The 142073-nt window shown below is 47.2% G+C and overlaps 3 protein-coding genes across 10 annotated transcripts in view; 2 read left to right on the top strand and 1 right to left on the bottom strand.

Moving 5' to 3' along the window:
* Nucleotides 1–40330, top strand: part of ERO1A (endoplasmic reticulum oxidoreductase 1 alpha) — a 41214-nt gene extending 884 nt beyond the window's left edge. Inside the window, exons 1-16 of one of the 5 annotated variants that reach the window (XM_039536669.1) lie at nt 4078–4352; nt 15239–15358; nt 16906–16989; nt 21328–21366; nt 21814–21890; nt 21975–22048; nt 23375–23495; nt 29653–29699; nt 31083–31094; nt 33335–33361; nt 33544–33636; nt 35375–35621; nt 36523–36592; nt 36970–37056; nt 37281–37414; nt 39862–40330. In XM_039536669.1, coding sequence (XP_039392603.1) covers nt 4233–4352; nt 15239–15358; nt 16906–16989; nt 21328–21366; nt 21814–21890; nt 21975–22048; nt 23375–23495; nt 29653–29699; nt 31083–31094; nt 33335–33361; nt 33544–33636; nt 35375–35621; nt 36523–36592; nt 36970–37056; nt 37281–37414; nt 39862–39922 — 1413 coding nt within the window. In that variant the 5' untranslated portion in view covers nt 4078–4232 and the 3' untranslated portion in view covers nt 39923–40330. Of the gene's footprint in view, nt 1–4077; nt 4353–9075; nt 9273–10954; nt 10985–15237; nt 15359–16905; nt 16990–21327; nt 21367–21813; nt 21891–21974; nt 22049–23374; nt 23496–29652; nt 29700–31082; nt 31095–33334; nt 33362–33543; nt 33637–35374; nt 35622–36522; nt 36593–36969; nt 37057–37280; nt 37415–39861 lie in introns of those variants that run through there. The other 4 variants (XM_039536672.1, XM_039536673.1, XM_039536674.1 and 1 more) reach the window with 4 other exon arrangements.
* A 5769-nt stretch (nt 40331–46099) lies between these two features.
* GPR137C (G protein-coupled receptor 137C) lies at nt 46100–75782 on the bottom strand. 2 transcript variants are annotated; one of them, XR_005597706.1, is made up of 8 exons: nt 75226–75782; nt 57886–57929; nt 56195–56423; nt 53359–53508; nt 52022–52147; nt 51734–51852; nt 48925–49236; nt 46100–48684 (listed from the first exon to the last, which is right to left on the bottom strand). XR_005597706.1 is itself a non-coding variant. In XM_039535289.1 (7 exons), the coding sequence occupies exons 1-7, from the start codon at nt 75580–75582 to the stop codon at nt 49065–49067; spliced, it is 1197 nt and encodes a 398-aa protein (XP_039391223.1). In that variant the 5' UTR covers nt 75583–75782; the 3' UTR covers nt 46100–49064. The 2 variants fall into 2 exon arrangements, 1 of the variants encoding a protein (XP_039391223.1); XM_039535289.1 differs by having other exon boundaries at nt 46100–49236.
* Nucleotides 75445–139126, top strand: TXNDC16 (thioredoxin domain containing 16). 3 transcript variants are annotated; one of them, XM_039535285.1, is made up of 21 exons: nt 76744–76954; nt 81144–81192; nt 86528–86731; nt 87454–87536; nt 88769–88842; nt 90421–90495; nt 90807–90928; nt 91219–91309; nt 95831–95987; nt 97205–97371; nt 98538–98598; nt 104174–104294; nt 105229–105375; nt 105863–105922; nt 117256–117424; nt 121052–121188; nt 131129–131213; nt 132827–132965; nt 133337–133497; nt 135062–135252; nt 138720–139126. In XM_039535285.1, exons 3-21 carry the CDS (start codon nt 86551–86553, stop codon nt 139010–139012), a joined length of 2514 nt encoding a protein of 837 aa, XP_039391219.1. In that variant the 5' UTR covers nt 76744–76954; nt 81144–81192; nt 86528–86550; the 3' UTR covers nt 139013–139126. The 3 variants fall into 3 exon arrangements, with proteins under 3 accessions (XP_039391222.1, XP_039391219.1, XP_039391220.1); XM_039535288.1 differs by lacking the exons at nt 76744–76954; nt 81144–81192 and adding an exon at nt 75445–75462; XM_039535286.1 differs by lacking the exon at nt 81144–81192.
* The last annotated feature ends 2947 nt before the right edge of the window (nt 139127–142073 follow it).

The following is a 142073-nucleotide window of genomic DNA, read 5'->3' as shown; positions in this document are numbered from 1 at the left end:
AGAGTCAATTGCAGGTAAACCAACAAAGACATTCTTTAACTACAGTTCAGTCAAGGATGCATCAGAGTTGCACTAAGGTTTCAGTTGCAACAGCTGAGTGACCTCTGCAGAATTACTCATTTTGTACATTATCACACTCTACCTGCTGCTTTCCAGAGAATGATTGTGTCAGGGTTCTGCCTGTTGATGACGCGCACAGGGAGAAATCTAGGTCATTATAAAGAAAGAATGTATTGCTTTACTTAGTAGTTTATAGATAAACAGTAAAAATTCTTGACTCCCATCAGACCAGTCCACACAAAGACATGTAACAATTTTTGAAACTAGTTTCAAACAATGAGGTGCCGACACTTGGTTTGTCTCCATCCTCAACATGTTTACAATACAAACCATTGGTCCAATCCTGCAAAATTCTTTATCCATGAGTTCAATAGGATGTGAGTAAACTTATACATATGCGTAAGTATTTGCGGGATCAAGGCCTAGGTTAAGCCATGATGAGAAGCCTACGGTGACCAGATGTCCCGATTTTATAGGGACAGTCCCGATTTTGGGGTCTTTTTCTTATACAGGTGCCTATTACCCCCACCCCCTGTTCTGATGTTTCACATTTGCTGTCTGGTCACTCTACAGAAGCCATAATATAACCTTGCTGGGTGGAAGTTGTCTTGAGCATGTTTTGTGAAGCATGGTTGTTTTCAACAGCATGGTTGAAGTCTTTCAGTCATGGATGTAACATATACAGGGCCCAATCCTCAGAGATGCTGAGTGCCATCAGCTGAAGTCAGTTGCATGGTTCTTGTGTGGGATGGTTGTGACTGGGCTTTGTATAGTTCAGTGAATGGTGCCACTGTACGTTGGCATAGTTTGTGTGTGGGTGGTAGTTCAGTGCATAGTACTACTGTTTGGTGTGTGGTGTGGCTGTTCTGTAGAAAAGTTGGATGTGTGATTGAAACACTGGCACAAGCTGATGCCAGATGTGGTCTACATGACATGGTTTGGTGTATGGCTATATGCTGGTACGGTTTGGAGCACTGGCGCATCAGATTCCTATGTTATTTGGTGGATAGCACAGTAGTTAACAACAGTTTGGTGGATTGACATTGTTTGGTGCATGGCAGATTCCAGTGCCATTTAGTCCATTGGCATGGCTTGGTGTTGGTTTGGTTTTGGATGCCTGCCCATCCTGGCTAATAGCCATTGATGGACCCATCCTCCCTGAACTTATCTAGTTCTTTTTTAACTCTGTTATAGTCTTGGCCTTCACAACATCCTCTGGCAAGGAGTTCCACAGCTTGGCTGTGTGTTGTGTGAAGAAATACTTCCTTTTGTTTGTTTTAAACCTGCTGCCAATTAATTTAATTTGGTGACCCCTAGATCTTGTGTTTTGAGAAGGAGTAAAGAACACGTCCTTATTTACTTTCTCCATACTAGTCATGATTTTATAGACCTCTATCATATCCCCCCTTAGTCGTCTCTTTTCCAAGCTGAAAAGTTCCACTCTTATTAATCTCTCCTCATATGGAAGCTGTTCCATACCCTTAATCATTTTTGTTGCCCTTTTCTGTACCAATTCCAATATATCTTTTTTTGAGATGGGGGGACCAGATCTGCACCCAGTATTCAAGATGTGGGCGTACCATGGATTTATATAGAGGCAATATGATATTTTCTATCTTATTATCTATCCTTTTCCTAATGATTCCAAACATTCTGTTTGCTTTTTTGACTGCCGCTGCACATTGAGTGAATGTTTGCTGAGAATTATCTACTATGACTCCAAGATCTCTTTCTTGAATGGCAACAGCTAATTTAGATCCCATTATTTTATATGCATAGTTGGGATTATGTTTTCTAATGTGCGTTACTTTGCATTTATCAACATTGAATTTCATCTGCCATTTTTTTGCCCAGTCACCTGGTTTTGTGAGATCCCTTTGTAGCTCGTCGCAGTCCGACTGGGACTTAACTATTTTGAGTAGTTTTGTATCATCTGCAAATTTTGCCACCTCACCTTTTATCCCTTTTTCCAGATTGCTTATGAATATTTTAAATAGGACTGGGCCCAGTACAGACCCCTGGGGGACACCACTATTTACCTCTCTCCATTCTGAAAACTGACCATTTATTCCTAACCTTTGTTTCCTATCTTTTAACCAGTTACTTTAAGCTTCCCTCTTATCCCATGACAGTTTATGGTGTTGCCATGGCCTGGTGCATGGCACACTTCAGTGCATAGGCATGGCTTGGTGTTGCAACAGGTGCATGGCAGATGCCAGTGTAGCCTGGTGCATTGGCATGGCTGGGTGTTGCCATGGTTTGGTGCATGGCACACTTTGGCGCATTGGCATGGCTGGGTGTTGCTTGGGCAGGGGTTCTCAAACTGGGTGTTGGGATCCCTCAGAGGGTTGTGAGGTTATTACTTTGGGGGTCGCAAGCTGTCAGCCTCCACCCCAAACCCTGCTTTGCCTCCAGCATTTATAATGGTGTTAAACATATTAAAAAGTGTTTTTAATTTATGGGGGGAGGGGAGAGAGTTCCACACTCAGAGGCTTGCTATATGAAAGGGGTCACCAATACAAAAGGTTGAGAATCACTGTGCTAGGGCCTGGTGCATGGCAGATGCCAGTGTAGCCTGGTGCATTGGCACGGCTGGGTGTTGCCAGGGCCTGGTGCGTTGGAAGATCCGAGTGTAGCCTGGTGCATTGGCATGGCTGGGTGTTGCCATGGTTTGGTGCATGGCACACTTGGTGCATTGGCATGGCTGGGTGTTGCCATGGTTTGGTGCATTGGCACGGCTGGGTGTTGCCATGGTTTGGTGCATGACACACTTGGTGTATTGGCACAGCTGGGTGTTGCTAGGGCCGGGTGCATGGCACACTTGGTGCATTGGCACAGCTGGGTGTTGCCAGGGCAGGGTGCATGGCACACTTGGTGTATTGGCACGGCAGGGTGTTGCCATGGTTTGGTGCATTGGCACGGCTGGGTGTTGCCAGGGCTGGGTGCATGGCACATTTTGGTACATTGTCATGGCTGGGTGTTGCCATGGTTTGGTGCATGGCACACTTGGTGCATTGGCACGGCTGGGTGTTGCCATGGTTTGGTGCATGACACACTTGGTGCATTGGCACGGCTGGGTGTTGCCATGGTTTGGTGCATGGCACATTTTGGTACATTGTCACGGCTGGGTGTTGCCATGGTTTGGTGCATGGCACACTTGGTGCATTGGCATGGCTGGGTGTTGCCAGGGCCGGGTCCATGGCACATTTTGGTGCATTGGCACAGCTGGGTGTTGCCATGGTTTGGTGAATGGCACACTTAGTCCATTGTCATGGCTGGGTGCTGCCATGGTTTGGTGCATTGTCACGGCTGGGTGTTGCCATGGTTTGGTGCATGGCACACTTGGTGCATTGGCACGGCTGGGTGTTGCCATGGTTTGGTGCATGGCACATTTTGGTGCATTGGCATGGCTGGGTGTTGCCATGGTTTGGTGCATGGCACATTTTGGTGCATTGGCACGGCTGGGTGTTGCCATGGTTTGGTGCATGACACACTTGGTGCATTGGCACAGCTGGGTGTTGCCATGGTTTGGTGCATGGCACACTTGGTGCATTGGCACGGCTGGGTGTTGCCATGGTTTGGTGCATGACACATTTTGGTGCATTGGCACGGCTGGGTGTTGCCATGGTTTGGTGCATGACACACTTGGTGCATTGGCACGGCTGGGTGTTGCCATGGTTTGGTGCATGGCACATTTTGGTGCATTGGCACGGCTGGGTGTTGCCATGGTTTGGTGCATGGCACATTTTGGTGCATTGGCACGGCTGGGTGTTGCCATGGTTTGGTGTATGGCACATTTTGGTGCATTGGCACAGCTGGGTGTTGCCAGGGCTGGGTGCATTGGCAGATCCGAGTGTAGCCCGGTGCGCCGGCCTGGCTCGGCTCGCGGGCACTGGCACGGTTCGAGGCGGGTGCAGGGGCTGGCGGCTGGGCGCGGAGCGGTCCCGCTGCCGCGCAGGGTTGGGCGGGCCCTGGGGACGCATCACCGCTTCCCGCCCGCCCGCGGCTCCGCCAATGGGGCAGGGCCAGGTCAGGCCGGGGCCCGGGTGCGGGCCGCGTCGCACGTCAGCAGCTTCCTGGCCGGGAAATCCCGGCCGCGCCTAGCGGGGCGGGGCCGGGCCGCCCGGCCGGGTCTAGTCCCCGCGCCGGGCAGCCCCGCGCAGACCCGCGCCATGGGCCGCTGCGACCTGCGCTGGCTGCTGCTGGGGCTGCTCGGGGCGGCGGGGCTGGGACCCGGGGCGGCCGCCGGGCAGCCGCTGCCGGGCTCCGCGGAGCAGAGGTGCTTCTGCCAGGTGAGAGCCCCGGCCCGGCCTGTGCGCCCCGCGCGTCTGTCCGTCCCTCCTTCCCTCCCTCCCAGTGTCTGTCCGTCCCTCCTCTCCCCCCTCTGCGCCTCCCCGTGTCTGTCCTTTCCCACTCCCTCCGGTATCTGTCCGTCCCTCCCTCCCAGTGTCTGTCCGTCCCTCCTCTCCCCCCTCTGCGCCTCCTGCCGGTGCACGTCCCTCCCTCCTCTCCCCCCCTGTGCCCGTCCCTCCCTCCTCTCCCCTCTGTGCCTTCCCTCCCGTCTGTCCTCCTCCCTCCTCTGTGCCTCCCCGTGTCTGTCCCCTCCCTCCTCTCCCCCCTCCTCCTCCGCGCCTCCCCCTCTGTGTGTCCCTCCCTCCTCCCTCCCTCCCTGTCTGTCTGTCCATCCCTCCTCTCCCCCCTCTGTGCCTCCTCCCGGTGTCTGTCTGTCCCTCCTCCCCTGTCTGTGCCGTCCCTCCCTCCTCTCCCCAGGTGCCTGTCCCTCCCTCCTCTCCCCCTCTGTGCCTCCTCCCGGTGTCTGTCTGTCCCTCCCTCCCCTGTGCCCGTCCTCCCTCCTCCGTCCCTCCTCTCCCTCCCTCCTCTCCCCTGTGCCCGTCCCTCCCTCCTCTCCCTGTGCCCATCCGTCCCTCCCTCCTCTCCCCTGTCTGTCCGTCCCTCCCTCCTCTCTCCCCTGTCTGTCCGTCCCTCCTTCTCTCCCCTCTCTGCCTCCCCGTGTCTGTCCTCTCCCACTCCCTCCCGTATCTGTCCGTCCCTCCTCTCCTCCCTCTGCGCCTCCCCGCGTGTCTGTCTGTCCATCCTGTCCCCCCATCTGCGCCTCCCCGCGGTGTCTGTCACAGTGTGTCCTACCCCCCATCCCCACACCCATGTTGTCTGCATGTTTATCTATCCCCACACCTGTCACATCCTCCCCTACCTGTCTCCTCCCTAAAACAACGAGGAGTCCTTGTGGCACCTTATAGACTAACACATTTCTTTGGGCATAAGCTTTCGTGGGCTAGAAGCCACTTCATCAGGTGCATGGAGTGGAAAATCCAGTAGGAAGAGATATACAGCAGTACATGAAAAGATGGGAGTTGCCTTACCAAGTGGGGAGTTGAGACAAGTCAATTAAAGTGGGCTATTATCAACAGGATGAAAAATCACTCTTGTGGTGGTAATCAGGGTGGCTCATTTCAAACCGTTAACAAGAAGGTGAGAGTAACAGTTGTGGCAAATTAGCGTCGGGAAATTAGGTTTTTGTTAGTTCTTGTAATGACCCATCCACTCCCAGTCTTTATTCAGGCCTAATTTGATGGTGTCCAGGTTGCAAATTAATTCCAGTTCTGCAGTGTCTCCTCCTTGTACCCCTCCTGCCCGGCCTGGGCACTCACTAATCTCCTCCTTAACCTGTGTTGTGAAGGGTGGGTCTCCAGAACTGTGTGAGCGTTAGGGCTGGCTTGCCAGTGCTGGAGTTTGAAAGTCTCTGTTAACTGTTCAAACGTTTGACCAAGGGTCGTGGTGGATTGTCCATCACAGAGAATTTCTCAGTCAAGGGTGGATTGTGTTTCTAAAAGCTCTGTTCTAGGAATTATTTTGGCCTGAACTATATAGGAGGTCAGACTAGGCCAGGGGTTCTCAAACTTCATTGCACCGCGACCCCCTTCTGACAACAAAAATTATTACAGGACGCCAGGAGGTGGGACTGAAGCCAGAGCCCACCCAGGGAGGGGAGGAAAGCCAAAGCCCCACCTCCCCAGGCCAGGGGGCCGAAGCCCTTGCCGCCGGCAGGGGACCTGTAACCTGAAGCCCTCGGGCTAGGGCTTTGGCCCCAGACCCCAGCAAGTCTAAGCCAGCCCTGGCGACCCCATTAAAACGGGGTTGTGACCCACTTTGGGGTCCCAACCCACAGTTTAAGAACTGCTGGACTAGGTGATCACAATGGTCCCTTCTGCCCTTGGAATCGGTGACACTGTGAAACCACAGGCACAGCATGGACAGTAGCAGTATATGCTTCCAGTGCCAGTGCGTCTCTTCCCTGAGCGGGAGGGACCCATCATCAGGGGTAAGAGACTGTATACTTTGCAGGCTTATTATAGTCCTTAGGCCAGGGATAGTCAATAGGGGGACCGCAGGCCAAATCTTGACCGCCAGATGCTTTTCAATGGACCCCAAAATCTTTTTATTTACTTACAGGGGCAGCTCAAGGCACCAGCGCACCAAGCGCGTGCCTGGGGCAGTGAGCTGCGGGCGGCGGCCTGCCGGTCACCATTAGGGTGGCAGTCAGGCTGCCTTCGGCGGCTTGCCTGAGGGAGGTCTGCTGTTAATGTGGATTCGGCGGCATGCCTGCGGAAGGTCCGCCGGTCCTGCGGATTCGGCGGCAATTTGGCGGCGGGTACACCGAAGGTGAGGGATCGGCGGACCTCCCGCAGGCGTGCCACCAAAAGCTGCCTGACTGCCGTGCTTGGGGTGGCAAAATACATAGAGCCGCCTCTGTTTACTTATTGTGATTGTTGTTTTACTATTTTCTCTGAAGTCTGGACCTTGACTATACCTTGACCAAGAAATTTGGACCTTGGCAAAAAAATAATGGACTGGTCTAAGGTATTTCAAGGATGTACATCACTATAGTATCTGAGGGTGAAATCTTCCTATCTGTCCTGTTTCTCACTTAGCTCCTGACTGCTGGGAATGTGATATTCCTTATGGTTCTGATATTCAGGAGAGAGAAGAAAGCAAGAGAGAGATTTTGACAGGTTTTGAGATTTGTCTTGTGTACAAGCCTCTCTTGTAGAAGAGATTAAAATATAAAATCCAATGTTAAGACTGTGTAAATGTATAATAAAGTTTTTGTTGCAATGTTAACTCTTCCACATTGCATATGCTGGGTCAGATCCTCAGCTGGTTTAAAGCAGCATAGCTCCATTAATTTCAGTGAAGCTATGCTGACTTACACCAGCTGAGGATCTGTCCTGCTGTGTTTAAGCCATACATGGTTGCTGTTTAGGCTGTTTAATGTATGTGCAACGTAAGGACCAGATCTTGCAATTATATGAATGGACCCCACGCAGAATCCCCGACTTTGGTGGGTTCTGTATTGGCTCATTTGTAGGATTTGGGGCCTAGATGAGTTAAAATTGCAATGAAATATTTAACACTTTCATTTTCTGACCCATCTTTAAACCTTGTAACCTCAATGTGACAATAATAGGTTTTGCATTAACTTCCTCTTTCTTTTCCATCTATAAAAAAGGAAGTGGGAAATGGGAACTATGGAATTGCACAACTGGCTTGGGTTAATAATCATTTTCATGTACATAGCCTCTTCCAGTTGTGGATCTCAAAGCCCATAGACTTGATATTCAGATATCAGACATATACTGCTGATAAAGAATAAAATATGTTGTTCAGTTCTTTAAAGGTGTTTTGCCTATATATAACCACAGAGACTGAATAGCGACTGGGAGAAAGAGGCATTCATTCACACACGTACAAGTCTAATGAAAAGCAAGTACCACCGTATAAAGCAGTATGGGACAGACATAGAATAGTGCTTTGCATATGCACACTGAAGTGCTTGTTCTTTTATTTTTCCTTTGGGTGGGAACGGTTGGCGCTATAACTTGTGCATCTGAGCTCTCTAAAGCCAGGTTTTTTTCTGCTGCCTTTTCTTTTAGAATATACACCTCTACTCTGATATAACGCTGTCCTCGGGAGCCAAAAAATCTTACCGTGTTATAGGTGAAACCACGTTATATCGAACTTGCTTTGATCCGCTGGAGTGCAGCCCCGCCCCACCCCCAAGCACTGCTTTACCGCGTTATATCCGAATTCGTGTTATATCGGGTCACATTGTATCGGGGTAGAGATGTAATTTGTTTTGTTAATAGCATTTTTCATAATCGAGGTATCCCGAACTTTATCACCTTCACAAAACGGGTTTGGTTATGTGCTGACAGTGTGTTGTGTAAGGAAAGAGAATAGCTTGTATGACCCCATTAGTTCAGACATGGCATAGGATGACATTGGGGATGTTGGTACAGACTTAAGATAAAACTAGCACTCACAACATTTCAGAGGGTGGACCAAATAGATCCTGATTCTGCAATGAGCTCCACGTAGGCTGGTTTCAGTGGGGCTCCCCATGGGGGAGATTGAGGCCTAACTTTTTTGACAGCTATGTTACAGTTCCTTTACATTAAAGCCACCACTACTCAGTTCTGAAACTTTGTTATCAAAAACAGCCCTGTGTAACTAAAAACAACGTAACAATTTCACATAATGTTGCTGCTTTACCATCTGTCTCATTAGCACTAAATATTAGTTCAACATCTCTGTCCCAATAACTTTACAAACAGCTCATCCTCCACTTAGATATTTTTGTTTATGATTCATTATATGCTCTAATCAATCATTAATCAAGTCTCCCTGTGGACTCCCAGGAACTTACTGCACATATGTTGTTTACAGACCTGTGTAGTTGCTTTGTGGAAACAGTGCAGCTGTTTGGTGATGGGCAACCTGGATTTTGGTCGAACATTGTGCAGTTAGGCAAATGAAGGTTATTCAAATAACACAAGGGTGTGGGTTTGTTTGTTTTTTTGTCAGTTTGGTACCTGGCCATAATAGAAAATGTGAGAAGTTGGGCCTCAAGAATATCTGATCCTTTGCTCCTTGAACAGATTTTTAGCGTTCCTTTTCTTTTTTCTTATTACGGTAGTGCCTAGGAGCCCTTGTCATGGACCAAGAACTCAGCACGTGTTAGGTGCTGGACAGAGACAGAACAAAAAGATGGTCCCCAAAGAGCTTACAATCTAAGTATAAGACCAGAGACAACAGATGGATACGGACAGGCGGGGAAGTCAAGGAAACAGTGAGACAATATTGATCAGTGTGATCGGGCGTGGTATCAGCACACTAACGTCTGTCAAGTTTTTGCTAGGCAAGATGGCAAAGGAGAGTTTTTTTTGGAAGGATTTGAAGGGGGAGAATGACAGGGCTTTGCGGATGTTTTTGGGGAGTTCCTCCCAAGCAGTAGGGGCACCAAGGTTCCTGTTTGAAAATTTAATGAGTGCGTGATGGAGGCTGACATCATGGTCTAACTGAAGGGCTGACTAGATGCTTCGGTAGTGAGTAAGAGATGATGGGTGGGGTGGGAATAGGCTATGAAGGGCCTTCCAAGTGAAGACAAGTAGCTTGTGTTTAAAGAGACAGAGAAGGGGGAATGAGTGGAGGAAGGCAAAGAAGGGGCGGCATAGTCAAAGCAACGGGCTAGGAGAATGAGCTCCTTAAGTTTGCATTTTCAAGCTTTGCCCTGACCACTGAGGCAGCAATTCATACCTGCCGACGACACTCAAAATGTCTCCATAGTGTCATCTGTGGAGCAAAACTGGGATGCATCTTCTAACTCTATTGGCAGCTGCAGCTCCCTGCTGCAGAGACACACTCTGAAATGTCACCTGACGCAACTTCAGTCTCCACAGTGTGAGATGCTGCCAGGGAACTCAATAGGTGAGATACTGCTGAACGCACAGCTCTGCACCTTGCTCCTGGAGCTACCAGTGAGGCTAACGTAAGAGCCCTACAAGCCCAGTCTTGGCCCTCATGTCATATAGGAATCACCTGGATGAGGTGGGGGAGGACTAACTAGATCCCAGTGTACAGCCACTGTGGCAGAAGGTGGGCTTAGGAGCTTCCATAACTGAAGATCTCCCTCTGGCCATGAGCTGCCAACTCTCAAAAAATGAGTTGATCCCAAATTTGTGGAGTACCACAAGCAGGGAGAGCTGTGAGGTGGGAACCAGGGTGACTGCAGATACAGGCTAAAAGATGCTCCTCGTTCCATCCTCTGAGATGATCCCACTTCCTGTTCTGGCTGCAGGTGGGGATGGCAGGGTAATGTGTCACCATCTTCCCCACTCCACAGCTGGGCTGGGGACAGGTGGCAGCAGGTGGAGAAAGACCCCCCCCCCCCCGATTTCATTACCTTGGAAGCTTGTGGGAGTCTTTGCACTGACTTAAATGGGAGTTGGACTGGGGAATGAAAAGGAAGGGGGTGACCGAGAGAAAGCGAGGGAGGAGGGAGCAAACCAGACATGGGGGACGAAAGTAGAGGGGATAGAGCAGAGAGGACAATTGCAGAAGAGTGGAGAACTAGATGAGGGAAAGGAGGGAGATGAAGTGAAGGAGGAAGAACAAAAGCAGGGGAGATGTTGTAAGATTTTTATCTGATTAGGGTTTAGTACCAAAATATTGCAGTGATCTAATGGCTGTGTTAGGTACACATGCCATGCCGATACATTAGCATTAGAGTTAATTAGACGTGCATACTGAGTTCCAGTTGCATTTGTTCACAAGAAGGCCCCAGACTTCTTCAAGAATCTGGGCCACTCATATTGTCTGGGATGTTTGTATCTGCCAGCTGCAACTGCATCATAGCTTTAGTGTTGCTATCTTGTATTTGGGCAGAACCAGCCCTGCCCTCTTGCCTCATGTCATGCTTACGCACCCCGTCCATCTTTGGCTTCACCATAGCTTTAGTGATGCCTCCTTTCGCTTGGGCAAAACCTGCCCTAGCCTCTGGGCTCAAGGAAACCCAACTGTTCAGCTCAGCGAGTCCTAGGAACAATGAAGCATGTGGCACATGTTTGTGAGTATATCAGCTTGTGTGTTTCATCTTGAACAACTGTTCCAGATAAATATTTATTTTTTAAAGATGTCACTTAGCGTGTGGCATATGTTGTGAACACATTTATAATTAAGACATCGCTGCCATGACAGTAGGCGCTGTAGATATCCAAATAAATAACATTACGGCTTCTGCTAAGGGGCCTAAAGCGGCAGGGAAAGACATTGAAACAGTGATGTATGTCCATATAAGAACCTATAAGGAACATTGTAACTCTGGAATTACACTAGACCAGAGGTGTATTCTTGTGTTTCCTGGCTGGACTTTGCATTTTGATCTTGGCTATTTCTAGACTTTCTAGAGCGGGTCAGCTTAGCCAGGGCAAAAGTGAAATGGAAGCCTTATTAGTCTTCTTGGGACCTTTCTCCTTCCACCAGTAGCATCGCTTCAGTCCTCTAGGAGGTTTGGATCACATACAGTGCTCGGTAGCTCTTTTCTATGGGACCTCTGGTGTCTCAAGCTTCAGCATCTTGGAGGCTTCCTGGCTTCACTGGCTCCTGTTCTGTCTCCCTTTACATTGTCTCCAGCCTTTGGCTCCTCAGGAAGGGAGGCAGTGGTAGGTAAGCAGGCCAGTAGTGCCCGCTAGACCATGTGTATGCTCCAGAACTGAACCATTCCTAACTGGTAGGCTAGAACTGTGTGGAGCACAAAGAGTGAATTCCTGAGTGTATTAAGTCAATGGGAATTGTCAGTGGAGCGAGGAGTTCCATGTGCGTACACTAGCCGTGCTGAATTGTTCGGAACCCTCTGCGTGGCCTATTCTTTTCCCTTGTGCTGTTCCAAACCCAGTTCCAGTGCTCGCTGGCTCCCTATACTGCAGCTCCCAGAAGCAGCGGAATCTGGGCTGTTTCAAAAGACAGTCAGTGCCCAGGGGAACTGTCTGCACAGTGGTACTGCCATCCATCCATGCTGGTGGTATTGCCCTCCACACTGCAGATCAAAACCGCTCAGGCTGAATCAGTGAAAGCAAATCTAATCCCAGCGGTGTTTGGCATGCATGCCCTTTGAAGCACTTCCCCATGCAGATATTCCATGTTTTTCAAGGATGCCTGCGGGACCAACGTGTTCTCAGAATGGAACCTTTTTCTAGTGTAGCTGAATCATTAGCTGCCCAGATTTGCACCACAGTAGCTCTGAACAGCCGGCTGGATCACAGTGCAGCGCGTTCCCTGGCTTAACTGAAGAATGCAATATTTCCAGAAAGTTAGCAGTGAGGATTTTGAAACAGAAATGAGTGTAGACTAGGGATTAGTCAGTTAATTTTTTTTAATTGGGTGGTTTAGCCTTGTGATAATCTTAATTGCTGAGCTCTTAATTTTACAGCCATTGCAATGCAAAACCCCTCCAGTTTCCCAGTTACGGAATCGTAGAAATGTAGGGCTGGAAATGTCAATGTTTATACTGAAAACATGAGGTCAGGTGTAGGAAATAGTACTAGGTTTGCTTTGTAAAACAGGAGACTCCAAAACCAAACATAGAACCATAGTTTTGTAATGGGGAAGCAGGAGTGCTAGCATGGTAAGGTAGACTTCCCTTTCCATTGAGTTCAGCAAGCCTTGACTGTGGTCCAGGCTGCCCAAATGATTTCTTTAAAGGAGTCAATTCCACAGTACTGACGCACAATAGAAGAGATTCAGGTCTGGAGACTGGGCTCCTTATTCCTCAGCCAGCAGACTAGGCCATTGCAAAGTCAGTCATCTGGAGCTTTTCCCGCAGAGTGCTAATTGTTCCATCCACTCTTTCTTTCCTTGTTTAACCACTATCTAGGAGGAAAGTGTTCCATTGCCCCCTGCCCCCTTTGGGGGTGGGGGAAGGGAGCAAGAAGGTGTTGAATTGCCCCAGGGGTGATTAGCACTGTTCTGTTCAGATTTGTATGTGGCCTTCACGAAGTTATCAGAGCGCCTTACAGAAGTCTTCAAGTGAGGTGACTAGCATCTCTTGCCTGGCTCGTTCTTTCATTCTTCCCTTTCCCAACAATAATTTGTAAATGTATATATATTTTTAAAATAATCTGATAGGTGTCCATGCTGCTCTGTGTTTGCCCCAGAGAAGGCAGGGCAAAGAAGTGTGCCTTCCCTGGGGTGGAATGTAGGAAGGTTGGTGGTGGTACTTTGCTGCTGTGGGATTTCATTCCTCAGTCTGGGACCAGCCCCTGAGAAAGCTCAGTCCCCCAAACAGAGGAGATTTATCCTACTTCACACAGTTCTTTTGGGCCTGAGGAGCAGACCCATTTCTGTAGCCCTCGTCCCGGATCTTTAGGTATCCTGGGCCCAAACTGATGAGTGCTTGAAAAATAAGGACCAAGACTGAATTACTTGCAAGTGAGACAAGAGAATTAACAAGAAGTCCTTGAAAACAACAACAACAAAAAAATTCTGCTGTCTATATAGCTCCGTATTTACTTTGTTCCTTGCTTCTCTTCGAGTATTATTCCTGTCACCCCCTGGCAATCGCTCGAACAGCACCATTACAAATTTACACTTAGCTGTCACTGACCTTGATGCCTGTAAGGATCCTCTGTTTTCCATTGTCCTCTCCTTCTGCCTCTGCCTGCAGCTTTGCTTCCAGTACAATGAAGAGGGAGCTGAGATTTGACATGATCGGACATTTTGGAGAATGAACTAATATTTTGTCTGTGCGTGTAAATGGTTATGTGCTATAGAGTTCTGCTATTTTTGATAGGTGTTGAAGGACAGGGTCAAGGGAACCTATTATAATAAACTGTAACAAACTTCCTGTGGGTATTCACTTCATAAACGAATATATCTATTTAAATATAAAGTCCTTCTTGGTCTTAAATCCTTGAATTTCCAAAACTGTAATATTACCCAACACTGGATAATGCCACATTGCCGTATGTTGGACTGATGTGTCAAAATCCAATATAAGTCACCAACGTAATGTAAAGGGTTGGGTGCTGAGAGTACTTCTGGCTCAGGTGTTTTAACGCTGAGTTGTTTACTTCCTACTCTGTCTACTTATTTGACATTGTGCAGCTTCCTCTTTGAGCCAGCAATCTGTGTGCAGTAAGATCACAAATGAATCTGTCTTCTCATGCGGTCTTAAAAAAGCACTCAACAACAGCCCACTGAGTTGCTTTGGAATGATGCAAGACACATTGGCTTTTTAAACTAGATTTAACATGAATGTTTTCTTGGATCTCTGTAATCGATGGCAGAAGAGATTCCATCACATTTTGTCCGGTTCCGATTAAATAAAGTAAAATGGCAGCAACACAATTGCCTAAAAACGGTTTAATAAAGTGGTTTAATAGGACTTTATTTTGGTCGTTGTGAGTTCTGATGGTGGTATTGTTATTGCTTAATTGGTCTTAATGCAGGGGACTGGCACTCCTTACAACCCTGAGGGTACATCCAGACTACGATCCATTTATCGGGGATCGGTATATCGCGTCTCGTCTAGACGCGATATATCGATCCCCGAACGTGCTCCCGTCGACTCCGGAACTCCACTGGAGCGAGCGGCGGTAGCGGAGTCGACAGGGGAGCCGCGGCCGTTGATCCCGCACCGTGCGGACGGGAGGTAACTCGAAATAAGATACGTTGACTTCAGCTATGGTATTCCCGTAGCTGAAGTTGCATATCTTACATCGACTTCCCTCTCCTCCCACCCCCCGAGTGTAGACCAGGCCTGTGATGCTACAGGGATTGTTGTTCTATAAGAACCTAGGCAGGCAATTGCCATTGGTATAGTTCCGTTAAAGTTCAGGGCATTCAGCATCTTGCTGGATCAGGCCCTAAAATTGTACATATACAATGTATGTGGCCAAAGGAGTGTATTTATGCATGCTTTGTAGACAGGACAAGAGTGTATGTGTAATAATACAACTTAGTCAAATGTTTCAATCAGAATCTTTTTTTTTTTTTTAAAGGAGTGAAGTATTCATGACATATCAACTCTTCAGCAATATGCCAACAATGACTACGTTTTGGAGAAAGGGCATTCCTCCACAAAGATTTACAGACACCAAGATATATTGCAAAAGGCACAAGACAATTCTCAAAGCTGTGTCTAAAAAAATAAAAAATACCAAGCCAGTACAGCAGGGTTGAATGCTTGTTAATTCTCCTTAACCTCCTTATCTGGTAGCCTCTTAGGAAAAGTCTGGGAAGACGTTTTGTATTAAATATTGTGCACTGTACTTAAAAATCCTATATTTTGTTCATATTTGTCATTTTATTTTTTATTCAACAGGTCACTGGTTACTTAGACGATTGCACCTGTGATGTTGAAACCATAGATACATTTAACAACAACAAGCTTTTTCCTAGATTAAATAAACTTCTGGAAAGTGACTACTTTAGACATTACAAGGTATTTTCATATTAGAAAATTATATTCATTGCCAAAAATATGTCGGGACTAGATAAGTAGTGTGTTTTTGTGGGTTTTTTTTTTAAATCTCCTCCATATAAGTTATCAATTATCTTTTAATTCGTGTATTCTTGTTTTAGGAACATGATCATAACAATTCAGACTTTCATACTATTCGGAGAACCTTAATTTGAGGCAACATAGTCTTCAAATAAATTAAAACTTTATATAAGAATTGCTTCTGAAGCATTTTTTTCCCCCTTAAAGGCTTTAGTGGTAGAGCAGGGAAGTGGTTTTTATGCCAGGTGAAGTATGGAAAGTATTTGCTGGGGCAAAAGCTGTGCAGTGAGAACAATATTTTGTTTGTACGCACGAAGAAGCACTTAACAAGACCAAGCGAATTGGTCATTATAACGTCTATCCAGTTTTTATTAAACTGGTCCTTTACGGGCCAAATTCTGCCTGCAGTTACACCCATAATAACCTTGCTGGAGTTGCATGAATATAAGCAGTGCTGAATTTGTGCCAGGGCAGTTCTGGCACGTCTAGGTTTGGCAGCTCGTAGCCCCAGCACCTCTGGGCTTGCTGCATCAGTGATGAATGTAAAAAAATTGCTTGAGCCCCTGTACCTCTTTCATTAGAAATTAAGCACTGGCTGTAAGTGAGTGCAGAATTTGGCCATTTGTGCTTTAAAAAAGCTTTCTACCTGGGGAGTCAAACATGAGGCAATGTTTGAGTATATTCATCAGAGAATATCAGGGTTGGAAGGGACCTCAGGAGGTATCTAGTCCAATGCCCTGCTCAAAGCAGGGCCAATCCCCAGACAGATGATTGCCCCTGATCTCTAAATGGCCCCCTCAAGGATTGAACTCACAACCCTGGGTTTAGCAGGCCAAGGCTCAAACCACTGAGCTATCCCTCCCCCAATTTGGTGGTAGTTTTGTCTATTACTGTTTAAAAAAAATCACTACATGTTAGGGTTGTTCAGAAGAGCACTGCTTGGAGGTTGATATTTTGAGGCAGATAAGGGGGTAATTGAGAATCTGCTCTAGGCCCAGGAGCATCTAAGAAATGCCCTGAAAAATGCGCTACCAAACGTCTGAAATCTTTAATGTCACCATATTTAACGTCATCTGTAAGGTCATCTTGTCTAACAAGAACTTTTTGGTCTCCCCTGCATCTTGCAGGAGGTCAGACTAGATGATCATAATGGTCCCTTCTGATCTTGAATTCTATGATCTCAACTGAAAACATTTTTCGTGTGAGAGAGAGAAGTACAAAAGTTTATCCTGAATCTTTTCACCAGTCGTGAAGTTCACTCCTGTGTAGAAAGCCAGAGCATGAGCCATGCGTCACTTAAGCCCTTTTAAAAGGGTGGATTGCTGTGTGCTGAGTTACACCCTAAATGAGAATTATTGCAAAAGTTATGGCTTAGATCTACTTCTAAGGTAACAAGTGTTGTTAAATTAGGCTGTGGTTCATATCATTGGCTTGGTTATGTGGATTTGTATAATATGTAATTATTTTTTATATATAATTCTTTATAGGTAAACCTAAAGAAACCTTGCCCTTTTTGGAATGACAGCAGTCACTGTGGGATAAGAGACTGCGCAGTAAAGCCTTGTGCATCTGTAAGTACACGAATCTATTCAGGTCCAGATTTGTAACGGTATTTAGGCATTGCTGCTGTGCCCAGCACCTCAACACCTAAGGTCTGGTCTACACTATGCGTTTAAACCGAATTTAGCAGTGTTAAACCGATTTAACCCTGCACCCGTCCACACAACGAGGCCCTTTATATCGATATAAAGAGCTCTTTAAACCAATTTCTGTACTCCTCCCCGACGAGAGGAGTAGCGCTGAAATCGGTATTGCCATGTCGGATTAGGGTTAGTGTGGCCGCAAATCGACAGTATTGGCCTCCAGGTGGTATCCCACAGTGCACCATTGTGACCGCTCTGGAAAGCCATCTGAACTCGGATGCACTGGCCAGGTAGACAGGAAAAGCCCCGCGAACTTTTGAATTTCATTTCCTGTTTGCCCAGTGTGGAGCTCTGATCAGCACGGATGGCGATGCAGTCCCAAATCCAAAAAGAGCTCCAGCATGGACCGTACGGGAGATACTGGATCTGATCACTGTATGGGGAGACAAATCTGTTCTATCAGAGCTCCGTTACAGAAGATGAAATGACAAAGCATTTGAAAAAATCTCCAGGCTATGATAGACAGAGGCCACAGCACAGTGCTGTGTGACAAGCGTAACGGAAAGCCAAAGAATCAAATGGACGCTCATGGAGGGAGGGAGGGAGGGGGTACGGAGGACTCCAGCTATCCCACAGTCCCTGCAGTCTCCAAAAAGCATTTGCATTCTTGGCTGGGCTCCAAATGCCTGAAGGGTCAAAAACATTTCCCCGGGTGTTTCAGGGTGTATGTCGTCAATTTACACCCTCCCTCCACCCCCCCCGGAAAGAAAAGGAAAAAGAAACGTTTCTTGCCTTTTTTCAATGTCACCCTATGTCTACCACATGCTGCTGGTAGACGGGGTGCTGCAGCGCTGAACACCAGCATCCCCTTCCCGGTGGCAGACTGTACAATATGACTGCTATCCATTGTCATCATCAGCCCGTGAGTGCTCCTGGCTGGCCTCGGTGAGGTCGGCCGGGGGCGCCTGGGTAAAAATGGGAATGACTCCTGGTCATTCCCGGCAGATGGTACAGAACGGCTGGTAACCGTCTTCATCATAGCAACTGGGGGCTGAGCTCCATCAGCCCCACCCCTTTCATGTCTAAAGAAAAGATTCTGTACTGCCTGGACTATCATAGCAGTGGGAGGCTGGGCTCCTCTCCCCGCCACCCTTTAATGTCCTGCCTGGACTATCATAGCAGAAGGAGGCTTCCTCCCCCTCATTTTATCTCACTAAAAAGTCAGGGTTTCTTATTCCTGCATTCTTTATTACTTCATCACACAAATGGGAGGACACTGCCACGGTAGCCCAGGAGGGTTGGGGGAGGAGGGAAGCAACGGGTGGGGTTGTTGCAGGGGCACCCCCTAGAATGGCATGCAGATCATCGTTTCTGCGGGATCTCTGGGGCTCTGACACGGAGCTGCTGTGTTCTCTGGTTCTGTAGTACACTTGCCCCATATTCTAGGCAGGACTGACTCTATTTTTAGACCAAACATAAAGAAGGGAATGACCCGGGGAGTCATTCCCATTTTTGTCCATGCGCCCCCGGCCGACCTCAGCGAGGCCAGCCAGGAGCACCTATGACAGCAGCAGACGGTACAGAACGACTGATAACCGTCATCTCATTGCCAATTTACAATGGCATGGCAGACGGTGCAATAGGGATGGTAACCGTCTCTGCTACCTTGCAAAGGCAAATGAATGCTGCTGTGTAGCACTGCAGTACCGCATCTGTCAGCAGCATCCAGTGCACATACAGTGACAAAAGGCAAAACGGGCTCCATGGTTGCCATGCTATGGCGTCTGCCAGGGCAATCCAGGGAAAAAGGGCGCAAAATGATTGTCTGCCGTTGCTTTCACGGAGGAAGGATTGAGTGACGACATTTACTCAGAATCACCCGTGACACTGTTTTTTGCATTGGGATCTCAACCCAGAATTCCAATGGGCAGGGGAGACTGCGGGAACTATGGGATAGCTACGGGATAGCTACCCACAGTGCAACGCTCCGGAAATTGACGCTAGCCTCGGTACATGGACGCACACCGCTGAATTAATGTGCTTAGTGTGGCCGTGTGCACTTGACTTTATACAATCTGTTTTACAAAACCGGTTTATGTAAAATCGGAATAATCCCGTAGTGTAGACATACCCTAAGTCTCATTTTCAAAAGGGATTCAGGCATTTAGGAGCCAAAATCCCATTGACAGTCATTGAAAATGAGACTTAGCTCCTAAATCGGCTAAGTGTTGCAAGGCTGTGCACAGCAATGCCTAAATACCTTTACAAATCTGGCCACAGTAACTTGTTTCTTCTCTAGCCAGTCTTTACAGAGGACAGCAATCCATGCATTTCCTTACTGTAGCTAACACAATTGTAGCTTTCTGATCAGGCTTATATAGATAAGTGCAGAGTTTCAAAAAGTTCAGTGAATAGAAGATTGTTGGGGGCGGAATAGATCTGGACAAGGAGGAGAAGTCTGGAGATAAATGTGAAAAGCGAGGGACATATGCTTTTTTGTTAAAATATTATGTTTGCTGTTGAAGAAAAAAATCCAGAATACATTTTGTTTTAGTTAAATTAAAAAAAATGTAAATGTCTGTCTGGTAATGTTCTCCTCCTAGTACAGCATGGCGAGAAAATCCTCCAAATATTAATGATTAACCTGTTTAATTGGAGATAGTTCACCTCCCAAAGACTTCATAAATATCTGCTTTAATTACTTTTGGTAAATGAAATAACCAAACAAACATTCATTTTTTGATATAGCTGTAGAACTAATCTGAAAAGTTTTCAAAATATATCAGTTTAAAAATGTATAGTGTATACCTTCTAAAAATGAAACCTACATCTATCTCTGAGTTGTGAAGAATATGTGTTAAGGTTGTAACAATCAACAAGAATGCACTTTTATGTAGAAAACCATGATTAAATCGAGTCTTCCTGACTAGTGATTTAAATCAAATCCACCCTGGATGAAAGCAGTCAAAAGAATATAGTACTCTAAAGGTAGAAGGCTGCCTGGTATGAGCTGATCCTATTTAGATTATGTTTTCCGTGTCACTATAGTTAATTTTCACGTATCCTTAAAAAGCACAGTGTGCATTTAAGTAATCTTGCCTAGGAAGAGAATTGGCTTTTCTTCCCTGGATAGCCATGTTGTAACATCTCAGATATAGAGGTGGGGAGGCCTGATTAACAGGAAATATACCAGCTGATGTAACACTTTACCACAGTCTAGATCAGGAAGAATTACCACTCACTCACACATACTGTGTATTCTGCTACATTTGGCTAATTTCATCTTCCTTCTTCCCCCTCCTCCCAAAAAGACAACATGAATATTAATTTCTTATTGGTTTTTCTGTGGCACGCCCCCCATAATATCTAAGTGCCTCACAAATGTTAATGAATTAGCCTCCCAGCATCCCTATGGGATAAGAAAGCAAGCATTATTATTCCCTTTTGAGGGAATAAGGAAACTGAGGTAAAAAGAGACTTGGGGCCTGATTCTGGTGTACGCTAAGCCTCCTTACACTACTATGGCAGTAGAGAGGAGCCTAAATGTAAATGAGAATAAGGCCCTAAAGGAAATGCCTAAAATTAAGAAGGATGTTGATAAATTGTTGGAGAGGGTCCAGAGAAGAGCCATGAGAATGCTTAAAGGAATAAAAAACATGACTTATAGTGATAGACTCAAAGAGCTCAATATATTTATCTTAACAAAGAGAAGGTTAAGAGTTGACTTGATTACAGTCTATACCTACCTACATGGGGAACGAATATTTAATAGTGAGCACTTCAGTGTAGCAGAGAAACGTATAACACAATCCAAAGGCTGGAAGTTGAAGCTAGATCAATTGAGACTGGAAATCAGATGTACATTTTTAACTGTGAGAGTAATTAACTTTTGGAACAATTGACCAAGGGTCATGGTGGATCCTCTATCACTGACAATTTTTCAGTCAAGGTGAGATGTTTTTCTAAGAGCTCTGCTCTAGGAATTCTATGGCCTGCGCTATACAGGAGGTCAGACTAGATGATCACAGTGGTCCTTTCTGGCTGTGAAATCTATGAATCTCACAGGAAATCTAGGGAGGAGTTAGGATTTGAGCCAAGATCTCTTGAATCCCAGTCCAGTGCCTTAATCCTAAAACCACGTTGCTCCTCTAATTAATTTTATTGAAAGATTTTTGGTCAGTTTCCTAATGTTTCTTGAAATTAGACTAGAAGACCACATCAGCACGATGGATAAAACGTGTCTCAGTTTTATATCTTGCATTTCAGAACGAAGTCCCTGGTGGAGCTGAATCTGCAAGCTATAAGGTATGTGTGTCTGTATGAATGGTATGACATGTGACTGTTAAATTTCACTACAGCTGATACAAACCTCTCTAATCAGGTTGACATCAAGTATACCACAAATAACCTCTGTTCCTCCTGACAATTGCTGTTTAGAATATTGCCCCTTTTTAATGTCACAATGCTCATAAAACTACTTCCCATTCAAAACAACTAAGTTCTTGGAGTTTCAGAAGTTGCCAGTGGGGACTTTTGAGGTGAAATTCAAAGTGATCACTACAATCGCATGGGCCTCTAAACATCTTCAAGTATCCTGCTCCTTTTGTAGAAATACAGGTTAAGATGAAATATTGACAGACAATTGTGAGCTAGAGGTGCCCAGCATTTTTTGAAAATCAGACCAAATACTTTAGTGGATTTGGGGAAGGATTTTAAATGCAGAAAATCAGCTATTTCCTCTTTGCCTTCTAGTATTCAGAAGAAGCCAGTAAACATGTTGGAGAATGTGAGGAGGCTAAGAGACTTGGTGCCGTTAATGAATCTTTGAGGTATAATTTCATTCAATAAATCATTACATTTGTCATAAAGAAAAATTAATATTGACTCTCAAACTCTCTCTTTATTCTCTATAGCGAGGAAACCCAGCGAGCCATGCTTCAGTGGACCCAGCATGAAGATTCTTCAGACAACTTTTGTGAAGCTGATGGTATGAGGCTCTGTCTAGTGTGAATGATTTTGTGACAATATTTAAACAAAGGCTGATTGCAAAGTCTGAAATCTTTGTAAAAATTTAAGCTGTGGAATAATATTCTAGTAAGTCTGAATTCTTTGTGTTTAATCTTTATTTGTACTTTTTTGAAGAGATGCAAGAAGAACTATCCCTTGTCAAATTTGCTGCAGTGGTAAACCTGACTTTCCATATTCCTTAACTCTGTAATGGTTGAGACAACGGCCATGTTTACACTAAGGGTGCTTCAGCAGCACAGCAGTGGTACTGTAGTGCTGTTGTTTCCCATAGCCACGGAAGGGGTTTTCCTGTTACTGTAGGAACTCAGCCTCCCTAGGTACCAGTAGCTAGAGTGATGGAAGCATTCTACACGGTTTACACTGGGGGTTAGATCTTCTTAGCTACGGTGCTCAAGGGTGCAAATTTTTAACCCCCCTGAGTCCCATGCTATGTCAGCCTAACTTTTAAGTGTAGACCAGGACAAAGTGAAATACTCTGTACTTCATAGACTCCTTTGCAACTGGAAGCATTCCAGCTGGCAGTACTGAATGCTGGAAAACTGTCCCCCTGTAACAAGGTGCATGCATGTACACGTGCTGTGTCATGCAGGCTCCTTTCTGTAAAAATATGTCCGTTGATCTTTGCAGTTTCATTAAAGTGGCAACTATCTATCTTTGGACACACAGGTTTTAACTTTCATTTTTCAGTGGATTCACAGTGTGGCTCAGACTTGAAACTAGAAGACAGGTAAGGGTGTGTCTATGCTGCAAATGAAGGTGTGATTGTAGCACAGGTAGACACACCTGTGCTAGCACGAGTAGCAATAGGCTAACATTCCCGGTGTCCTGGTTCTGGGTACATGCTCAGGTTACCAGCCTGTGCTGAAGACCATGCTGCAATTGTTACCTGTGCTAGCTAGATTAAAGCTACCATGGGTGCACCTACCTGTGTTAGTCACAGCTTCCCTTGTTGTGTGTGGACATAGCCTACATGTTGGTTGTTAAGGGCCAGATTCTGAAACCTTACTCATTTAATACTCCTCTTTCGATATGTTCCTATTGCTTTCAGAGGGGCTACTAGGGTGACCCGACGTCTTGATATTAGGAGCTTTGTCTCATCTGCACTATACCCCCACCTTCCCTGAAAAAAAGAAGTGTCCTGATTTTTCACACTTGCTCTCTGGTCCCCTAGGGGCTATGCAGAGAAGATGGTATTACTCAGTGTGAGTCAAGGTTGCAAAATCTGGCCCTGAGTATGTAGTTTCTTCACTTCCTTTTATCCTCAACTAAGGCCTTCCCTCCACAGATATACAGTCTCCTGATGCAGAGTATGTGGATTTACTCCTGAATCCTGAACGCTACACAGGTTACAAAGGACCAGAGGCTTGGAAGATCTGGAACAGCATTTATGAGGAGAACTGTTTCAAGTATGTGGTTTGAGAGAGTCTCTCTGTGTGCTTTGGTTACTACTCATTGCGCACAAATACATTTGATCAGATGAAAACTCCCCCCACAAATTCTAAGACAGTTGTTTAAGTGGGGGAGGTTCTGTGAATGTTGTTGGAAAATGTCCATTCTTGTCTTCAGGATTTGTGTGTAATATTTTTAGCTATCTTTTTCCTGGTCACACCAATCAATGTTGTTGCTGATTAAAGGCATGGCAGCTGCTGCAATGCCATATGGTAGGATCTGAGCGTCACCCCTTGGTCCCAGGCTGGCTAAGAACCCTGCACAGACAGGGTCTTCAGCTGCAGAAGAGAGGGATTCCTTCCCATTGCTCTCCACTAATCCTGGCTGACTCACTGGGTGGTACTGATGGGTCTTGAAGGAGCCATGAGCAAGCTGCATCTGCTGGAAGGTGGATTGCTACAATCTGGGGATTGTTGAAACTCTGAGAGGATCTGCGGCAATCTTTTCAGTGGAATCGCATCACCATTAACTACTGTGGTGACTCATCCTCAGAGTCATTAAATCTGTGTTTGTTGGCCTCGTACAGTGGGGAGGTAATGGCTTTGTTGAAGATTTGTCACCACTTCCTTCTAGTGAAAGACTGGGAGAGCCCTGTAGGCATGTCTGAGTCCTCCAGCAAACTAGGCAAGACCAGATTTGACATTCATGGTTTTTCAAAGGTGTGTTTGTGTGTGTGTGTGTTGTGTTGCCTTCCTGCTTATTGCATGCTGTTCCTGTTAGTTTCCTGGTTCCTGCATCAGTGTTCCAGTTTTCGTGTGAGTGTGTGCACGCATGCACACATGTAACTTCACACAGCCAATGCTACTCAGGGCTTGCTGCTACATACCTTCCAATTGGACTGTTATGTTTTGTTGAGAATGTGGTTGACTTAACTGGTCCATGGTTATTACATGTCCTGATTGACCGCCTCCCTGTGTGTCTTGCTTCGATTTCCGTGTGATTTGGGATTGCTGTTCTGTGGTATATAGGAGTGTAACATTATGGCCAACAGTGTTTCTATTCTGCAGCCCACGCTGCCTACACATTCTTCACCTGTTAACTGGCGATACTGTGTCTGGAAGTTTCGGAACTATGTGCAGATCCTGCAACACTCCGCTGTGGCTAGATTACCCTTGCTCCAGAACTGCTTAGTGCCATGATGGCATTGATACTTATGATGAACTCCTGGAGCCCAAGTCCTTCTTTGATGGTGCTGTGCAGCACCTCAATGAGTATTTTGGGACTGGAGATTCTGTTCTGCTAAAGAGGAAAATGTTTTTTCAAGTTTGCCAGCAGCCCAACGAAACCATACGCGAGTTTGCATGTTGTGTGCAGCAGGTGGCCCAGGATTGTGAATTTGGGGACGTTATGATTGGTGTAGCCAGTGACCTCCTGGGTGAATGGTTTTTGGCCAAAGATGCTAGAACTCTTTTAGCTTTTGATGCCACAGTTGCTAAGAGTGAAGCATTTGAGGGGCTCAGGCCGAAAGGGTTCTGTGTCTCTGACTGCTGCTACCCTTGTTTCTACATCGGGGCCGGCAAACTTTTTGGCCTGAGGGCCGCATTGGAAATTGTATGGAAGGCCGGTTACGGGAGGCTGTGCCTTCCTGAAGAGCCAGGCGTGGCCCGGCCCCTGCTCCCTATCCGTCCGCCCCGCTCCCCCCTGCTTCTTGCCCCCTGACAACCCCCAAGGACTCCTGCTCCATCCAACCCCCCTGCTCCCTGTCCCCCCCGAGAACCTCCACCCCTGACTGCCCCCTGCTGCCCCATTCAACTCCTCCTCTCATTCCTGCCCCATCCAACCACCCTTTCTCCCTGCCCTGACTGCCCCCGCTGCCCCATCCAACACCCCGACTGTCCCCCTGGGAACCCTGCCCCCATTCAACCTCCTGTTCCTGCCCTCTGACTGCCCAGCCCTCTTCCCTCCCCGCCCGAACTCCTCTCTATTCAACCCCCCTGCTCCCTGCCCCTTACCATGCTGCCTGGAGCACCGGTGGCTGGCAGTGCTACAGCTGTGCCGCCCGGCTAGAGCCAGCCACACATCGCGCAGCACGGAGACCGGGTCAGGCTGGGCTCTGCAGCTGCACTGCCCCGGGAGCTCACCGCCCCGCTGCCCAGAGCATTGTGCTGGTGGCACTGTGAGCGGAGGCTGTGGGGAAGGGGGAACAGCAGGGGAGGGGCCGGGGGCGAGCCTCCTGGGGCAGGAACTCAGGGGCTGGGCAGGAGGGTCCCGCTGGCTGGACATGGCCCACGGGCCGTAGTTTGCCCACCTCTGGTCTACACTTAACCCATCAGCTGTTCTTTCTACTTTTGTCGCTCAGTCGTACAGCGCTACTTACTCCCACGCCCTGGTCTCAGCCGGGCGTGAAAGTTTCCAGCGCCTCACTGTTTCTGCTGTGGTAGTATGGGTCACGTGGCCAGTTTCCCTGCCTGCTTGGCTACAACTGCTAAGTGCTGGGCTTGTGGGAAGGAAGGACATTTTCAGTTAGTGTGCCATGGTGCACAGGTTCACAATGACGGGCATATCCTGTAAATGTGGAGCCGCAGGCGACCGCCTTTACTGGGGACCTTGATGTTTCCTTTGATACTGTCTTCTCGTGTGGCAAGGTGCTGTAGCGGGTATCCCATATTGTAGAAATTAATGGTTCACCACTGAAGTGCATAGTGGAGATGGGTGCTGACGTTAATGTTCTCCCCTCTGGGTTAGTTCATAATCTGGCCATTTGCCTGACTACAGTGGTGATAAAAGCTTGGCATTTGTATGCTTTGCAGACAGTGAGTGGAGCTGTGTGTTCTACAAAGGCATAGCCTGTGCTGCAGAGTTTTACATTGGTAAAGGTGCTGCTGCAAATGCCGTTCCATTGTTGTCCTGTGATCTGTGCTTAGTGTGGTATTATGCAGGAATTCCCACAGGACACCTTGGGTGTGGTTATGTTGGCTAGAATACCATTCAGGGACACCATGATTTATTTAATGGTGATGATGTTCTCTCAATGGGATATGCGCACTCTCTCCAGCTGGATTCAAATGCCAAGCCCTTTGCATCTCCTGCATGTCATGTACCTCCTGCATTTGTGGACAAGATCCAAGCAGTGCATGAAAGATAATATTATCATGCGGGAGGTGGAAGGGCCTATGGAAATGGAGCCCCCACTCCTCCAAGGTGATCGGACACAAAAAGAATGATGACATTTGACTGTGCACAGATTTTTAGGGCACTTAATAAGTATGTGACACGTGAGGAGTTTCACTTGCCAACCTTCAAAGAGGTGACCTGCTGAGTAAATCCTGGATTTTCTCTCTGTTGGATAACCGATCTGGTTATTAGCAAATACCTGTGGTTGAAAGTTTGCAGTTGTTATTGACTTTCAGCATGTCATTTGGGAGGTACTGCGATCAACAACTCCCTTTTGGGTGAGTCTGTGCTCCTGAGGTATTTCAGAGACCGGTGTCTCAGCTCCTTGATAATATCTAGGTTGCATGTTGATATTTGGATGGCATTCTCATGGTTGCCAAGAGTCCTCCTGAGCATAATGCTGTTCTGGACCAGGGCTAGCCCAGCTCCAACAAGCTGGCATAAAGTTAAATGTGGCCAAGTGCCGTTTTGCAAAAGATGGTTTAGATTTTCTAGGGCGTTCTCTGTTGGCCGATGGTGTGAAACTGGCACCTGAATGGCTACAAGCTGTTGCTTGGCTGCAATTACCCACAGATGGTAGCAGTTTACGTTTGATCCTTGGCCTACCTTGAAACATAGGTGGTCATGCTCTGCCCCATGTTAGTACCTTTGCCAAGCCACTGTGGGGTTTAACCCAGGGCCAGTTGGTTTGGACTGAAGAGGCAAAGCAGGCCTTTGAAACCCTGAGTCAGGCCCTCTGTAGTATCCAATCATATGCTTATTTTGATCCAGTGAAGTCAGTAGTGATTCAGTCTGATCCATGCAATTGGGGACCGGGCCTAGTTCTGCTCCAGGAGGGATGGCTGGTTATTTTTGCCTCCCATACTCTCATCCCAATGGAAACAAAATATTCCCAGATGGAGCGAGAATTCTTGGCATGGTTTTTGCCATTGTACACTTCAAAGTCTACTTAGTGGGGAGACATTTTACATTAGAAACTGATCATTTGCCTCTTTGGCAGATCGATCATAAAGTGATTGACTGCTGCAGCTTCACACTCAGCGGTGGTTTCTTCAGTTGCAGCAGTAAGAACTTGAATTTGGTGCGTATCAAAGGAAGACGTCATTTGCTTGCTGATGTTCATTTGAGAAATTCTGCTGCGTTGGTGCCCTTGTGTGCAGAAACAGCAAAGTACACCTGATACTCTTTACTGAAAGATCTGCCCGTTGAACTAGGGCAGACCACTGATGCTAAACTGTGCAAGATGGTACATGCTGTACAGGCGGCTTGGATGGACCCGATCCTTAAGAGAACTTTGTCTACATTCTACAAAATTTGTTCCGAGCTCATGGTGAAGACATGTGCTATTCAACATATCCTATGCAGAGAAGCTCAGGTGATTGTCCCAGCAGCGTTGCGACAAACAATCCTAGATGTGGCCCGTGAAGGACATTTGGGAGTTACACACGAAGGAACAAATGCATATTGGTGCTGGGTGGCCAGGGCTGCACTCAGACATTGAGCATCAGATGAAGGCAGGCTCAGCATGCACAATGCGTAGAACAACTGCTCCTCCAGCCCCTCTGAAACCAGTAGTCATAGACACACCGTGGCAGAGAATTGCAGTAGATATTATTGGCCCCTCAGTTGCACTGCGTGGTCACACGCTGTTGACAGTTATGGAGTATTACTGACATTACCCCTTTGCATTCAGAAGTTCATAAGGCACCTCAAAGGAACTCATTTCTTGCCTAAGCGCTTAATTTGCAGTGTTTGGCCTACTAGGGAGCCTTGTTTTAGATCCTGGGACACTTTGTATCGAGAGTTTGAAGGCTTTCTGGCGAGGATCGGTACAGTACATTATAAATTTGCTGTGTACCCTCTGCAAGGAAATGGGAAAGCAGAGAGACTGCATCAGACATCCATCTCCACCCTCTGACAGACAGAGGCTAGGGACACCATTCCTTACCCATCCTGGCTAATAGCCGTTAATGGACTTAACCGCCATGAATTTATCCAGTTCTCTTTTAAACCCTGTTATAGTCCTAGCCTTCACCTCATGATTGTACTGTAGAAACCCCTTTCTATCATCTCTTCAGCTGACCTATGAGGGCCAACTTGTGTATGCTGACAGAAAAGCTTCATCCCACCTCTTTGCCATCCTCAAAGCTGATGTGACTAGGAAATACGTGAGTTTCAGAAAGCGTACCCATGCACGACTCCATACATTCTATCCTGGACACGTAGTGTATGTTAGGCAAGGGTCTGCAGGTGTTTTTGATAACTCATGGCATGAGGTTGCGGGTTCCAGGGTATGGAGTGTGGCGAGTGTGTTTATCACACGGAGAATGTGGTGTTGACCAGCGAGAGAGATACTGCCTACTGACAGGGGAGTGGAGAGGGAGGAGGACGCTCCTTTCTGTGTGTGACTATGTCATGTGGCCAGTTGAGGAAGTTGAGCTGAATCTGAGGTATAACCTACAAGATCGCCTGGTGCCTCTGGCAAGGTACTGCTGAACTTCTGGGGAGAATAGAAGGAGTGTGTGTGTGTTTGTGTTTTTTTTGCTTCCTGCTTATTGCTTCCTGAACGTGGTGTTCTAGTTCCTGCTCCCGGGGGTGAGTAGCATTGGGTATGTGCGGGGTTACTCAAAGTCTGCTGCTACATACCGGCTCTTTTGACTGCTGTTATGTTTTGTTCAGATTGTTCCTGACTTAACCGGTTCATGTGTTGATTGACCACCAGCCTGTGTGTCTTGCTTCGATTTCCTGGTGTTCTGGGCTTGCTGTTGTGAGGCACATCAGAGTGTAACAAAAGGATTTTTTTTTTGTTTTTTTGGTAATGCATAAAAGAAAATCCAAACGGGGCACAATTTCCCTCTTTTCTGTGTTGCCGCCACCTTGAAATCTGTATGGGCAGAGGAAACAGTTCAACGCCAGTCTGGGTTGTTTGACTTTCATGAATGTTTTTGCAGAGCCAAGTGGCTGTTACATATTACTTACTTAAATTATTTTGTCTCTTAGGCCTCGGACCATAGAAAGACCTTTAAATCCCTTGGCTTCTGGCAGAGGTGAGTCATTTAATCGTCCCACTAAGCTATCTGGAAGCCCACGAGTTTTGGTGGCGTTAATGATGAAAGCTAGTTATGCTGGCTCTATGAATTAAAAAGAAAAATGGTTTAGATCAAGCCTAGAACTTTGTGTGTACCATAAAGGGCATTGCGGAGGGAGGATGTTTTTGTGTGTAACAGCTCAGGGAAAACGGTCTGAGTCAGCACCAGTGAAATCAACGTGAGCTTTGACATTGACTGGGAACAGGATTGGTTTATGGGCACTCACTTTTTATACTTGAAGATGCCAGGGGCATTTGAGAACGTCCCTATGAAATAAGGCCTCCATTGTATTAGCCTCTTTACAAACATCTAGTAAGAGATGGACCCTGCCCTAGGGGTTATGATCTAAATAGTCAAGATGGACAAAGGGTGGCAAGGAGAACAGAGTCAGAGAGAGGTGAAGTGACCCAGGACACGCAGCCGCTCAGTTGGGTTTAGAACCCAGGTCTTCTGAAACCCAGTCTAATACCCTGTTCACTAGACCACACCCCTCTCTCCTCTTCATTTGAAATCTAACCCCATTGGTCATGCTAGCTCTTATGTATGAAAGCCTGAAAAAATATTTGCCCAATTGCAGCAGTCCAGGCATCTGTGTTGACAGCTAATTTCCACCATATTAGGAGTTAGCAAAAGAAAAGTCTAGGGACTGGGTTTTCACTTGTCACTTGATTTAAGAGAATCTGAATTCTGTCCGCAAAAGCTCCTGCAATTCATTCTTTGATTAACACATGAATAAAATGAGTGTGTGCTCAAAGAGCAGTGTAGCTGGACAAAATAGACAAAGGAAAATAAAATAAGAGTGCCGCCTTCTGATGATCTCATTGTACTGTATGTGTAACTTCAGCTTTGTCTTGTCCATGTGGGAAGTTAAGTGGAGAAATCCCCATTTTGCAGATGAGGTACACGATGATTAACCCAATTAGGTCAATGTGAGTCTTCCCTTAGACGTGAATGGGCTTTGGATAGGTCCCTAAATAACTTACCCAAGTCACGTGGGAAGTCTGTGGCAGAGGTGGAAAGCAGGTCACCTACCTTCCAGTCCTGTGCTTACTAATCCCATGATCATTTTTCTTCCCCCAAAGCCCTTGGGAGTGATCTTAATACCTTGTAGCAGTTACTTCCGTCCTAGTCAGATTCTTTCAAAGCACTCTGCTCATCTCGTACCTTTACTGTGTCGGCTTGAGATAATCTATCATGCACGGATAGAATGCTTTTAAACACGGCTAACACTATTTATTCTCTTGTCTGAGTCGATTTAACAACAATATCCGAATAGTCTTTGCATTTTGGAATTAATTCTAGTGACGTAATTTATGTTGTTGTTTTTTTTCCCCCACCCAGGAGGTAATGATGGTGAGTGACTTGTGTTGAGTTGTTGTTTTTTTTTCCTGACCACAACAGAAAAGGATACAGAACTTTTGCCTCTTCCTCTTCTGCTTCCACGATCTGAAGAGTTAGCGTAGTCAGCCAGGCTAGCACAGTAATTATTCCAGCGAAAATGGGAATAGTCTTGAAATCTTCCTGTGTTCAGTTTCTCTTGCATGGATCTGTTTAGCTTTATAGCTACGATCTGCTTAGCTTAACAGAGAGAAAGTTAAGGGGTGACTGGACCACTCTGTAAATATCTACGTGGGGAACAAATATATAATAACGGGCTCTTCAACCTAGCAGAGAAAGGTCTAACAATCCAATGGCTGGAAGTTGAAGCTAGACAAATTCAGACTGGAAATAAGGTGTAAACTTTTAACTGTGAGAATAATTAACCACGGGAACAACTAATTAAGAGTCCTGGTGGATTGTCTACCACTGTCCATTTTTAAATGAAGACTGGATGTTTTTCTAGGGGGGAGGGATAGCTCAGTGGTTTGAGCATTGGCCTGCTAAACCCAGGGTTGTGAGTTCAGTCCTAGAGGGGGCCACTTAGGGATCTGGGGCAAAAATCAGTACTTGGTCCTGCTAGTGAAGGCAGGGGGCTGGACTCACTGACCTTTCAAGGTCCCTTCCAGTTCTAGGAGATAGGTATATCTCCAATTATTATTATTATTATTCTAAAAAAATCTGCTGTAGGAATTATTTGGGGAGGTGGGAGTTCTCTGACTTGTGTTATACAAGAGATCAGCCTAGATGTTACAATGGTTCTTTCTGGCCTTGGAATCTAGGAATCTCTGCGACTCCTAAAGAGAACATGCCCCCTCCTTGAGGCTAACAGCCTTTGGGTGGGGTTTTCAAAAGAGCCAAAGAGTTTTAGGTGCACAGGTTCCTGGATCAACTGTGGGGCTAAAAATAGCAGGTTAGTCGCTTGGGCTGGAGCCCAGACTCTGGGACTCTTTCCCCTGGCTGGATTTCAGAGCCCGGGCGCCAGCGAGAGCCTGAACGTTTGCATAGCTGTTCTTAGCTCCGCAGCCCGAGGGAGTTGACCTGGGCTCGGAGACTTGCTGCCTTGGGTCTTTTTTTTTTGGCTGTGTAGACAAGCCTCCTAGTGCTTTTCAAAACCCCATCCCATAAGACCTGGTGGTGTGTTTTGTGCCTCTGTTAATGCTAGCTCTGCTGTGGCAGAGGGAGCTGCTTTTACCTGACGTAATGCCATAAGACTGGGGATTTTCACAGGAACCTAAACACCCAGCATCACTGAAAGGCAATAGCAGCTGGCACCTATCTTACGTTTTCAAGGGCTCACTCCTGTGAGATACCAAAATGTCCTCGACTCCTATTGCCTTCAAAGCTGGGAGCGCTGTATACGTCGTAGGAGTATTTAGTGCCGCGCAGGACTCAGCCTGTGCACATGCTCTGCCTGTTCTCCTTCCTTTGTTCCCTGTGGCTTGTTTCTCTCTGCTTTGTTCTTTCTCTGCATTTTCTTCCGTCACCCTGCAGCGAGCAAGTACGAAGTCCCGGTTTGAGATGGCTGTAGATCGCGCTGACCTTTGCCTTGTTTTTATTTCTCTGTTATAATGCTGTGTCTTCTGTCAGTAATAAAACCGTTTGTTCCCTCTTCCCCTCCCAAAAAAGGGATGCAAGCTGTTGCCTGCCACTTCCCCTGGGGTTGGGGTTATTCTTCTGCGGTTCAGTGCTCCCAGCTCCTGCTCATATGGGTGGAAAAGACACTAGGCTTGGCTTTGCTACAATGTCAGTAGCCTGTCTTTAGCTGCTAGCAAATGTTGAGTCTGACATTGGTGCCAGTCACCTGTGAGGCCCTTTCAACAGGGTTTTGTGTGCCCTCTCTTGGAAAAACCTGCCCCGATCCTGAATCAGATTGGTGTGGGTAAACTTTTGTGCCCATGCAGTCTCACCGAAGTCATTGCAGCTCTGCATTGATTGGTTCAGGGGTCTGGCCGGGGTGTTCTGATTGCCAGATCATCACCTTAGCCTGTCCACCAATCCTACTGTGACGCCAAAGCCAGATGTGAGGTTATAACAAGAGTTACCTAATAAGAACATGGATTCCCTCTTAGCCTGTAACTTTTTCCGAATTGTTTTGTATGCGCTGAGGACAGCATTGAATAAATTTGTAACATGTTTTAGGTGATTTATTTTGGTGAATGTGCTAAATTGTCCTTGTCAAAGCTCTTGTGACTGTTTTGTTTCTTCATTTCCAGGGAATTCATTTTACAGTTGGCTGGAAGGTAATGGTTTGTTTTGTTCTTTTGTGAGTGATACAAAATTGACGTTCTGTGGTGGTGATGTGGGGAACGGGGTATTAATTGTCAAAGCAAACTGTGATTAAATTAGATCTCCGATAACAGCAAGGGAAGGAAATTCAGACACAGGCTTAATCGTTTTACATATCGACTCTTTTTCCTTCCAGGCCTCTGCGTAGAGAAGAGAGCTTTCTACAAACTCATTTCTGGCCTACATGCAAGCATCAACACCCATTTGAGCGCCAGGTACCTCTTGCAAGGTGGGTGAGACTTTCTGCCTTATTTTGCTAAGAGCAAGGCTGCTTCTGCAGGCAGCTGAGATGGGAATTGACTTCCACTGCTTAGTAAAATACTAGCTGGTAGCCCATTTCAGCAGGGTTTGGGTCCAGCTTCGCTCTCCTTCTCTTCTCCCTTCGTTCTTCTCATTCTTCCCTTATACACAGATGACAGCTGGGTGTGGAAATAAGGCGCAGGAGGTTTGGGTATACAATTCTCCAAATGCCTTTCGAAGTCTTAATTTAAAAAAAATGGAATTGGAAACCAAAGCCAAAAAATTCAAACCATAAATTAGGCTCCTGAATCTGTATTTGGGCACCTGAAAACTGGCGCATGCTTGGAAGTGCTGAGCATCCACATCTCTCTGCTGAACAGAGCTGCCGGCATTCCGCACCTTGTGCTGAACTGCCTGAATGGGGCTTACTTTAGGCACTCCGGTTTGAATATGCCTGCCCTTTGCCCCTTACACGCCTCCAGATTCTCGTCACAGCTCACTTTGGAGTAACTTTCCACCTCTAACCCAGCCTTACCTTTCAATCTGGTTAACCCTTCACGCTTTGCTCAATAACAGTAAGTTTATCAGCAATTTCTCTCAGAGATTCTGATCTGTTAAGATTTTCCAAGATTCTTTAACTTTCCCCAGGACATGTACACTGCTTTTCTTGAGGTACCTAAATATGGACTTAGATGCCTGAGTTTAGACACCCAGCTTTGAACATTTTGGTCTGTACTTCTCAGTAGCATGATTCAAATGACGTCCGACTCCTCAGAATTGGCCAAGAATTGTCATACACTGCTTGTACAGACAGACAACTGCACACATGACAGGATTCCTTAAGACTTCTTAGTACAACAGTTCTTGTTTAACAGACTCTATGGTTAAGTGTCTGTAACCTGCGACAACAGTGTGTCTTTATCCCACACTGTGTCAGTCAGCCACCAGATGATGGTTACATCTCTGACCTTTGTATATGTATTTCTCTCTCTCTTTTACTTTTCTTTTTTTAACTTAAAAAAAAAAAAAAATTTTCTACTAGTCCTCATTTGGACAAATTTTTTTTTTTTTTGTGTCTCTAGTTAAAAAAAAAAAAAAAAACTCTGTCTCTGTGCACACTCATCATCATCCGAATAATACCTGCAGCTCTGGGTCCAGCACTCATTGCACAAAAAAAAAACAGGAATCTCACTCTCTCTTCTTCCTGCAATCATCCCCATAACATAGATCTGAATTTTTCTGAATTTTTTATGGATTTTGAATTTTTTTGAGAAGAGAAAAAGAGGAAAAGAAGGATCAGGGGGCATCAATCAGTGATCAGTGAACTGGAGATCAGTGGGATCAGTGGATAAAAGGCTGCGTGTTCATGCATTAAACATAATAAAAAACAAAGTTTTTTTAAAAAAAAATTGATCAGTTTACCCAGCAGTTGTTTAGATATAGATAGATTTAGAACTGTTTAAAACTGGTTAACTTGATTTAGGTTGTACCTGTAATTTACCAATATAAGCCAGTAAGATGATTTAAGAATGCCCACACAGGGTTTTATAGGAAGTTAGGTTGTAAATCAGTATAAAAAGCTAGGGCACCTTTGTTGTGGACCAGGCCCGAGTGCTGTAAACATTAAATTCTAAAAATTACCTTTACCCACCTGCATGGCATAGTGGGAAAGAAGTTTGCTGTCCAATTTTCAAAGCTGCCCTTTCCCCTTTCTTCTCCTCTCTAAGATACGTGGTCGGGGACAAAGTGGGGACACAACGTTACTGAGTTTCAGCACAGATTTGATGAAATCCTGACTCAAGGAGAAGGTCCCAAGAGGCTCAAGAACCTGTATTTCCTCTACCTAATTGAATTACGGGCAATGTCGAAAGTTCTGCCATTCTTTGAGCGCCCAGGATTCCAGTTGTTCACGGGGAATGAAAACAGAGACAGAGAAACCAAAAACCAACTGCTGGAAATCCTTCACCTAACCAAGTAAATAATGCTGGAAAGGGAATAGTGAGCAGCTATGCATATGTCTTATTCTCTCCTACTTAAAATGTTTTAGAAAATGAGATTTTTTTTTTCTGTAGTGGGATGGTATGGGTCAGCTAATGATATTTATTATTAGTAGTAGTATTCCAGTGTACTCTCAGTAGTAGTAATACCTAGCTCTCACATAGAGCTTTTCATCAGTAGATCTCAAAGCGCTTCACATTCTTGTAAAGTACTTAACTTCATAACACCCCGGTGGGACAGGGCAGTTCTGTTAGCACAGAGAGGCTAAGTGGCTTGCCCGGGTATTTGAATTCAAACGGTCAAACCAGGTACTAACCCCACTGTTTAATAGTTTAGGTTGTCTTTAAGCTTTCACAGAACTGAGTTTTAATAACTGTCTAGTTGTCACTCCTGAAACTTACTTTCTATTTGACTGGTCTGCGGAACTCTAGTACTAGCTTTACATTTCAGTCCAAAATCATTTTGAACATCTAAAAAGAGATGGTTGTGGATATAGGGCAAGACTCTAATGTTGGATGTATGGGGCAGGTCAGATTAGAATCTGGTCCTCGGGCGCATAGAAGGAGTTACTGTAGTTCATCAGTTTCCCATGCCCGGTCTCCTATTGTTCGTGACTGAGACATGGATAACTCATTTTTATTATAAAAATGAGGTTTGCTATGAGAAGTTAAAGTGAATGCAATAGATTTTCAGTGATGAGATTCAGAGCCCAAATGACTTTTGAAAATGGAATTTAGATTCCTAAGTGACTTGGGTGTCTAATTGCCTTTGATTTTCAGTGAGACTTAGGAGCCAAAGTGCCTAAATCACTTGAAAATGGGGTGTAAGCTCCTGTCAGGGATTTTCACAAATTTCACCATGTTTGTTCTTGCTTCAGGTCTTTCCCTTTGCATTTTGATGAAAACTCATTTTTTGCTGGAAATAAAAAGGAAGCTGCTAAACTAAAGGTAATTGTTCATCTTGTGCCCCCCTTCCTCAAACTACTTGCTGACAGGATAAAGTACTTCTCACGTTGGGTTATCAGACTGAATATGACATCATAAGACATTGATATGCTTAAGTTACTAGACCAGAAATATCTAGCTGGAGTAAACATATACACTAGTTTTCTTAGCACTTCTGGTAATGGTAGAAAGCTCAGATGCACCACAAAACCTGTCTGGGAAATGGGTACATGTAGGGTACAGCCTGCCTGATAGAGCCCCTAATACCTGAAAGCATTTCCTTAGGCACTAACTAATCGACGTAGTTTTTAAATCTCTTAATAACCATGTAACAATGATGTTTTGTATTTAAAAGTCGTCCTTTTTTTTTTTTTTAAAAGGAGGAATTTAGGCTCCATTTTAGGAATATTTCAAGAATTATGGACTGCGTTGGGTGTTTAAAATGTCGCCTTTGGGGAAAGCTTCAAGTAAGTCCAATAAGCAATTTGTTCTATTTGTACAGCACCTAGCACCGGGGTCCTGGTCCATGACTGGGGCTCCTAGGTGTTACTGCAACATACATAATAAATGAACCGACTCAGTTAAGATGATTTTGTTGTTTGTATTAATCTCTTCAAATAAAGTAATGGGAAGTGCAGTTAATTTGCTAACCAAATGGCACACTTATTACTGTTTTATTTATACTGCACAGACTCAGGGCTTGGGTACGGCGTTGAAGATCCTCTTTTCACAAAAACTGATAGAAAACATGCCAGAAAGTGGCCCCTCTTACGGATTCCAGCTAACGAGACAAGAAATCGTCTCCTTCTTCAATGCTTTTGGAAGGTTAGTTTAAAATTCTGTGTTTTGCTTTTTTCCAGTCTAAATAAAATGAAAGGTGGTGCATGCAAATAAAAAACATGTACTGTGATTAGTAACTGCAGTGTTAACTTTTTAAGATCTGATCAAACTTCTTGATAATGACACTTCTAAACTTCAGTTGATTGTTTTGATATTGTTTAAAGTAGGAATAAGCAATAATGTTTTCTGTTTCATTTTCTGTGATTTAAAGTTAATGCTCAAGGCTCTCATATGAAGAATTCAGAAGTCTGTATGAAATTGCATGTATCTGTTTGTTTTAGGAACACATTGTCCTTCAACAAAGGTACCCGTTATCAGGTCTGTTTAGCGTGGAGGCTGACCTTAAAGCTTCTAAGTTGTTTTAAAAGTAAATTGGTACATCTATTTGCAAGAGTTCTGTTTAACAGGCATCCATCAATTAGGCTCTTTGGGAGCTGGGGAGGTTTGGCTGGCAGTAGCTGTGGAAAAAAGAAGCCTTTCAAAAGAAAGACGGTTACACGCTGCCCCTTTGTTCTGTTAACAGGTCTGGAGTTCTTAGTTGGCTAACAGGTTTTCTGTGAGATTCTGTGCACCAAGTTGCTGGCTTTTAAAGTTTCGTAATCCTGGTTTATAGCTAAATTAATTTCAAACCAAGCCTCTGAGTATTATCCCCAGTAACGCCAGTTGGTAGCACATGGCGGGGGGGAAAACTCCAGGGTAGAGAAGTTGGTCTGGAAAACATTAAGCACTTTCTTCAGCGGGTTGACATTTTTCAGCTTGTGCTGAGAGGCAAAAAATAAACCACACAGTGCTGCTGCCATCCTTTTTAAAAGGGAGTTCTGGCTACTGCAGTTTGCTTTTTGATGTGCTGATTTAATGGGACCTTAGAAAACAGCTTGTATGAAACTAGGAGTGCTCCACAGGTGAATATTTCCAAAGGAAGCTGATTAATGACACTGAGATTTCCCCCCTCCCCATCATTCCCCTCCCCACCCCCCATGTCCTTTTATGTGCTAAAGTACTATGAAGGAGTGTCAACCCCAGTATGGAGCTAGATTCAGCAATAAGGGGCTTTCATTCCACTTTCTCTTCCCATCTATACGGGCTGGAAGTGCTTTGTAAAACAAAGATTTAACTACATCAAGACAAACTGAAATGTTCTTTACTCTATCATGTTTGTAAATGACCTTCAGATCAGCTAGTCGGTATCCTCTATTTCAGTGGTTCCCGAACTGGGGTTTGTGAACCCCTGGGGGTTCGCTAAATGTTACAGGGGGTTCTCGGGGGGAAAAATTCCCTAATGGTGGACAGAGCTGTTCCTAGGAACTCGGGCCAGCAGCCCGGAGCCCCTGGACTTCCAAGATTAAAGCAAGCATCTCTATCACACTGAGGAGATTTAAACTTCAAGTATCCTTATAAGAAATGGAAAGGGAGGCGGATATTTTTATTTTTTTTCGCTGTTTTTTAAATTAAATAGGCAGCTAGTATTGTTTTTAAAATGATTATGAAGAACAAGTTTAAGCTTTGTTGTAACGTGCGTTGTTTGCCTGGACTGCTCAAGACCTGAATGCTTGTGTAGGAGGAACTCTTTGAGCTGGCTTCTTAAATACCTTCCTGCTGTTGATGAAACATAGGAGCTTTGTCTTCTAACAGGCTTATTCAAAGTGATACAATCTACGAAAGTGAGATCTTGGAAGAGTGTTGCCATTTTCATAATGTAATATAAATACTGTAATGATGAATAATAGTGTGTAATAAGCATGTCATAAAAACAAATTTTATATTTCCAAGATCACTGCTTTTATAATTCATACTCAGGTAAAGGAGAAAATCCCTGGAAATATTCATTTTTAGGAGTGGGTTTGCGAGACTTGACATTTTAGTGAAAGGGGTTCACAGGTTGTTAAAGTTTGGGAACCATTGCTCTGTTTGAAACGAGAATACAATGAAGGAGCACACATTGCTGTAAAAATATGAGAGGTTAAGCAAGGGACTTGCCCTGGTGATTTTCCTCACTGATGCCAAACCTCCAGTAGCAAAGTGCATTTTGCAATAAACTGACTTGGTGTGCGCACTTCAGAAACTTTTAAAATAAACACCAGTTTATCTGTAAGTTGTTTCGACAACCCCTCTGAATGGCTGTTTTAGTTGTATAGTTGGCTTCATGACAACTTCTGTTGAGCAAGCGTATTTGACCACACCTTAGCTAACGTTCTATTTATGAAGGGTCCGCTTCTCTTACCATGATTGAGAACGTATAATAATTTACATCTGGCTTTAAAATGAGTCAGCAAAACTTCTTTCAGTTCCATAATCTCTTTTAACATGCAAATTCCTTAGCTGCAAGGACTGTTTTCTAATGTTATTTACATTTATAGAAAAACATTTAAAATGAGACCTTTTGTGTATTTTAGATTTCTCTGAACTTTTTTCCTCCTTTCTCTTGCATACAGGATTTCAACTAGCGTTAGAGAGCTGGAAAACTTCAAGAACTTGTTACGAAATGTACAGTGAATTTGTCTGACAAAAAAAGACTTTGACCTTTTTAATTCTGTTTTCTATAAAACAGAGGAAAATCAGATTTCCTTCACACTTCAGGCAACCAAAAAGGGAAAAGACACTGGAAGAACTCTTCACTTCACAGAATGATTGCGTCAGTAACCTGCTGCGACCAAATCTTTTGTACAAAGAAGCTGCTTTTTGTAAAGGGGTGGGGTGGGGAAGAAAGATTTGATTATATGTAAAGTAAAATGATCGATTTTTATTTTTTGAAGATAATTTTGAACGATTGACTAATGATTAAATCTGTGCTGCACTCCTTCCTTGGATAAAACATACCTCTTTTTGTCTGCCTGTGGAAATTGATGGTGTTGGTGAACATGTGACACTAGACAAACGCAGAAATACAAAATACAAGTATAGGAACTCACTAGGGGTTGTCTGTGTTCCGTAGTTTCTTCCCGATCCCACCATTTAACTTGTTTTAAAGGCAACATTTTGTGAGGGCGTAAAATAGAAAAACTCTTCCTTTGGTACAGTCCTGGGGCATACTACACTGTAGCTTGGAGGATCCACCTAACCTTCATGGCTGATGCTATGTAAAGAACTGCTCCGTGTCCCTCTAAGAGTTTGTCAACAGGAGACAGCTGCACCAATTGAACTAAAGGTGCGATTCTAAAGCGGTGCAAATCCCTGTATGGATGCACTTTATTTCAGTTTTAAACCAGGCTTGTTACAGTTTAGTTCAAGTCAATTATAGCAGTTTAGCTCAAACTGATTACTAAGTGATCACACAGAGGTTTGTGTCAATTTAAATCCATTTTAGAAACCCAGTTAAAGCGAAACTGGTGAAACCCTGTGTAGACAAAGCCTAAAACAGTATTTTGCTCTGACTACACTTTCCCCTTAACCCTATTTTAGAAGGGTAATTAGAGTACAATATGCTGAGTCTGACTCCTAGTCAAATTCAGAATGGTTCTGTACAAATGAAGCTCAGTGCATCAGCAATCACTGCAGGTCTTAAAGGTTGCCACACACTTCTTCCCCAGAGGCTGAGATGAGACTGGCACATCTCCCTCAGCAGGTGAGAAACTTGTAGTGTAATTCCCGGGGAATTACAGACCAGTCAGCTTAACTTCTGTACCCAGAAAGATAGTGGAGCAAATGATTAAGCAATCGGTTTGCAAATATCTAGAAGATAATAAGGTAAGTAAGTCAGCATGGGTTTGTCAAGAACAAATTGTGTCAAACCAAGCTGATAGCTTTCTTTGACAGGGTAACAAGCTTTGTGGATGGGGGGATGTGGAATATCTTGACTTTAGTAAAGCTTTTGATACGGTCTCACATGACCTCATAAACAAACTAGGGAAATGCAACCTAGATGGAGCTACTATAAGGTGGGTGCAAAACTGGTTGGAAAATCGTTCCCAGAGCGTAGTTATGAGTGGTTCACAGTGATGATAGAAGGGCATAACGAGGGGGGTCCCATAGAGATCAGTTCTGGGTCTGGTTCTGTTCAGTGTCTTCATCAATAATTTAGATAATGGCATGGAGAGTACACTTGTAAAGTTTGAAGATGATACCAAGCTGGGAGGGGTTGCAAGTGCTTTGGAGGATAGGATTAAAATTCAAAATGATCTGGACAAACTGGAGAAATGGTCTGAAGTAAATAGGATGAAATTCAATAAGGACAAATGCAAAGTGCTCCCTTTAGGAAGAAACAATTGTGCACATACAAAATGGGAAATGACTGCCTAGGAAGGAGTACTGTGGGAAGAGATCTGGAGGTCATAGTAGATCATAAGCTAAATATGAGTCAGTATAACACTTGCAGGAAAAAAAACCCAAAACCCTTAATTCTGGGATGTATTAGCAGGACCATTGTAAGTAAGACATGAGAAGTAATTCTTCTGCTCTACTCTGCCCTGATTAGGCCTCAACTGGAGTATTGTGTCCAGTTCTGGGTGCCACATTTCAGGAAAGATTTGGACAAACTGAAAGAAGTCCAGAGAAGAGCAACAAAAATGATGAAAGATCTAGAAAATGTGACCGATGAGGGAAGATTGAAAAAATGGGGTTTGTTTAGTCTGGAAAAGAAATGACCGAGGGAACATAAATTTTCAAGCACATAAAAGGTTGTTACAAGGAGGAGGGAGAAAAATTATTGTTCTTAATCTAAGGATAGGACAAGAAGCAATGGGCTTAAAATGCAGCAAGGCAGGTTGAGGTTGGACATTAAGAAATAAACTTCCTGTCAGGGTGGTTAAGCACTGGAATAAGTTGCCTATGGCGCTTGTGGAATCTTCATCATTGGAAATTTTTAAGAGCAGGTTGGACAAACACCTGTCAGGGATGGTCTAGATAATTCCTAAGCCTGCCATGATTGCAGGGGACTGGACCTCTTGCGGTCCCTTCCAGTCCTATGATTCTACATACCAACAAGATGCTGGGAAAAGGAATGCCAGGGTTCCCCCCCAAGAGCGCTATCTCTGGGCTCTGGTCCTGGGTTTCATTCTCAATATGCCTTACCTTGGCTAATGTGTGTCTGAAGTTTGGATTTCCAAAAGCTGCTCTCAGGATGGGGGAAAACATTCTTCCCTGCTCCACCACCCTGGCATGTACAGGGAAGACGTGTACACGAGCACATGCCTCCTCTCTTCCTCATAATCTCTGACCAACAGCATTGTGCCAGTCAAGATTTGTACTGGTTCCTAGCTCGCCAATAACTATCCTGGCTGCAACAGGTCAGACAGTATGTTTCACTCTGGAAAACTGAGCAACTGTAGGGCCTGACTCCTCCACCATTGTTGGTTGGGAAAAGCAATTCTTTCCCCAACCAGGAATGCACTGAGAAGGTCTTTGTCAAGTACAGAGCCCCTACTCTCGCTTGCATTTTTTCTGAGCAGCAGCAGTGGCAAAATTGGGTAGAACCTGCTCTGTTCCCCTCCTCTGCTGCCAACCCTCAAAGTTTCCTGCACACGGCAGCCACATATTTTTTTCCAAGCCCTGGCGTTTAACTAACCTCCATCACAGCTGGCAACATCCACCACTGGGTTTCATTGTCCAGTGCAACCAACCACTGGTTAAATGCTGTTCCTGGAAGGAAATCACCTGAGTCTTTTGCTGTTTGATAATGACTGATGGCAGCAGCGGCTAGGGTTATGTGCTAAACTCTACTCCCTTGGGAAAAGGAGGAAAATGGGTGGATTTTTTAAGTTACCAGGTTTTCTGCTGTCAAGTTAGTGACGGAGCATGCAAGTTCTGTTCTACCACCAAAAGTGGGCATGTGTCATGAGTAGGGCAGGCTGCTTCTGTGCAAAGCTACAAATCATTTTGATTTCCGTCACTAGGCAATGCAGAAAAGGATGGACATGGAATGCTCTTTGAGCCAAGAGCTAGGCCCAGCCTTTGTTATATTGACCATGTTTGGCAGGATAGTGTCACTGGGCAAGGTGCTGCATATAGACACAGTCACAACAGGCCCGGCTCTGGAGAGCTTAGGATCTAAATAGGCCCAATGGGTGGGATAGGGGAAGGGGAAAAACACATGAGCAGCAGGAGGGTGGCCACTGGCAAGGTAGTGCCATGGTTTATTGAGGTGGGGGGAATTTAGTTAGGAGGGGATCAGCAGAAGAGAGGGGACCATTTGAGGGAAGGGGGACTGGGCAGGGGAGAAGAGACAGAGGGTAGGTGTGGAGTAAAGCTGAGGTGAAGGGACTGGAGGAAAGGAGATGGTTGGAACAAAGAGCCAAACAGCACAGGGCAGAGACAGTCCAGTTAACATTGTAAAAAGTTCTGTGTTTAGAGGTCCCTACTCTGGCTGCTGCTACTGGTTAGAGTCCCCAAGATCACAGACAGAGAGGTACCAGCTAGGTTCTACTTTGCCCCTAGAGGAAGAGGGGGGCTGAGGTACAGGGGCCTATTTTATCCCTCCTCACCCTGCACAGCAGTCCCTGTGTTGGCTGCTTCTGGCAGCTTAGTGACATGGCTGGCTCCAGGCCTGGTTGGTCTCTGCACAGGTAACGAGCAGGGAAGCTAAAGGTGGTGGTGTTCATAGAATCATAGATTATTAGGGTTAGAAGGGACCTCAAGAGATCATCTAGTCCAACCCCCTGCTCAAAGCAGGGCCAATCCCCAAATGGCCCCCTCAAGGATTGAACTCACAACCCTGGGTTTAGCAGGCCAATGCTCAAACCACTGACCTAGCCCTCCCCCTCACCTTGGCCTGCATGTCAGTGTTACTTCAAATGGTGGTAAATGGCAGACAGGGTCCCAGGAGAGTCCCTTGGGGCCAGATTTGCAAAAGAGCCCAGTGGGGATGTGTTGGGTGCAGAGCTCTGATGAGAATCTGGTCTTACTTGGCACAATGGGATCTGCTGGGTGCTGAGCACTTTTGAAAAGCTGCCTCTAATTGGGGACGGTGAGCACTGAACAATCTGGCTCTTAGAGACCAACTCCAAATCCCTGTGATACGCTGAGTGACCAGCAACCGAGAAAGCAGGTGCCTCCAGAATCCTTTCAGAGAAGGTGCGGAGATTCTGTGGGCCTCCCTCTGGCAGCATGTTGGACCCTGCCATGTGTTTCTAACCTCTTACACTCCGAGCTGCCAAGTACATTTTCCTTAGAGTTTTCCTCTCGGCAGCTTGGAGGAAAGGTTTCGCTTGCTCATATCACTTCCAGTTAGGTGTATGCACATGCCCTGTGCACGGCTGTCGGAAACTTTTCCCTAGCAGCTACCGGTCGCGCCAGCTGCGGAGCCCCCGGAGCACCAATATGATGTTCTATATATGACCCTGCCGGCCTAATGCCCCTTGAGTTCCTCCTCCCCCCCCCCCCCGTGCAGTTGTTGGAACAGTGGTCTCTTGCTGGCAGGTGCTCCACTAAGCCCTAGCTCTTCTACTTATCTTTGCATAGAGTTACCCATTGTTAGTTAATTGTCATCTTTAGTTGTTAAGTATCATCTTTAGCAGGTGGGGGGGGGGGGGAGACTTTCTCTTCGCAGGGCTCCAGGACATGCAGCCCCAGAGCTTCCAACGCTGTAGCTCCTGGAGCAAGCCTCTGCCCACGGGCGACCCCCCCCCCCCACCTCCTCTCTTTGGTGTCTGGGAGAGGCCCATCAGATCTGCAAGGCCTTGAAGCCTGGCACTAGAAAGGAGGGAGGTCTGCCTGAAACAGCTCCTCCTAGAGTCTCCCCCTCTCCCCACAATGCCTGACACACATACCTCAGGTGCCCCGCCCACTCTCCCCATGGGGGTGTTACCAGCCCAGGAGGTGCTGCCCCACCCAGCCTTTACTGGCTGTGTGTTTGTGCCAGGCCTGGCATGTTGTCTCCCTCCAAAATGAGTTTTAAGTGCATCATGCTACAGGGCCCAGAGCCTCCACCTACACATCTGCCTTGTTACAGCAGAGGGGGGGCTCTCGGCTCGCCCCATCCCCAGAGGGCACTTGGTTAGAATCAAGGCTGGGTGCACGGGCCAGATGTATGTTTCCCCGTAAAGGAAACCTCTATTTAAGTATGTCGGCTGCTCCGACACCACAGCTTGTGCTTACGAACTGGGGAGAGGCCTGCTAGAGCCGTTTCCTGCTACATGCCAAGGAGCAGAGAGAGGGGGTTACAGAACAGAATAAGGTGAGAGGCTATAGCAAGGGTAGCTTGCACCCCCCCTTGAGGAAGGCCAGGCCCTCACTCCTGCCCACCCCTCTTCATTCCGCTTCGTGCTGCAGCCGCCTACATCTACTGCACCTGTTACAAATACAGGGTCACTCAGAGGCCCTGAGTCACCTCGTGGATTGGCAAGTTGCAGACTGGGCTCTGCAGAGTTTTCCTGCATCAAGAGTCACTTGACCCTTCCAGTCGAGCCACCTTAGGACAGCTCTCCTACAAGATGCGGCTGGTGGGTGCCACGGGGAATGCTTGTGAAGGAGGCTGAGACCCAGATAGTATCACTTTCCTCAGTTTGTTCTTCAAGCCAGAAGATTCCTCTTAGACTTACACTCAGAGCCTTTATAGGAGTGTCCCTTTAGCAAGCGAGTGGAAGCTGGATCTCTGTGCAGGAATGCAGCAATAGGGGGAGGGGAGGTAAAGAGAAATAACATGGCTTTAAATATTTTAAACTGGGGTAGAGTCCACTGATGAGTGGACAAGTGATGCAAAGACCCCAGTTGGCAGAACTCAGCCCAGATGCCCATAAATAGCACAGAAGATTTTTTTTATTCAACATAGTAGTGCTTGGTTACAGTTTAGTGAACAACAACAAATAGGTACATTCATTGGCCACAGCTTCCTGGTGCAACCAGCTCTCAACTGGCTGCGAAGCTGAGAAACAGTTAAACCGTTACCAAAAAAAATGGAATGAAAGGCAACTATGCATATAAAAGTCATTGTACACGTCAGCTATAAATTACTTCAGTAAAACACAAGGCCGGCCCCACTCCGAGCAGTCGCAGTTCTGACATTAATGGCCATCCATACAAAGTAATAAAAAACAAAACATTTGCTAGTCACTCACTGGTACACACTTAAGCAACGAGACTCACCGCCCTGATCTGTGATCCTAATGAGAGGAAGATCATCTTGTCGTTCTGTGCGTCAGTGCAATATGAACAATGAGCCGGTAGCCCTTTTTTTTTTGGCGCAACACTCCCTTCCCTCTAAAGGAAAACTTAAAGTGCTCCTAGTGCTTTGGACTTTTTTTTTTATTTTTTTCTTTTAAGCAAGAACAGGGGCCAGTGGCTGAACTTTGCGTCTTTGGTGACTTATGGGAGGGGAAGAGAAGGGCTGCGGCTGGAGTCCAGGTCCTTAGCTAGTTTCACCATAAGTCAAGCGGCGATCAAGACAGAGCAACCGGTTTCTGAATCCCACCCTAGGCAATGAGACGGGTCGTACAATGGTAGCTAAAAGAAAAGTCCTTTCTAGCTCAAGTATTTGAGCGAGAAGGATCCAGTGATCTGCCAAGAATAGTCTCCGAGCCTTTAGAGGAAAGAGCACGGGTTGCCTTGGTTTCGGACCAGTGAGCAAGAGAGTAAAATGAGGACATTAGAGGACCTGCTACACCTCGAGCCAGCTGCTCAGTTTCTGGGTGGGGGTTGTACAGAGAGGGGGTTCAGAAGTAACTCAGTAACAGCAAGGATGTTGATATGCTCACGTGGCGCTCAAATGTTTTCCCACACACATCCTAGGCCTGCCCCCAAGTCTCTGCTACCTTCTTTGAGAACCAAGAGTTTATTCTTGGAAAAAAGTGTCTGTCTGTGTGCGCGCACGCCCATCCCACCATACAGCTGTGAGCCTGGGAATCAGCATTTTAAAGGCTCGACAGTCACTTCAGTCATGTTCCATGTGCCAGCGGTATCCCCACTTGTCTACGGGGAGGACACTTCCCCCACTGTCCTACAGACTATATGGCCCTGTTCAGTCCCTCAGTGAAGTTTTACTCTAACATCAAATCTTAATTCAAGTTTAAAAACAAAGCACACCCTTGGAAAGTGCATGCAGTTGATGGCAGGAGCTGGTCCTGCTGATCAGCAACATATGCCAACCGTTTCCAGTTTAAGCTTCTAAAGGAATGCCAAAGGTGGGGAGATCCTGGGGGAAGTCTACTACAGGCTGGAGATAGCAGCTTTGCCACAGAGGCATGCTTTTCCTTGTAGGAGCTACTAATCTGTGTAAACCAACAGTGTATTTAAGAGCTCACTTTAGAGCCTAATCCAAACACCTGTGCATCCTTACGGCCACATCTCGCTTTCCTGTTTTGAATAGGGTGCTTTTAGACAGTTAAAAAAAGTGATTTAAAGGCCAACATCCTGCCAGAATAAAATCCTGGATGTTAAAACCAAACCAACCTACACCATTCCATTAAATGCTTCTCCCTCACTAGACCCACCCTCCAGTGCACGCCCTGCAATGAGATGCCAACATTTATCTAATACTTCAATGTGGGGGCCCCCCCTAGTTCAGGTCACATTGCACTACTCTTACAGTGCAGTCAGTGGAATGTCATGGGACACTTATTCCTCAAACAGTCTGAAGAGACAGGAGAACTCAGTTTTGAGGCAGTCCCAAATAATGGCATGCAGGCACCACACTGCAGGCTTCGTGATTTCAGTCAGAGAAAGCAGCCATGAAAGCAAAGAAGTTTTCATGTTCTAAGAATGACCTCTAGCTTATATTCAGTCAGGATAAATATAAAATTGCTGTTCTCCCTAAGGCAGATTAAGCACTGGCTCCACTAGTATGAAAGAAGCTGGGTTATGTATAGGTTTGGGCCAAAATAAAATGCTCACGTCACTCTTATCCAGACTGACTGCGAGGTTTGCTTGAAGAAGCCACCCTGCAAGGAGCAGGCCTCATTGCCACATGCTCTCACCACGGTAACCACACTCACTCTGTTCCCTCTAGGTGGCATTTTTCTGTTTAAAAGAGCAGAGCTGGTTACTGTTCCGTGACCTTCGTGCTAGTAGAAGCCATTGAGTTCAGGCTTTTAAAGGCCTTCACAACATTCATGCTTGAAGGTAACCCACAGTCCCGCCAAGAGTGTTTTAGCAGTCCGCTGCCCCGAGGACCGAGTTAGAGTAAGCCCACATCCCCAGCAAAGAGACACTACATTTGTCTTGCGTGAATATGGCACATTATACATTAGGTAACTTTCTTCATTAGTGTAAATCCCACACAGTTTCTCTGAAGAGGGCACATTTGTCCTTGGAGCGGATCAGGTCGCAGAGTGCAGCACGGCCTGCGTATCGACGCGCCCGTCTTCGCAGGACGACCGCACCGCTCCCAGCTACAGATGTGCAATTAAAAGGGGAACATGGAAGTCTGAGTGTGAGGTGTTCCTTCAGAACGTGCAGATAAAAGTGCAAATACGCATTTGATGTTGGTCTAGTGAGTCAGCTCTGGTGCTTCTAGCTGCCAATGAGCATCTTGAGAAGACTGGACCCCCCCCCCATCCCCCCAAAAAAGCTCCCAGAGATTTTTCACCTTCCCTTTGCTACATGGTACCATGAGTAACAGTTTTACATACCACATGCAGCCTAAGTCTCCAGGTCCTGGGTTACAGCTGCAAGAGAGAATGGAATGTTTGTGCAGATGGAGTTAGATGTTTGGAGAATGATCGGACTCCCACGAAAGCCGCCCCAAGAGAAGCGAATCTTGGCGGGCTCTTCAGTTCTGCGGCGTGGAGTATAAGCTGTGGTGATTGTTAGCTTCCAAATCACTACACGTGAAGAGCAGTGGGGCGGTGTCCGGCTTAGGTCCACTCAGACAGGGAATAACCGCACAGCTATCGCTCTCAGTCAGAGTGCCATACCAGCCGGAGCACGGAGGGGTAGCCAAGCTTTGGGAGAAGAATGGGAAATGCTGGTTAGAGACGGGAGTCTAAAGTTATCCCAGGATTGTGCTGTCTAGCGCTGGCGTTTTAATACAAACAGAAGTTGAAAGTAGCTTCAGCTAGGAAGCTTTGTCCAAAGCTTCAACTTTCCAGAGGTGACCAGTGATTCTGGTGCTCAAGTTGACATCTTAAAGGGCCCTTAATTTTCAGAGAGTGGGTGTCCAGCACTTAAGAGGTCAGGCCCTTTCCAATGGGTGTCATAAGCTAAGCATCTCCCTCCCCTCCCCCAGAAGCAGCTGTCAAGTGAAAAATTAATCATGCCATTAAATGCACTGTTAGTCTCTCTAGTTTATCAAAAATATTGAAAATAAATGGTGTTTGCTACATTTAAAATATATTAATGTCAATAAGTGTTCAGTGCTCAATTACAAATATTTGCACTGTAAAACAAAAATTTTCAACTCGCCTCATACAAGTACTGTAATGCAATACCTTTATCAGGAAAGTTGATCTTACAAATGTAGAAATAGGTACAAAAAAACTGCATCCAAAAATAAAATGAACAGTATAAAACTTTAGAGCCCACAAGTCCACTCAGTCCCACTTCTTGGCCAGCCAAATCACTCAAACAAGGTTGGTTACAATTTTCAGGCAATAATGCTGCCTGCTTCTTGTTTACATCACCTGAAAGTGAGAACAGGTGTTAGCATGGCACTGTTGTAGCTGGCGTTGCAAGATATTTAGTGCCAGAGGCACTAAAGATTCATAGGTCCCTTCATGCTTCAACCACCGATCAAGAGGACATGTGTCCATGCTGATGATGGGTTCTGCTTGATAACAATCCAAAGCAGAGTGGACCGATGTATGTTCATTTTCATCATCTGAGTCAGATGCTACGAGCATAAGGTTGAGTTTCTTTTTTCGTGGTTCGGGTTCTGAAGTTTCCGCATCAGAGTGTTGCTCTTTTAAGACTTCTAAAAGCCTTCTCCACACCTTGTCCCTCTCAGATTTTGCAAGGCACTTCAATTCTTAAACCTTGGGTCAAATGCTGGGAGAGATTTCTAAAAATAGCTACATCGGTACCTTCTTTGCATTTGGGCAAATCTGTTGTGAAAGTGTTCTTAAAACCAATATGTGCTGGGTCATCACCCAAGACTGCTATAACATGAAATATATGCAGAATGCATGTGAAACAGAGCATGAGACATACAATTCTCTACCTAAGGAGCAGAGTCACAAGTTTAATTGATGCATTTTTTTTTTTAAAATGAGCATCAGCAGCATGCAAGCATGTGCTCTGGAATGGTGGCTGAAGTATGAAGGCGCATACGAATGTTTTGCATATCTAGCACGTAAATACCCTGCAATGCCAGCTACAGAAGTGCCACGTGAATGCCTGTTTTTCACTTTCAGGTGACCTTGTAAATAAGAAGCAGGCAGCAGTATCTCCCGTCAATGTAAACAAACTTGTTTGTCTTAGTGATTAGCAGACTAAGGAGGAGGACTGAGTGGACATGAAGGCGCTATAGTTTTACACTGTTTTGTTTGAGTGCAGTTATGTAACCAAACTGCAGATTTTCCCTTTCATAATAGAGATTGCACTTCAGTACTTGTATGAGGTGAATTGAAAAATATTTATCATTTTTACAGTACATACATTTGTAATAAAAAATATTGAGTTCTGTGCACTATTCTGTGTTGTAATTAAAATAAATATTGAAAATGTAGAAATTAAATATTTTGGATGTTTTTCAAGTGGTAGTCTATTGTTATAAGCGCGATTAATTTTTTTAATCGTGATTAATTTTTGAGTTAATCATGTGAGTTAACAGCAATTAATTGACAGCTCTAAAATAAAGCCAATACACATAAGTTCACTCGTCACTTCTAGGACTGTTGGTATTTCTAGAGCACCCATCACACCAAGATGAGCTCAGAGAAATGCCTGGACCTCAGCCTGAGGAGAACACTACAGCCCCACTAAGTTTTCATACATCTTGTGTTTCAAGATTGTTATACAGCAATAATTGTTACTCCAGGAAAAAAAAACCCACCACACTAAAACCAAATCAATGAAAAAACCCCAACCTTCCCCCCCCCACACTTTACCCAGGACTTTCTGCAGCTTGCAAGTCTTCACCAGGAAATCAGCAGTTTTTAGTTTACAGGTACACATGCCTGTTAAAATGCATAGAGGTTTACAAAGACTCTTCTCTGACTTTAAGCACACAAGAGTGGCCTGATTGTCAATGGCGGTTAGCACCTGTAGCTAAAGTCCATGATTTCCACCAGGGTAAGTTCAGATCTCAGGTCCTTAGTGCAAGCCAAAGCTTACGTTACGAACTGCCTTATTTATCTGGTCTACCAGTTCTAGGCCCCTTTGCTCGGAAAGATTCTTTGGCTTAAAAGAAGAGCAGGAGTTGGTTGCTCTGTAGACATTGTTTGTTGCTCACACGCGAGAGTCGAATGGTGATTCTGAATATCCGAACAGCTCCCAACCTACCTTCCTCCTTCTCTTGCACCAAGTCTTGGCAAATCATCGTCACTGTCGTATCGCCTTGGATTGTCAAAGAAGTACGCTCTGGAGCTATAACTATGACTGTTCACCATGCCAGCTGGTGTCTGTTGATAGAGGAGGGAAAAGTTTGTTTTTTTAAAAAAGCACCCAATTGTTTCTAGAGAGATTATGTAGTGGAAAGAGCTATTTAGTTAGAGTAAATCAGACAAGTTTCATGTGCAAAGAACAACTTGAAAAAGATCTTAACCCTACAGCAATTAGTTCATATCCTACCAAGTTCTGAGTTAGCCTCTGAGCCCGGAAGAACAGCACCACAAAACTGATTGGCACAAGCTCCCAGAGGAAGAGGACTACTCCAAACACCACATATTCTTCACCACTGACTTCTTCTGCGTGCATCTGGAAACACAGGGGTTATGGTTAAACATGGAGGGTTTTGTTTTTAAAACAGCACTCCCCCCCCCCCCAAAAGATTTACCCCAGGAGTGATGGGATTCCAAGAAATAGACTAGGATGCAGTGCATGGAAGTGCTTCTAGATTTCAAATCCAGAAAGATTTCAGATTAGCATTGCATACCACAGTTCCCAGACTGGCTCAGATCAGTGGTCCAGCTAGGGCAGTATCCTGCCACTGAGTGGCCAGTACCAGCTCCTACAGATTTCAGCTGAGAGCTTCCATGTCAAGCCTACTCAGGTTTCGGGGGGTGAGGGCGCTAGTTCCTTAGTGTAGAAAGTGGACCCCGCACCAATAAGAGAAAGGGTTCCATGTCAAGTCAGACATCTTACAGAAGGTTTCTAGATTATGAGGTGGTACATGGGAGGCTCACACCCATGTATACAGTGATGTGGCAGCTATTATCCCATTACCACCATTGACTCTAGGGCAGAGGGTATGACAGACAGATGTGCTCTATACATCTCCACCGTGGGTTCAGACAACCCTGGCTGGTCACAGATGCTCAGGATCTAGACTGACCTACCGGTCACATGCCATTACACCAGCTCTACAGGTGCGCACTCGCCATTAAGAGGGTGCAGTTCGGGGTCCAATTAAGATTAAATATCAATGAGATCTTGTGCACCTGGTCAGTATTTAGATACTTGGCAAGCAAATCCCATTTGCTGCATCTTACTGTTATGGCTAGTAACATGCTAGTGGCAGTTACATGGAGTAGGAAGGTATGGTAGTTGTCACCACAGAGATCTAACATTTAGAAGCACTTGTGACAAATAACCCCCCAAATTAAAGGAGCCTAAGTAGCGATGGGGCAACAGTCATATTTCCCCAGATATGGCAGCTCTTTTAATGTATTAGCATCAGGTGTGAGTTACTTGGGCTGCCCTTTGAGTCTTCAGGGTCAAGCTCCTCCATAGACATGTCTAGTTGTAGATAGTGGATGTGTCATATTAAGCATTACATTCCTATTAGAAGTGACTGTTTTCAGTGAGTCTCAGGAACTGGAATATGAGAGCTTTTTAGAACACTGCTACAGCATCTTTAGTGAGATCCCACACACCCAGAACATAGATTTCTCCCCGCAGGAGCCACGTTCTGGATTTGAGACACCCCTGCCACCCTCCAACGCCCACCCGTTAATATTATTAGTTACCTTATCTGAAAGGTTGTCCCAGCCATAATTAAATGGACTAGGAACATTCTCCGGAGATATAGCCACTGCTACTAGGTTATAGCAAGCCCTTGAAGAGTACAGAAGAACAACTACTGAACCGACAAGGAGAGCCTGGCAGACAGATGTGCCCTAAGAACAGGGGAGGAAGCAAGATACGTTAAAAATCTGATAGGCTGTTACACAAATCTTCCCATAAAAATTGTAATTTTATGCACGGCAAGTCATGCATGCATGATCGGACCCAGAACATCTACACAGAACTATGCCCTCACTAAGATATTTAAAGCTAGGTGTAAAGAACCTCATCCTGAGCTGGCGGTGAGTTGACTGCAATCATCCAGTTTCACATGGCTGTTTCTTACCGACCGTAAGGAAGAGAAGTGGAACCTTGCCAACCAAGTGATGGAACCACAGGGAGGATTAGCCCAACAGTGGGTCCCAGTTCCATAGTGGTTATTTTTGCAAGCAGACAATTACACAGACTACCTGGCTGGACAGCTACAGCTTAGTTATACCAAAATACAGGTTGGGTTTGGTCTTCATTTATGGTGCTATGTTGCCACTAACTTGAGGTGTGAAGCCCAGTGATTAGTCAACAGCTGTCAGTGTGAAAGCCCCAGTATTACATTGGTTGGTGAGTACAGCACGCGTGGCAGAGAGGGCTGGAGTTTTGATGCAGCAACAGCCTTTTGTGAAGTTGTTCAAGTGAGAGAAGCCTTGGTGTACTACTGATTCGGAGCAATTCCCAGAGCAAGGAGCTTGGGGGCGGCAAGAGGAGAGAGAGAGAGAGACACACACACACACACACACACACACAATATGAACGTCAGTGGAGGACAAATTCTACTTCCAGATTTCAGAACACACTCGCAGAGGCAAAGGAAACCAATCCTGCGCAGAGGAAGTCAGTACATCTCTGAAGGCTATTTAAATTCAAGTTCATGCAACTGTGACTCCTGCCTGATCATGCTGCAGAGCCAAAAACAACAGCACAGAGCCCTGATGGTCAGATATTGCAACTTGCTGAAACGCCCATGTCCATTTTCCCCGCATACAAAAGTGACTTGCCAAACGTGTCGTTGAGACCCAGAATGTTCAGCCAGAAGCTACAGTTTAGTTCCACCTTTTCCTTGTTTTGCAGCACAAGGCCGTTTTCAAGGATTGGAGAAGCTTCTGGCAGTTTAACTGACCCCAAATAAACTTGGGCTATTTAGCGCCTGCCCCCTTGACAATTCACGCATCTCAGGAAGATACACATGGGCAGTTTTGGGGGAAGAAAATGGGACGCCATCAGGAACTACATGCACTACTGAAGACAGACTGGGTGGCGTAGCCTGGTATAGTCTATGTAGTGTCTTCAGTGTGCTGAGCCCATTAGACAAATATGGGGCAAGGCCCCCAAGTCATGGACTCTGCTGGAGATAGAGGGGGGTCAGCAAGTAAGAGATCCCCTTCTCCTATGCAAGTTCAGCCCAGGCAGCAGAAACGCCTAAGGCAGAGGAGACAGGCTGGCATTTTACTGGGGCAGTAGTTTAAAGCCTGTTAGGTCCAGACCACATGCAGGAAAGCTCAAGTGGTCACCGTCCATAATTCCAAGGACGGGGAAGCGTCTCCTACCAGCCCATAATGTAGACATGGATCTAGCAAAGCGACTCAGACATAAGAGCCATTGCCTTGGGCAGAGTAGCTTTGTTGAGCTACAGGAGCCCAGGCTCCCAGTTTGGCCACACACAGGAGCTGCCAATTCCTGATCCCTAGTATTCAGGCCCAGCAACATCCTCATCCCTTCTTTGAAGAGGGGGCGAATGCTGCCCAGCATTGTTTGGGTCAGTGGAGACTGACAGGGGCTCTGCAGAACCTGGACAGAGCATGGTCACCATGGGCAAAACAGAGAGATAGTTCTCTAGCCCCACCTGCAGTAGAGGCAACGCTGCCTTTCATCAGGCCATCAGCATAGGATTGGAATTCTGGCTCCAATAGTAACAGCAGCCCAGGGCTCCTGCAATGGAGAGAGACCAAGCCTGGCCCAGAACAGATTCTAGATCTACAGAAAAGCCCAGTACTTGGGGTAGGAGCTTCTGGATGTTGCACCCTTTCCAGTTCCTGACATGGTCCCTCAAGTGGTGGAGGTCACAGCCAGGTGAGGAAAGGAGAGCGTTTCCCTGATCTTGAAGAGCCACTGAAGCTAACAGGCTCAGTGCTCCCAGCTGATGGAATGTGGGTACATCTATACATCCTTTGGTCTGGTCTGGAAAAGGCAGGGAGAGGGTGAACCCCAAACCAGGTGCAGTTAGCCCATAAGGGGATGCTACATGTAATGGAGTGGGATACTGCTTCTGACACAAAGTAATGTAGGAGAAAGCCAGCTTACAATAGACCAGAGTTTTATTACTAGACTGGGTTGCTAGTGGATCTGGTTTATGAGGGGTCACATTAGCAGAAGACTGCAGTTACTATCAAATGCCTCGACATTACATCACTTTGGTGTCAGACAGCAACACACCATTAGTACCAGATCTTGGCTCTGTACTGAAACAAGTGATTTAAGAGAGACTCAGTGCAAAAAAAGGGGTCCAGTATCTGAGTTATAATGATCTTCTCTTGCACCAACAGATCTCCTGCAAGCACAAACCCAAACTGATGAACCCAAACTGAAAAAAAAAAAAAAAAGGGAGTTTTACTAGCTCCAGGCTAGGACCATCTTTTTGTTCTGTGTTTGCAGAACATCTAGTATGATGGGGTCATGGTCTTGGACTTGCACCCCCATGGACTGAAGTAAATCATTTCAGTGCAGTTTAGAGAGCGTTTACCCTACCTTTGACTCGAGGTAGACGTTTGCCGATGACATTTTTGCAAGTTTGCACATACAACAAGCTAATGAAACGGCACAAAGAATGAAGAGACTGTCGTTGATTAGTGCCCGAACAAATACTGTCCATCTCAGCCGACTCTCTGGGACATCTCCATGGATAAGCATTGCACAAGTTAAATTCACAACAAGAAAGAGAAGGCTTGTAAATATGGAACCCAGATACAACAGGACCCTGGAAAAGGAAAGAGAAACTGAGCAAAACAGTCTGAAGAAGTCTCTACCACCACATCATCTCCCTTGTTCTCTATCAGTTCATTTCACTCCCAGCATTGCTCTTCACTTGCTATAACTCAGTAGGTTAGCAAGTGTGAAAGGTCAGTTATGTAGACAAGGAATTAGGGACGCCATTTAGAAGGCCAGTTTAAGTTGTTTAGTTGGCATAATGCTGGTATTTAAAAATCACTCCGTTGGTAGAAGCTTGCAAGGAATCATGAGTTACAAGATTCCTGTCTATCTTAAAGTTGCAAGATAAACCTTTATTGTTCGAACTTAGATTTAATCTAAGTTGAGAGTCAGCCCAACCGCCACCAGCCTTGGTGAAAATAAGTGGCTGCAAATACAGTAGAAGCCACACACTGTCCACTGAGAGTTTGTCTCCTGACAGGTCTGTTAGGCCCATAGGTCAAGAACTAACGGTCACTGTTCGAAGTCCCTCCTTCCATACAGAAGGATGTATTATTAGAATGACTTAACACACAGGCTTGAGCAACAGGAGTGGCTGGTGTGTTGTGATCCCTAGCTTATGAACCCATGCTGTGGGCCTCTCGTGATGCCCACATCATAAGCCAGACCCCCCCCCCCCCACCTCACTGGTTTATGGTTAGATAGGATGGGGGTGAATCCCAGAAACGTTCTACTATGGTTCTCAGCCTCATGTGCTAGAGCACCAATAGCCTCCCATGAATTACAGAAACACGAGCTAACACTCAGCTGCAATAGCACTGCTCATTCTAGACCCTTAGGCTGCGTCTACACAGCAGCTAAGACACTGGCAGCTGGCACATGCCAGCTGACTCAGGCTCATGGGGCTGTTTCATTTCTGTGTTGATGTGGGAGCTCCAGCTGGAGCCCAGGTTTTAGGATTCTGTGAGGTGGGAGGGTCCCAGAGCTTGGGCGCCAGCCTGAGCCTGGATGTCCACACAGCAATGACGCAAGCTTGCAGGGTTCAGCTTGTGGGGCTGAGCCAGCTGGCACTGGCCAGACATTTTGTTTTTCCATTGCTGTGTGGATGTACCCTTAGCACCAATGACAGCCTCCCTGCAAGAGCAAGTGAGTGTGTGCGTGGGGTGGGGGCGGGGTGCGCAAACCAGGAGCTCTAGCATCTCCCTGATGGGTACAATCGAGTTCTTCACCTCCAGACCCATGTAGGTACCCAAATCTAATCGTCAGGTTGCCTAGTGACTAGCCCACAACTTCTTCAGGGCTTTGCTTTCCTCACTGTGCACTGAGGCAACGGAATTAATCTCGGTTTTGTCTCTTACCCAGATGTTGTTTAACAAAACAACGCTATTGCTATGAAGTTTGAAATCTACCAAATGCTACATTCAGACACTGACTATCTTTCATATATGCTGTACTGTTAATACACCCAATGAGAGCACGTTTGGGGGTAGGCAAGAGGAGTAGTCACTTACTTGTACTTATTGAATTCTGCTGCACATTTGACTTTGAATATAACCTACAAAAGGAAGAGTGGAAAGTTATTCTAACACGCCTACAGTATATGTTACAGTTCACTTTATAGTTACATTAGAAGGGATTCCGCTCAGCAACAGAGCAGAAGAGGGTTGGGTTTTTAGTTCTGGTAAGTGACCATCTAGTTCTCCATACTCCATTTGTAGCCTGCAACCATTTGCTACATAGAAAACTGACCCCTTCTGCGAGGTGGACTGAGTGTCATGAGAGTTTAGTCCAAGCAAAACTGTTTTAGTAGCTAAGCAAGTAATTTATGAATCCAGTTATTCTTTGGGCAATAACTGCCCCCTTTGATAAGAGGCTTTGCTCCGAAGGACTTTACAAGGAGAGTGGGATTTGGTCATCAGTAGCTGAATGGGAGCTACATTGTTCGGCAAAAGAAAGTTTGTTTTGTGACATGCTCTTTGTATTGAATGTTTTAGGCCTTCAGTCATGTTTAATTTAATTTCTTTATTAAAGAAAGGTCTTTAGCTGCTATTCTTAAATTGGACATTAGAGGGCTGTTTCTGGTTAGCCTTTTATATTTGATGTTAGAACTTAGAGAACTATATTGCAATAGAGTATGTGCACATTTGCTTCTGGGTTTCTTCGCCCTGGCAGAAGCTCAGCTGGCTATATTTGCTTAACAATGATTCACCATATATTTGAAGAAATTCTTCAGAGGGCTGAAGTCCCAGACATGCTGAATTCTGCAGAGTGGAGGATAGATTTACAAAATTTCATATGGCTAGAAATGTGACAAAAAGAGTCAGCAGCTCACGTGATGGGTCATGTCACTCTTTGGAGTAGCTCTTCAATTGGGAAGGGAGCAGTATTGGCATGTTGAGGCTATAAAGCACCTCTCCTTCTTAAAAAGGGAGAGGAGTCCATGTGACATACCTGTGCCCTGGTGTCACCCCTGCCGTGTAACCCTGAGTACCTTACAATGCCTTGCTGAAGTAGCTCCCATCTGGACTGCTCATAAGTAGCCTTCCACAGCATGCAAGCCACACCCTGAGCATCTGTAACTGCAACCTGCAAGTTACATCCTGCTTCTCACCAGCCTGGGTTATATTGAAGGGTGACCCCAGCATACCCCCAGTCACATATGCCCTGTATTGCCCAGCCCCCTTTGACAGTACAAAGTGTTTTAAGCTAATTATTCCTTTGAGTGAATAATAGGCACATAACTTGTTACCCAGACACTTCAATTTAAACACACTGGATTAGATAAAACAGTAAAACAAGTTTATTATCTACAAACATTGAGTAAAAGTAATGATGCACAAAAAAAAAAAAAACTGTTACAAGAAATACAAAGACAAGTAGTTTACTAATACCTAACTAACAAACTAGATCAGAGTCAAACGAAGTTTCTCACCACATGCTTTCAGCAGTCTTACTGAAGAAACCCTGTCAGTCAGGACCCCTGCCCCAGAGTTCAAGGCTTACTTTCTTTGCCACTTCAGGTGCACAGAATGTGATGGGCAGCGAGATGAGAGATGGTGCCTTGGGGTGTTTGTCCCTCCTTTTTTATAGTTTCTAGCTGGGAAGTAGGAGACAAAGTCTATGTGGAAGGATGTTCCCTGCTGGCTTACTCCGTTTGAGCTTTCTTTGTTTTCCTCCATGTTTGAGTACTCTGTTTACTGCTTAAAATGCAAATTAAGCAGAACACACCTTGCTTTGTTTAGGACAAAGCAGCTTCCCCAACCTCAGTTTGGACAGGGCTGTGAGGTTTGGAACATGTGTTGACATCATCACAGGCATATTTTATAACTTCACATAAAAATGTGTGGCAATATTGTATCAGCGTGATACTGACCAGCAAATGAGTTTTCAAAGGATACCTTACAAGACATACTATTGTAGTAACTTTTTGTACAGGATGTGTAGGGTGACCACCTGTTCTAACTGGGTGGGACAATCCTGAAATTCAAGTCCTGGTCAGAATCACTCCAGGACAGCATTTGATCTGGATTCCCTGTGGTACTGCTTCATACCTGTCTGAGGTTCAGGGGTGGCACCAGCTTCTTCCCAATGGGGGGGGCTGAGGTGGGCCTTTGCCCCTCACTCTTCCCCTGCCCCCCCCCCAAAAGCCCCATCTCCTGGACAGGCTGGAAGCCAGGCCATGGTAAGAACCTCCCAGGCAGCCTGCTGTGGGGAGCCCTGGATCCTCTTCCTGCCCTGGGCAGAGGGCCAGGGTGCCCAAGAGCAGCACTTGACAATGTGCTAAAACAGAGGCTAAGGAGGCTCTCGTATTGAGGCGCTACTTGGTGTCAAGATACAAGACTTGGTCCTTTAGTTTAGGCCACACCCACGCACCTCCTGAGGAGGCAGATTCGCTACCACTTGCTCAGCAAAGAGGATAGAAGTCAGGAGGGAGTCACTCCATCTAGATCAAGTGTCCACTGCGCTTCAAACTGCTGTGAGTAATCCTCACACGGTGCTGACTAATGCGTCCACTGTCTTTACCAAGGACTTAGGCAGGGTTTGAACTTCAGTGAAGCTGGCACCTAGACCTTATAGGATTCTAAGGGTACAGGGACCAGACAGACAAGTCTCCGGCTACTGAGATGCGAGAGACAAGAACATTGTGACCTTCCTATCTCTTAATCCAGGAAAGAGCCCTATTTTTCAGTGAAGTTAACTGGTAACGGCCTCAACATAGCTAGCAAGTGGAATGGCTGCTACTCGCATTCAGGCTGTGCGGGTTTGCAACACATCACTCCTTTACGTACTTTCATTATTCGTATACTGAAGCAGTCGGAGGAGAAACACTATTTCAGTCTTTGGAGAGCACTGGCTGTTGCTTATGAGTATTTACTGGGCTAGTCTGGCAAGGAAGGGTTCTGAAACAGAGTCACACTCATATGGTCTCAAGATTTCTGAAGCCAAGGTGGCAAGTTTGATGGGGTAGCACAGCTGTGAAGAAAGCTTGGCATGGTTTTGCTGAAGGACTGGGAGTAAGAGACACTATGAGTTCTAGCAGACACTTTCCCTTGGATCTCAAAGCTGTTGTAGGGTCATTGCCCAAGTGCAGATGCTCAATTTCTCCCACTGCTGCAGGAAGCTAGACTGAAAAGCTAAGCTCCTACGGCTGCCACATCAGTGTTTTGTGGCTGATGAACTGCAGTTTGCTGCTAACTGCAACATTCTGACCGAATGTCTCCCTCCACATTCACATCTGACCCACTGAACCTGCCAATTCATGTTTTGAGAGGCTTCAGAATACTGAGTTTCAGCAACTACAGACAGTAAAAGGCTTCCAGGAAACCTTTGCCACGATGAAATTGCCACTTGCACTCATGCCTGACACTGTGTCCAATCCAATATGGCAATTCCTGAGGTCTGTCTAGTAGAGTATCCCATCTGACAGTGGCCAGTACCAGATTCTTCAGAGGTGAAGATACCACACAGTAGGCAAATGTAGGATAATCTGTCCCCGCCCCCCCACCCCATAGGCCTAATAGCAACTGGCTTAAGACCACCAACAAAAGTTCAACTTATTTTTGAGACTGGATATTTTTGCCTCCCAATCCATCCTGAAGAGCTATTCCCCCACCATGCTATTGACAGTGCAAGGGCTTTTTCCATATTCCTCCAAGCTGTGACTATTGCTGGCAGATCAGCAGGACATTGGGCTCATTCTCAAAGCTAGCCCACTACCCTGGGGATTTTCTGGTTTTGAAAACACTAAGAGGGACATCAAGATGAGTGAACTGGAGAAGTCCATGGTTAGTGAGCGTTCGTGTATCCTGGACATCACCCTGAATGACTATTCTGAAAGGCACAAGTCAACAGAGCTCAGACCTGACTTAAGAGATTAAAGTAGAAAAGAGTTTTTGGCTTGTGTTTTTTTCCCCCAGCACACTTCACCACACTAAAATCCCCTGCACTCCCAGTGGAAGTGAGCCATTGATGGTGGGTAAGAAAATGTCTTGTTTATCTTGATCTAAAGCGTCTATTTCTTAGTACTTAATTGGCTGCACTAGGCAGCAGGTTCCCTGCCCATGACACAAGCATTAAAGTGATCGCGTTAAAAGTTGCCAGAGCATCCCAAAGCTCTGGGATCCTTGTTCAGCTGCTGCCATGAGAAGTTGAGGATGAGCATGCAGGACCAGTACTTAAAATTTTGCTAGCCCTGAAATATTTGTAATGATCAATAAGCCTTGGCAGGAAATATCAGACTTAATAAAAGCCATCATCATCATCATGTGTTCCGTCTCACCGCCTCGATGCCAATTCTGACAGTTTAGGCAAGCAATAGCTTATTACTAGAGCAGGGGTCGGCAACCTACGGCACGCGAGCTAATTTTTAATGGCACGCTGGGGCCTGCCGGGACCCCAGGGTGCCACTAAAAATCCTGCCGACGCGGCAAGCTGCAGGGTCCGCACTCCCGAGCTGGAGCGCCGGGCCCAGTGCAGGAAGCCGCTGGCCCCTCCCCCACCTTCCCCCCCTTCCCCTGGAGCCCTGCCGCCCAGCTGCCACGCACAGCGCTCTGGGGGTCAGGGCTGGGCGCTCCCACGGGGCAGCGTTCGGCTCCATGGGGAGGGCAAGACGCTCCCCGCTCATCCGGAGCCCCGCCACCACACACAGCCCTGCCCTGCCCTTCAGAGCGCTGCACGCGGCAGCAGGGCTCCGGATGAGCGGGGAGCCTCATGGTAAGGGGTCCGGGTCTGGGGGGGGAGTGGATGGATAAGGGGTGGGGACAGGGTGGGTTGGATGGGGGGGTGGGATCCTAGGGGTGGTGGTGAGGGGTGGGGGTCTCTGGAGGGGGGCAGTCAGGGAGTGGGGGGGTTAGATGGGGCATGGGAGTCCTGGGGTCTGGTGGGGGGTGGATAGAGGTCAGAGCAGTCAGAGGACAGGGAGCAAGGAGGGTCCTGGGGAGACAGTTAGCGTTGGGGGCGGTCTCTGGAGGGGACGGTCAGGGGACAAGGAGCTCTGGGGGCTGGATGATTTGGGAGTTTGGGGGGCATCAGGAGGTAGGGGTGTGGAGAGGGGTTGGGAAAGCAGGGAGCAGGGAGGCGTTGCATTGGTCCAGAGTTCTGGGGGTCCTGTCGGGGGTGGGGAGTGGTTAGATAGGCATGGGAGTCTGGGGGGGTTCTGTCTGGATGCAAGGGGTGTGGATAAGGGTTGGGGCAGTCAGGGGACAAGGGGCAGGTAGGCTTAGATAGGGGGTGGGGTCCCAGGTGGGGGTAGTTGGGACAAGGAGTGGGGGGTTGGGGGTTCTGGGGGTGCAGTCACCCAGCCCTCTGCCCCGAGCCCTGCACCCCCACACCCTGTCCAGGCCCCTGTCCCGAGCCCTCTGTTGACTCCTTCACCCCCCCTGCATGACCCCAGCTCTGACTCTGGCACCCCCCACACATACCCAGCCCTCCTACCCTGACACCTACACTCCCCTCACACGTGCCTAGCCCTCTGCCCCGACTCTTGCACCCCCCACATCCCATGCACCCCGCACATCCCCACCCTGAGCACCAAACAGGAGCTCCTGCACCCCCACTCACATTCCCACCTGCACCCCTCACACCAAATGGGAGCTGCCCAGGTAAGTGCCCCACACCCAAACCTCCTGCCCCAACCCTGAGCCCCCTCATTCTAGCTCCTGGCCAGACCCTGCACTCCCAACCCTGTGCTCAGAGCACTCCCACCCTCAGCTCAGTGCAGAGAGAGGAAGAGAATGGGCCAGAACCAGGGAGAAGGTAGGTACCCACTGTATGTGGGCAGGGCCGGGACCCCAGACCGGCAGCGGGCTGAGCGGGTCCAGCAGCCAGGATCCCGGCTGGCAGGAGCCAGAGTATGGAACCCCCGAGCGGCAGTGGGCTGAGCCGCTCAGCCCACTGCCGGTCTGGGGTCCCGGCTCCCGGCCCTGCACAGCCCGCTGCCGGTCTGGGGTCCCGGCTCCCGGCCCTGCACAGCCCGCTGCCGGTCTGGGGTCCCGGCTGCCAGACCCTTCCCAACTAGGGTCCCGGCCGCAGGCCCCACTCAGCCCACTGCCAGCCTAGGTGAACAGAACCCCAGACCAGCAGCGGGCTGAGCGGGCTGGTGGCGTAAGATCAACATTTTAATTTAATTTTAAATGAAGCTTCTTAAACATTTCGAAAACCTTGTTTATTTTACAATATATAGACTTATAGAGAGAAACCTTCTAAAAAACATTAAAATATATGACCGGCACACGAAACCTTAAATGAGAGTGAATAAATGAAGACTCGGCACAGCGCTTCTGAAAGGTTGCCGGCCCCTGTACGAGAGGCTTTATACTCTTTGCAAATCCCTGACAAGTTATCCAGTAGGCTGCCATCTAGAAGAGGGTCTTTGCTAACAGGGCACGTAGGGATTAGGGTGAGCAGAAGAAGGAATGGTTGTAGCCCCCAGAATTACAAGTTTTACCCCGCAAGATAAAAGGGTGGAATTGCAGAGCTCTCAGCACTGGCTGAACTCTGCTGCCCTTGTACTCAATGGTAAAAATTCCATCAATTTGGGTGGGAGCTAAGTCAGACCAGTGACAAGAGCTCTTGGGGGAGGGGAGGACCGAGAAGGAGGGAGAACAAACCCTAGGAGGTCAAGACAGAATGATCAGCTTCTTGAGCTGAATGGGGAATCCTGCCTCATAGTGCAAATTTACTGCACAGCAAGTCAGGGGCTGGGGATTCAGGGGTTCCTTGATGCAGCAGTGATAGAGCTGGTGAATTGCTGCTAATTTGATTCACTGGTCAGATGCCCAGCACTCCTACCCCATCCAGTGGCACAAGCAGTGCAGCAGCTACTTGCTGTGTTTGGACCAGCAGGCCTATGGGAGAGGAGGAGCAAGAACATTTTCACATCCTCCCCTAACATCCAGCAGAATCCTTCAGAGCAGCTAGGCTGCGCACCAGTTGTGCTCTAGGGGCTGGGGAAGGAACCCACGATATTTGGGCCTTAGACAGTTCACACCTGTCCTTCCAGAGACTGCAGGCTCAAGAAGAAAGCAACACATTTGGAAGGATATTAGGGTTGCAGAGGACTCCAGTTATACAATGAGAGCTTGAAAGCAGCCAGAACTGACAGGTCGACTTCCAATTTTCCAGAGAATATTTCCCCACTTTCCCTTGGCAAGTGGATTTGTCAAGCCTTTGATGGGTGGATACTCAGACTTTAGATGATCACGATGGTCCCTTCTGACCTTAGTCTGACCACCTGCGCATTGCAGGCCATAGAACCTCACATACCCACTCCCGTAATAGGCCCCTAACCCCTGGCTGAGTTACTGAAGTCCTCAAATCATGGTTTAAAGACTTCAAGTTACAGAGAATCCACCATTTACACTACATTAAACCAGCAAGTGAGCCCTGCCCCGGGCTGCAGAGGCAGGCAAAACCCCCCAGGGTCTCTGCCAAATCTAACCTAGGGGAAAAGTCCTTCCCAACCCCAAATATGGTGATCAGTTAGACCCTGAGCCTGTGGGCAAGACCCACCAGCCAGACACCTGGGAAAGAATTCTCTGTAGTAACTCAATGTCCTGTCTCCAGCAGCTGGGAATTTTTGCTACTGGTAGTTGCCAATGGGCCATATGCCATCACAGGCAGTCCTGTCATACCATCCCCTCCATAAATGTATCAAGCTCAGTCTTGAAGACCGTTAGGTTTTCTGCCCCCACTGCTCCCCTTGGGAGGCTGTTCCAGAACCTTCACTCCTCTGATGGTTAGAAACCTTCACCTAATTTTGAGCCTAACTTGTTGATGGCCAATTTATATCCATTTGTTCTGAAGTCCAGATTGGTGCTTAACTTAAATAACTCCCCTCTCTCCCTGGTATTTATCCCTCTGATGCATTTATAGAGAAGGCATCTCCCCTCAACCTTCTTTTGGTTGGGCTAACCAAGCCAAGCTCTTTTGAGTCCGCCTCTCAGAAGATAGTTTTCTGTTCCTTGGATCATGCTAGTAGCCCTTCTCTGCACCAGTTCCAGTTGGAATTAATCTTTCTTAAACATGGGAGACCAGAATTGCACACACTGCTCCAGATGAGGTCTGACCAGCACCTTGTATAATGGTACTAACACTTCCCTGTCTCTACTGGAAATACAGTCCTAGGATGCATCAGGCAAGGTATTAGTCTTTCACAGCTGCATCACATTGACGGTTCATAGTTATCCTGTGGTCAACCAATACACCCAGGTCTCTCTTCCTCTGTCACTTCAAACTGAAAAAAAAAGTCTCCAGTTTATAGGAAAAAATTCTTCTTTGTTCCTAAATGCATGACCTGGCACTTTGAATTATTAAATTTCACCCCATTTCTATTACTCCCAGTTCTCGTAGGATATTCTGATCCTTCTCCATATTGGCAATAACTCCCAACTTTGGGTCATCTGCAAGTTTTATAAGCACACACCCACTTTTGTGCCAAGGTCAGTAATAAAAATGTTAAATAAGACAGGTCCCCAAGACTGATCCCTGAGGAATTCCACTAGTAACCTCCCTCTAGCCTGAGAGTTCACTTTTCAGTATGACCCATCGTAGCCTCCCCTTTAACCAGTTTGGTATCCACCTTTCAGTTCTCACATTAAGTCCCATCTTCTCCAATTTAACTAACAATTTCTCAGATGGAACTGTATCAAATGCCTTATTGACATCCAGGTTGATTAGACTGATCACATTTCCCTTAAAAAAAACAAAACAAACCAAACCAAACACACAGTTATCTTCTCAAAGAAGATCAGGTTGATCTGGCATGATCTACTTTTTGTAAAACCATGTTCTATGCCCTTAACTATTTTCCCTTTCAAAATTTGTTTCAAGACCTTGCATACAATTGGAGATCAATCTAACAGGCCTGTAGTTTCCCAGATCACTTTCCCACCCGCTTCTTACAAATAGGAACTAGATTAGCAATTAGCAGTCATAGTATACCACCACCGAGTTCACAGATTCATTCAAAATCCTTGCAATTGGGTTTACAATTCCATGTGCCAGTTCTTTTAATATTCTTGGATTGAGATTATCCAGGTCCCCCAGTTCCGTCCCATTAAACTGTTTGAGTTTGTCAAAGTAGCATCTGAGGTGAAAGTCAAAGTAATTCCAAGCCTCCGCCACATTCAGATCCTTGTTCTTTGATCCAGTCCTCTTCCCTAACTAATTCCCTTAAATTTAAGGTTAGCTTTTTTTTTTTTTTTTTTAAATCAAGGACCCTTGTTGCAGACCTATTTTTGTTTATCTTTCCATTTAGTTTAAATGGAATTAGGTCACGATTACTAGAACCAAGGTTTTCCTCTACAGCACTACCAAATCTAAAATGGCATTACCTCTTGTTGGTTCAGCAACTATTTGGTAAAGAAATCCATCAGCTATTACATCCAGGAGAATCTGGGCCCTTCTATTAGTAGCACTTGTCCTCCAATCTATATCTGGGAAGTTAAAGTCTCCCATAATCGCACAATTCTGAGAGGAAACTGCACCATCTGCTCAAGAAACTCCCTGAAGCAGCACAGGAACAATTCTACACAGACACACACCTAGAATACCCCTGGTCAGGGCTCTATATGCTACCCAAGATCCATAAACCTGTGAATCCTGGATGCCCCATCATCTCAGGCACTGGCACCCTGGCAGCAGGATTGTCTGGTTATGTGGACTTTCTCCTCAGGCCCTATGCTACCAGCGCTCCTAGCTATCTTCAAGACACGACTGACTTACTGAGGAAACTACAATCCATTGGTGATCTTCCAGAAAACACCATCCTGGCCACTATGGATGTGGAAGCCCTCTACACCAACATTCCACATAAAGATGGACAACAAGCCGTCAGGAACAGTATCCCCGATAACGTCACGGCAAACCTGGTGGCTGAGCTTTGTGACTTTGTCCTCACCCACAACTATTTCACATTTGGGGACGATATATACCTTCAAGTCAGCGGCACTGCTATGGGTACCCGCATGGCCCCACAGTATGCCAACATCTTTATGGCTGACTTAGAACAACGCTTCCTTAGCTCTCGTCCCCTAACGCCCCTACTCTACTTGCACTATATTGATGACATCATCATATGGACCCATGGAAAAGAAGCCCTTGAGGAATTCCACGAGGATTTCAAAATTTCCACTCCACCATCAACCTCAACCTGGACCAGTCCACACACAAGAGATTCACTTCCTGGACATTACAGTGCAAATAAGCAATGGTCACATAACCACCACCCTATACTGGAAACCTACTGACTGCTATACTTACCTACATGCCTCCGACCACATCATACAATCTTGTCTACAGCCAAGCCTTAAGATATAACCGCATTTGTGCCAATCCCTCAGAGACAAACACCTACAGGATCTCTATCAAGTGTTCTTAATACCTACCTGCTGAAGTGAAGAAACAGATTGACGGAGCCAGAAGGGTACCCAGAAGTCACCTACTACAGGACAGGCCCAACAAAAAGTAACAGAATGCCATTAGCCATCACCTACAGCCCCCAATTTAAAACCTCTCTAGCACATCAAGAATCTACAACCTAGCCTGAAAGATGATCCCTCACAGACCTTGGGAGACGGCCAGACCTCGCTTACAGACAGTTCCCCAAACCTGAAACAAATACTCACCAGCAACTACACACCACACAACAGAAACACTAACCCAGAAGCCAGTCCCTGCAACAAACCCCATTGCCAACTCTGTCTGCATATCTATTCAAGGGACACCATCAAAGGACTCAACCACATCAGCTACACCATCAGGGGCTTGTTCACCTGCACATCTACCAGTGTGATGCATGCCATCATGTGCCAGCAATGCCCCTCCGCCATGTACATTGGCCAAACCACACAATCTCTATGCAAAATAAATGGACACAAATCAGACATCAAGAACTGTAACATTCAAAAACCAGTAGGAGAGCACTTCAATTCCCTGGACACTCAATAACAGACTTAAAAGTGGCTATTCTTCAACAACAACAAAAAAACCAAAACTTCAGAAACAGACTTCAGTGGGAAACTGCAGAACTGGAATTAATGTGCAAACCTGACACCATCAAATTAGGCCTGAATAGAGACTTGGAGTGGCTGGGTCACTACAAAAAATAATTTTCCCTCTGATACTCACATCTTCTTGTCAGCTGTTGGGAATGGGCCACATCCACCATGACTAAATTGGCATTGTTAGCACTGACCCCCGACTTGGTAAGGCAACTCCCATCTTTCCATGTACTGTATAGTTACACCTGCCTACTGTATTTTCCACTCCATGCATCTGATGAAGTGGGTTCTAGCACACGAAAGCTTATGCCCAAATAAGTCTGTTAGTCTAAGGTGCCACAAGGACTCCTTGTTGTTTTTACAATTCCCAGTAGTATTTATTTCATTAAAAACATTAAAGACGTCTCAATCCATATCCAAACTGGATCCCGGTGGTTCATAGCACACCCCAACCACCACACTGGGGAAAACATCTAGTAGCCTTCTTCCCTAACATGATTTTGGCCCAAACAGACTTTCATATCCTTTCCATCGCTTACAATTTCTTTACAGTCTACCTCATCATTAATATACAATGCTCCTCCACCGCTCTTAGTATGTATAAGAGCATGGATTTCTAGCTACAAAGTTTTAATATAACCACATGTCCTGGAATCAAGTTGAAAGTTAACAGGAAGGAACAAGAAAGCCATGAGATTGTGATCGTGATCTGAGCCAGCCAAAGTTAGGGTGGAAAGAAGAAAAAAAAAGAAAAGAGAAACATAAAAAGTTGTAGGCCTCACGTTCTGTAGATATAAACCATTTGTTCCCAGCCCTGGTAGGCTGAGCCACATTGGTCTGGAGGAACGATACAGATCCCTTGGCCTAGCAGAGCTTCTTTGTGCAAGCCTGACATACAGAGGGACTGTTCAGTGCTGTACTAGTACCACCATCCAGTCGTGGAGTTGTACGCGAGAAGTCTCTCTAGGAAGAAAGGAGCTAAGAGCTGTAAGTACTCCACACAGAAACACTCAGCACAGGCAGTTACCTCCAAAGTCCCCTGTTCAAATGGGGAGGGCACAGTGATGTACCACTAGTCCCTTCTTTCAGTTGGATGGAAGGGATTCTATATTACTCCTCAGAATTGTTCTGGTTCAACTGTAGTTGCTGGAAGTCCTCTCACCAAGCATAAAGATGAGACAGAACATGGTTGCCTAATTTAAAGAGTGATTATGGAGACATCTGGGTGGGTCACCATGAAACAGTCACATTTGGATATGCTCTTTTGTCATTAAGAGCCATCTACACTCAAGCGTTAGGTTGACATAGCTAGATAGGTCGACATTGTCACATCCTGACCAAACTCTTAAGTGTAGTTGCAGTGATGTCATCAAAGAATGTTTTCATTGATGTAGCTACTATTGCTTGAGGAGATGGTGGTGGTGTTCCTACAGGAATGGGAAGATCCCTTCCATTGGCACAAGCTGCATCTACACTACAGATGTATGCTAGCATAGCTATACTCTCTGTATAAGGTACGTCTTTGCTACAATCACATAATAAATTGAGATATACCTCTCTCATAGATCTGGAAGGGACCCCAAAAGGTCATTGAGTCCAGCCCCCTGCCTTCACTAGCAGGACCAAGTACTGATTTTGCCCCAGATCTCTAAATGGCCCCCTCAAGGACTGAACTCACAACCCTGGGTTTAGCAGGCCAATGCTCAAACCACTGAGCTATCCCTCCCCCACATACAGTTCAAGCCCCTACAGTGTAATAGTACAGGCTCTTCTGGGGTGTAGTCCCAGAAGCATCCAAAGTTTGCAACAACCAACCAACAAGAAAAAAGAAAACACCCAACCACCAACCCAAAACCAAACAAAAAAAAACAACACACAAAACAAAAAACCACCACACACACAAAAACAAAACACCCCCTTTCAATCTAATCAAGAAAGGAAACCAAGAACAGAAACTGTGGAAGGTTAGTTTTTTCCCCTCCCAGAAGGTCAGTGCCCTGATAAGGTCACTGACAAATCACAAGGTTCTTGCTGGGATGCACCCTGCATTTCCCAGCACAGAAAGGTGGCAGCATCTTTACTATGTCACACGGTGGTGGGCACTTCCAATTTCTGGAGACTCCTTAGCTGGTGAACAGAGCAGTTTTAACACTGTCCAGGATTTCCCCCCCTCCCCCACAGTGAGCCCATCCTGAGAGAGAGTCAGACTGTTGCAGAAATATAGATACTAGATGTTCATTAAACAGGAGAACCAGATAAAGCTAATGAGGAAAGGTTTAAGGGTATGAGAATGAATGTGGAGCATCTTGGGAGGTCACAGATTAGTGACGAAACTGTAGAGTTTCATTATCTAGCTTGGATATTTTTGGGATACAAAAACTCCCAGGCTGAGTATGATTTACATGCACATCTGCTCCAGTATAATTAAAGAAGGGGAAGTGGTCTAGTCAGTCGCAGCATTAAAAAAAGAGAAACCCAGACAGGTTGGAGATCATGGATAAGCCAATCTCGGGGAAGCCAGCTGAGAGGACCTCTTAGTCTCCTGCAAGGCAGAGCCCTGTGTCATATTGCTATACATGATAGGGAGTGATGAGGAGGCAACACATTCAAGCAGGCTTTTGTAGAAGGGGAAGCGAGTGTTTGTTGTGGCTGAAGTTACTCATAAGAGGCCCATCCGGATGATCAAGGAAGGGGAATGACCGGCAGTAGAGGGAGAAGACTTCTTTCAGAGCTAACCTATTAGGAAGATGCCAAGATATCAGCTGGCTGCAAAATTAAAAAAGCAAAAGCTATTTTAGGTCTCATCTGGAGTATCATTGACAGTTCAGTCCCCAAGCTAACTCTGGGATTTATAATTTGGAGATACACCTCTTTGGATGGGGGGAGGAGGGGAAGAGAAATGACCCATTTGAGACAAATTAGCTTCGTTGGATATGTTCAAGTCAGCAGAGCTCAGAATAAGTCTGATGAAGTTAAGATGAAAGCAGAACCTATTTTAATGAGTTGAGATGGAGTAAGGAGAGATGCAGCTTATGTATCAAACTGCTTTTTCATTCGGAGCATCAAAACACGCAGCTAGCAACAGAAGGAAAACCACAACTATTGCATGTCTCTGGCGACCAAGACTAAGGCTATTAAGATGAGTGTTGACAAGTTGAACAGGAAAATTACATAGTGGGGCTGGAAGCTCACAGAGAATCCTACTCATCTTTTATTCTGCACTTTGGGGGGGGGGGTGTTTTTCAAACAGGTAATACATACAGAAATAATGTGATTTATCAGTAGGTGTTTGTGAATTAGAAGCCTAGTCCAGTTTACCTTCACACCCCAGCACCACTTTCACGTTTGGGAATCGTTTTTGAGCTAAAGGATGCATTTCTGATCCACCAGGCCAGCTGGGAGCCACAGTGACTTGAGATATAGAAGCACTGGGGGGGTGGGGGGGGGGGAAGCCACCTCTCTGCACAGTCCTAAAGGCCTTGATTATTCAGTCTTCTCCAAGAAGATTGCACAAAAAAGCCAATGGGTAACCAGCCTAATCTGCTTTAAAAGAGGTACTTCCCACCAGCTTGCAAGTCAGGTATTTGAATCATGGTGTATACCACAGCTACAGTTCCAAAGATGGAATTAGGTGGACAGGGTTTTCCATATCCCTCATTCGCAGATCATTATCAAGAACTGAAGGACCGTGTTAGCTAGTTTTGTTTCAAGTGTCACCATTTAGCAAGTTGCAATTTTATTCAAGTGAATGTTTGAAATGAAATATACACAAGTTGAGAGGGACGGTACTCTACATCTGGGGTCAGGCTTGGGTTATGGGGGGGGTTACAGATATCGTTTGCAAGGATGAAAAGATACATACATATTGCATAACCAGCACAGACCCAGATTAGGGTGCAAGGGTTTATTAAAGGCCTTGTCAATGCAAGAGTCGTACCCACTTTCCCAATTTCATTTAGCAACAGCTTTTACATTGGAGTGGCACCTCTTGTTTCAGTTTGAGTGCCCTGTATCCATTTAGCTGGTTTATCAGGAGTTGTCATAAGCTAAATCAAGGCAGTTCCTTACCGATTAGTTAACAATATAGGGCAATCTTAGAGCCAAAGAAAGAAGTGTAAACACAAGGGGGTTGCTCCAGTCTAACCTTGCTAGTTTCATCTGTAGAGCTCAGTTCTTCTGGCAGGCAGGTGAACAAATGGTTTAGACATTGCAGGCACTCTCTACCCCTGCTTTCTCAGCAACTCCATGGGCCCAGTTGTCCACCACCTTGCACCAAGTGTAGTTGCTTACACTTGGGCAAGCAAATGCTGCCATTCTGACCCACAAGGATTTTACAAAAACAACAAGGAGTCCGGTGGCACTTTAAAGACTAACAGATTTATTTGGGCATAAGCTTTTGTGGGTAAAAAAAAAAAAACCCTCTTCTTCAGATGCATGGAGTAAAAATTACAGTTGCAGGCATTATATACTGACAGGATTTTACACCCACTTTGCACTAATGCAGTGGTTTTCCCCCTGTGGTCCATGGACCAATGGGGATCTGCAGACTAGGCCTAAAATTTCCAAAGGGATCCATCCACACCTCCACTTGATTTATTTTTTTTTTTAAAATGGGTCCACAAATGAAAGAAGGTTGAAAACCACTGCTCTAGTGTACGTGACTCTAGAGACAAGTTGAAGCTCCAGCCCCACAACCAAGTGTGTGAACACAGCTTGTCTCTTTGCTAAAAATTATCCTAGATTCCCCCTCCCCAATTCAAATTCCAGAGCTATTGACATTTAGATTAATTTTTTTTCCTGCCTAGTTCTAGCATCAAGACAGATACCCCTCCTCAAACCCATGCCCCCAGTCAGTTCTCCTTGCAAAGTAGAGTTTATCATTCCCTTTACCTCACCCATTTACATTTAGTTTGCAATTTCAGAAATAGAGTTAGCACATTACTTAAGGATCTTTTTAAGCTCTGAAGAAAGCCCCCTGCACATAAACATACTGCAGCATTTAAGTAATTTACAAGCGTAACAAAATCCAGGCACATTGTTGCCAATACGAGCCCAATTATCCCCTCTTCCCTTTGCCTTTTGGGGGGGCATATTGAATATGTACTGGTAGGTAAATCGGAATTTGGCAGAGAAGATAGCAGTCAAACAACAAATGTTGCATAATAACCTATTTTGTTATCCTATGTGTTTATAGCTTTGACAGTTTTTAAAAATTGACAGTTTCACCAGTGTTCAGGTGTGGTGGTGTTTTGTTTTTTTTGTTTGTTTTTTTTGGGGGGGGGGGAAGCAAGGAGGGAGAAAAGGGAAGAAATTGTGCTGCTCAGCTGCTAATCTTGTATGTTATCACGTGAATGCCAATGTCCTAGGGAAAATGAAATCATAATTCCCCTGTGACTGAAGGATTTCAGAGGGTTGGAGATTCCTTTGTGAGGCTGTTAAACAGCTGAGCGCTGCAGAGTAAAGGCAATCTCAACCACAATAATACAGCTAGCAGGAAAGTCTTGCCAGATTAGTTTGTGACTTGCTTCATCAGAGTCCATGCAAAGGGGGAGCCGTTCATCGGAGGTCAGGCAATGGCGAAATATCTGGGGAAATTTGGGGTGTGTGGGGATCAGACACACACAAAAAAAAGCTCTAGATGGAGAGAAAGAAAAGCCAAGTGACAAACAACAACAACAACAGAAGCCCCCCCGAGTGGCCTTGCAGATGTCCCAATACACACTGCCCCATTGTGTTAGGGGCTGAGCGGGGACTCTTGCCCAGAGCCTAGGGTCTGCGGGGTCAGCGAGAGGTTCCTGGAACCTCAGCGCAGCAAGAAGCAGAAGAATAAACCTGCTAATAACACAGAAAAGGGGGAAGAGAGAGAAACGCAGCAACAATAGCAGAAGAGGCTCTCGCTGGTGACGTAATGGTTGGCAGCCGTCCAGCCCCTGCTATCCCCACTTTATCTAGTCCCCCTTAAACAACAACACAAAGAACACGCACAACAGCCCAGTGCAGCCACACAGAGGTTGTTTGTCTTCCCAAGTGACACTAGGGTGTGTGTGTGTGTGTCAAGCAAATCCCCGCAGCCTTTCCCCTCCCCAGCCCCAAGTTTGCAGAATTTGGTAAACACACTCACACGGTCCCCGCGCAAGGGGCGCGCGCGCGGACACACACACACACGGTCCCCGCGCAAGGGGCGCGCGCGCGGACACACACACACGCGCGCGCGGACACACACACACACGGTCCCCGCGCAAGGGGCGCGCGCGCGGACACACACACACGCGCGCGCGGACACACACACACACACACACACACACGGTCCCCGCGCAAGGGGCGCGGGCGCGCGCGGACACTCACACTCACCTCGGCGAAGTAGAGGTTGAGGAGGCAGAGGCTGGCGAAGAGCAGGCAGCCCGGGGAGCAGAAGAGCAGCCAGTGCGGGAAGGGCTGGCGCTGCAGCGGGGCGGCCCGCGGGGAGTTCTGCAGGTAGCAGGAGAAGAGCACGGTGCGGAGCGCTGCCCACAGCAGGCAGAGGAAGAGGCCGAGCGGCCGGTAGCTCAGCCGCTTCTCCCCGTAGCAGAGCAGCAGCCAGAGCTGCAGGTAGGCGAAGAGGAAGAGGGCGGCGTACAGGGCGGTGTGCAGCGCCGTCAGCCCCAGCTGCACGGGGTAGGGGATGGCGGGCATGGCCCCGGCGGGGGGGGCAGAGACGGTCCCGCTCATGGGGGGGAGGGAGGGTCGGAGCTGGCTGCAATGGGTTAAAACGGGGGGTAAAAACCAGGGGCGGGGAAGATCCCCCCCACCCCACTCACAACAGCGGCTAAAAACCCATGCAACAAAAGAGAGCCCGCGCCTGCCCCCTCCCTCCGCCCGCCCGCCTGGCTGCAGCGCTCCGAAAACAACTCGCGGCTGGAGACGATCAGCTGAGCCAGATTATTTGAGGCGCTCGCTCCGGACAGCAGACTTTTCTCATTGGCTCCCGCCGGGCCCGCCCGCGCCGTTCCCTTCTGCCCTTCCCGGTGGCTGCTGGGCCTGTCAGTCAGAGCCGGGCCGCCCACCGCGGTCTCTCCGGCCTCGGCGCTGTTCTTGGGTTGCCGCCGCCGCCCGACTCGGTTTCCTACCTCCCTCTGGTCGCCTCCCGCCGCCTGTGTTGTTCTCCCGGCTCAGCGAGCGCCCGCCGCTCGCTCCGCCCCCCCGAGCCGCAGCCCCCCCCGAGCTGCCTGGGACTGGGATCAGCTGCGCCGAGAGGCCTGGGCGGGCGGGCAGGCGGGCGGGCGAGGGGGGAACACAGGAGCGGCTCAGATCTGCGGGGAGGCAGCGCAGAGATCCCCGTCGCTGTAGGGTTCGCTCGGAGATCCCCATGGCGATAGCGGACCTCACAGACCCCCATTATTATAGGGCTAGCTGGTGAGATCGCTATAGGGGTGTCTCAGAGAGCCCCACCGCTATAGGGGTGGCTCAGAGATTCCCACTGTTTTTAGGGAAGCTCAGAGATCCCCATTGCTATAGGGATATCTTAGAGATTCCCATTGCTTTTAGGGGAGCTCAGAGAGCCCCATTGCAATAGGGGTGGCTCAGAGATTCCCATTGCTATAGGGGTATCTTAGAGATTCCCATTGCTATAGGGGAGCTCAGAGATCCCCATTACTTTTAGGGAAGCTCAGAGATCCCCATTGCTATAGGGGTAGCTCAGAGATCCCCATTGCTATAGGGGTAGCTCAGAGATCCCCATTGCTATAGGGAAGCTTAGAGATCCCCACTGCTATAGGGGGTAGCTCAGAGATCCCCATTGCTATAGGTAATACTTAGATCTCCAGCACAGTAAGGTTTAGCTTGGCCTGGGTCTTTCAGCGCTGACGTTGGAGCAGCACCCATGTCCTCCTGCTATCAAGGGTGAGCCCTGTTACCTGCCCACCGGAGGCATCCAGTGCCACCACTCTTCATAAGAAAGGCCTAGGGACACACAGGAGAGGAGGTAACGCGGGGCTGATGTGATCCCACCCCTCCAGTGCCAGAGGAGGGATGGATGGAGAACTTCACGCCACTGTCCTCGGGGCAAAAAATGGTGTCCGAAACACACCGTAGCACCTGCCAGGTGAGTGAGACCCCGAAGCCATCCTGGGCTGTGCTCCGTTTGATCTATTCACAGTGCAGGGCTTTCCACAGACTCCAGCGGGAGGGTCCCTAAGGCCAGGCTGGACAAGCAGACAGAGGGCAGGAGGCAATGTGTAGACAAGCCAGCTTCAGTCCCTGACCAGGAGCAGAAATTGTTTCTGTCCAAAAACGTGCATCAGTGAACAGGGGTTTTGCACTTGACCGTAACCAGATGGGACAACATTGGCTCTTGCAGCCTTTGCAACCCAAACCATGCTGCAGGGTGCTGACTTGAGAGAGAACCTGAAAGTGAAAGTGAAACCTAAGTGAAAGTGTACTGAGGGCTATTGCCTTTGTCCTAGGTGCTTGGAAGATGCAAACAGCACTGCGGGCCGGAGAAGTAAATTAGACTTTAAACAATTCTAGTCATTTAAAGTGGGGGTGGGGTTGGTAACAGAGGAGAGGGGATAGGATACCCCCTCGAGATTCCCCTACAGGAAGGGACACGTTCAGCTGGCTTTAGGGCTTATGTGCACCCTGGAAATGATCAAAGCAGCTGGAGCGCTTGTATGTGTCCTCTAATTCCCTGTGTGTGTAGTTTTGCTTTTCCATTGATTTAAAACCAGTAAGAGGTTAACCAGGAAATGGCCTGGGGCACAGAGATTCCTGGAAAGAGTCCATGTAGAACCCTAGTGTAAATGTCTAACAGTAATAATAATAATATTGTGTAGCCCTTACAGAGCGTTGCATGGGCCTGATTCTCCAACGCCTTAGGTGTAAAGCACATCCATGCAAAGTGCCAGCCTTCTGATTGGGTAGCATTTCACACCCATTCCTGATTGAGCTGCATGTTCAAAGGGCTGTACACACATAATCTCACAACACTCCCGTGAAGGAGACCAATGAGTATTCTCATTTTACGGATGGGGAAACTGATGCACAGAAATGAAGGGACATGCAAAAGGCCGTGCTGGGGAGCAGTGTCACATCCAAGATTAAAACGTGGAATCATAGAATCATAGACTCGCAGGGTTGGAAGGGACCTCAGGAGGTATCTAGTCCAACCCACTGCTCAAAGCAGGACCAAACCCAACTGAATCATCCCAGCCAGGGCTTTGTCAAGCCTGACCTTAAAAACCTCTAAGGAAGGAAAAAACCTCTAAGGAAGGTTTCTTCACTCTCACTCTATGCACTTTCCTCTAAACCCTGTGGTCGTGGGACACAACCAGTTAACTGGGTGATGCAAACAATACACTGGCAATGACATTGATATAGTTGTATTTATATTCAACAAAGAAAAACAATTTTGCATCAGCTCTTGTTGAGTAACTGCATAAATCTCACTAAGGGGGCTGATGTCTTTCCTCCGTTAGCTCCTCCCTGTTGATGAGTCCCTCCCCCATCCTATGAAGATGGGCAGCTCTTTGGGGCTCCGTTGTCTGATCTGAACGGAGAGGTGCCCAGCTCAGTGCTGAGCAGGGGCGGCTCTACGTTTTTGGCCGCCCCAAGCAGTCATGCGCGGGAGGCGCCCCGGAGCCGCGGGAGCAGCGGATCTCCCGCGGGCATGACTGCAGAGGGACCGCTGGTCCCGCGTGGCTCGGCTGGACCTCCCGCGGCTGCGGACAGTTCGCGGGTCCGGCGGCTCCGCTTGAGCTGCCGCAGTCATGCCTGCGGGAGGTCCAGCCGAGCCGCGGGATGAGCGCCCCCTCCGCAGTCATGCCTGCGGCAGGTCCAGTCGTCCCGGGGCTCCGGTGGACCTCCCACAGGCATGACTGCGGCAGGTCCGCCGGCCCAGCCTCCCGCCCCCCCCGGCCGCAGGGGACTCCCCCTAGATTTTGCCGCCCTAGGCACCAGCTTGTTTTGCTGGTGCCTAGAGCCGCCCCTGGTGCTGAGTGAGTGTGTGTACCCTGTCTACCATTCTGTTAGCAGACAATTTACTGCGACAATGTTGTCTTCTTACTCCCACTCCTTGAATGGGCAGCATGCAAGTTCAGCTGCTGGCCACAGTATCAATGATTTATTCCTTCAGATAGAGTTTAGGTAAGACAATATTACCTTCAGCTCCGCTTTGAGCATTGACTGCAAAGGGACTGCTCACTGGGAGCAGGAGCTGAATATCTGTAAAGGCTGTAGAATAATTACAGATGCCACAGTAGCAAAGAGTCCTGTGGCACCTTATAGACTAACAGACGTTTTGGAGCATGAGCTTTCGTGGGTGAATACTCACTTCGTCGGATGCAAGACATCGTCGGATGCCACAGTGAAACTACACAGCCAATCACTTACCAGAGTGCCTGCATTCCCTGTTTCAAAGCAGATGAAACATTAATAAACACTATGTACAAATAGTCTTCTTTAGCCAGAGCATTTTAAGAAATATACGTTGTAACCAAAAACCAGCCAGTGAAGCGCTTGGAAGGCAGTATGTTCTAATGGGTAGAGCATTGGACAGATGTCAGAAACCTGGGTTCTAATCCTGACCGTGGGGAAATCATTTCACCTTTGTGTGTTCCTCTTCCCACCCTTTGGGGGGGGGGATAGGCACGAGTGGCAGGCGAGGGGACCTGGGGGTGGGGATAGGCACGAGTGGCAGGCGAAGGGACCTGGGGGAGGGGGGGATAGGCACGAGTGGCGGGCGAGGGGACCTGGGGGTGGGGGAGAGGCACGAGTGGCAAGCGGGGAGGGGCTTGGAAGACGGGTTGGAGAGGAGCAAGCAGTGGGCAAGGAGGTCTCGGGGGAGGGAATGGAGAGGCGCAAGCGGCCATTTGGGAATAGCTTTGACTCAGCAATCCCTGCAGCCAAACTGGTGCTGACCCCTCAGGCTGGACAAAGGCAAACTATAGAGACAAGGTGGGCGACATAATATCTTTTATTGGACCAACTTTTGTTCTAGGACACTGGATTTATGGCTTGTTACAGCCGTCTGTAACCCACTGACCCCCTCCTGTCCTATGATGCTGAGGTGTTAACGGGCCACCCTCCCCTGAATGGTCCCTTACAATACCTGCTAACTACTTACCCTAAACAGTCTGTTCCACCTGGCATTTTGCTGTGAGGCTGGGAGTTCCTTTCCCAGCCCCGACAAGGAGCTCTGTGGCTAGAAAGCTTGTGTCTCTCTCACCAGCTGAAGTTGTTCCAGTAAAAGATCTTACCTCACCCACCTTGTCTCTGTAATATCCTGCCACCAACAGGGCTACAACTACACTCCTTAAAGGCAAACTGGGTTCATTAAGGAATCAGCACTGCTGCCACTACCTTGATTGCTGGGCACTAGGGTGACCAGATGTCCCGATTTTATAGGGACAGTCCTGATTTTTGCGTCTTTTTCTTACATAGGTTCCTATTACCCCCCACCCCTGTCCCGATTTTTCACATTTGCTGTCTGGTCACCCTACCGGGCACTAATGGCTGAGTAAGGGCTCTTGCTGAATGTGGACAAGCCTTGGAATCTAGTCTGCTCTTTCTTTGGCCGTGTGGGTTGATTCTCCAGTGCCTTGCACCCTGGTTGCAGGGCCGCCCAGAGGATTCAGGCGGCCTGGGGCAGGGCCGGGTCTTCGGCGGCAATTCAGCGGTGGGTCCCTCTCGGAGGGAAGGACCCGCCGCCGAATTGCTGCCGAAGAATGAAGCGGCGGCGGTAGAGCCGCTGCTGATCGCGGCTTTTTTCTTTTCTGCTGCTTGCGGCAGCGCTTGTACTCACCGGGCGGCGCTCCGAGGCTTCGGCAGCACTTCATCAGTGGGTCCTTCACTTGCTCCAAGTCTTCCGCTGCACTGAAGGACCCTCCGCCGAAGACCCGGAGCGAGTGAAGGGCCCACTGCCAAAGTGCCACTGAAAACCCGGAGCGGCTCGCAGGGCCCCTCTGGGGCCTGGGGCAAATTGCCCCACTTGCCCCCTCACACACCCTCCCCAGGTGGCCCTGCCTGGTTGATGGTTAATACTATTGCTGAGTGGATGTGAAATGCTACCGAATTACAAAGGAACGTGGTATAGTTGTTTGTTCCTAGCACAATGGCGTTCTGGTCCATGATTGGGGCTCCTGGGAGCTGCGGGAATTAAATAATAATAATACATATATAATAATAATAACACACTCACCTTGCACAGGTGTAAATGATGACGCAAGGTGCAAGACTGTGGAGGGTAAGGCTTGGTGTCTATTTCCCTATTCACTCACACTCCTATTTACTTCTAGGCCTCCTGTCAGGATACTTCATTACGAAGCAGCAGGAATTGACCCACAGGTAAAGCTGAACTTAGATTCTCCCTGTAAATCTGACTTTTTAAAATACTCCCTTCCACCCCTCAGCTTTCTCAAAAATAAACTGAGTCCCCCCCACCCCCCAAATTCCACCTGCCACATCTCCATACCCAATGGGGGTGGGACTAGATGACCTCCTGAGGTCCCTTCCAACCCTGATATTCAATGATTCTATGATTCATCCCTGGGATGGGAATTTTTGGGAAGTTTGGTGAAATTCAGAGAGAGATTTGAAAGTTACGGTGCCTCAAAAGTGTCTCTGTCATTGGAAAATGCCCTAATTCTTTCTTTTTGGGGGTGTGGGGGGGACTCATCCTGTCTCTAGAAGGGTTTGGTGTCCACCCTCCATGTTTGCTTTATTGGCTTTGCTGGGGGGAGAGGTGCCTTGGAGTTGATTTTTTGGGGGGCGGGCGGGGGTGTTTGGGGAATTCCCAAGTTATAAAGAGCTGGTTTGATGTGCACAGAGAGCACTATTTACAGTAGGAATAATGTAAACATTTATAATTTAAACTGACCTTCTGCTGACTCCAGCCTTTGCTGCAGTTGCTGCTGGAGTGAGCCAGTGATGAGGGGCATGGCGAGGGGGAGGGTAAGCAGGGGTGGATCCAGGGGGAAGGAGTCCAGAATGAGGACATGGAGGGAGTGGGAGGTGATTGGAAGGGCGGTGGACTGGGGGTGAGGGGCACATCGAGCATTAGCATGGAGTTGCGCTGTCTGATCTTGGATCTGCAGAAGGGGAACGTGGAGGGGGACACAGAACACTGGTGGGCCAATGGAGGGCGATGCAGGAGACCCTGTGGGCATAGGGTTGCCAGGTGCCTGGTTTTTGACTGGAAGGTCCAGTTGAAAGGGGACCTGAAAGTGTCCAGTCAGATGTACTGACCGGACCACAAAAGCCCGGTTAGCTGGGTCACTAACCCACACCAGCCCCTGCTCAGCCGGGGCTGCCTCCGCCCTACAAGTTGGCTCCTCATCAGGCTGCAGCAGCTCCCGTCCCAGCCCCAGAGCAGAGGAGCCCAGTTGAGGGGGTGGATGGGAGAGGGAGGTGGAGATGATCCAGGGAGCGACTGGGATGGGGGGGAGAGGCGTGAGTGTGGGGGGCGGGGCCTGGGGGGAAGAGACTGAGCGGGGTCGGGGTCTTGGGGTCCAGTTACCAACAGATTGAAAGGGGGCAGGGTGTGGGAAATGTGGGAAAAGGAGAGTGGGCATGGGGGACATGCAAGAGGATTAAGAGGCCTGGGGAGGCATAGAGAGAATGTGTGCATGTGTGTGGGAGAGATGTGGGTGGGTTCTAGCAGTCGGCTGGAGGAGTGGATAGAGAGGAGGGAAGAATAACGGGGGAGATGGAGGAAGAAGGCCGAGGGCCTTAAGGAGATGCCAGCTACTGGGGAGCATGAGGAGAGGCAGAGAACAGATGACAGGGAGATCTTGCCAGGCCACAAGGCTGGTCATTGCTGAGGGTGGGTAGGGACCCAGGGTGGGGTGTGCAGGACCATCGTAGATGTTTCCAAGCAGTGTATGGAACGATAGTCTGGACATAACAGGGAAAGAGCATTGGGGGGTTGAGAGAGGATGGGGTCTTGTAAACATCTTAAAAACTTCAAACACTTAAAATCTTCTAGGTATAAAACTTTAAGCATGTAATGTCTCCCCTGAGCGGCTCCCATAGTGCCCCGGCTGGTGGAGCCCCTGATCTGTCACACTCTGCTTCCTCCACACCCCGGAGAGAAGGCTGCTGCTCTCTTTTCCCCACGACCAAACAATGATGCTGCCTTGCAAATGCTCTTCCTGATCAACAAGCCGGCCCTGATACAGAGGAACAAACAAGACAGCAGAGCAAAGTCAATTCCAGTTACTTTACCAACAGGGCGGAGATCATCAGAGCCTCTCAAATGAGAATGAAAGTCCTCTGCTCTGTCTAAGGGGTTTCCAGAGCTGCCGTCTCTGTACTTTATTAGGGCCTGATTCACAGCCCATGGAGGCCAGTAGAAATCCTTCTGTTGATTGCGGGAGGGGTGTGCGTCAGACTCTGTGTCCTTCATATCTGCTTCTCTAGGTGCCACAGTGACAGAAATAATACTAAAGAATTTTACTAATTTGAAAAAAAATGTTGGAACACGTTTAAAAAATGCAGCCTGTGTTTTTCAGGCAGTATTAGAAACAATGTCTGTTTTTAGGAGACAAGTTTAAGTAGTTGGTGGAGAGTGCATTCTGTTTTACTCCTGTGGGAATTCTGCGCCACTGCGCAATGCTGAATTTGCACAGAAATTAATGTTGTGCATGCAGAATTTCCTTTACCCCCATACAGAAATGGGCTGCAAAGCTGCTCACTGCCACTAGGAGCCGCTGGACCCAGCAGAGTCCAGCTCACAAATAGAAGACACTGCCTGGGAGAGAGGGAGGGAGCTGGAGGGTTCCCAGCAGCAGCAGTTCCCCACAGGCCCTGAAGGAAGGGGGCGACGTGCAGGAAACTCCCTACAAGCCCAGGACCCAGCATCAGGCTGTTTCTCCCTCTGGATCCATGGGCTCTGGGGAGTCCATGGCTGGGCTCTGGGAGGGAGTGGGCAGAGAAACAGGAACTGGGTTGTCATAGGGTTTTTTTTAACTCTCTACTCCTAAGGGAATTTTTTTGTCTGTATTGTTACAGACATACTTGCTGACAGGTATTTTGAAATAAATTACCAAAATAATTGAAACTGGCATGATTATATAGTGTTATTTTGACAAATAAAATATGCAGAATTTTAAAATTCTGTGCACAGTATTTTAAAAAATTTTTTGGTGCAGAATTTCCCCAGGAGTACTTTTTATGCCCCTGGATGTTAAGCATCACTCAACAAGGCAGACACAATGGCATGTGATGATAGTGTTGCTTACTAGTCATCTTGGCAGAATTAGATTTTTATAATTTTGATGGATAATATTGACATATTTTTAAGCATTTTTTTTCTCTTTGTATCAATTTACATTTTCACAGTTGTATGAAATGCTGGGGAGGGGTCACACAATTATTTAGACATTGAGAGTCAAAGAGTTAAGGCTTTATAAACCGTTGACATAAATTGTCAATATCACGTATCAAACTATACAAAGGAAGTATCCTTCATTCAACAAATCATACCTGTTTTTACTGTTCATTTGCTAGTCTCTTTGTAACACGCTAATTCAAAAGTCTAAATCACTGAATTTTGACTCTAAGGCCTGGTCTACACTGGGGGCGGGGGGTCGATCTAAGGTATGCAACTTCAGCTACGTGAATAGCATAGCTGAAGTCGAAGTACCTTAGCTCGAATTACTTACCCGTCCTCATGGCGCGGGATCAACGTCCGCGGCTCCCCCGTCGACTCCGCTACCGCCACTCGCTCCGGTGGTGTTCCGGAGTCGACGGGAGCGCGTTCGGGGTTCAATATATCGCGTCTAGATGAGACGCGATATATCGAACTCCGAGAAATCGATTGCTACCCGCCAATCCGGCGGGTAGTGAAGACGTACCCTAAGTTCTCAAACAGCATTTTCCTTACTTCCCTGACCTGTACATTTAGATTATTATAGAAGGAAATATATTTTCATTGGTTAGTATGTGTACAGTGCAATCGGTGTTTACTGACATCTAATCCTTCCAAGCCTGCTTACTATAAAGTGGAATTTGTGTGTACATGTATTTTAAAGTGTCCTGTTTTCCATGCAGAGAGCAGGAAAGGCAGAGTACTTGAACACAGAGGGAGAACCTGAAGATTAAGTGGCTCTGTCTCTTTGCTAACTATCAGGGGGTAGCCGTGTTAGTCTGTATCCTCAAAAACTATCTATGTCTATCCACAACTAACTGTGTCTGCTGTTGGAGGGTGGCCGGATTTTGTGTTTGTTTTTGAGCACTATCCACATAAACAGCCTCAGTTGGTTAGGGTTTCCAGCCTTCCAGATTGTTCTGGAGTCTCCAGGATTCAAAGATTAATCTTTAATTAAAGATGATGTCATGTGATGAAACCTCCAGGAATGCGTCCAACCAAAATTGGCAACCCTAATAGCTGGGAGCACAAGATGTCACAATATAAGGTTTCATGATCTGTCTTAAACAGGAGGTGTTGAGTAAAGAAATCATCTGCAGCTATAGTGCAAAACAAAGGAGCCTCTATGCAGCTTGAATCCCAGCTTTGTCTCCCTTGTTTGCCAGGGACCACACCTTGTTTGGAACTCTATTCAGCAAACAGTGACATCTAGTGGTTGAGTCATATATTGCAAACCAACATTACACAGAAGAATGAAATACCGATGATATTGTCTAATACTGCAATACTCTTGCAAAGGCACCTTGTCATTTGTGTTGGAGAAGAGCAGCACTCCTTAGCTTTGGGAGGTTTGATGAACTGGATGCATGATTTTTGCTGTGTCGAGGTCACCCGAAGGCCAAGGGTTTGTTGAAGGCTTCCCAACAGAGCCAAGTTGCAGTGTTGCTACTATGTGGGGGTTGGGCAGCCCTGGAGAGAGCACCCATTGAGATTCAGGGGGCTCTGTGCCCGCTCCTCACCAAGCAGCATGGAGGGGAGAGCCAACACAGAGCCTGCTGCAGGAGCTCTGGCCCCTGTGCCGGTCCAGGGATGGTAGTTGCAACTGCAGGGCTGCCCTACGTCCTGCGCAAAAAAGTTGGAGGCTAGATCCAACTCCCAAAGTTTCATAGAGGTCCCCACTCCAGCTTTGCCGCAAGGAGAAGAGGGTGAGAATTTCACCTTCTGTGCATGTATGAGGGGGAAATGCAATAAACATCTCATGTGTCTGCTCTCTTCTTAACCAATTTGTGCACAGTAAAAAGGCTTGGCTGGCCCTTGCGTTGCCCTAGTGGAACTGGCGTAAAACTGGAGCAAAGAAGTGGCTAATCAGGCCTTTTGGGAAGGTCTTTGTTCATGCAAGTCATGATCAGTAGAATGCGTGAAGCTAGTTTGATCCTAATCAGTTACTAACAAGAACTTGAGGTGAGGGGAGTTGTGCATTGAAAGATCTGTGTGTAGGCGGGCACTGTTTTCATTTCTGGATACTTGACTTTCTCTAACCATCTTAAAAAAAACAACAAAACAAAAACAAACAAAAAAATCCCCAGCCCCAAACCACAACCACAGAGGGTTGCAAATATAGTTAATAAGAAACAGGAATGGCCTGCAATTGTAATCAACATTAGCTTTGCTGTAACTGAATTCATCTGCTATTTTTATAGTTAGATAAACTGGCATTTTAATCACTGGTGTTTATTGGCCTTGTCACATTTGTAAATTACAGTCACAGATCTGGAAATCTATGTAAACAGCAGAGAATTTTTTTTTTTTCAGATGTGGCTTCCGCAGTGACTTTAATGGATGAAATCATGCTCCCCCAAGTGAATGGATGGGTGTCTTGCTTCTCTTTCCTCCTGTTAGGTACTTATTCCATGGCTGCGGCAAGAAATGCAAATACACTGCTAGAGCTGAGCCCCCAGGAGTATTTCAGCAGCTTGCAGCCGGGAAGAGCATCCCTGGTTTATTTTAGTCGAGCCGGTATGTATTTTAAACGTATGCGTTTTCATTATCCTGGCTTCGCAGGAGAAATAAGCAACTCGAGGGGAAAGCCTCACGTGCTCGTGAGAGCGAATAACGTAGCTGTGGAACAGGCTCTTTGGTAATGGTGAAAATCAGATGGTCACAGTTCTTGGAAAACTTGAAACCCTAAATAGTTTGAAAGAACATCTCTCAGAGCAGGAATTTACCAACCCCCCGGCATATTCCCAATGATCATAGAAATGTGTGGAGGTGAACGCTTTCCTATAGTTGTTCCTGTTGGAGGCACCCATCCTGCAGGTTGAGCTGCCTGGGCAGATCTCTGTGTCTTTGTCAGACCTCTGTTGCCTTCATCGGAGCTCTGAGTGCACGTAAGGAACTCCTCCTGTGGACTAGCTTGCCAAAAGGGGGTTGTATTTCTCTCCAAAAGTGCCTCCTTGGGGAAACAGGAAGTAACATTGCCCCTCTCTGTAAAATGGGAAACTGAGGCAAATAAGGCCAGCATGTCATACCCGTATCTGTGTTGACTAGTAGCTTATGCCACAAGTAGCCCTGCTGAAATCAGTGGGGAGGCTTGTGTAGCAAGCTACTACTCAGTGCAAGTAAGGGTAACTCAGTCTGGTCCAGAGAGATTAGGGGACATTAGGTTTTGTTCTAGCTACTCTACCTGATAATCAAGAGAACCAGAGATATAGAGAAACCAGCTCTTATTGGTGTTTCAGTTTCTCCAGGTGTCCGTCTGTTTCTGGAACAGCTAGAGAACTCGGTTGGAGCTCTCCAAGACTATGGGATCTCTGTTGTGAAGGTAAATGAACATGTCATTTATTTTCCTAGCTGAGAAATGTAGACTCCTCAATAACGCGGCTGTTATCTGGTGGGGCTGTAATTCTGATCACATGGGCATGCGGGACAGTTCTCCGTACAGATGGTTATGTTGTCACTGTCTGCGTAACAGATGTATTAATGTGTCCACAGCAGACAATTATCTCTAAACTGCAGCACTAGCAGTCCTAAGTAGCTAGTTGAGCAGGTGCTGTTGTCATCTGTCCGACCCTGCTCTCTGTTGGCTCTCTGCTCTCAGAAGTAGCTCTCAGCTGGCAACCCCCCAGCTTGCATGGAACTCCATTAAGCTCAGTTGGGTTCCGTGTGAGTGCAGGGGTCTCCCTGCATGCATCGTGGCCAGGGACTCCTATGATGTATCCCCTCCCATCTTTAGTAGAGGAGGTCATGGTGCATCATGGACAATATAATTCAAGCCCTGCCTGGATAGCTCAGTGGTTTGAGCATTGGCCTGCTAAAGCCAGGGTTGTGAGTTCAATCCTTGAGGAGGCCACTCAGGAATCTGGGGCAAAAATTGGTCCTGCTAGTGAAGGCAGGGGGCTGGACTTGATGACCTTTCAAGGTCCCTTCCAGTTCTAGGAGATTGGTATATCTCCAATTATTACCTATTACAGAGGACAATGGGGGGAGGCACAACAGCAGCATTTCTAAATGGTAATATTTTCAATATTCAGGTTTTGGCTGAAAAAATCTACATTTACCGTGGGGGGAAAAAACACCATTTTGCAACCAACTGAACCTTTAATCCTTATCCTGAGGCAGGTTCAGCTTTCTAAAAGATGACCTTTTGGCTGAAATTTCACATGCTTGCTTTCAGTCCAGAGATTTTGAGAAGTATAAAGAAATTTTCCTTGGCCTTTTCTGTTAAGACAGAACTGTTATCTAGGCAAATTAGTACATTGCAATCAAACATAGTTTGGGCTTACTATAGGAGTGACTGGGTGAAACTGAATGAAGGCAGCTAAATTATGTTTGTTTGAGAACCATGACTTGGAATTTCCTGACTTTTGTGCTTGTAAAATCTTAATCGTAACACTGGATCCCATTCACATTATCACTTAATTGCATTTTTGCCTGTACAGTAGGTTTTAAAAGTTCTCTTTCATACAGTTGGACCATAAAATGCTTCCAACTTTATATATTTGTAGATATCTGTCTGTGTGTCAAGATTTATAACAACTTGTTTTAAATATCCAGGTTAATTGTCTCAAAGAAGATGTGTCAAGATATTGTGGGAAAGAAAATGCCTTAATGAAAGCTTACCTGTTCAGGTGAATGGAGTTTTATTGCATGCTGGTGACTAAATAAAATACTGTTTTTGAAAGGTTCTCTGTTGCAAGGTTTTAAGAAAACCACATCAGCAAGCTGACATGTCCGGCACTGGAAGGCTGTAGCAACGAAGGAGACACTTTCCACCATGATCCTTTGAAACTAGTGGAAAGACTTCCATTTTAGGTCAGGCCCATCAGTAGCAGACAAGCTGGCTGCCAGTTCTAGAAGCCTCTCAGATTATCCAGGAAGTACAGGGAGGAACCTTTATCTTTCAATGACGAATCAGTATGGAAAATTCAATTTAAAATCGTGGCTTAGGTGAATAGCTGGAGTGGATACTACAAGTCGCTCTTATAGAGTCCTAGAAATGTAGGACTGGAAGGGACCTCAAGAGGTCATCTGGTCTACCCCCTTCACCCCCCCATGCCCAGGTAGGATTAGGTATCCCTAGATAGATCACTGCCCTTGATGGGAATGGAAGGAATGGGTTAAACCTTACAAGAGGTGCCTGGGTGAATTTAGTGTGATTTTCTTGACTTTGTTGGAGATAAGTTGCTTGGTGTTATTCTGGAGGAAGCAAATATTTATACAAGGCAACTGCAGTCGTTTTACACCAAGAACTGGCGTGTAAGTGAACACTGTTTTGTTTCTTTTTAACAAACCAGGAGGCTGAAGTTACAAGGAACAGAGACAAGAGTCTGCTAAACTGCAGGATTTCATTATGGGGAAAAAACTGGACTGCATCTCCCATGGTTATATGACTGCATGCACCATGGTTATTTGACTCCCTTGAGGCACTGTAGAGGTTCAGCCAGAGGTCAGACCATGATGCATCATGGGAAATGTAGTCCAGCCAGGGAGCCTGGCCCATGGAGGAGAATGGGGGCTGAGGTTCAGGAGCTATTGACCTGATCAAAAATGAAATATTTCATTTAGATTTTCCTGGTGAAAAACTGAAAATATTTGGCAAAAATATTTTGTGAAAATTGGATTTTCAGTTGAAAAACAGTTTGATGAAAAATTCCCAGTCAGCTCTACCTTCTGTGGCCCCGCCACCACTAGAGGGAGACAGAGCACCACTCAGCAGAGTGAGTGTGGGTTACATTTGCTCACCACTGATCAGACTCCATACCTGACAAAGGATCTGATGCAAAGTGCACTGAAGTTAATGCAAAGTGGGCTAATACAGGATTCGTTCTGGATCTCTTGCAGGCTTGTTAGATTGAGGACACCACCAAAAGCACCTAAGTGAGTTAGGTGCCCAACTCCCATAGATTTTCATATCCCTTGCACAAATGCTTTCCTTTTAACTGACCTGTCCCATTTAAGAGGAGTCTCTTGTCTGCTCTCAGATGAGCATTTTGGGCGAGGTCTGTCTAAAAGATAAATGCACTAATTCAACCAAAGGCATTGAGCTCAGTGCAGGATTTCTATGGCCTGTTATGCTGGAGATCAGATCAGAATAATCCCTTTTGGGCTTAGAATCTGCAAAAAGCATCAGGAACTAGGAAGTACAGCTACATGGATAAATAACCTCTATGTTGATTTATGACTTGGTTGGTTGTTCTCTTTCTCAGAGGTAACGTATTGCTCAGAGAATTCCCCACAGATGCCCTGTTCGACGTGAATGCCATTGTAGCCAATACCCTGTTGTAAGTAGAGCGAACATTCATCTGTGTGAAATCATTTGCTTTGTTTTTTCACTTGTTGCCTGAAGCTTTGCATAAACATGAACTCAGTACATCCTGAGGGACTATTTTCAGCTGAGCTGAAGTTGGCCTCTCTGTTGGTGCAATTTAGCCCTGCAAAATGAATTACAGGGGCAAATCGGAGCAGTTGCATCTGCTGCTTCATGAGGCAGGTAGCCAGAGGTGCACCTGCTCTGGTCTGTGCCTGCAGTTGTGGGTGAAAATTCTGGTTTCTTTTGAAGAATGCTGTAAATGAGATTCTTATGTCTTCTCAGTGCCCTCCTCTTTAATGAAGTTAAATATATTACAACGCTGGTGGAGCTTCAGAATCTAGAAAATTCTCTGAAGGGAAGATCAAATGTCGTCTTTGCCTATGTGCCAGCAATTGGAACACCAGGTACTAAAATCAACCTTCCATCTTAATATCCCTTCAAGAGCTTTTTCTGGTTTTTGATAAGATAGTGCAGAACTGAGTTTCTGACCCAGATCGCCAAACATCTTGGTTTCTTTTTTAAAAGAAAGATCCATTTCACCATGCAGAGTATACTGAAATGCATGCCAATTAGTCAGGCGTGTATTTTTTATGCCGATTCTGAAAATCTGGGCCGTAATATTTAGCATGGGTGAGGTAGTGGGCTAAGAATGTATTAACTCGAGCCCATTTTATTTTTTTTTTTTTTTTTTTAGAGCACAGAGCAGTAATGGAAGCTGCTTTTGTATATGGTACTGCCCACCAGTTTGTTTTAACCACAGAGGCGGCGCTGGCGAAGGACATTGGGTGGGTATCGCGGTCAGAGGAAGGGACTCATCTGAACTGCTTATGCTGTTGGTTTGGTTTGGTCACAGTCCCAGGTGGGAAGAAATGCAGACCCAGGTTCTGAGTGCCCCATAAATAGCCCCGTTGAAATGAACGAGACTACTCGTGGAGGAGAGAACTCTTTGCTGTAAATGTGGCAGAATCTGTTTGTTTGCGGTTGGAGCAGCAGACACGGGTGAACCAAGTTAGTTTCAGTAGAACTAGCACAAGCCTTTGCCCTAATGTTGAACTGAAAATGCAGCTGTGCTCCAAAGCCTGTAAAAACCATCTGGGATGGCACACTGGCAGCTTCTCACTGATTTCCCTAGCAAATGAAGTCACTTTACCCGTGAAGAGCTGGTTTTTCTGAATGCCAGGCCTGCAGCTATCCTGGTGTCTGAGGGCCAAGCTTTGTTCTTCAGGGCTTGTGTCTTTTCCTCCTCAACTGGCTGTGGTGCCCATCTCTCATCCTGGATGTTTTAACCCCCCAACTTTACAACGTTAAGCAACCCCTGAAAGTCAGACCAGGGAGAGCTGGTGGCTCTGTCAGTCACACACGGAACCAGAGGTCAGGATTCTGGGGATGAGGGGGGGAGGGACAGAGCACTAAAGTGAGGAAGCTGATGTTTCTGGGTGGAAGATCAGACCAATCTGTGCACCCTATTCTGTAAGGCATTGAGCCACCTCGGCTTCTGTTGATGTCAGCGGGATCAGAACCTATTTTCCCAGCACTCGATAGACTGGCACAGTTTCTGTCTACGTGCCGACGTGGCTCCTATTACTGGAGAGTCGGAGCGCTTCGCATACATCAATGAATTCAGTCTCACCCTGAGGTGGGGGAAGTATCGTCCCCGCTTCACAGACAGGGGTAGGAAGGCACGGAGAGATGATGTGACTAGCCCAGGGTTACACAGGCAGGTTGTGGCAGAGTTGGGACTTGCACCCAGCTCTCCTGAGTTCCAGGCCAGACACAAGGCCGTCTTTTATTCAGCAGCCCCAGGGATGGTTTAACATGGCAAATTGGCAACTGGGGCCACCCTGCACCACTGAAGCTCTGTGTCCCTTTGACACGTGGATTCTACTGAGCTTTCCAGCTTTAAAAACCATGGGCTGAAATCCTGAAGTCAGTGGGAGTTTTCCATTGATTTTCGTGGGGCCAGGGTATGACCTCTGGTCCCTTGTCGCTGTTTCGTAGTGATGTGCTATAGACATCATTGGCTCCGTGGGACTCTCCCAAAGCACAGCTAATGCCACCCATTCCTTTGTGTCACATGGAAACTTGCAACGGTTTCCAGAAGTGACTTGTGCCGCCGATCCCGGATCAGCAATGAAATACACGGCCCCCCTGACAAAACGGAGTCGGGAATGCTGCCTGGCTTCCTCCCCGTCGGGCCCCGGAGCCTGAGGAGCTGCTCTCGAGCTCAGCTGGTGCAGTGTCAGTGCGTTTCCCTTAGTTTTGCTTCTTTCAAAGGGAATCCTGCTTGACCTTGGTTGGACTATGTGATGCAAACAATCCGCAGTCAGTGCTAGTTTGGTTGGACAGGGGGAGATTCTCCTCCAGGCCAGGTCCCCTCTCAGTGAGCCTCTCCCACCCTCCTGCTTATTGTTTGAAACATTCAAGCTACAAATTGAGAGAGATTAATTTTCGGGACAATTCACAAGCCTTTTCAGTCACACTGAGGTGGGCTCTGATGGGAGCCCCTTGATTTGGCTGCAGGTTGAACGTCACTCAACCAGTCGCCCCCCCTCTGCTTTTGAGAGCACAGACTTGCAGATCTGGTGGGGAAGGGAGGGAGGGACAGCTCTGAGGCACCTCCCCCCAGGAGGACTCGGACAAAGTGCAGCACTTTTGAATGCAGCAGGCCTGCTGTCACCTTTCGGAGTAAAGCTGCACTGTTAGTCCGCCAGCTGCAGCATAAAGAGACAGGGAGTGTAGGTGCTCATGGGGGTGCTCCTGGCTCAGCAGGGCCCGCAGCTATTGCAGAGGGACATACGGCGCTCAGTCCTCTGCTGGTGTGAATTAGTGCAGCAACCCTGATTTCACTGGAGCTGAACCAGTTCACACCCGCTGAGGATCTGGCCCAAAGCTTTACGACAATACAGTACGTCTGTGGGTGTTGGAAAACGCCGGGAATCTGCGTCTGGCTCACTCTGAAAAACCTCACCCAGATTAGACTGGATGGGACTATCACACCGGTTGGTGTATGTTTTTTAGGCAGTTCTGTGACCTTGGGGGTCATAGGGGCTGAGCACCTCGCAACAACAGCGCTAGTATCCCTGTTTTAGGCACAGCGGACAAGGCACACAGCAACTTCCCCCGAGCAGCATGGGCACTCTGTGGTCAAGCAGGGAACGGACCCTCGGTCTCCCAGCTGCTAAGCTAGGGCCCTAGCCAGGGGACCAAACCGCCACTTAGTAAACTGGAATCTAAACAAGCTATTTCCTTAGGGCCAGGCCTGGTTCCACTGAAGTCAATGAGTGTAAGGTGGTGACCAGATGAGAGACGTGAAATATCGGGGTGTGGGGGGAGGGGGCGGAGCAAAAAAAAAACAAAACCCAAGAGCTGATGGCGGAGGAAAAAACAAAAACAAAAGGAAAAACAAACAGACAAAAAGAAACCCAAGAGCTGCTGGAGCATAGGAAAAATTGGTGGGGGCTGAGCACCCACTGGCAGCTCCACTCCCCACCCCCCCGCCCCAGCTCACCTTCGCTCTGCCTCCACCTCCCCTGAGCTGGCTGCCGCGTCCTGCTTCTCCTCCCTACCTCCAGCGCTTGCGCCGCCGTACAGCTGACTGGCGCAAGCCTGGGAGGGAGGGGTGAGGAGGAGGAATGCGGCGTGCTTAGGGAAGAGGCGGGGCCAGGGTGGGGATTTGGGGAGGGATCCAATGGGGGGAGGGAGGGGCGGAGTCGGGGCGGCGCCAGGGTGGAGTGGGGGCGCGAGCCCCCTCTGCATGTGCGCCAGAGGGCAAAATATAGGGACAATTCGCGTCCCAACTGATGTTCGGGACAAACAAGTAAATATCGGGACAATCCCGATAAAGTCGGGACCTCTAGTCACCCTACCTGAGTGTAAGGCACCATGGAAGTCAAGTGATGGCCACACATGAACACTATTCTGAGGCAGGGTGCAGAGAAGTCAGTGCTTAACGGGTTCCCTTTAGAGAGTGGTGGTGTGGCTTTGGCCCATCCAATGGATGCTCCAGTTCAACCACTATTTGTTGGGCTTGAGGACAGTTCGTTCCCTCGAGTGCAGGAATCCCTAGGTGACATTCTATGGCCTGGCTTATGCAGGACGTCAGAGTGGATGATGGAAAAGAGGAGACTAAGGGGGGACATGATAGAGGTATATAAAATCATGAGTGATGTTGAGAAAGTGGATAAAAAAAAAATTATACTTATTCCCATAATACAAGAACTACTAGGGGTGAAATGAAATTAATTAAGGCAGCAAAAAAAAAAAAAAAAGAAGTCTCTTTCTTCTTCATCACAGTCAAACCAACTTGGAACTCCTTAGGAGAGGAGGTGGGCTGGGACTATAACTAAACAAAAAGGGGGACTGACTGGATATCATGGGGGGTGGCTAAGTCCCAAAATGGCTATTAGCCAGATGGGTAAGAATGGGCCTCTAGCCTCTGTAGAGGATGGAGATGGATGGGATGGCAGAGAGAGATCATCATTGCATTGTAGGTTAGGTCCTCAGGGCACCTGGCATTGGGCACTGTGGGTGGTTGACAGACAGGGATGGACCTTTGGTCTGACCCGGTACGGCCTTTCTTATGTTCTTATAATGATCTCTTCTGGCCTTAATATCAAGGAGACTAGGAGATCTCCAGCATGAGGTTGTGCACTTGCACCTTGGGCACAAGGAGGGGTGAAGGGAAGGAGAGTGTCAGCTGGATCCTGGTCCTGTTGAAGTAAATGGGAATTTTGCTCTTGCTTGCATTTTCCCAAGATGCAGCCTGTTATGTTCACATGCTTATGTGGAGCGCTCAGGTGAACACTTTGATTGGCTTCCACGTTCCACAATTATTGCCTTGTCCTCACTTGTGAACACAGAGACTTGACATTTGAAAAACTCCCTGGAAAGGTTTGGGATTCAGCTCATTGCATCATTTCTTGGCTCCCCGTTAACATCCCCCCTGCCTTTCCAAGCTAGTGATATTGCCTAAACTTGGGTGGGTGACTATAAAGGAATAGCTGGAATTAAATACATTTGACAGAGTTCATAGACTATCAGGGTTGGAAGGGACCTCAGGAGGTCATCTAGTCCAACTCCTGCTCAAAGCAGGACCAATCCCCAAACAGATTTTTGCCCCAGATCCCTAAATGACCCCTCAAGGATTCAGCTCATAACTCTTGGTTTAGCAGGCCAGTGCTCAAACCACTGAGCTATCCCTCCCTCCCCTGAGTGGCTGCCCTGGCTGGATCACTGAGAGGAGACACGGGGGCATGTACCCGGCGCTGTGACAAACACAATCTCAGTGTGTTGTTTTTCTCCTCTAGCCATGAAGATTCTGATGCATTGTCTGCTCGACTCTTCTTCTGCCACTGTCAGCGGGTCCCAGATCTGACCCAGCCGTGTAGGAGGACTCCGATGGGGCAATCACTGACCACGCTGAACATCCACACGTATCTCAAACTGATGGCAGCACCCATTGTGGTATGGGTTTAAATGAGACTCGCCACCATCTGCTCTGCAGGAAAGCAGTCGAGGCTAGCCTGCAGCTGGGGCAGGTAGCCCAGAACAACTCCATGCGCAAGACGTGGGGTGTAAATCTTGACCCCACTACAGTCAATGGCAAAACTCCCACTGGTTTCAGGGGGGATTGGGTTGGATCCCTGGGCTTTAGTGTGTTGGTTGGGAGCCCTGCAGAGGGTATTGTACCCTCCAGAGGGGCAGGGGAGAGAGAGAACTCAGGACCCTGCCTCAGAGCTCTGCAGAGGGTGTTTATGTCCCTGCAGACATTCAAGGGCAGATGCTCTGGCTGTGTAAATTGACTTCCATGGGTTCACATCAGCAGAGACTGCCCCCAACCTCTGTGGCTGCAAGGTGCCTGGGTCAGTGCAACCGCAGCGTTAGATCCCCTCCGCTGAGCTAGATGTGGGGAAACAGGTCAGAAGGAGCCCCCCCAAGGGGCATGGGACACCCTTCATTGGGGCGTGCTGTGCCCTGGCACAGTCAGGCAGAAGATCAGTCATGCCTGGGTCTGTCATGCAGAAGATCAGTGGTCATGTGCTGGCTGCAGCAGCGTGATGAAGACAGGGAGGGAAAAAGAATCCAGGTCGTAGTGCGCATTCCGGGTGGGATTTTCTAAGCCACCGTAGGGATTAGGGTGCTGGGGGGCGGTCAATGGTCACAGATCATACGGTGCAGCTTCTTAATAGTGAGGGTAAATAACCATTGGAGCAACTGACCTAGGGGTGTGGTGGATTCTCCATCACCGGCAATTTTAAAATCTGGATTGGATGTTTTTCCCAAAAGATCTGCTCCAGTTTAACCACGCCGCTTGGACTTGAAGCAGGAATCAAGTGAGGGAAGACCCGTGGCTTGGGTTATGCAGGAGGTCAGATTAGATGATCACAGTGGTCTCTTCTGGTCTTAAAAATCTATGAATGTTTCCTCCTAAATTGTCAGCATTTCAATGCACAAGATGCTCCCCCATTTAAATATCAACCCTAATGGGTGTATTCAGGTGGCAATGTTCCAGATGTTGGTTTTGGGGTGATTGGATCCTATTTATTTAGGATAAACAAAGATAGTAACTCATTATCTACTTTGCATAACTTATCTAAAATCTAAGTTTGTTGATCACCTATGTGTGATCACTAACATACACTCTGAAGATATTAAACCATTTAATTGTATCTCTTCTCTAGACTGAAGTTGCTGAAGATCCAGAAAAGGTTTCAACTGTTCACCTACAGCTCGGGCTGCCACTGGTATTTATTCTCAGTCAGAAGGAGACCTATGAAGTTGATAAGAGAACTGCTGAGTTTGTTGCATGGCAGCTGCTGGGGAAAGCAGGAGTTGCCCTCTTGTCAAGGTATTTAAGCTTAGTAATATTATGGTCTCCTATGAGCAATCCTTCTTTTGAAGGCGACTTATATCTTTGTGTTGTATTCAAGCCGACTAACAAGTGCTACACATTCTGTTCTGTTACACTGGTATAGATTCAGAATAACCAGTGAAGTCAGTGGAATTACACTGGATTTATAGAAGAGTAAATGAGAACAGAACAGGGCCCTTGACAAGTTGTCAAGTTATTGGTCTCTGCATGCAGAGCTGTTTTGCTGACTCATCTTGGCAGTCAGACCAGGCTGGCCTCATTAGCGTCAGCCCAGGAATATAAAAGGGTTTATGCCTCTCTCCAAGTCGGAGGGACTGTATGGTAACACAGGAAGGAGAAATGGCCAATTTGGAAAGAAGCTCAGACAAAGGATTGTGTTTTGTTCTTAAATTATAAGTAAAGGAAAACCCAGAAAGGGACAAGAGTCGTGGAGCGTATGCTGGGCTGGGCTCTCTGCACGACAGAACTCCCAAGTAGGATCTGTTTGCTATTTGTGATGCTATTGGAAGACCCTGTGCTTTTGCAGCCTGGTAACTCTGAACTCTAAGGCATCTCATGGCAATGTGCTTGCACTCTGTGAGGATTGGGAACAGGGTGATGGCCGCGCACTTTGCAAAAGCCCTGACTGCTGACCTCTCAGAAGTTGCACTGTGGCAGCTTGTGCAGAGCCTTTCCTTCTGGGTTTGGCTTTGGTCATCCATCAGAGTCCTCTCTGGTGCCTGCTGGAACTATCTCCGGGGCTCCTGGCAGCCTCGGCAGCCTCAGTAGCCACTAGTCTAACTCTGCTCTCCCTGCAGCCAGTGGTAAAACTCCCTCTGACTTCAGTGGGAGCAGAGTCAGGCCAATGCCACTTTTGAAATCCGTGCCCTTCAAAACGGCACCGCTAGAATTCACGCGCTTCTCTGCTTTACTCGGAAAGAAACATACAAGACACAGTGGCCTAGATTCAGGGCTGCGGCTGAGCAGCCTCTCAGCTCAGGAGGGGGTGGGCAAAGGGAGCCTGTTATCTTCCCCAATTAGGGGGCAGACGCTGGCACTACCCCTATGCTGCTAGAGAAGCACCAGTGCCCACGAGTGAGGCAGTACCCAGGGGAGAATGTTTATCCATGACACCGTTTAACATCTGATTTATATTTTGAAAGGGACTCCGTAGAGCTGAACGTTCTTCTCCGGTCTAACGTAGCCCTCAAGACAGCAGAAGAGGTTAGTTGTTGTATTTATTCATGACGCGATTGGTTCACGTTTAATCCGATTGCTTTAACATAGTGCACTTCCCGGTAGAAGTTCGAGGTGTTATTTTTTCACGATTGTTTTCCTCGCTGTTCTTTAACCAATCCCCTTGGATGCGTAAAACTGACATTTCTTCCCTTATCAATGCATAACGGCACGGGCTCGTTAGTGTAGGGCTGCTCATGGCTACTGACGCTGAACTACTGGCCAGGTCTACACTATAAACGTACATCGGTATAAGTACGTCACTCAGGGGTGTGAAAAATCCACCACCCAGCGCGACACAGTTCTACCCACCTAACGCCCCCGTGCAGACAGCGCTGTGTCGATGGGAGAGCTCCTCCTGCCCACATTGTGTTACCTGCACACATTAGGGCACCAGGATAAGGCCTTCGTCTGCAGCCAGATTAAAAGAGCAGCCAAGCAGCAGCATTAGCTGAGAAGCAGGAAATCACATCCTCACCTGCCATCTAAATGACATTAAAACAAAGTAAGACCTGGCTGTGAAGAAGGAGACCCTGTCCTAATGGCACCCACTAGCACCAGATAAAGACAGATCTTAAGATGGTTAAAGAAAACTTAGTTTGACAGCATCTGTCTGGCAAGAAATCACATATCAATAGTTGTGGTTGTGAAATCCTCATTTCTGTATTGTTTTGTCACTACCTCCTCTCGCGGAGGTGGATTCGTTATACGGGGGGAGGGATAGCTCAGTGTTTTGAGCGTTGGCCTGCTAAACCCGCAGTTGTGAGCTCAATCCTTGAGGGGGCCATTTAGGGATCTGGGGCAAAAATCTGTCTGGGGGTTGGTCCTGCTTTGAGCAGGCAGTTGGACTAGATACCTCCTGAGGTCCCTTCCCACCCTGATATTCTATGACGCTCTCCTGTCACCGTAGGAGAGTCTTCACAGAAGTGCTGGAGCACCGTTGGTGTAGACCTGTCCTGTGTGAGTTAAGAGAAAGCAAGCGTTATACAAGGCTGTAACAGGGTGGCTCACCCCTTAACAGCTGGGGCTGGCCAACCTTGGTCACAAACCAAGTCACACCTGGGAGAGACCAGGGCGGTGGCTTTATAAGGAGCAGCAGGAGGATGTGGTGGGGGGAGTTCAGGAGAGGGTGAAGATGGAGACACTGAGGGAGCTGCGACAGAGGAGCCCAGTGGAGCAGGAGGATCATGTGGGAAACCCAGATGGAATTTGGTCCTAGAAGTTTGGGGTGAGAAGGCTGAGCTCCTGCAAGGGACGGCTGGGAGAGGAGCTGGGGACAGAAGCAGAGCTCTGGCTGGGAGAGGAAGCCTCAGAGCTAAGTGTGGCCTGCTGGGTGGTGAAGGGCTTTATTCTGGCACCCTGAGGATTGCTAAGAACAGCTTTTGTTATTACAGCAGCCCTCAGCAGGTGGTGTGTTACCCATTTGAAAGCCTGCTTGTGTAGGGGGTTAAACGGGATCATAGAATCATAGAATCTCAGGGTTGGAAGGGACCTCAGGAGGTATCTAGTCCAACCCCCTGCTCAAAGCAGGACCAAACCCAACTAAATCATCCCAGATGACAGTAAGGGCAAGATTAGCTTTGCAGAATTTTTGTCATCAATGAGATGCAATAGCCAGAAAGAAAACAGGTGGACTTTCAGAACTCGTATTGAGTTTATAGGGCAGACAGTTAGAAAACCCTTCATTTAAATGAAACCAATTTGAAATGCAATCATTGAGACAAATATGGAATCCCAACATCCTCATTTTTACGTAGTCCCTTTTTAGAGGAGGCATTCACTTTTATTTCCAGAGAAACGTGTATAGATTGGAAATTAACTGGGACCATAATTGGCTGATCTTTTTACACTATCTTCATTCTCCTAATACTCCAGAACTTCCTAGCATCATTTCTGTTATGAAAATGAAACTGTCTGGTAAATGACATAGTGGTGACCTCCAGCACTGCTAAAATTAAAGGTCTATTGGCATTGCCATTCTGAACAAAAATTCAATTTAGTTGCTTTACATACTTTTGCATGGAGGCTAAAATATGAAATATAATTCCTTCCCTCTCCCAAGATGTGAATACAGTATTGAGCTAAGACAGGGCATGTGTACTGGTCCATTAAAATATGCTTCAGGGGGATTATCTGAACAGTATTCATTTTTCAAAACACGTTAAGATATCTTTTGCATTTCATGCTAGATCTTGTGTGTGTAACATAGAATGTTAACTCATTCAATTAGAGGTCCGAAGGGCTGCTTAGTATACAGCCTCCCCACCAGAGAGTCCCTGGCTTTAAGATGGAGCTCGATAAATGTACGAACGGGATGGTATGCCGGGGTCACCTGTGATAGCTGGGACTGGAGTTGATAACTTAGCTGGTCCCTTCCGTTCCTATGTTCATGTTTGTTTTTGGGGCAAAACAGATACGGTGAAATTCACCCAGTGCAGAAAGCCAGCATGAGGCTTATGAACCATTTAAGACTCCTGAAGCCTCCAGGGATTTTGACTTTACAGAGGCCTTTGACAACGTACCTCCCAAGAGGCTAATAAGGAAACTATGTGGGGATGGCGTGAGCGGTAAAGTACCTTCGGAGGGACCTGCCCACGCTGGGGAATGGGCGGGTGGGATGTTGGATGAAATTCAGCGTTGACAAATGCCAGGTAATGCACATTGCAATGAATACACTGAACTTCTCCCATGCGTGTGCAAAGCACGCAGGATTGGACCTGAATCTAACTTCCTCCTTGGGGTTTCCACTTGTCAGGTGAGTGACACACACGTTCCAGGTCTGTTGTCTGAGACAATAGGATGAGCCTATAGCTTGTTTGCTGTATTTCTGCTGTAATGAATTTCCTTTTAAATCCATTTTGTTGAAATGACACCGGATAAGCCTTTGTCTGCACCGGTAGGTCTTTTACATACAGAAGGTGAAAGCAGCTATCTAACCCTGTGAGCCCGTAGCCACCGAAACAAGGGAATGGAAAGGTAACAAGGAGAGAGTGAAAATACGTCAATTCAGTTTGTTCTTCTGGTTTCATGTAAACACAACACACAATCCAGTTACACCCAGGATTCCATTCTTCATCAAGGCCCTGTTTTCCTCAGAACGATAATTTGTGAGAGGTTCCCAGACGGAGATGAAATGGTCAGGTTTGATTGACAGAGCACACAGGAACCAAGGGTTACGGCTGTACTGAAATAAAAGACTCACCTCTGGCCTGGGTCAGCTGACTCGGCCTTGCAGGGCTTGGCTTACGGGGCTATAAAGTTGCAGTGTAGATGTTCGGGCTCAGGCTGGAGTCCGAACTCTGAGACCCTGCAAGGGGGGAGGGTCTCAGAGCCTGGCCTCCACCCATGCCCAAATGTCCACACTGCAATTTTTAGCCCCGCAGCCCGAGCCCTGTGAGCTGTAGTCGGCTGACCAGTCTCTCAGACTAGGTGCCGCAGGTGTTTAATCACAGTGTAGACAGGTCCTTAATCTGCCCTTTGCCTCAGTCTTCCCATCTGTACAATGGGGAGGATGTTTCCCTATCAGGGCTGTTGGGAGGATAAAATCCTTAATGATCATGAGCTGCTCAGATGCTCTGGGTATCAAGGCCAGATGAGTACCTAGTTAGACAGCTGGGAAGTAGGGGGAGACTATGTAGAATCCAGTTCAGTAAGAGACATTTTTCTGATAACAAATAGCGGTATGAAGTGAAATTCTTTGGTGTAAAAGTAAAACCCATCAATGGGAGCTCATCCCAAAAGCCGACGGCAGCCCCTTGCTCAGAAAGGGCCTGATCCTGCAGTCAGACCCCTCGCCAGTACGGGAACCCTGCTGGAACCGAGGGGGCAGGAGCCGGGCCCAGATTTGTTCAAAGTTCATCACCGAAGAAGGATCATCTAGTGGTGAGGGCGCCAACCTGGAGCTCAGGAGCTCTGGGTGCAAGTCCCCGGCACTGCCACAGATTTTCTCTGTGACCATGGGCAAGTCATGTAGCCGCTTGGTGCCTGAGATCCCCAGCTGTAAAATGGGGTAGTAGCTCTGCCCTGCCTCACAGGGGTGTTTTGTAGAAAAAATAGGTTACAAGATTGTGAGGTGCCCAGGTGGTCCCTAGGTGGGGATTGTATGATTGCCTGAGGTATGTAAAACAGAAAGCTGTCAAGACTGTAGTCACGATTCCAATTCCTCTCTGATAGATTTCAGTCTTAATCTGATTGCAAGTTGCAATTGCAGGGGCTCTCTGTATTGGTTGTCCTGTACAGCACCAAGCGCATAAATACAAATTAATAAGGGTATTTCGTGGTGCTGCACAAAACAACCCCTTAGCGGAAGGGTAGATGTTCATGTTGCACAAAGCAGGCCTTTGCTTTATGGTTTGTAACAGAGAAAGGAGGTAGAATCCAGGCCCGAATCTAAAGGAAAGGTTCTTGGACTCCTATCTGAATGGGAGACCTTTCTATGCTAGAATCCTTCTCCGTGTCAGGATTGTGGTTACTCCGCTGCAAACGTTCGTTAGAATTCTTATTTTCTGGGAAGACCAATAATTCATCAGCATTCCATTAACGTTCTTGATCGTCTCAGGGGAACTGCTCGTGGCCCCAGCAGTTTGTCTGAAATGGACGGGCCATGGTATCCACTTGCGGAGCAGAGTTTTGAGTGAACGGGTTGCATAATTTGTAGACATCTGCAAAAGCAGGTGTTAGCCGGTAGGCAGCTTTTGGTGGGTCATGTGACACTAATGTAGCCTCCTGATCAAGGCGGGCAGCCAAATGCACACAGTTCTGTCACTGGAGGGAAAACAGATGCTCTCTCCTGAGAGGCAAGGCAACAATCAGGCGTGTTTTGAGTAAGAGCCGCATGAAAAAGAGGCTTGCTCCAGTTCTCCTTTTTCACCAGTGCCAGTGGCTGGAGCACGTTAATGGCAAAACACAGGGCTGGGAACCCTTTAGATTAGTATTAATATTGGGTTTTAAAGCTACAGTAGGAACTGCCTGGTCTCAATACTGAGCCCTGCAGGATAACTCCCATCGGGGAAGGGGTGTTGGCAGGGAAGTTCTTGTGGCACTATCGTCTCCCCAGTTCATTGCTGCTGCTGCTACCAGTTCTTGCCAGCTGCTCTGTGCTGCCTGTAAGTTTGCCAGGGGAATAGGAGAGTCACCCAGCAGACACCACAGCAACCCTCTGGGCAGGAGGAGGAACTGCAGAGTCATCTCGACTTAGATTGTAAGGGACCTCAGGAGGTAATATAGTCCAACCCCCTGCTCAAAGCAGGACCAATCCCCAGACAGATTTTTTGCTCCAGATTCCTAAGGGGCCCCCTCAAGGCTTGAACTCACAACCCTGGGTTTAGCAGGCCAATGCTTAAACCACTGAGCTGATGTTCCAGCTGCCGAATGTGAGAGTGTGGAGCCATGTGCAGCAGCCCTAGAAGTCTATTGACATGTCCAAAACCAAACAAAAAGTGGCCACCTGGTGCCATTGAGCGCCCTCTTGCCTCCATTTTATATTGCAGCGACTCCAGCCATTCCAGAGCACAGGTGCAAATAAATGCCCTTGTGTCCCAGCTGGTATTTTTCTCTTCCCCAGGGTGCGCCGATCAAATACCTGGTTTTGGAAGACACTGATGAAATAATAGCCCTTGTGGAAGACAAGATAAAGGGCGAACAGATCCAGGAAGACGAGGATGAAAGTGACAGTAATGACCAGGGTAAGGTTGATGTTTGGAATTCTCCTGTTCACATTTAGTCACGTGCTAGTTAATTACTAAGGAGAGTTACTCATACAGCTGTTGCCTCCTTGCTAGAGACATTCTGAAACATACAGAAGTACTGTAGTTGCACTGGTCTATATGATCCAAACCGGCTCAGGGCCTTAATTTTTAAGTGTCCAACTTGAGACGCCTGGTTTTCAGAGGGCGGGTGCTCGTCACTGTCAGAAAACCAGGTATTTCAGGTCAGGCCCCCCAAATCCAGAGCCACTTTTGAAAATACAGGCTGCCTTCTTTCGAGTCCCCATGCGTGCCGGGCCCAAATTCTGTTTGTCTTACATGCCCATGTGAGTCTTCCTTTAAAATACATTCCTAGAAAGCTGCTCATGTTTTCAATAATTTCACATAAGAAACGGCCAAAATGAAGAAAGAAACAGGCGGTGTGAGTCTGAGGAAAACAAAAATGTGAGTGGGATTCCTAGATAAAAGTATTCGTTACTCCCAGGGTCACATCCGCAGCTGGCATAACTCTGCATCTTTCCTTTCATTTCGGTGAAGCTCAGAGTATCTAGCAGAATAGTGTTAAATAGTATATCAGTAGCAAGTCTTGACGGCTGCTTAATTCACTGATCAGAACAGCGTCCCTCTTGTTCCCCATCTGCCTGTCCTATCCACCTCTTGTTTCTCATCTCATAGTTAGACTGTTCACTCTTCAGGGTGTGGACTGTCTTTGTTGTATGTGTGTACAGCATCTATCGCAATGGGGCCTTGATCTTGACTGACGCCTTTAGGTGCTACTGGAGTATACATAGGCATCATAATAAATTGCTTGGTTTCTTCCTGCTTTTGCATTTGGTCTTTTCAAACCCTGGCAAACGTTGAGTTCCTGCTGCGTCTGTGCACTCGTGTTTATGTGTACGTTGATTTGCTCTAGACATTCAAGATGACCAGGTGATGGAAGCGGTTTACAGAGACAGGAAGCGCGAACTCCCTTTGGAACTCATCCGTACCCTGACAGAAGAAACTTTTAATGCTGCTCTGACGGAGACTGCTCACATGGTGGTACTATTCTACGCCAGTTGTGAGTACAATACACATATCCATAGCACCGTGGGTGCACATTTCTTGTAGAGTTTAGAGTGCCTGTATTTATTTAGTTATTTCTATTTAAATAATAGCTGAAAAGATGCCTGTGTGAGGCTCCAGGTGTCCTCATGCATCCTAAACAATACAATTAAATCGATTTCTGTGATAGAGTAATACTGAACAGAGACAAGCTTTTTATTTTTGAAGATCTCCATATAAAATACCTAGGTATTTCTTTTGTAGTGACATATACATTCAATGTAATTCTACCTTCCGCATAGCAATCCTAGAGCCAGAACAATTCCCTACGTTAAATTGGAGAGCTACCATCGCTGTCTGTCATGATGGCAAAACTTGAGACACTGAAGAAGCATGCTATATAGAGAGTAACCCATCCTGTTGACCAGGAGTGACCTGGACTCTGCCGACAGACAGGCCGTGTGTGATGTACCACTATTGACAGTGTCTCTTCTATGTTGCAGGGGAAGCGGTGTCTCTGGCGATGTTGCAGTCGTATGTAGAGGTGGCCATTGCGTTAAAAGGTACAGTGCCAAAGCTCCCTTGCATTGTTAAAAAGCAGGCGATGTTCATACCCTGGACCCTGTCCTCGTTTTACAAAGGAGGAAGTTTAACTGATGTGTCTAGACATAGGCGCCGATTCTGTGGGTGCTCTGGGGCTGGAGCATCCATCTGGGGCTGCTGGAGCACCCACCAGCAGCCCCTCTGGGGCTCCTCCCCCTCCCTGTAGCACCTCCTGCCTGCCAGCGGGCCCCACCAATCAGCACCTGCCCCTCCTTCCCAGCGCCTCCTGCCCACCACAATCAGCAGTTCTGCGCCATGCAGGATGCACTGGGAGGGAGGGGGAGGAGCAAGATGGGGCACGCTCAGGGGAGGGGGTGGAATGGGGCGGGAAGAGGTGGGGCAGTGGTGGGAAGGGGCAGGGTGGGGAGAGTCGGGGTAGAGGTGGGGGCTTGAGGGAAGTGAAATATAAATAGCAGCAGGTGTCAAAATATGGTCTTAAGAGCAAGGAACGTGCTAACATCAGGGACTACTGTTATTTGGTATTTGCATTGTAGACGCTCCTCTGAGCCCCACGCAGGGATCAGGGCCCCATGTGCTAGGTGCGGCACAGACGTATAAGAAAATGACCGTTCCTGGACCAAGGAGCACGAGGCTCGTGTGTGAGTTGCTTGCAGTGTGAGGGGTAAATGAATAACATCCTGGAAACAAGAACGAGAGCCATGTACGAGATGGGGAAAATCACCCTTAGGCACTAACAGTCGGTAGCTACAATAAGGAGCAGTTACAGCAAACATGAGGACAGTGGCAGAAGGCCAAGTAAACCAAGACCATCCCTGACAAATTGTTTGTCCAACTTGTTTTTACATCTGCCAATGATGGGGATTCCATGACCTCCCTTGGAAGCCTAGTCCAGAGCTTAATGACCCTGCTAAGTAGAGGACCTACACTTTCCTTTGTCTTTCTCTTGCTCCTAATATGTGTCAAGCACCTCTTCTTACTGCTTTTTATGTCTCTTGCCAGGTGTAACTCATGTACATCTGTGGCACTGCATAAATTATACACAGCAATAGCAATGATGAGGGTTATCTTAAAAGACATCAGGTGATCTGTGAGTAGAGAAGGATGGGTGGAATTGATCCTTCGAGGAAGTCTGCAGTATTTTCTGAGTCGTAGAATCATTGACTTTAAGGTCAGAAGGGATCATTATGATCATCTAATCTGACCTCCTGCACAATGCAGGCCACAGAATCTCACCCACCCACTCCTGTATCAAACCTATGTCTAAGCCATTGAAGTCCTCAAATCATGGTTTAAAGACTTCAAGGTGCAGAGAATCTTCCATCAACTGACCCATGACCCGTGCCTCACGCTGCAGAGGAAGGCGAAAACCCCCCAGGGCTTCTGCCAATCTGCCCTGGAGGAAAATTCCTTCCTGACCCCAAATATGGAGATCAGCTTAACCCTGAGCATGTGGGCAAGATTCACCAGCCAGCACCCAGGAAAGAATTCTCTGTAGTAACTCAGATCCCACCCCATCTAACATCCCATCACAAGCCATTGAGCGTATTTAATGCTAGTAGTCAAAGATGAATTAATTGCCAAAATTAGGCTATTCCATTATATCATCCCCTCCATAAACTTATCACGCTTAGTCTTGAAGCCAGATATGTCTTTTGCCCCCACTGCTCCCCTTGGAAGTCTGTTCCAGAACTTCACTCCTCTGATGGTTAGAAACCTTCATCTAATTTCAAGTCTAAACTTCCTGATGGCCAGTTTATATCCATTTGTTCTTGTGTCCACATTGGTACTGAACTTAAATAATTCCTCTCCCTCCCTGGTATTTATTCCTCTGATATATTTATAGAGAGCAATCATATTCCCACTTAACCTTCTTAGGCTAAACAAGCCAAGCTCTTTGAATCTCCTTTCATATGACAGGTTTTCCATTCCTTGGATCATCCTAGTAGCCCTTCTCTGAACCTGTTCCAGTTTGAATTCATCCTTCTTAAACATGAGAGACCAGAACTGCACACAGTATTCCAGATGAGGTCTCACCAGTGCCTTGTATAACGGTACTAACACCTCCTTATCTCTACTGGAAATACCTCGCCTGATGCATCTCAAGACCACATTAGCTTTTTTCACGGCCATAACACATTGGCAGCTCATAGTCATCCTGTGATCAACCAACACTCCGAGGTCCTTCTCCTCCTGTTACTTCCAACTGATGCCTCCCCATCTTATAACAATAGTTCTTATTATTAATCCCTAAATGCATGACCTTACACTTTTCACTATTAAATTTCATCCTATTACTATTACTCCAGTTTACAAGGTCATCCAGATCTTCCTGTATGATATCCTGGTCCTTCTCTGTGTTAGCAATACCTCCCAGCTTTGTGTCATCCGCAAACTTTATTAGCACATTCCCACTTTTTTGTGCCAAGGTCAGTAATAAAAAGATTAAATAAGATTGGTCCCAAAACTGATCCCTGAGGAACTCCACTAGTAACCTCCCTCCAGCCTGACAATTCACCTTTTAAGTACGACCTGTTGTAGTCTCCCCTTTAACCAGTTCCTTATCCACCTTTCAATTTTCATATTGATCCCCATCTTTTCCAATTTAGCTCATAATTCCCCATGTGGAACCATATCAAATGCCTTATTGAAATCGAGGTAAATTAGATCCACTGCATTTCCTTTGTCTAAAAAATCTGTTACCTTCTCAAAGCAGGAGATCAGGTTGGTTTGGCACGATCTACCTTTTGTAAAACTATGTTGTATTTTATCCCAATTACCATTGACTTCAATGTCCTTGACTACTTTTTCCTTCAATTTTTTCCCCCAAGACCTTGCATACTACAGATGTCAAACTGACAGGCCTGTAGTTGCTCGGATCACTTGTTTCCCCTTTCTTAAAGACAGGAACTATGTTAGCAATTCTCCAATCATACGGTACAACCCCGAGTTTACAGATTCATTAAAAATTCTTGTTAATGGGCTTGCAATTTAATGTGCCAGTTCCTTTAATATTCTTGGATGAAGATTATCTGGGCCCCTTGATTTCATCCCGTTAAGCTGTTCGAGTTTGGCTTCTACTTCAGATGTGGTAATATCTACCTCCATATCCTCATTCCTATTTGTCATCCTACCATTATCCCTAAGCTCCTCATTAAAGACTGAGGCAAAGTATTTGTTTAGATTATCCTTAACCTCCACTCCATCCTCAGTGTTTAGCGGTCCCACTTCTTCTTTCTTTGTTTTCTTCTTATTTATATCACTATAGAACCTTTTACTATTGGTTTTAATTCCCTTTGCAAGGTCCAACTCTACATGGCTTTTGGCCTTTCTCACTTCATCCCTACATGTTCTGACCTCAATAAAGTAGCTTTCCTTGCTCATCCCTCCCATCTTCCACTCCTTGTAGGCTTTCTGCTTTTTCTTAATCACCTCTCTGAGATGCTTGCTCATCCAGCTTAGTCTACAATTCCTGCCTATGAATTTTTTCCCCTTTCTTGGGATGTAGGCTTCTGATAGTTTCTGCAACTTTGACTTGAAGTAATTCCAGGCTTCCTCCACCTTTAGATCCCCAAGTTCTTCAGTCCAATCCACTTCCCTAACTAATTTCCTTAATTCTTTAAAGTTAGCCCTTTTGAAAGAAAAAACTCTAGTCCCAGATCTATTTTTGTTCATCCTTCCATCTGGTTTCAACTGAAGTAGCTCATGATCGCTTGAACCAAGGTTGGCCCCTACAGCCATTTCTTCTATGAGGTCCTCACTACTCACCAAAACCAAATCTAAAATGGCATCCCTTCTTGTTGGTTCAGCAACTACTTGGTGAAGGAATCCATCAGCTATCGGATCTAGGAAAATCTGAGCCCTATTACTATTGCTAGCACTTGTCCTCCAGTCTATATCTGGGAAGTTAAAATCTCCCATGATCACACAATTCCCATTAGTATTTACTTCATTAAAAACATTAAAAAGGTCTCTATCCATATCTAAATCAGATCCCGGCGCGTTATAGCACACCCCAAGCACTGTCTCAGGGGAGGCTCTAGTAGCTTTCTTCCCCAATGGGATTTTTGCCCAGACAGACTCTGTCTTATCCATTCCATCCCTTCTTATTTCTTTACAGTTAACCTCATCACTGATATACAATGCTACTCCACTACCTTTGCCTTTATTTCTGTCTTTCCTAAACAGCACATACCCTTCAATACCTGTACTCCACATGGTGCTCAGTGTCCCTCATTCCTCTTTGGAAAATGACCTGCCACCGCTGTTGCTGGTAATTCTCCTGCTCATCCTGCTGCTGGCGGTCGTGCTCTGCCATGACTGGGGTTTCTTGCTTTGGTCTCCTTCTGCCCAGAGTGTCCGACATGCAGTAAGCAGGCCTCCTGGCAAGCTTGAACCACAGCAGTTCTGTGCAGAGCCTTGACAAGGAACAGAGTGTGGGACTTGTGAACAAGAACCCAGCAGAGGGAGCTCTGGAGATATAATTTGTGATTTGTGTTGGTTTGATGCTGTTCAACATTTCTAGCCTTTTAAACCCCATGAAGGGAATCTGGCCAGAAGCTTTGCTAGCTGCTGTTCTTTGGTTAAACAAAGTCCTGAAAATAAACAGGAAATATCAGAAAGGGCTCTGGTTGTTGTTATCATATCCAGGGGCGGTTCTACGTTTTTGGCCGCCCCAAGCAGTCATGCGCGGGAGGCGCCCCGGAGCCGCGGGAGCAGCGGACCTCCCGCGGGCATGACTGCAGAGGGACCGCTGGTCCCGCGTGGCTCGGCTGGACCTCCCGCGGCTGCGGACGGTTCGCGGGTCCGGCGGCTCCGCTTGAGCTGCCGCAGTCATGCCAGCGGGCGGGCCCGCCGCGCCGCCGGACGAGCGCCTCCGCAGTCATGCCTGCGGGAGGTCCAGTCATCCCGGGGCTCCGTGGCACCGCCCGCTGGCAGGCCTGGGGCTGGGCCGCCGGCCCAGCCGGCCGCCCCCCCCCCCCCGCCGCAGGGAACGCCCCCTAGATTTTGCCGCCCTAGGCACCAGCTTGTTTTGCTGGTGCCTAGAGCCGCCCCTGATCATATCAATATTTTTTTTACTTAACCAGTGAACTTCCCTCCAGCTGTTCAGACCCTGCTGCTGTCATGCTTACTGCCACAGGCACTGGTCTGGGTTTGCAACAGGAATCCTTACTCCGGGGGGAAGTTGGGGAAGTCAGCAGCAAAACTTCCATTGACTTAAGTGAGGCTGAGATTTCATAGAATCATAGAATATCAGGGTTGGCAGGGACCTCAGGAGGTCAGCTAGTCCCACCCCCTGCTCAAAGCAGGACCTAATCTCCAACTAAATCATCCAGTCACCAACTAAATCACCACGTGTGTTGTGACATGTCTCCACTAGGAGTCACTACATCTTCTGCCTCCTCACCAGCGGCACCATATTGAGCGAGGAAGGAAACTGTCTGGCTCCTCCATCCCTTAGCATGGTCTGGTCCGGTCTGTGAGGGGCAACTCCATTATCCTGCAGCTAGTTGTCGGCATGTCAGAAAGAGTCTGCGAGATCCGTAGGTAGAAATAAAGAAGGAAGGGAAAGCAGCAGGCGTCGGCGAATGTGGCCGTTATGAAACGAGGCACCAACCAAGCCTCTGTCCGATTCTGTTAATGGGAGCCAGCAGAGTCCCTGGTGGCAACCTGATTAAAATGAAAAAGGGAGCTGTGCTCGAGCACGTGTCAGACCAAGGTTCTCCTTTGCTCCCCTGTCCCCTACCACAGGCCTGTCCAAATACACATCTGTTCCATTGGAACCTTGCTGACCAGAGTGAAGGAAGGCTGCAGCTGTGCTGAGAAAGAAAGATAATGGGTACAGCTGCTCAGATATTTTTCACTGAAAAGGTTTTTCAGTTTAAAAAAAAAGCCCTTTTTATGGGAATCAAAACACGTAACCCTTTCTTCTGCCCTTGCCCCCTCAAAACAAAGCGTTTCGATAGTGCAGAAACGTCCCTTTTTGACACTTTCGGTACAGGACATTTTGATTTTTTTCCCCCTTTCGAAATGAAATTCATTGTTTTTCAGTACATTAAAAAAGTTTTAAAAGTTCAAAATTGGAGTGAAATCCTTCAGTTTTATCAAAATGTTTCAGTCGACCCCAAACCACTTTTTTCCTTGGAATTTCATTTCCTGGAAAATCTTGACACTTTTTGGTTATGCCCTGTTTCGGAACAGAAAACATTTCAAGATCATGGAATTTCCCCATGAAACACAAAAACCAGTTCCTGTCGAGATCTGAGAATTAACAAGAAATGGAGCTGTCCGTGAATGATCTTGTAGCCACTAGATGGCGCCAAACGATTGAAGATGAATAACAGCATCTCATGCTGTCAAACCAGTGGGAAATGGGGGAAACAGGATGTCACAGGTGGATTTCTCTTCCTGGGGTGGGGGTTTGCCTGGTAAGTTACCTAGAATCACAACACTGGGAGGGTAAAGTGTGGCAAGCAGGGCATTGGCTTAAATCTGCCATCTCTGGGTATTGGATCTAGCCGAGGCAGTGCCCCCGTGCAGGGAGTTAGTGGGACAAAAGGGAGCAGGGTGCTCTGGCTTTCCAAAAGAGAACTGAGTCCTAAAGGTAATAATTGGAGATATGCCAGTCTCCTAGAACTGGAAGGGACCTCGGAAGGTCATTGAGTCCAGCCCCCTGCCTTCACTAGCAGGACCAATTTTTGTCCCAGATCCCTAAGTGGCCCCCGCAAGGATTGAACTCACAACACTGGGTTTAGCAGGCCAATGCTCAAACCACTGAGCTATCCCTAGTGGCATGTGTCATGTCTCTGGGCAAAGTGGCTGCAGGGGCAGGTTGTGTCAGGTGTGGTGTGAGATCCTTCCTCTTCCCTGAAGGATTGGTGATCTTGAGCTAGGCGGGAGCCTGGAGGCCGGTGTCTTCAGGCTGGGATTTAGCTGATGAGCCAGCAGATTATCCAGGAGAAGTCTCCTGACCCACAGGGCACTGAAATGATGTGCGCACGCTCCCCGGCAGGTGACCTTACAATCAGGGCCGGCTTTAGCAAGTGCCGAAGACCCAGAGCGCTGCTGCCGGGTGAGTAAAAATTAAAAAGGCGCTGGCGTGGGGCCCTCTTAGGCGTGGGGCCCGATTCCGGGGAATCGGGCGAATCGGCCTAAAGCCGGTTCTGCTTACGATGAGTCATATAGCAATCCAAAAGGCAGGCATTGCCCTGCGTGGGAAGGACCCTGCGGCGTCATCAGGCCGGCCAAGAGAGCCAGAAAAAGTTTGAGAAAAGATCTTCCCCCTCCAAACAGCAGTTGCGGATCCTTCCTAAAAGTGGGGGAGCCACATGCCCCCTCCTTGGCCCCACCCCACCCCTTCCAACTGAGGCCTCACCACGGCCAAGCCAGAAACCAGAGTGAGCACGGAGCTGTGGACCCTCCACCTGCCCTGGGTAGGGGGACCAGGGATTGGGGACATGGGCTGGGGGTTGCTCTTGCTGCCCCACCCTGGACAGGTGGAGGGTCTGTGGTGTGGTGCCCCATGCTGCCTGGCCTCCAGCTGCCGACCTGGCCTGGGGGCGGGGCCTCGGGAGGAAGAGGAGGGGCAGGCCGTGGCAAAAAGCGGGAGGGCCATGGCCCTCTGACCTTCCCAGTGCTGGCGCCATTGCCTCCATAGCTGGCCATGTTCTCTGCTCCAGCTCCTTCTCCTCCACAGCCTGTTACAAAATCAGGATGATACGATTGCGTGGTTTATCCCGGGCAGGGAGTGACACTGACGGTCTCCAGCGTGGTGTAGGGCTTGGAGAGAGACTCTCCCTGAGTTGCTGGCTAAGGATTTGTGAATCGGGTTACTCCTCTGTGGATGGCGGCTCCGCCAGCCACGGCTGGCTTTGAAGGTTGTCAGTTTGGATCCGGTTCCAAGTCTTGAGGCTGTGCCATGGGCCATATTCTCTGTGAAGTTTTCACACTGGGAAATTCTGCCTTCCTCTCTGGAGACCTTGGTCGTTATGGTTTTATGGAGGCGAGCTCTCCCCTTAACAATCTGACCTTGCTCATAACTACCCTGAGTGTGTGGGATGGGGTCGGCAGGGGGCCTCATATTCTAATCACTCTCCACCTCTGTCCCTGTGTTCTCACTGGCCTGGTGTCTTTCACCTTTTGTCTGTTGGTTCAGATGTTGTGTGGCCATTCGGATAATTAGCTGTCTATTGGCTCAGTGGGTTGGTTTTTCCACCTCCATTTTGGAGCATTACCAGTTAGGTTTGAGGATGATGGGGATTCAAGCCCGTTGCTGCTTAAGCATCGTGCGACTTCATCTTTTGATGCCAAAATCCAGATAACTGCATTCAGAGGTCTTTTTTTGTTCCTTTTTTTCTGCATCCAGGAAGAGCAGCGCTCCATCCCATTGCTAAAATTCTCTCTGGGTGAAAACTGCTTGAGAATTACAGAAACAGTGATGTAGGATCACAGCTGGCTTTGCCAGAGGCTTGAATGGCCATTTGAGAAGACATCAGCCAAAGGCCACACACAGGTTGCACAGAGGAGCTAAGAAAAATGGCATTTCGAACTAAGTGGAGGATCTCAATAACCAGCTTAGGCAAGAGTTTCATCGAGTTCGTGAGATCCCCAAAAAGAATGGAGTCTGGTGACGGGGGGAATGTCTTTTCCTGCGAGAGTAGTAGAGGTTTTAGGAATGACAAGGATATCAGGGCCTCAGTTCCCCTGATCCAGCTGAGTTTTGACTGGCATGATGTCTACCCTCTGTGAAACACGATGGAGTTCAGCTGTGAGAATACACACGGGTGGACGCGATGGGCTATAAACCCTACACTGGCCTGGAAAGGGTTAATGAGTAGCGTTGGGCTCAGCCAGCCCCGCTCTGCTACCCCTGCAGTAGGCGTGGAGGGGAGAGCTGAGCTCAGCTGGGGGCTGCCGGAAAGGAGAGCAGGCTTCCAGCTCTCACTCTGTGAGGGAGAGGCCAGGCTGGGGCCAGGAACTGACTGGACCCTGCAGCCTGCCAGAGCCTCCCTGAGGGAAGGTAGCTCTGACGCGGGAATACTGCTGTGATGTGCTACCAGTAACTGGCATGTTGTTGCTGAGTGAGACGGCTGGAGGCGGTGCTCCGCCTGAACGGGGGAACAGCCAGCAGTGCTTTGTCAAGAGCCCGGGAGTAACCCGGCCACGCAGGAATTCAGGTGACACACAGCATTATCTGCTTCCCCTTACGGGGCATCGCCTGTCCTTTTGCAAAGGAGGAGAACAACTGGTGTGGTTAAAAAAAGAAGCGTCCTCTGCTGGCAACGTACACAGCTTTCCCCCTGGGCTGGGAGGCTGGTCACAGAAGTGGGTCCAAATTTTAAAAAACCGAGTCTGATGAGGCTCCGAAGGATGGGATTTTCAAAAGCACCTAAGTGACTTAGGAGCACAAGTCCTTTGCCTCAGCTCCTCAAAGGTAGTGAGATGCCTAACTCCTACTGAAATCCACGAGAGTTAGGAGCCTAAATGCCTTGGAGGATACGGGCTGTTGTGCCTTTAGGCAGACTTAGCAGCCAACAATTAGGCTCCTGTTTTTGAAAACTGTGGCTGTGGGAAATTTACTCTTTGGAAAGACTGAACAAGATGAGAGTGAGGAGTGAATCCCTGGGATCCAGAGCTTTGAGGGAGGTGGGTATCTCTGATGGTTGGCAGTTGGACACCAGGGGAAGGGTCCCTAATAGTTTGGAAATAGTATATTGCGTGCGTGGCTGCTGTGGGTTGCAGATGAGGAATCTAAAATTCCCAGCAGCTTGACTAACTCGGTGTCCCTGCACTGGCTGTGTGACATAGCACATGCGTAGCTGATCCCTGGATATTGTTGGACTGGAAAGCTTTGTTTATTTTTTATTTTTAACATAAGAGTTCAGCCAGAAGTTCTGCCTGGTGGATATGACGGTACGTCAGAGGGGTTGAATGCTCAGTACTTGTTCACACGATGGGCCCAATCCTGGAGGGAGCTGAGCGCCTGCTGAGAAGTGCTGAATCGGAGTACGACGACTGTATTATTAAAGATTGCCAGGAGCTGCCTTACAGCAGTGGCTCTTAGTCTTTCCAGACGACTGTCCCCCTTTCAGGAGTCTGATTTGTCTTGTCTACCCCCAAGTTTCACCTCACTTAAAAACTACCCGCTTACAAAATCAGACATCAAAATACAAAAGTGTCCCAGCCCACTAGTACTGAACAGTGGCTGACTTTCTCCTTTTTACCACATGCTTCTTAAATAATTCAATTGGAATAGAAATATTGCACTTACGTAGAGCAGTAGAAACAAGACATTGTAGGAAATTTTAGTTTGAACTGACTTTGCTAGTGCTTTTTATGTAGCCTGCTGTAAAAGCAGGCAAATATCTCGAGGAGTTGATGTACCCTCTGGGAGACCTCTGTGTACCCTTACTACCACTGCCTTAAAGAACATGCTGGCTGCTGGTAAATAAACATGGACTATACTATTGGTAGCTGCTGCATGAATATTTCTCTTCATGTTAAAGATTGCTGAGCAAAATGGCTTCATTGCAATCCAGGAGACCAGTTCTAATATAAAGCCACGTCCTCCCTTTCATACCCCTTTCCTTTTGGCACTGAAATGTTTTTGGGGTGGGAGAGGAGTACCAGAAGCTATCCAAGATTAGATCTGTTAAATAAGACAACTGGCCAGTTCTGATTAAGGGGGACGTACTTGCATCTTGCAGCTCCAATAGCTACATAAGCCATTTGTCCTTTGCTGTAATGTTTTGACATCACCTTCATGTCTTAATGGCATTATAACCCCACCGTTCAGAGCTGACTGTCATGTCTTCTGTACGTAAAATGTACACGGTGCAGAAAAAGCAGCAAGTGAACACTCCACTGAATGTGAAACTGCTCCCGGCGCTTCACTGAGTGGCATAATGAGCCACACAGAGGAACCAAAAATGAGCCAAACGTGTTGTGATAATTAATACATTGGCAGACAGGGGAACAGTAGTTCAACTGAATGTTAATAAGTTTCATACTATTATTGGGATGATGGGTGAGGTTCATTTAGGGCCAGGTTCTGATACCCTTGCTCACACAGACTGGTATCTTACTATGCGAGCAGTCCCATTGATTTCAGTGGCAGTACTCTGGGACTAAGGCACTGCTCTGCATGAGTTAGTATATCAGAATCTAGCCCTCCACGCTGCAGTTACGGTAAGTCCAAAGCCAAAGGGATTTCTAACATGGATATTATCATATTTTTCGGTATTTAACTAAGTGCCCTTTTGGAAAGCTCTCTGCCTAAATAATTAATCTTTGACTCCTCAGACTTTATTGTAAATATTTTTGTTTTCTGCTACAGGAACCCAAGGAATTTCGCTTGCCAAAGTAAACTGCTGGGACTGGCCTGATGTCTGCATGAAGCAGAATGTCACCCAATTTCCCATTACCAAGATGTATGAGAAGGGAGCAAGATCACTGACTTACGCTGGCATGCTTGGAACAGCAGAGCTGCTCAGATTCCTCAGGCTGTGAGTGTCCTGTTGATATCAGCGTCGTTAGTATTTTAGCTTGACATTTCTGAAGGCTCTTTACTGCCCCAGAACCATGGTCTATTTACATAGTCAGAGTTTGGAACTTAATCTTAGTTTCAACACCAGGCTTAGAATTTAGTTGGTGGGTCTGGAACAAGCTTAACAACCTTCCACACCGTTTCACTAGCAGGAAACAACTTTTCTTAAAGGTTACGTCCATCCACTGGTTTGACTCTCCCTGTCACAATAGAGAGACACCTTATGTTTGTTTATTGTTTGGAGAGCCTCCAAACCCAGATCCGCAGGAGCAGCCATGTTCCAACCCTCCACTTGGCAACCTGCTGACAGCTCCTTACCCAGGACCCGTGAAGCCCAGGCCCAGTTTGAGGCTGCACCCCGATGTCCTATTGGCAGAGTCCCAGAGCAGCTGATTGGCCCACTGGCCCTACTTAAGCCAGCAGCAGGAACACGAAACTGTCCAAACACTGGGATCCATCCTGCTCCCCCAGTTTGACTTCCTGGTAATCAGCCTACTGACAGGAGATGTGTTAGACTGCCCCCACCCCCCGCTGGAAGATTGTAGGCTGGTGCTGTCGAACTGGGATGCCTTTCTCCAGCTAATATCAATCATCTTCGATGACCCACCCTGAGCTCGAATGGCCGAGGCCACCCTGAGAAGACTTCGGCAGGGGCGCAAGGCACAGCGGCCTCCTGAGTGGCATACGTCCGTCACCTCACAGTGGATACAGAGTGCAACGAAACAGCGCAGCTGTACCAGTTCCGGTGGGGGCTTGCAGGAAGAAATCAAAGACAAAGTGGCCTGGGTAGAGATGCCTGCAGGCCTAGACACCCTTGTGGACCTTGCCATCTGCATAGATGAGCGGCTGTGAGAATGAAAAAAGGAGAAAAGATGTTCCCTGCAGTCCCTCTACAGGCCTACTGGGACCTCACCTTCTGTATCGCCCGCCAAACCTGTGCAAGCCAACCTGGCTCATCAGCGCCTCACTCCTGAAGAAAAAGAACGGCGCCGTCAGTGCCACCTGTGCTTCTACCGCAGTGAACCTGGCCATGTCATCTCGACCGGCCCAGCACGAATGCCAAGCAGCTTGGGGAAACAAGTCCATCCAGACACAGTGGGGGGAACCGGACTGATCCTTGAGGGAAAAAAATTTCCCTGTACCCTAGTCCTCACTGAGCCCCACCCTGAGCCCCATCCATAGGCTTCCCATTTGCAGGTATCTATCCAGCTGCGCATCCTCCCTGGCAGATCTCCCTCCAAGAGATTGTCATCGATTCGGGAGCAGCAGACAATTTTGTGGATCCAGCTACAGCTCAGGCCCTACAGATTCCCCTGCAACATGAGGCCACGCCGGAGATGATTGGAACTATTGATGGCTCTCCACTGTCTTTGGGTCCAGATGTGGAGGAGACTGTCTCCCTGGAGGCTGTTATTCAGGGGCACAAAGATAATTCGATCTGGCACGATCCATTCTGGACATTTTCCCCGGATCGTTGGCGTCTCCTGGCTAACCCTTCATGACCCCCTCATTCATTGGTGAGAACAGAAGGTCACTTTCATATCAGAATTCTGCTGACGGTGCGGCCAGGGACCAGGAAGGGTTGCACCCAGACCCAAGAAGGTTCAAATAGGTATAGTTGCCCACATCGAAACACCTACTGGGGGAACTATGGAATTCCCCCGCTCCCCAGAACTGCAGCTATGCTGATGTCTTTAAAAAAAGAATGCAGAAAGCCTCCGCCCACATTGGGACTATGATTGCCCCATAGAACTCAGCCAGCGGTGAAGATATTGTCTGGGTGGATCTGCACAATGTCAGAGCCTGAACTGGCAGCATTACGAGGACACCTCCAAGAGAACCTGGCCCGGGGGTTCATCTGCAGGTCAACCTCACCAGCCCGTGCCCCAGTCCTTTTCATAAAAAAGGATAGCAGCCTCCACCACAGAGGGGGATTGCCTTTCAGATCTGCTATGGACAGTTTGAATATTTGGTCATCCCATTTGGGTTGCCTAATGCCCCAGTAACATTCCAACATTTCATTAATGGCGGGCAACAAGATCTACTGGGCCAGTTTGTAGTTGTATCCTCAGATGATATATTGGTCTTCTCAGATGATCTGGATCAACACACCATTCACATCTGCACAGTCCTGGAGAGAATCTGACAACACAGTCTCTACGGTAGACTCGAAAAGTGCTCATTTGATCAGACCTCAACTGAGTTCCTAGGTTTCACCCTGTCCCCAGAAGGAATCAAGATGGATCCATTCAAGGTCTAGGCTGTCTGCTACTTGGCAGCCCCCTCCCCCGCCAATGTGTACAGACTATAACGTTTTCTAGGCTTTGCAAACTTTTACTGGAGGTTCAGCTCAAATTTTTCAAAACAACTGCTTGGATGAGATCAGCTCTTGGATGTAGAACAACTGGCTGAAGCTGAATCCAAGCAAGGCAGAGGTGAGGCTGGTGGGCAGAGGAAATAATTTTGGGGCATTTTCAGCCACAGTGCTGTCTGCTTTGATTTGAAGGTTCACACCCACAATTGGTCCATCAGTCTGTAGTGTGGGAGTACTCTTGGATTCCTCACTGATGCTGAGCTCTGACACCGTGATGACCACGAGTAACGCTTTCTACCATCTCCAGTTGGCTTGGAGGCTCCATCCCATCCTGGTGCATGAAGACCTGGCCTCCCGTATTCATGCCTTCATCACCTCTTGGCTGGACTACAGCAACATGTTGTACTTGGGCATGAAACCTTCAGCTCTTAGGAAACTCCAGTTAGTACGAAACACTGCAGCCCATCTTCTCAGCAACACAGGCAGCCATGAGCCCATCAGACCTGTCCTCTGCTCTCTATGCTAGCTTCCCACAGAATTTTGAATCCAGTTCATGGTCTCAGTCCTTATCTTTAAAGTGCTTCTTGGCCTGGGCCCAGGTTACCTAAAAGACTGTTTAAAGCTCTGGGACGAAGAGCAGAGTTGCCAACCACGGTGTTCTGGCCCAGTGGTGCTCTCAGCAATAAAAGTCAAGCTCATCTTTACAGGAGACAGAACTTTCTCTGGGGTGGGTCCGAGTAGTGTGACTAGACAGCAAATGTGAAAAATGGGGACGGGAGTTGGGGATAATAGGAGCGTATATAAGAAAAAGACCCAAAAATTGGGACTGTCCCTATAAAATCGGGACATCTGGTCACCCTAGGTCCGAGCCTGTGGAATGAACTCCCATGGGAACTAAAGACCATCACAAGCCTCCCCACTTTCTGCTCCAAGTCCAAGGTGCATTTCTTGACCTTGCTGTTTCTAATATAAACACGGAGTAACAGGTATGTTTAACGAACGAAAACCCAGCCTACTGAAACAAGACGCTCCACTGCACAGAGTTCTCCCTCTGGGGATAGGATGAGAGAACAAACCACAACAGATGAGTAGTCGTGACACGGGTCTGCTGTCCCTTCCCAGAAGCTGGTTGGGATTTTCCCTGGTGTCTCTGTCTTCCGTTGCATTCACTCTGTTGTGGTTTTTGCTTATTTAACAGCGCTGCATGTTTTGGGTTTTTTTTTAATCATGTTGAACAAAGCATCTCCCCCTGGCTTTCATTCATTTCTCTAGAAGCAGCATTTCCTGCCCTGTGAAGCTGACCACCATTGAAGAAGTAGACGAATATTTAAGTGGGGAAGTCCATGCCGACTCGTTGTCATACCACAGCACATCAGTTCTGGGAATATTTCACCCTAGCATGAAAGAAGGTAAACGTGGCACTTGGAGAGAGAGAGAATACAAGGTTAGCAGGATTAGGAGCTCCTGTCTGGTACCTAAATATGAGGATTTCTGCCATTTGAGAGGAACTTATTGGTTCCTTGTTTGCTAAATGATGTAACTGGGTGGTTGTGGAGTATTTGCAATAGGGTAGTTTCTGGAGGCCCTAAATGAGAGCACCAGACCCCCTTGTACCGTGGGCTATACAACTAGTGGGAGGCAGTCCCTGCCCTGGAGAGCTGACAGTCTAAATAGACAAGATGCACAAAGGGTGAGAGAACAAACAGAGGTGAAGTGACTCATCCAAGAAGCTGAGAACAGAGCCCAGATGTGCTTTGTCTACTGGACCAGTCTAGTTCTCTGTTGGTGTGCTCCCAACAAAGGCTGTTCCAGAGAATGAGGTCCTACACCCCAGTTCTGCAAGCAGGTACATGTGGGATGACTCTTACGGCCTGGCATTGACTTCACACACTGGACACAGGTCCATCCACATGCTGCAGGATCGGGGCCCTGCTAAGTTAAATCCTTCCTTTGGAAGTTTTCTAGTGATCTTTTTCCTGTAGGTTCTCGAGCAAACCTGTTAATGGTGGTCTGTTGATTGTCCTCCAAAGGAAGCGATTTCCACACTCAGGCAATAACTCATCTCCTCTCTCAGAGCAAAGATATTGACCTAAATTACGGCCCTCTGGAGAGAGAGAGCATGGCTGCAGAGGTGAAAGATGTCCATGCAGTGGATCGCACATATTCCTCACGCAGCAGCACTCTGCGAGAAATGCTATCCAGGCAGAAAGGAGTAGCCCAGGTAGCACTGCAGTGTGGGCATTGTAGGTAAAATGGAGATGGCACTTGCCTTATTAGCTCTGTGTCCCACAGTTCTTAATATCCCCAAGACATGCACCTTCTGGGATTGAATATTCTCCTGCCTAATGGCTTTTTCCAGCCTGCTCCAGAATAAAGGCTGTATGTGCTGAATAGGGTTAAACCACGCTTGTTTCTTGGGGTTGCCTTTATTGACAGTCATTCCCTATAATACCCCCTGTATTCCGGCTCATGCCTCCTCTCCTAGCTTGGCTACCCCTAGGGCTCCTTCTGCAGGGCCTTTGACTTGCCGCCTGGCCCACTCTTTCAGACTTTCATGCCCTCTTTAGCTCTGTGTAGGCTAGTGGCTGGAGCACAGGACGGGGACTCAAAAGATCTGCGTTCAGTTCCTAGCTTGGCCTCCTGGGTGAGTCTGGGCAAGTCACTTCCCCTCTCTGTATCTACATTTCCCTCTCTATCTAATGACGCAGCCCTCCTGTGTGAAGTGCTTTTAGATCTACTGATGAGAAGTGCTGTGTAAGAGGTAGGTGTTTTATTATTATTACCTGGAAGGCCTCCCTTTATGTGCAGGGTGGCGTTACATAGGATTGGAAGGGATGTCCTGGCTCATTGGGTCCAGGCCCCAGCTGTCGCAGGCAGCCCCAGGAAATAATCACATTTATAAATGTGTCAAGTTCTGCCTTGAAACCTGTTAGATTGTTTGTTTGCTCCCACTACTCCTGTTGGGAGGCCGTTCCAGGACCTCCCTCCTCTGATGGGTAGAACCCTTCTGATTTCCAGCCTAAATTTACTCACGGACTTACTCTTCTCCCTCCCTGGGGTTCCTCCTGCTGATGTATTTATAGAGAGCCATCAGATCCCCTTGCAGCCTTCGTTTTACCAGGCTGAACAAGCCCAGCTCTTTTGTTAACCAGCTACATTGAGTCTGCAGGGTTCCAGCCAGCAGGGGATGGAGCAACAGAAGAACCCAAGTACCCAGTCACACAAAGGGTTTGTCTGTGTTGTGGGGGAGTCTCCAGATAATCTCTTGGTGGGTCTGAGTAACCCGAGGGTGAGACAGATGTTTGCACTGTTAACACAGTGTTAACACTTTTTGTTATTTGCATGTGGATCACTCAAGTTCAGCCTGAAGGGTTTGTTGTTTTTTTAACTCTGTCCTTTGCACGTCCACCGTCCTGAGAGTAGAACGCATGATTTCCTTGTGAACTCAAGTACCGGTGGTTTAAACGTAACAGCATAGGCACTCAGTTACTATGGCCACAAGTAACCACCTAGATTTTTTTCCTTCCCTTCCCTTCCAAACGTCATACCGAGCTATGCTACACCAACTGGGTACGTGAGAGAAGGAAGGTAGGTTTGATTGAATGATAAGTAAGAAGGAGCCAGGGAGATCAAACCACAACTGTAGATGTGAGGATTGTGTGTGTCAAGTTTTGGTGTGAACTCTGCATCATGCTCAGCTTTACAAACAACCACCCTCCTGATCTTTCCACCCCCTGCAGAAAGCGGTAGAACATTAATGCTCATGGCAGAACACTCTCTGAATATGCGGCTGCAGTGGCATACGTGCCTTGTGGAATGAATAAGTTATGAGAGATGCAGTAACCTGCAGGTGTAGAGCAGCAGAAAGAAGTGAGCATACTAGTGCATATCAGGCCCATCTTCCTGTCCCACCACTGGCTCCCAGTCAGCTTTTGGTGCCAGTTTAAAGCCTTGTCCTAATCTTCAGCTCAATTAATGGATAAACCCCAAGGTAGATTGAAGAGTTCCTCTAGGACAATGCAGCTCACAGATATCACGGCAGTGTGCGTGAGAGCCAAGGACAAAGCATTCTCAGTTGAGGGGATCTAGCTATGGAACAAACTTCCAGGGAGAATCAAGGTCCGGCCAATCCAAAGACTGATGATCTCAAGGAAATGCTACACGCCCTTCCTCTTCAAAAAGGCCTTCTAACTGTGAGAATACCTTTCCCCGCTTCTGCCCAGCAAATCTCAACCAACCCACAATCTGCCAGCTCCTGGAACAAACGAAACCAAAAGTACGTTAATAAATTTTTAAAAAATCAAAACCAAAACCTACCCCAAGCAGAGCTTCTACCCCATAAAGGGAGAAGTGCCAGTGACTCTGTGAAATCCTCAGGGACTTCACTGTTGCTAATAACTTTACATGGAAGGTGTCCAGCCACTGTACTTATGGACAATGGTATTAAACCTTAAGCTAAATAGATAGGACAACTGAAAATTCCTGATGGTCATCTTACTTTACAGGCTAAGCAGGCTTGGAAGTGGTTAGTGCTTGGACCCACTGAAAATCTTTGGGGAGGTTTTGGTGGTTACTCTTAATAATTGTATACGCTGAGGACTCAGGGTCAAGGGGAGGGGTAGTGAGTCAGATTGCTATGACTGCACACGCAAATGAGTTGGATCCACTGGCTAGTTAGGCATCTTACAAGCCATTGGCACCCCAGTCACCCGATTTGTATGTGCAGGTGGTAGGTGCACAATAGCATGTGCATTCTTTTGCATGGACCTCCGGCATCTTCCTTAAAACATGTGATCTTCTCTCCTGGCCACTGGGAAATAATACTCTGCGCTGACATTTCTGCAGGTTGAGTTCTGCTCCCGTTTTCTCACTTGGTTCCCACGAACCCCATTCTACCCCTTCCCCTCCTCCATAACCAGATCTCTGCAGAAGGGCTTCCAGGATGTCTGAAGAAAGGATGGGTCTTCCGGCACAAGCAGTACCCGCCTCCCGCACCTTCCCGAGCCCCATGGCAGGATCCATTGGGTTTCCATCCTCTCCATCAGCAGACGGAGAGGAGGCAATCTGGTGCGTGGTGTTTCTAAATGGAACCAGCCCTGACTTTAATGTGACAGAGTTAAATGACTATAAATCAACCCGGAAAGGGAGAATGAGCAGTCACAGTTCCCCTCAAAAACAGCTCAAGAAATAGCCTGGCTCGCCATGCCCCTGCCAAAGCCAAACTGAACACTAGTGGCCTTTTGACCCCACATCCTGTCAGTTATCTTCACCCAGCTTGGAAATCTGAGAGCCTCCGCCCGGAAAGCAGAAAGAGGGATGCTTGGAGCTGGGAAGAGAATCTGCCTGCCAGAGGTAGATTGGTTACATCTTGTTCCATAGCACTGTTTTCTGTACTGCACTTCATACTGGCTTCAGATACGCACCTGCACAAGCCGCGCTCTTACAGAAGGGGGTAAAAATGTGTCGAGGGCACAACGTGAGTGTAATAGAATGAAAGGTACAGGCCTGATGGGCAATAGTTAAGGCACATTACCATCTTCAAACAATAGGGTAAGTAATAATAGTATTTAACCCCGCTATGGAGCCTGATCCAAAGCCCATGAAAGTTAATGGAAAGGCACCTACTGACTCCGATGGGTTTTGGGTCATTTTCATCAGTAGAACCTAAAGCATTTTTTATAATGGTGGTCGGCACTGTCATCTCCATTTTAGAAACTGAGCACAAGGCCCAGCTTTTCAAAAGCCGCTTCTAGTTTTGAGCGCATCGGGGCGGGGCCCACAAATCGAGGCCTTGAAAGTGAATGACTGCGTCCAAAAAAGGGTGGGACATGCCTGACATTCCAGAGGAAGTCGGAAATAGAGCAAGGGGCAGATCCCAGGTCTCCTGACACAGGGGAAAGCTCGCCTCTTTCCTTAGCAGAATGAGGACGTCTCTGGATGTTTTTCTCATGACACTTTTACTCCAGAATAGCGTATGATGTCATAGGCTTGTTTTTTTGAGGAGCTGAAGTTAGACTAACAGATGTCCAGCTATAAACAAAAGAACAATCAATGCACTTTCAATGAAATTGTATTATTAGATAATCATTCAATGGACCAATAAGTGTTTTCCTAAGGGCTTGTCTACAGGGGGAAATGTACCAAAATAGTTATAGTTATTTTGCTCTAAACCCCTGCGTGAATGGTCTTATTCCAGAATAATTATTCCAGTACAACTATTTTGGCAAATTTCCCCATGCAGACAAGCCCCTCGGGATGTCTCTAAAGAACAATAGCAGAGAAGTTTCCTGGAAAAATTGGAGGAGATCACAGAGAAGATTAACTTGATTTGATACCAAAAGTTGGTTGATTCTTTCAGTACACTGGAAACAAAATGCTCTCTTAAATACTGGCGTCATTGTGTAATTAGGAAGCACCTGTAAGACTCTGACTGTGTTTGACAAAGTTCCTGGCTCACTAACTGCTAGTTGAAATGCTGCCTAACTGCAGGGTTTTCAGTGGGCCTATGGGAATGGGATGAAGGGCTTATCGGCCTGCATGCAGCATTGAATCTGAAGCCAGTTAATGGGAGTCTTTCCATTGACTTCATTGGGCTTGGGCTCAGGCCGCTTGTGAGGACTGAAATCTGAAGGGAGTGAGAATAGAGGCTGAGAATCCCCCTCACCATGTGTGCTTAGGGGGTGTGTCTGCACTTCAATAAAACACCGGGGCTGAGGCTCATGGGGCTCAGGCGGCAGGATTATAAAATCACAGTGTAGACATTTGGGTTTGGGCTGGAGCCCAAGCTCTGGAACCTTCCCCGTTGCAGGATGACAGAGCTCAGGCTCCAGTCCAAGTCCGAACGTCTACACTGCAATTTTAGAGCGCCGCAGCCCGAGCCCCGTAAGCCTGAGTCAGCTGACACAGGTCAGTCGCGGGTGTTTTATTGCAGGGCAGACATACTGAACGGGGTCTGCAGACAATGGAGTCCAGGCTCGCACAAATGCCATGGCTGGAGTCCGGCTTAGTGTTGTCAGGCCCAAGAGTTCAAAAAACATCTCCCCAAAATCACAAGCTTGGCTTAAAAAAATCAAGAGATTTAAAAAAATGCCAATACGTTGAGTTCTGTTGATTTCCTGCCTGGTGTTTGAGGTGGAGGGGTGGGGGTTACCTTTTCCAGCTTTTCTCGGTAACCCTGAGGACTAGGGTTTTTATTAAAAATTCAGCGCGTTGCTGAATTAAATGATACCTCTCGTGTCGCAGCCTTGGTCTGTCTTGTCTGTTTAGAGACTGTAGGGGCAGGAGCTCTCTTGCTATGTGTTTGCACAGCATGGGGCGCCAATCTCCGTTCAAGCAGCCAGGTGCTACCGTAATTCGACTACCACTATGATTATTATTTATTGATATTGTGGAAGTGCCCAGGAGCCCCAGACATAGGCCGTGACCCCATTGCACTAGGGCACAGACCAAACGTAGAACACAATGATGGTTCCTGCCCCATGGATTCTGGGCTGCAGCCATAGGCATAGAGGAGATTTCTGGGTGAGGTCCTATGAATTGTGGTTGCAACCATGGAGCCCTGATCTTGGTTGGAGCCTCTAGGTGTTACCGTAATACAAATAATATGGAGTTATCTCTTTGTTGCTTTGGATATAGAATCATAGAATCATAGAATATCAGGGTTGGAAGGGACCTCTGGAGGTCATCTAGTCCCACCCCCTGCTCAAAGCAGGACCAATTCCCAACTAAATCATCCCAGCCAGGGCTTTGTCAAGCCTGACCTTAAAAACCTCTAAGGAAGGAGATTCCACCATCTCCCTAGATAACCCATTGCAGTGCTTCACCACCCTCCTAGTGAAAAAGTTTTTCCTAATATCCAACCTAAACCTCCCGCTCTGCAACTTGAGACCATTACTCCTTGTTCTGTCATCTGCTACCTGTCAATAGCACCGGTTGCCTTGGAAATGACTGATGCGTCTGATGCCGTGTTTTATCCGCATTGTGTGATCACAGAGTAGGCATTGGCTGGGCAGTGGTAAAATGTTTGTTTAAGCTGAAGCCTCATGAATCGCAAAAGGAGTAAGGAGGGTTACAAACGAAATCTGAGGGTTGCACAGGTTTGAAAAAGGAGCCTGTCACGCATCCTGTTTGGCGCAGCGCCATGAAGGTGGGTATAGAACAAAACACTTGTTACAGCTATAACTATTCTTTGTTTCTCAGGATAATGTTTTAAACTATGTTTGATATTTGAGCCAACAGGAAATAACGAACACCTATCTGCAACGGGGCATAATTTGTGCCACTGCAGTTTATTATGCCATGTCTCTTTTACAATACATTCACCTCCCAATTATGATCTTTCAGGAGACTTAAAAATACAGCACCCGTAAAACCTACAGGGGTTGGTCGTGGAACTTTTCCATTGCTGCAGTGAAGAGTCACAACAGTATTTTTAATTTACAAGCAGCTGACTGATGTCTAGAGGTCACTGCAACCCTCATCAAGAGGCTAGACATACTGTGCTGGATAGAGGATGATTTCATAAGACACGGCTGATATTTGGGAACTTTCACTACTGGATCACGCTCAAAGTTTCTTTTTCCAGTGAAACTTTGTGTAGGACGCAGCGCTCTCTCCCTTGGCAGTTACTCTCCCTGTTGTTCCAAGGTGCTTTTATTCTAGGCAAGCATCAAAGCTTTATCGAGGGCCGTAGGTGTGAAGAGCTGATCAGATTCTGTGGGAATTAAAGCAAAACCCAGTTTAACGTTTGACGATGAATCTAGACAACACTTATTTTTGGTAGGGTTCATTATCTTCTGGAGGAGCCACGTTCATTTCAAGCGTTCTGGTTCCTACAGAAAACTCAACGGCTGCCACAGTGATCACTTCAAAAGTGAACTACAGCCGTGGGATAGGCAGGCAGCTCTGGCTCTGCCTCCGACAGCCCCCAAAAGGCTGAGGCTCAACAGAGGCGCACGAAAGAGGGGGACGATCCAGGCCACAAGCACCCTGAGGAATGCATCAAAATCTGGTTCAGCTGAGCACAGTCTCATTCAAGAAAGCATCCTCATTGTCCCTGCCTATGTAGGGCAGCACTTAAGCACATGCTCAAGTCCCAAGCACCTGCTTAGATGCTGTCCTAAATAGGGTTAGATTTAAGCACCAGCCTAGGTACTTTCCTGAATTGGAGTCTATATGTCGTGTGTCCGCCTGGACACTTCCTAGAAAATCGTAGAATCATAGAATATCAAGGTTGGAAGGGACCTCAGGAGGTCATCTCGTCCAACCCCCTGCTCAAAGCAGGACCAATCCCCAACTAAATCATCCCAGCAAGGGCTTCGTCAAGCCTGACCTTAAAAACCTCTAAGGATGGAGATTCCACCACCTCCCTAGGGAACCCATTCCAGTGCTTCACCACCCTCCTAGTGAAATAGTGTTTCCTAATATCCAACCCAGACCTCCCCCACTGCAACTTGAGACCATTGCTCCTTGTTCTGTCATCTGGTACCATTGAGAACAGTCTCGATCCATCCTCTTTGGAACCCACTAACATGACTGTATTGGTTTATGCATTGTTGTGGTAGCCGTGCTGGTCTCAGGATATTAGAGAAACAAGGTGGATGAAGGATATCACCTCACCCACCTAGTCCCTGTATTTTGTTTATATTATCTGACAAAAAAAAATAAAAATGGGAGGGGGCAGTTCAGCTCTGTTTGCTGCTGATCTTTTTTGCCCTTCCCTTTTAAAGCAGCTCTTCCTTTGAGACTTATTTTGGTTTTGCCTGACCACTGGTGCTTTGTTAAAGTTGTTTGATTAAGTGGCCAAAGATGAGGAAATTCCAAAAACGAAGGTAGCACCTATCACTTTAATTCATCCGTGTTGTGCATGCTAACTATATTACAGTACGGCCAGGTCTCACAATTTTATCATGAGGCTTGTGATATCTGGTGGCTTTACTGTAAGCCCCAGCTCCTGGAGTCATGTGATTTATGTGAGCATCTCAGCTTTCCTTTAAAGAAAAATAAGAGCATTTCTAGCCCTTGTGATTGAAGAGAAGAGCATGAAAATATGACCTGAGTGTTCCCTAAAAGTTCATAAACAGAAGGCAAAGAAAGAGAACCCCACATGTATTATTATTAACCCAATCTCATGGTTTATCAGGGCCTGACTCATGGTTTTTGAATGCATAGGAGTGGCTATGCTGCTTCTGTGGTAAATATTGAAATCAAAAACGAATATTTTGAGTCTTAAAATTTAACGAGGATTATAAATAGCTACATATGTGTGACTTGGCTGGGTTAAAGTTGCAGTCTTAAGTTTTGGAAATTCCTGGCTTCTCCTGAGTGTAGGAATTCTCTCCTTTAAACAAGAAAGAATGCTGGATTTTTGCATTTAGCTGTCATGTTTGGAGGGTTTTTTAAGTGTGTGTGGGGGGGAGATAGAAAAATGGGAGCTACTCAGTCTGCAGCGATTCCAGACTCTGCTGGGTTGAGCAATAGAGCCTTAAGAACTTTGATCTGTAGCTACCAGACCTGTCGGTTAGGAGATTCACCCCCCAGTGTAACTTACATGTTCTAATTAGATAAGCAGTTTTCTGAACCCACGCCACCCTGAACTGAGGCCTCCGGAGTTCCGCGTTAATGGCCTAGAACATCTTTGCAGCAGCTACAGTTCAGGGAAGTGTCAAGATAGAAATTGCAACACCGCCCTCTTTTGATTAGACGGTGACCTGTGCCTGAGATTGTAAATGTTTTTGATCAGTTTTTGTACAGCACCTAGCACAGTGCAGTCTTGGTCCACAACTGGGGCTCTTTGGAGCTATGGAAGTCCACATAAATAATAATAATTAATTAATTCGGAAGGGTCTCACCAAGATTTAAAAGTCAAGCCAAGTTTGAAGGAATTAGTTTGCTGGATTTGAAGGTGCGTAAATGTAACATCAGTAAGACAATGTGCTTGTATTGGCCTTCCATCAGGATGTAGGTACTACATATTGTTGGTAATTGTTTGTATTATTATTGTTATTATTATTATTATTATTATCGTACCTAGGAGTCACAGTCATAGAGCAGGACCTCATGGTGCTAGGTGCTGTACAAACAGAACAAAAAGACAGTCCCTGCCCCAGACTTTGCTTTTGCTGCCAGTGGGGTCTGATCATAGAAATGCAGGGCTGGAAGGGAATGCACCAAGTAAACCTGGACCATCCCTGGCAGGTGTTTGTCCAACCTGTTCTTAACAACCCCCGAAGACGGGGATTCCACCACCTCCCTTGGAAACCGGTTCCAGCGCTCAACTGCCCTCTCGGAGGGCTAAAGGAAAAAATGCACTTTTCTTTGGGATGTTTATTTACTTATGTATTTTTACAGCAAGGGAAGCTTTCGTCGAAGCAGGAAACGTGCTCAGGGGATATGTAACAACAGGACTGTATGCTGAAGATGATGCGTTGGTTCTGTAAGTGTTTGGGGTTTTCCCCTTTTTTGGTAAGAATATGAACTGATCTGCACCTCAGTGAATTCCATTGTTTTTTAAGGACAACGTTCCAGCTGACTGGGCATTACCGTAACTGTTCAAATACAGGTACAAGCCATAGTGTAGAGAGGGCCATAAGGCCAGCACTGCTCTGTAAACAGAGATGGGTGACAGGGCATGGATTGCCTGTTCTGTTCATTCCCTCTGGGGGACCTGGCACTGGCCACTGTCGGAAAACAGGATACTGGGCTAGATGGACCTTTGGTCTGACCAAGGTTGGCCGTTTTTGTGTTCTTATGATAGCCAACTATGAGAGGACACTGGGCTGGAATGCAGGAGAACTGGATACTCTCCTGGCTCTGCCACTGACCTCCTGGATAAGTCACTTTATGTCTCTGTTTGAAGGAATCTTTTCCCCGGTCTCAGTTGCTAAGTTTTCGCTTCCTTGTCATCTCACAGCCTTGCTAGTTCTCTACCCCCAGAATCATCCGGGGCAGGCAAGACCAAACTGCTAATGTAAAAAAGAAAAAAAAGGCAGAACCTCCCCTTTTTCAGAGTAGTGTGGGGGTGTGGAGAAAATGTTCATCCCTCTTCATCCATCAGAAAGAAGCAAAAGAAAAAGTCTCCCTCTCCCTTTTTTTCCATTACTTTTAGCTGCTTATTTCTCCCCGGCTTCCTGTGCAGAGTGGGCCTGATCCAAATCCCACTGAAGTCCATGGCTGTCTCTCCAGACCCCTTTCCTTCAGCCTTCAAAAGGGCAGCAATCTCTGTTTATACCCTGGGTCCCACGAGTTTCTTTGCTATAAATCCATGTGGCTGGGAACCAGTAGAAGGGAAGCCCTTTTCTAGAGTTTTAAAGCCACCGGAGAGCTTTGCTCAAATCCTTGTTGACTCTGCTATATTGCAGCGAGCGGCCGCTGGCCATTTCAGTGTTCAGACACAAGGCGCTAGGTGGTTCCTCTGTGCTGGGAGTCTGCAGTCTTCCCATTGGGGCCGGTGAACATAGACCCCCATTTAGGCTGTGATTCAGCCAACTACTTCATTGCACGCTCACCATTAAAGCCAATCAGGGCCTTCGAGCTCGCTCTGGCGAGGGGCCGAGCAGCCGGGGACACATTTTTAAGGGTATTTGGTTGTCCGAAGAAGCAGCTCGACACCTCGTAGTATTCTCAAAAGCACCGAGGCGCCAGACTCCCATTGACATTGGTGTTTGCAGCCTAGGGACCTATCTGCATCTTTTGGTGCCTCTGCAAATCGGGTTCTCCATGCTCAGTCCAGCAGAGCACGTAAGCACATGCCTGACTTGAAGCATAGAAGGAACCCCACCGAAGTCAGGGCCAGACTGAGGATCCCAGTGGTCCCTTCTGACTTCAAAGTATATGAGTCAAGCTTAGAGTTCAAGTGCTTTGCTGGGTCCTAGAGTGCTCAGGATCTCACAGGACTGAGACCCTGATGCCTTCAAGTCTCTCTCCCTCCCCCGACTTGTCCCACAGTGTACTTAATCCAGTCCCTAAGGACATAAACAGTGCGTTGCAGCAGCTTTTGCGTGCGTAAGATGTTGCATTCAATTGTTGTAATAAGCCATTTTCCTGTAGGGCCCATAAATATGCCGTGCCTCTTCCAGCGCTGCTTCTAGCTAGGCATGAAGATCACAGAATAGATAGCGTCCCGCTATCAAAACAGAGTGCACCGGACATAGTTCAGACAATCAGGTCCCAATTACTGGAAACATTTGTAAGTATAATTGCTGCTTACGGTAAAAATAAATGCACTTTCTCAGTTACATGGGGAAGTTCATGAGATACTGCATGACCATCCGCAATGTGTTCACAGATGTGTTTAAACAAGTGCTGGGTGGGTGGGGTTATATCTAACTGGTGCCTAGGCCTGGCACCATTCCACTGGAAAGGGGTGAATTTCATACCCACAGACATTGTTAAGCCCGCTGGATTCATGTGTCTGCATTCCAGGCATTTTAAACGCATCCATAATCTGAGCAGCTTCCACCCAATGTATAAATGGCACCACTCCATAAAATTAGCCCCTGCGTTCTTCTGGCCTTGATCCTTTCACCCTAAAATCCATCTGACTTTGTTCTCTTGCAGCCAGAAATCACAGTGGAAAATCTCCCTGACTATTTGAGCCTGGAAAAACCCTTACTCGTTTTGTTCAACGATGGAGGCCTAAATCGAAGCATGAGAATGGAAATGTTGAGTTTGGCGAATGGAAAAGGCCACGAGGCGTTTCTCGCTTGCTGGATGAACTTGTGAGCGTGAAAAAACATATTTGCTTCTTTCCAGGACCTAGCTCACATCATGGTTCTGCTGTTACTGAAAACACCATTGAGCTGTTTTTTTAACCTGGTATTCAGTGTGAACTCACTGGCAATCATGGGGAAGGGTGCCTGCAGAAGCAGGACGTCCATTGCAGTCCTACGTCCATATTCCTCTGCTGACGCTGAGTTATTTAGTAGTGATTAAAGCCTTTAATAACGTAGGCCTGGACAACAGCGAAACAGAGAGTGACCCAAAGAGCCAAGTGCAGTCAGAGTTGAATGATGACTGCCAGTGTTCGAGGAAAAGTACTAAACTATCAATTGAATCCTGTCCTTGTTCTGATAACTGGTGCGACCCTGGAGTTTATTGTTCGCCCATAGGAGAACAGGGTAAATGAATTCTCGCTGAAGGAGTTCATTTGATTGATTTTACTTTCTGAGTAACTAACGTGAAAATACTCATGAACAATGCAAATGAAGGGCTGGGTATGGGAGAGAGAGGAACATTTTCAAAAGAAGGAGTGAAAGATTTAAAGCAAAAGAAGGGACCAGCCCCGCCCCCACAATCAACCAAATTGTGAAACAGAGCAAAGATAACAGCCAAGAAATGCAGAGTTGCAGGAGGGAAGATTTTTATCTCCTCCCTGACCTATTTTTAATTGTTCCTCTCTGCATTTTTTTCTCTTCCCTGAGGTGCCAAAATAAATGAATCAGAAAGTGCTCTGATATTGAGAACTGTATTGCGGGGCGGGGAGTCATTTAGCTGATGGGGAACGCACATTTTTTTTTTTTAAGGGCAAACAAGCTGGTTGCCAGTAATGTGCGGTATATAAGCGCCCCTGGAATTTTTGGCCTTCTCAAATTCTCCCTGCCCCGATCCTCCACTGGTCTTTATTTAAAAAGAAAATTCACCTTTTTGGAAGGAAGAAGTGTTGTTTCAAAGAGGAAAAGGTTGTGTTGTTTAAATGGCTAGACTGGGAAGGAGATGCCTGTTTGCTTTATAGCTAGTAAAATGCATCCTCTTCCAGGGTGAAATTCACTGCTGTGCAGAAAACCAGCCCAACTCCTAGGCAGCACTCAGCGTAGGCCTTAAGTGGTTCATAAGACTCATGCTGATCATCTTCACAGGAGTGAAGTCACCCCTGCCCCCTAACCCTCCTCCCACACCGTGCCCCTACACAGTGGGCCACACTTCACTCTCACACAGACACATTAGGGCTGATCCAGCTGAAGCACATTTACCATGAAGCACATGAGTAATCTCATTGACCTCAGTGCAACTGGCCACAGGCTTGAAGTTAAGCACAGGCTGAAGTGCTTTGCTGGATCAGGGCAGAGCGTTCAGCACCTCACAGGATCTAGCCTTTGCTACTCATTCCTGTCTAGGGTGACCAGATGGAAAGTGTGAAAAATCAGGACTGGGGGTGGGGGGTAATAGGCACCTCTATAAGAAAAAGCCCTGAATATCGGGCTTGTTCCTATCAAATGGGGACATCCTATTCCTGTCTCATTGCTTACGTGTTAGTGACCAAGTTCAATCTGATCTGTTCTACAGGAAAAACACTCCTGTCGGCAGAGGAGTCCTGAAGGCATATTTCAGCACTCCACCTCCTCTGCCCCTTCTTGCCTGGGTGAACCTTCATTCCGGCGGTCAAGTATTCGCATTTCCTGCAGACCAACCCGTCACCGAAACGAACGTCTTGTCTTGGCTCGAGAAATTAAAAGCCGGGCTCGAGATTCCCAGCGGTAAGTATGCATGCTTGTCTGATGCTTCTAGGCCCCGCGCTCAGTTGTCTGTCATGGTTATTTAATGATGGGAAAGTTCAGTTATTCTGTGCTTGAGCCAAAGCACAAATAGTCCAGCCAGAAAAGCCAACTCGGATTCTGCAGGCTGAGGTGCTGTGCTTTGCGGGCTGCTTATTGTCCAGAGCTGGGGGGGAATTGTTCTGAACTGCCATCAGTTTTCTGCAATAAGCCACAAACCTGTATTTGACCCCTGTTATTGAGAACTGGGCTTTCTTAATGCTGATTGCTAGTGAAAAGCCTCCTGAGTCTGCCCCAGCTCTCATACTAGGAACTTTCAGTGCTAGGCATGCAGCCTGCCCGTGCATTTGCTGGCAAAGTGCAGTATCGGTGGAAAGGGATCTGGTGCCTCGTACTGGAAATTCTTTGAAGATGGAGTACTGTCGTTATTGGTAACTGTTCAGTGGCTTGTGTGACTCAGGAATTGAGGTGGAAAAAGCCAAAACACTTTTCATAATTCGTCCCTACAACAATATCAGACTCAGAATCACTAAACTAACACTCAATTGTGGAGCAACGTGAAATACAATCCTGGTGGATTGTTAGTGACACCGGGGCAAAACCAGGTGTTTTCTGAGGAGATAATCTAAGGCCTGATCCAAACCCCATTGAAGTCAATGGAAAGACTCCAGTGGGTTTTGGGTTAGCTTCCTAGTGGCCAATAACAAGATTGTGGACATCCCTTTTTAACATAGTATCTACCATGTGTTGTCCCCAAATCTCTTTCCCTCCACAGCTAAAGACATCTCTACATGCCAATGTACTCTGAGTAGTTTCTGGTTAGTGGAGTCTTTTTCTCCACTGGAATAATTTCTTAGAGATCCTGATTTCCAAACCATTTCCAGTCAATGCCTACAGAACCAATGGCTATATTCTTTACACTACTGTTGAGCTCAGGATAGCACCTGGATCCTATGGCGATAGGTGTAGTGGTGGGGTTGATTGATAGCGGGGATGGCACAGGCAAACAGGAGATGGAACCTGAGTGCTGACATCTAGCACCCTTCCTGTACGACTCTTTCCAAATGAAAATTTGGATAAGCTGGTTTGAGTGGATTCTAGAGTGCTTGTTTAAAGCCGACTTATCCAAACCCAGCAGATGTTGGCAATGTCAGTGCGACTCACGTACAGCGGCTTGGACAAGGGAACACGCTTTTTGCCAATGTTCTTGTTGAAATACACGTCCCTTTCTTCCGTCGCAGTATTTCAGAATTTGAGACGTTTTGAGAAGCGCTAAACCCCTGGAGACGGCTTGGCAATTTGTCCCCCTCTAGTGGCAGGGCCACATATTAGGTTTATGAGTCTGCTACTGCTTCCTGGTAATAGACTGGTTGTTGGTGGAGATTGAACTCCGGACCGAGTGATCTAAAAACATGGGCTTCTACTTCCTGAGCTAAGAATTGGTGTGTGCACCGTGAGGCAGTGGCACACTCATAAAGCTGTTACGTGGTCCGGCAACTAGAGGGAGACAAAGCTCCACACTGTGGTAATAGGTGAGGCTTTTGTGGAAATAAAAGGCCCTCAACAACTGCATCGAATTTTAGTTTGGAAAGAGTCCCAAGACTAATGTATCTCATGCTTTAACCCCACAAACTGTGGAATTACCATTAAAAACATGCGTAAGAACCTTTCTTATCTAATGGAAACAGATCCACCTCACTTCCTTTCAGTACTTTTCTTGGACAAGATAACGATCTCCTACCTCCTGTTGTCAGCAGAGTAACACTTAGTTTCTCACCTTTCTGTCCAATCTCCCAATCTTGGTAGGCCCTAAATGACACCAGTATCGGGTCAATCTCTTGTGTTTCCTCAGCTCTGTACAAACAAGCTGAATCTGCTCACCTTATATTGAAGAGATAATTTTCTCTATTGCGTGGGCTTTTCATTTGTCGTTCATTTCACATCCAGCTCATGGCAGGACTGGGGCCTGTGTGTAGAATTCACCCATGGGCAGAGCAAGGACAGTGTCCCAGTGATGTCCCACATAAGCCCTTTTCAGCCTGTAAGTCCCAGTTTCACCTTCTGTGCATATGTTTATGCCTTGCATACTATATTTCTGTTAGGGCATTTTCCTTTTGTAGAAACCTAGTTCAGCAGGACACTCAATCGTTTCTTAATTCAGGCCCCAGTTCAACAGAGCTTTTAAGCACATGTTTAAGTCCCCACTGAAAGCTTTTGTTTAAATATTATTGTCAGAGGTGTCCCAACTACTTCAGATGGCAGATGTGACTTCCACCTCCTCCCTGTTCAGCTGTGACATACTAATGCACAGGAAGGAGATTTCCTTTGTACTTAGAACAGAGGATTCGTCTCAATACTAGTCCTCTCTTCTATAGTCAGAACAATAGACAAGACATCCACTGTCTACCTTTTTCAACATACTTAATGCTGAAGGTGTAGATTTACAAAACAACTTTCATGGTGGGTGGGTCCAGTCTGGTTCTAGTCAGATGAGCTCAGCGTGGTTCCCTTGTGCAGCAATTCTAGAAGAGCAAAAATAACTTTGAAGCAAAGAGCTTTATTTGCACACATAAGAACGTAATGCACAATACGCAATACACATCAAACACAATACACATAACACACCATAACCAAAGCCTGTTGGTTTGCATTAAATCTTTCTGGGGACAGAATGGTTTGAAGGAAGGGGATAAATGTGATGCAAAGCTTGAATTTTTTTTTAAAAAACTCACAACTTTTGGGGGAAATGGAGATGTTTTGAAAAAACTCCAGTTTCTCATGTGCAAAACAAGAAGATGGTCTTTAGAGTCCTGTCCCTTTAAAACTCCTCTAGCCCTTTGGGAACTTTTTATAGGCACTCACAGTCTTACGCACTGGACTTCACCTTGGAGGGCAAGAGATCTCCTCTACTACAGGAGGAATTTCAAAGGGCCAGGACTGCATATTGTGTTTATTAAATGACTGTATTATTGTCCTCAATTTGAAGACCCTGTTTAAAGAAGATATCCAGTTTCAAAAATACAAATTCTTTCCAGCCCTGAGAAAAACAAATGTCCTGAGTAGGTAATGGAAACTGTAGTGAAACTGTGATTTCCATAACTGACTGAAACTGCTCTGGCCAAACTGTTATCATAGAATCATAGAATATCAGGGTTGGAAGGGACTTCAGAAGGTCATCTAGTCCCAACCCCTGCTCAAAGCAGGACCAATCCCCAGACAGATTTTTACCCCAGCTCCCTAAATGGCCCCCTCAAGATTGAGCTCACATCGCTGGGTTTAGCAGGCCAATGCTCAAACCACTGAGAAATGCTAGGCCCTGGCCTGCACTGAGAATCGCACAGTGAGGGGTCTATAGGGTCGTGCAGTTCTCAGTGCAAGATCTGGACCTACCTGCCATCCGTTGTGTCCCAACCCTTGGTCATTAACTTCTGATTGTATCCTCTTCTCAGCTACTTTGTCTGATGAAGCCTGGAAGCCTCCTCTTCCTGCTTACAATTTCTTACGCATGATGGAGGCCACCCTGCCTAAATTCACAGTGCACACAGTTTATAGTCGTGGTGGCACCGATGAGCTGCAGCAGGCAGAAGAGGTCTCTGAAGAGAAGTCGACGGTCCGAGAGGAGCAGGTGGAAGAACCGGGGCTGGAAGCAGAGGAAGGCCAGTCGCCAGGGAGAGACTTGCGTGGCACGGTCCCAAGGCTCGCAGGAAGAGAGAAGCCGCCCAAGCGACACACAGAGCTGTGATGGCCAACAATCAGCATACGGGTGCTAACGAAGGCCGTTAGAAGGGTGGCCAGGATGTTTCACCCATGCAGATTCGATGATTAAAATGGTCATAGTGATTCTTTAAAACCAAAAGGGATGTGGTTGTGTGAGAAACTGGTTGTGGAGTGAAGGCCGCAGCAGGATTACGGTTTAAAGCCCAATTTCCAAGCTGATCAAGCGCAGGTCATTTTGTCTAGCGCTACGATCTGTGTTACCGCAGCTGGGCTCTGAGAATGTTCCTGGCTGCTGCGGGAGCATCCGTCAGGTCTCCACTTAAATCTGACCTATTGTATAGTGTTTCATGGCAAATCAGGAAGGGAAATAGCCCGGCGTTCTGCATTTTGCAAGCTGATCAGGATGTGTGAACAAGCTAATTCCTATTGCTGAGGGCTCTGTCCACACACCGAACTATCCCAGTCTAGTTAAAGCCTAGTGTATGTGCAGTTATACTGGTATAAATGTGATTACGCCAGCATAAGGCACCTTTACACCAGTATAAGTGTGTCCACACTAGGGGTATGTCTACACTACCCGCCGGATCGGTGGGCAACGGTCGATCCAGCAAAGGTCAATTTATCGCGTCTAGTCTAGACACGATAAATCGACCCCCGAGCGCTCTCCCGTCGACTCCTGTACTTCAGCGCCGCAAGAGGCGCAGGCGGAGTCGACAGGGGAGCGGCAGCAGTCAACTCACCGCGGTGAAGACACCACGGTGAGTGGGTCTCAGTACATCGACTTCAGCTAGGAGCTGTATGGGTATAACTATATCGGTAGAAAAATCGCCCCCCTCCCGGAAATAGTGACATCGGTACAAAAGCTGCGTGTGGCGCTGGCCTGAGAAAAGGGGAGCCGAGCGGGGAAGACAAACACACTGGACTTCCCAGGTCTTGGCTTTCCCTGACATGTTTGTGTGTGACGGCTAGCTCTGCTCAGCTGAATCCATCGCCTGCTGTTTCTGAGCAGGGATGGGCCCGGACGTACAAACTGGCCGGCTCCCTGCTGGCAGATTGCAGGCAGCCGTCACCAGTCACGTCACTGTTCCTCCCGTGATGACTAGTCGGGCTGCGACCTGAGCAGACTAGGGCGGGAGAGCGCGGCAGGACGGCCCTTCAGAGCTGTGCAAAAGGCATCAAGAGTCTGCAGCGACCCAGGCCGGAGAGCCAAGGCTGCTCCGGATGCTGGGAGATCTGTTTCACACCCTCTCCCAGATTGGGAGACGTACTGCCCAGGAAAAAGGCAGCATCCCTTTGGCGCTTGCTTCCCTTTTACAATCAGCGGTGGTGGTGATCGGCGTTCCCTCTAAGGGGCATGGCTGTGCGGGAAGCCGCACACTTAATTAGCAGAGCCGCGCAGGCATGCGCACTGCACTCAAGGGCCTGGCCACGGGTGGGCCTGGAAGATGGCAGTGGGGTGAGGTGGGGGCTGGTGATGGGAGAGCTTGGGGTGTGCGGGACTGCGGCAATTCCCCGAGCCCCAGGGCTGCAGCGAGGAGAGAGGCACCTCTCCCTCCCGGCCCCGGGGCTGCAGCGATAGGGCAAGGCGCCTCTCCCTCCCAGCCCCGGGGCTGCGGCGATGGGGCGAGGCGCCTCTCCCTCCCAGCTCCGGGGCTGCGGCGATGGGGCGAGGCGCCTCTCCCTCCCAGCCCCGGGGCTGCGGCGATGGGGCGAGGCGCCTCTCCCTCCCAGCTCTGGGGTATAGTGCTTAGATAATCTACAGGTACAAAGCTTGTTTAAAAACTCATAAGATACATGCATCCGACGAAGTGGGGATTCACCCACGAAAGCTCATGCTCCAATACGTCTGTTAGTCTATAAGGTGCCACAGGACTCTTTGCTGCTTTTACAGATTCAGACTAACACGGCTCCCCCTCTGATACAAGATACATATAGTACATAATCTGCAATAACCCAAATTCAGATGAATAAATGTAAGTGAAGTTATACAGAGAGTTGGTTGGTTGCTGGTCACGAGCACACTTGGAGTTCTCTGCTAGCAGCAGGGAGAGCTTGCTGGCATAGCCACGATACACAGAGTTACACCCCAACAATTGCCACCTTGGGCCCGATCCTGTTGAAATCTAAGTGCGTTTTACTGTTGACGGTAGTGGGAGCAGGGATGGACCTTTCACCGCCCCCCAAACAAGGCCCTATACGCTGCTCAAGACCTCCAGGCTTATGGAGGCTTTAAATTATGCCCAGTTTAGGCTCTTTGCTGTCAAGAACTTCACTCTTGGTTCATAGGCACAACCAGTAAGGGAAATTCCATCCACTGTTCACAGCTCTTGGAGAGAAAAAAGCGAGGGATTATTGAGGTGCCTATGCCAGAAATCTTTAAATGGGGCCAAAGGGAATGAAGGCAATTAATATCCCCCTCTTTGTCCAATGCACATTTAATAGCAATGAAGCCTTTGTGTGTGAACAGGTAAAAATTTACATGACAGCAAGTGCCCCAGTCCAGGTATGCTGCTGTCTTTTATCTACACCAAACTGAATCGAAATACTAAGATCCGAGGCTGGCACAATTCATTTTGGGCCAGATCCAGGAAATGTCCCTGTGCTAAATGTTAAATCGAGATTGGCTGTCTTGTTCTGAAGTTATTGGCTTGATTCAGGAATCACGGGGTGGAATGCTATGGCCTGTGTTACGCAGGGGATCAGTCTGAATAATCACAGTTGCCCTAAAATCTATGACTAACTGCTCGGGTGAGTAGCCGTGCCGTGGGACCACGCACCCGAGTAAAGCTGACCGTGTGCAGAAGGGTTTGCAGGATCAGCGCCCTGAGTAGTCCCATTGAAGTCAGTGGCAGTTTTGCCTGAGTGAGGAGCACCGTATCACATCCTAAAACAGGTTAGATTATTCAGTGTAGTTTGGGATTTTTACCTGAGAAGCTTTACTGAATTTTCCGACACCAGCAGAAAACTTAAGACCAGCCTGATCCGTGCATACAGGAGATAACTCCTCAGATGTCTGATGTATACGGCTGCATTGTTTGGTTATCGTCAGAGTTCTCTTCATCAGCTGACAAAAGGGCTCTGGGTTA

The sequence above is a fragment of the Mauremys reevesii genome, linkage group 4, assembly GCF_016161935.1.
Source record: "Mauremys reevesii isolate NIE-2019 linkage group 4, ASM1616193v1, whole genome shotgun sequence".
In the NCBI taxonomy this organism is placed as follows: domain Eukaryota; kingdom Metazoa; phylum Chordata; order Testudines; family Geoemydidae; genus Mauremys; species Mauremys reevesii.
Note: the sequence above shows the minus strand (reverse complement) of the source record. Positions and strands in the feature narration are given on the sequence as shown.

What these genes read in the sequence shown, in the direction of transcription:
- GPR137C (XM_039535289.1), bottom strand. Translation starts at nt 75,582, where the DNA reads ATGAGCGGGACCGTCTCTGCCCCCCCCGCCGGGGCCATGCCCGCCATC. An exon ending in TCAACCTCTACTTCGCCGAG is followed by an intron (nt 57,930 to 75,225) that starts GTGAGTGTGAGT and finishes TTCCTTTTGTAG; the next exon opens with GTTATATTCAAAGTCAAATG. An exon ending in ACGTCTACCTCGAGTCAAAG is followed by an intron (nt 53,509 to 56,194) that starts GTAGGGTAAACG and finishes CCCTGTTCTTAG; the next exon opens with GGCACATCTGTCTGCCAGGC.
- TXNDC16 (XM_039535288.1), top strand. Translation starts at nt 86,551, where the DNA reads ATGGATGAAATCATGCTCCCCCAAGTGAATGGATGGGTGTCTTGCTTC. An exon ending in GGAGTTGCCCTCTTGTCAAG is followed by an intron (nt 97,372 to 98,537) that starts GTATTTAAGCTT and finishes ATATTTTGAAAG; the next exon opens with GGACTCCGTAGAGCTGAACG. An exon ending in CTCGCTTGCTGGATGAACTT is followed by an intron (nt 133,498 to 135,061) that starts GTGAGCGTGAAA and finishes TCTGTTCTACAG; the next exon opens with GAAAAACACTCCTGTCGGCA.